The 144179-nt window shown below is 43.9% G+C and overlaps 4 protein-coding genes and 1 non-coding gene across 7 annotated transcripts; 2 read left to right on the top strand and 3 right to left on the bottom strand.

Moving 5' to 3' along the window:
• Positions 1-13387: 13387 nt before the first annotated feature.
• Positions 13388-14971, bottom strand: BEX4 (brain expressed X-linked 4). 2 transcript variants are annotated; one of them, XM_036306050.1, is made up of 3 exons: positions 14825-14971; positions 14338-14415; positions 13388-13981 (listed from the first exon to the last, which is right to left on the bottom strand). In XM_036306050.1, the coding sequence occupies exon 3, from the start codon at positions 13974-13976 to the stop codon at positions 13614-13616; it is 363 nt and encodes a 120-aa protein (XP_036161943.1). In that variant the 5' UTR covers positions 13977-13981; positions 14338-14415; positions 14825-14971; the 3' UTR covers positions 13388-13613. The 2 variants fall into 2 exon arrangements, with proteins under 2 accessions (XP_036161943.1, XP_036161944.1); XM_036306051.1 differs by lacking the exon at positions 14338-14415.
• A 13424-nt stretch (positions 14972-28395) lies between these two features.
• Positions 28396-28522, bottom strand: LOC118654845. Its single transcript, XR_004967104.1, has one exon. It is a non-coding gene; the product is annotated as a small nucleolar RNA SNORA63 (small nucleolar RNA).
• Positions 28523-31445: 2923 nt separating this feature from the next.
• On the top strand, positions 31446-68496 carry NXF3 (nuclear RNA export factor 3). Its single transcript, XM_036304136.1, is given in 20 exon segments — positions 31446-31832; positions 44266-44412; positions 47066-47207; positions 61969-62143; positions 62366-62519; positions 63118-63201; positions 63296-63400; positions 63524-63627; positions 63753-63932; positions 65274-65310; positions 65650-65718; positions 65804-65859; positions 65975-66082; positions 66202-66260; positions 66365-66480; positions 66576-66618; positions 67101-67173; positions 67718-67900; positions 68270-68330; positions 68443-68496. Coding segments are annotated over 20 exon segments (2337 nt in total).
• An 8626-nt stretch (positions 68497-77122) lies between these two features.
• On the top strand, positions 77123-78693 carry LOC118654492 (protein BEX2-like). 2 transcript variants are annotated; one of them, XM_036305856.1, is made up of 3 exons: positions 77123-77267; positions 77619-77707; positions 78080-78693. In XM_036305856.1, exon 3 carries the CDS (start codon positions 78085-78087, stop codon positions 78448-78450), a length of 366 nt encoding a protein of 121 aa, XP_036161749.1. In that variant the 5' UTR covers positions 77123-77267; positions 77619-77707; positions 78080-78084; the 3' UTR covers positions 78451-78693. The 2 variants fall into 2 exon arrangements, with proteins under 2 accessions (XP_036161749.1, XP_036161748.1); XM_036305855.1 differs by lacking the exon at positions 77619-77707 and having other exon boundaries at positions 77172-77267.
• A 32394-nt stretch (positions 78694-111087) lies between these two features.
• Positions 111088-118777, bottom strand: LOC118653413 (nuclear RNA export factor 2-like). Its single transcript, XM_036304135.1, has 19 exons — positions 118768-118777; positions 118529-118715; positions 118159-118309; positions 117267-117350; positions 117051-117155; positions 116856-116936; positions 116670-116739; positions 116439-116527; positions 116216-116323; positions 115932-116041; positions 114086-114122; positions 113363-113431; positions 113228-113283; positions 112980-113087; positions 112800-112855; positions 112556-112695; positions 112423-112465; positions 111804-111876; positions 111088-111259 (listed from the first exon to the last, which is right to left on the bottom strand). Exons 1-19 carry the CDS (start codon positions 118775-118777, stop codon positions 111088-111090), a joined length of 1749 nt encoding a protein of 582 aa, XP_036160028.1.
• Between the last annotated feature and the right edge of the window lie 25402 nt (positions 118778-144179).

The following is a 144179-nucleotide window of genomic DNA, read 5'->3' as shown; positions in this document are numbered from 1 at the left end:
TGGACTTGGAGAGTATTAGGCTAAGTGAAATAAGCGAGTCAGGGAAAGACAAATATCACATGATCTCACTTATAATAAACTAATGAACAAAATAGGTCCAGAGTTGTGGAGGCATGGAACAGAATAACATATCTCGGGGAGGGGGTTGGAGGGAGGGGATGATGATAAGAGATTAACCAAAGAACTTGTATACAACTATATATATACCTAAGCGACCTCCAACATTTTACCTGATAGCTATGACACGCAGTGACCACCAGGGGGAAGACACTCCAACCAGTAGAGGAGGAAGCCTGATTCCTCATGTTATTGGCTGTGGGTTAGGTTGCTGCTTGGGCACTGTCGGCCCCAAATCTGCTTCACCCGCATCCTGGACCCAGAGAAGAGGGAGCCCAATTCAGGAGTGCGTCACCCGAGAACCGCATCTCACAAGCCTGGACCCCTCGGGGGATGTTGAAGAGTCGGTTTCGACCTGATCTCCACAGGCCAGGCCGAAGGACCCCACCCGTACACAAATCTGTGCACCGGGCCTCTAGTATATACATAACCAATGGACACAGACTATAGTGTGGTGAAGGCCTGGGATGGGGCAAGAGCTGGGAGGATGGGGAAAATTTGGGGGGCATTTGTAATACTATCCACAATAAAATACAAAAATAAAAATTAAAACCCCTACAAAAAATTCAAGCCATAAACAGGATTCCTCTAATGATTAGCTTGCCAATAAGCAGGAGCTACTAGCCTGCAGGCCATGGAAACAATGCAGGCTGGAATAAAATAGAGTTAAAGAGACATAGCATTTCACTCTGTTACACTAGAACTAATAAATGAATTTAGCAATTTCATAGGCTACAAGGTTCATATAGAAAAATCAATTGTATTTTTATATAGTAGCAACAAACAATTGGGAAATTAAATTTTACAAATTCCATTTACAGCAGCAACAAACCCATAAAATAACAAGGTGCAAATCAAAAAAATATGTCCAAGACCCCCACAATGACAACTATAAAACATTGCTGAGAGAATTTAATAAGATCTGAATACATGGAAGTTATATCAGATTAATGTATTGAAAGACTATTAATACAGCTATTCTCAACAAATTTGTCTACAGATTTCTGATAAAAATTCCTACAGGCTTAAAAAATAGTTAACCAGCTGAATCTAGAATTTATTTGAAAATTCAAAGGACCTAAAATATCCAAAGCAGTTTTAATAGAGAACAAAGTTGAAAGAACTTTCCCTAATTTCAAGACTTATTATAAGGCTGCAGTAATCAAGATAGTTTGATATTAATAAAGAGATAGACATATCGATCAATGTAAAAGAATAGAGAGTATAGAAAAAGACCTACCCATATATGAGCACTTGATTTTTGGCAAAGGTATAAAGGCTATACACAATGGAGAAAGAAAAGGCTTTTCAACAAATTGTGCTGTATTAATTGTATATCAATATAGAGCAAAATAAACACCAGAGTTCACTTCACACGGCACACAAAAATTCACTTGAAATGGTTCATAGGCCAAAATGAAAAGCCTAAAATATAAAATTATCAGGAGAATATATTCATAACATTGGCTTAGGCAACATATTTCTTAAGAACGCACTCATAAAATAAAAAGTGGGTTAAATGAACTTAATAAAAATTTAAAACTTTTGTTCTTTGAAACCATCAAATAAAATGAAAATGCAAGTCAAAACTGAGAGAAAAATTTTCAAACTATATATCCAATAAATCAAATGTAGAATTTATAAAGAACTGTTGCAAGTCATTAATAAGAGGATAAGCAACAAAATTTAAAAATAAGCAAAATATTTGAACACATTATTTCACAAAAGAAAATATATGAATGGCTAATGAGTACATGTAAGGATGCTGAATATCATTAGCCACCACAGAAATAGAAATTAAAACTATCAGATACCACCACACACCCTTTAGAATGGTTAAAATGTAAAATATTAGCAAAAATACCCTAACCATTCTAATAAGTATTGGTGAGGATGAGGGGAATTGGAACTCTAATCCTCTACTGATGGAAATGCAAAATGGTGAAATCACCTTGGAAAAAACAGTTTGTTAGTTTCTTAAAAATTAAACGTACATGCCGAAGCAATATCTTCACCAATACAGCTCCTAGGGCAATGGAAACTAAAGAGAAAATAAACAAATGGGACTACATCAAAATAAAAAGCTTCTGCACAGCAAAAGAAACCATCAACATAACAATAAGAAAGCCCACTGCATGGGAGAACATATTTGGCAGTGTTATCTCTGATAAGGGTTTAGTTTCCAACATTTATAGGGAACTCATACAACATAACAAAAGGAAGATAAACAATCCAATCAAAAAATGGGCAACGCACCTAAATAGATACTTTTCAAAAGAGGATATAAGGAAAGCCAAGAGACACATGAAAACATGCTCAAAGTCACTAATCATCGGAGAGATGCAAATCAAAACGACAATGCAGTACCATCTCACACCTGTCAGAATGGCTATCATCAACAAATCAACAAACGACAAGTGCTAGAGAGGATGTGGAGAAAAAGGGAACCCTCGTGCACTGCTGGTGGGAATACAGACTGGTGCAGCCAATGTGGATAACAGTATGGAGTTTCCTCAAAAAACTAAAAATGGAACTCCCATTTGACCCAGTGATCCCACTTCTAGGAATATATCCCAAGAAACTAGGAATACCAATCAGAAAGGATATATGCACCCCTATGTTCACAGCAGCACAATTTACAGTAGCTAAGATTTGGAAACAGCCTAAGTGCCCAACAACAGATGAGTGGATTAAAAAACTGTGATACATCTACACAATGGAATACTATGCTGCTATAAAAATGAAGGAACTCCTACCATTTGCAACAGCATGGATGGAGCTGGAGGACATTATGTTAAGCGAAATAAGTCAGTCAGAGAAAGATAAATATCACATGATCTCACTCATTTGTGGATTATAATGAACAACATAAACTGATGAACAAAACAGATCCAGAGACAGAGAAGCATCAATCAGACCGTCAAACCTCAGAGGGAAGGTAGGGGAGGGTGGGGTAAGGGGGAGAGATCAACCAAAGGACTGGTATGCATGCATATAAGCCTAACCAATGGACACAGACAACAGGGGGGTGAGGGCATGAACGGGAGTGGGGTGGGAGGGGCAATGGGGGGATAAGGACACATATGTAATACCTTAATCAGTAAAGAAAAAAAATTTAAACTTAGAGCTTCCATGGAATACTACTCAGCAATGGAAAGGAATATGCTATTATTACATGAAAAATCATTATATTTAATAAATAAAGCCAGACAAAAATAAGAGTGTGTGCTCTATGATTCAATTTATATAAAATACTATAAAATGCAAACTATAGTGACAGAAATTAGATTAGAGATTTCCAGGGATTGGGAGTGGAAGAAGGGATGGATTAAAAATGGGAACAAAGACTTTTTGAGACAATGGAAGTGTTTACTATTTTGATTATGATCATGATTTCACAGGCTTAACTTTAATAAAGCTGAAATGCTTACTCAAATGTAGATACAGGCTGAAAGGACTGAAAGTGACAATGTGTTTTGGTGTTTTATGCTCATGGTATTTGGTTTATTTGTTTTTTTCATTGTAAGTTCATTTTTTTTCTTCCTGACCTTTAGACTCCCTCAGCGATACCTCCATTTTCTGTATTTGAAGACAACAGCATATGCTATTAAAAGTTTGACTCCTCTTCTTGTTAATTACTAGGCTTCTATCCTAAGCCTTGCTTCAAAATTTATAAAAACATATTTTCTTCAAAAAACTAAAAAGTTTACAAACATGAATATATAAATGACACGTGGATGAATGTGTTAATCCCTTTTGTTGTCCCTGGTTGATTTACTTTTGTTTTCATAAGAGATTCATTTTATTTTCTTACAGGCCTCTTTAGGGACACTCCCAATGACATTTCTTTATCCTCACCTTACAAACTTAGAATGTACTGCCCACCATGTTCAGGAAAAGTTGATACTCCCATGAGATGTATAAGTTAATAAAAGTATTCAATGCGGTAACTCAGTTTTCCTTCAATTGCCTTTTATTTTATTTTTTAAAATATATTTTATTGATTTTTTACAGAGAGGAAGGGAGAGGGATAGAGAGTTAGAAACATCGATGAGAGAGAAACATCAATCAGCAGCCTTCTGCACACCCCCAACTGGGAATTTGCCTGCAACCAAGGTACATGCCCTTGACCAGAATCGAACCTGGGACCTTTCAGTCCGCAGGCCGATGCTCTATCCATTGAGCCAAACCAGTTAGGGCTTTCAATTGCCTTTTAAATTTTTACTTTTCCACAAAGTTCTGTCCTTACTTCTCCAACCTTGCAAAACCACCCAGGAAGGGGTGCTTCCTTCATTTCTCCTTCAGTTATATTCTGATTATTGTCCCTAAATTTTACTGCTTCTAGAAAGCTCTGTACGCATACCCCACCATCACATAAACAACCAGGAGGGAGGGTCTTAATTTGGTTCTCCTTCAACCAATCACATTATAACGTTGTTCTCTGACCTTTACCACTTACTGAAAGTTCTGACCATATCATTTCACTCCCTCAGAAACACCAAGGGGAGAGGATTTATTTCAGGTCTTCAAAAGACCATATTCTGAACCCCAACATTGACCCTTACTTCTTCCAGAAAGTCTGTCCTATCCCCATCATCACCCAATAACCTTGGTAAGGCTTCCTTTAGTTCTTCTACCAGTCAAGTTCTGATCTCACCATCTATTCCCCAATTTTCTTAAATTGAGGCTACTTTGGGAAATCTAGGATTGGTATAGAAGGTATGGTGTCAATTTTCAGAGTGACCAAAAGCCCATTCATGAACATCACTCAAGCACTTAGCTATTAAAAAGTGCCTATGTTGTGGCCGGTTTGGCTCAGTGGATTTAGCATCAGCCTGTGGACCAAAGGGTCCCAGGTTTGATTCTGGTGAAGGGCATGTACCTGGGTTGCACACTCTTCCATGGCCTAGGCCCTGGTTAGGGCTTGGGTAGGAGACAACCAATTGATGTGTTTCTCTGACATTGATGTTTCTCTCTGTCTTTTCCTCTCTTCCACTCTCCCTAAAAATCCATGGAAAAATATCCTCAGGTGAGAAATAACAACAAAGATGGCAGCGCCCACAGCCACCCAGGGCCGGCCCGAGGCACAGGCAAACCTCGGATGGTGGCTGCCCAAGGCTCAGGTAACCAGGGCTGACCGAGGCTTGCACTGCCGGCAGTGGCAGTGGCAGCAGCAGAGGTGTGATGGGGCATCGCCTTCTCCTGATCACTGGGTCACCTCCCACCCCTGAGGGCTCCTGGACTATGAGTGGGGGCAGGCCGGGCTGAGTGACCCCCCTCCAGTGCATGAATTTTCATGCACTGGGCCTCTAATTTTTATATAAGTTGCACGTTTGTTTATCCATATCACTGGTAATCAGTACACATGGCAAGAATTTCCAAATCATGTCTTGTGAAGACACTGTGTGAGGAGACAAGTACCGGGAAATGGGAATTGTGGTCCCAGCTATACCACTAACTGTGACCTTGGGAAAATCATTTTCCTCCCTAGTTTCCTTATTTGTGAAATGAAGTTTGAATTGAAAAAGTGACTTTCAATTTTTTTACCCTGTGATGTACAGTTAGAAATACCATAAGGTGACAATATTTCCTACATGTAAAACTAAAACAAGTTTCTTAAAATAATTCTTAACACTAGTCATCAATTAGGGACTCTGATGTTTTTTGTTCTATTCTTTTGTGTTTAAAATTTTTTTCATGCTTTTTTAAGCTGGGGTAGCAATACTTATATCGGACAAAATAGACCTCAAAGTGAAGGCCATAACAAGAGATAAGGAAGGCCACTTCATAATACTAAAGGGATCAATACAACAAGAAGATATAACCCTGGTAAACATATATGCACCCAATGCAGGAGCACCCAAATTCATAAAAAAAACTCCTGGAAGATATCAAAGGAGAGATCGACAACAATACAATCATAGTAGGGGACTTTAATACACCACTGACAGCACTGGATAAGTCCTCTAGACAAACAATCAGCAAAGATACAGCAATCCTAAATGACTCACTAGATCAGATGGACTTAATAGACATCTTCAGAACACTTCCCCCCAGTGCCACGGAATATACATTCTACTCAAGTGCTCATAACACATATTCAAAAATAGACCATATATTGGGTCACAAGCAAAGTATCCCCAAATTCAAGAAAATTGAAATCATAAAAAGCGTCTTCGCAGACCACGATGGCATAATATTAGAAATAAACTACAATAAAAACAACCCAAAATACTCAAACACCTGGAAGCTGAATAGCATGCTATTAAATATTGATTGGGTTACCAATGAAATCAAAGAAGAAATTCAAAACATCCTGGAAACTAATGACAATGAAAACACAACAATCCAAAACCTATGGGACACAATGAAAGCAGTCCTGAGAGGGAAGTTGATAGCTCTACAGGCCTATCTCAAAAAACAAGAAAAAATGGTAGTAAATCATCTAACTCTACAACTCAAAGAATTAGAAAGAGAGCAACAAGAAAACCCCAGAGTGAGCAGAAGGAAGGAGATAATAAAGATTAGAGCAGAAATAAATGACATAGAGACCAAAAAAACAATACAGAATATCAATGAAACCAAGAGCTGGTTCTTTGAAAGGATAAACAAGATTGACAAACCTCTAGCCAGACTCACCAAGAAGCAAAGAGAGAGGACCCAAATAAACAAAATCAGAAATGATAGAGGCGAAATAACAACAGACCCCACAGAAATACAAATGATTGTTAAAAAATACTATGGACAGCTCTACTCCAACAAACTAGACAACCTGGAGGAAATGGACAAATTCCTAGAAAAATACACCATTCCAAAACTCAATGAGGAAGAATCTAAAAATCTCAACAGGCCAATAACTATGGAAGAAATTGAAGCAGTCATCAAAAAGCTTCCATCAAACAAAAGCCCAGGACCAGACGGCTTCAGAGGGGAGTTTTACCAAACATTCAAGGAAGAACTAAAACCTATCCTCCTCAGACTACTACAAAAAATTCAAGAGGAAGGAACACTTCCAAACTCATTCTATGAAGCCAGCATCACCCTAATACCAAAACCAGGTAAAGAAAACACAATGAAAGAGCATTACAGGCCAATATCCCTCATGAACATAGATGCCAAAATCCTCAACAAAATCTTAGCAAATCGGATCCAGCAGTACATCAGAAAGATCATACACCATGACCAAGTAGGATTTATCCCAGGGATGCAAGGATGGTACAATATCCGCAAATCAATAAACGTGATACATCACATAAACAAATTGAAAGAAAAAAACCACATGGTCATATCAATTGATGCAGAAAAAGCATTTGACAAAATTCAACACCCATTTTTGATAAAAACTCTCAGTAAGGCGGGAGTAGAAGGATCATACCTCAACATAATAAAAGCCATATATAACAGGCCCACAGCCAATATCATACTCAATGGACAAGAACTAACACCATTTCCCCTAAGAACAGGAACAAGACAGGGATGCCCCCTCTCACCACTCCTGTTCAACATAGTACTGGAAGTGTTAGCCATTGCAATTCAGCAAGAAGAAGAAATAAAAGGCATCCAAATTGGAAAAGAGGAAGTAATAAACTGTCCTTATTTGCAGATGACATGATATTATACATACAAAACCCTAGAGACTCCATCAAAAAGCTACTAGACTTAATACATGAATTTGGCAATGTAGCAGGATACAAAATTAACCCCAAGAAATCTGAGGCATTTGTATACACCAATAGTGAACTTTCAGAAAGAGAGATTATAAAAAACAATCCCGTTTACCATCGCACCAAAAAAATTAAGCTACCTAGGAATAAACTTAACTAAAGAGGTAAAAGACCTCTACTCAGAAAACTACAGGACGTTGAAAAAAGATATAGAGGAAGACATAAACAGATGGAAGAACATACCGTGTTCATGGATTGGTAGAATCAACATCATTAAAATGTCCATACTACCCAAAGCAATCTATAAATTCAACGCACTTCCCATTAAAATACCAACGGCATACTTCAGAGATCTAGAGCGAACTCTCCAAAAATTCATCTGGAATAAAAAAAGACCCCGAATAGCTGCAGCAATCCTGAAAAAGAACAAAGTAGGTGGGATCTCAATACCAGATATCAAGTTGTATTACAAAGCCACTGTTCTCAAAACTGCCTGGTACTGGCACAAGAATAGGCATATAGATCAATGGAATAGAATAGAGAGCCCAGAAATCGGCCTGAACCAATATGCTCAATTAATATTTGACAAAGGAGGCAAGAACATACAATGGAGCCAAGACAGTCTCTTCAATAAATGGTGTTGGGAAAATTGGACAGATATATGCAAGAAAATGAAACTAGACCACCAACTTACACCATACACAAAAATAAACTCAAAATGGATAAAGGACTTAAATGTACAACAGGAAACCATAAAAATTCTAGAAGAATCCAAAGGCAACAAAATCTCAGACATATGCCGAAGCAATTTCTTCACTGATACAGCTCCTAGGGCACTTGAAACTAAAGAGAAAATGAACAAATGGGACTACATCAAAATAAAAAGCTTCTGCACAGCAAAAGAAACCATCAACAAAACAACAAGAAAACCCACTGTGTGGGAAAACATATTTGCCAATGTCATATCTGATAAGGGCCTAATCTCCAAAATTTATAGGGAACTCATACAACTTAACAAAAGGAAGGTAAACAATCCAATCAAAAAATGGGCAAAGGACCTAAATGGACAGCTTTCAGAAAAGGACATTCAGAAAGCCAAGAGACATATGAAAACATGCTCAAAGTCACTAATCATCCGAGAGATGCAAATCAAAACAACAATGAGGTACCATCTCACACCTGTCAGACTGGCTATCATCAACAAATCAACAAACGACAAGTGCTGGAGAGGATGTGGAGAAAAAGGAACACTTGTGCACTGCTGGTGGGAATGCAGACTGGTGCAGCCACTATGGAAGACAGTATGGAGTTTCCTTAAAAAACTGAAAATGGAACTCCCATTTGACCCTGTGATCCCACTTCTAGGAATATATCCCAAGAAACCAGAAACGCCAATCAGAAAGGATATATGCACCCCTATGTTCATAGCAGCACAATTCACCATAGCTAAGATCTGGAAACAGCCTAAGTGCCCATCAGTAGATTAATGGATTAGAAAACTGTGGTACATCTACACAATGGAATACTATGCTGCTCTAAAAAGGAAGGAACTCTTACCATTTGCAACGTCATGGATGGAACTGGAGAGCATTATGCTAAGTGAAATAAGCCAGTCAATGAAGGAAAAATACCACATGATCTCACTCATTCATGGATAATAGAGACCATTATAAACTTTTGAACAATAATAGATACAGAGGCAGAGCTGCCTCAAACAGATTGTCAAACTGCAGCGGGAAAGCCGGGGAGGGTTGAGGGGCAGGAGGTAGGGGGGTAAGAGATCAACTAAAGGACTTGTATGCATGCATATAAGCATAACCAATGGACATAAGACACTGGGGGATAGGGGAGGCTAGGGGACTGTCTAGGGTGGGGGGATAAAATGGACACATATGTAATACCCTTTGTAATACTTTAAGCAATAAATAAAAAAAATTTTTTTTCATGCTTTTTTAAAATATATTTTTATTGATTTCAGAGAGGAAGGGAAAAGGAGGGAGATAGAAACATCATTGATGAGAGAGAATCATGGATTGGCCGCCTCCCACATGCCCCCCAGTGGAGATCAAGCCTGCGACCCAGGCATGTGCCCTTGACCAGAATCGAACCCTTTGGTCTGCAGGCCAACACTCTATCCACTGAGCCAAACTAGCCAGGCTTTTCATGCTTTTTTATTGACTTTTAGAGAGAAACGGAGAGGAAGAGGAAGAGAAACATCAATGTGAGAAGAAAACATATATCAGCTGCCTCCTGCCTATGCTCTGACCAGGGATTGAACCCACAACCTAGGTATGTGCCTTGACTGGTAATCGAATCTGCGACCCTTCCATGTACTGGATGACACTCCAACCGAGCCACACTGGCCAAGACCTATTGTGGTTTTTTAAAAATTGCTTATTGTTTTGTTTGTTTTTTTGGTTAATCCTCAACCAAGGATATTTTTCTCCATTGATTCTTAGAGAGAGTGGAAGGAGGGTGGGAGGGGAAGAGAAAAACATCAATGAGAGGGAGACACATCGATTGTCTCCCCTCATTTGCCCCCAACCAGGGCAGGAATCAAATCTGCAACCCTCTAGTGCACAGGCTGATGCTCCAACCAACTGAGCCACATTGGCCAGGGCCTTTTTTTTTTTAATTGCTTATCACCTACAAAATGGATTTCAAGAGCCATAATGGGTGGCAATCCTCACGTTGAAGAACACTTTGGAGGGTCTTTAGGATTTCTTTCTGCTGTATTCTAAAAATACTAGTGTCTCATTGGGAATGTAGAAAAAAAATATTTAAAAAAACAGCCCCAGTCTTGCTGAATCCTCTTTGATTTTCCTCAGCTTAGTTATAAGTCAAATATTCTGCATCTTCAGATGAGTACAAAGTATAAAAAATGACCCAGGCCAGATCATCTCTCCCAAGATCTATAGTAGGTGGTAGCCTTGGTACATAGCATCTCTAAACTCCAGTACCCTCATTTGCCACTTTATTAACCAGTCTATTTTAAGGTCTTATAATTTCCTGTTAATGCATTTTGCCCATTGAATTCAAATAACTATTCATCCTATCTACTTGTTTACATTTAATCCTATCTAATAATAGCCAAACATGGTAATTGACTGTACCTTTGCTATGCCTCCCATTAGCTAATCAGCGCAATATGCAAATTAACCACCAACAAAGATGGCGGCTAATTTGCATACTGCAGGCAGGGTGGGACAGCGTGAGCCACCATCCAGGCCCCCGTGGGCGACCCCAGAAGCTGCCTGCCTGCCGCCCGTGATGGATCCGATCCCGGGTCGCAGGCGGGCCCCAGAAGCCCCAGAAGCTGCCTGCCGCCTGTGATCGGATCTGATCCTGGGCTGCAGGCCGGCCCCAGAAGCCCCAGAAGCTGCCTGCCTGCCGCCCATGATGAATCCAATCCTGGGTCGTAGGGCGGCCCCAGGAGCCCCAGAAGCCGCCTGCCTGCCGCCCATGATGAATCCAATCCTGGGTCGTAGGGCGGCCCCAGAAGCCCCAGAAGCCGCCTGATATGGCAGTAACTATATCAGTAAGCACTCTGAAAGTCAGTGGCATAAATGCACCAATTAAAAGACAGATTATGAGGGTGAATCAAAAACAAAACCCACTTTAAATATAAAGACACATATAGATTAAAAGTAAATGAATTAAGCTGCAGCCTGTTTTGCTCAGTGGATAGAGCATTAGCCCGTGGACTGAAGGGTCCCAGGTTAGATTCCAGTCAAGGGCATGTACCTCAGTTGCTGGCTTGATCCCCAGTCCCTATCAGAGCATGTGCAGGAGGCAACCAATCAATGTGTCTCTCCCTTTCCCTTCACTCTCTCTAAAATTCAATGGAAAAATATCCTTGGTGGAAGATTAACAAAAACAAAGTAAATGGATTAAGTAACATTAAAGAGATTATAAGAAAAATATATCCCAAATTTTGTTAGTTGTATAATGATTATGTTTAAACTAGAGGCCTGTTGCACGAAGAGATTCGTGCAATAGGCCTTCCCTTCTCCTGGCTGCCGGCACAGGTTTTCCTCCGGCACCCAGGACTCAGGCCTTCGCTCCAGCCGAAGCCGCCTTCCATCTTCCGTCTTCGCTGCTCCAGCTCGCCTTTACAGTCTTCCCTCTGCCACTTGGAGCCTACGTATTCAAATTAACTGCCAACAAAGATGGCGGTTAATTTACATATCACACTGATTAGCCAATGGGAGGCATAGTGAAGGTACGGTCAATTACCATGTTTGGCTATTATTAGATAGGATTATTAACGCCTAAGAAATTGGGTGAAGGGTAGATATAATATGCTGTAGTATTTTATAGTTTTTTTACATGTATGAGATTATTTCAAATTAAAATATTAAAATATTAAAAATTAATAAAATATTAATTGAAATGTATCTGCATTACATGAAAAATCTCCTAATTGTTTCTAGCATAATTTATTAAATTGTGCTAAAATTTACAAGGGTTCAATTAAGAAATATCTTAATTCTAAATGACATAATAGAAAATATATAATAGTGCAGTTATAAGCACTTATCTGAAAATAAAAATTTAAAGAAGTGAATTTAAAGAAGGGATTAGCCAAAGAAAATATATGCACAACCCACGGACACAGACAATAGTATGGTGATGGCCAGAGAGAAGTGGGGGGCAAGAGCTGGGTAGAGGGGACAAAAGGGGGGAAATAGGGACATCCTATATAATAATAATAAAAGGCTAATATGCACATTGACTGAACAGCAGAATGACCGGTTGCTATGATGCACACTGATACCAGGGGGCAGATGCTCAATGCAGGAGCTGCCCCCTGGTGGTCAGTGCACTTCCACATGGGGAGTGCCACTCAGCCAGAAGCTGGCTCATGGCTGGCCAGTGCAGAGGTGGTGGCAGGAGCCTCTCCCACCTCCATGGCAGCACTAACAATGTCCAACTAACTGTTTAGACCTGATCCCTTGGGGGCCTAAGCCTTTAGTTGGACATCCCCTGAGGGCTCCCTGGCTGCCAGAAGGATGTCTGACTGCAAGCTTAGGCCTGATCCCTTGGGGAGTGGGACTAAATCGACAGGTGGACATCCCCCAAGGGGTCCTGGACTGCAAATGGGTGCAGGCCGGGCTGTGGGACATGCCCCCCCCCCCATGCACAAATTTTTGTGCACCGGGCCTCTAGTATGACAATATATGGCTATGTAGACACATAATACATACGCCAATATACATATACATCTGTACATAGCTACATACATATACACAATAGTGCCCTCAGGCTTTGTTATATATTACAATTACCTAAGGAGCTTGTTAAAAAGTGGAGATTCTTGAGCTCCAGTCTGTGAGTCTGGAAGATACAAGCCAGAGGTCTTACATTCTCAAAAAGCTCCCCCATCAGTGTTTTTATGCAGATGATAGACTCACACTTTTTGAAAAACAGTAGGAAGTACAATTTAAAATGGTATCAGATGTTAAATTATGAGTAGGATCCCTCCTTACTGATTGGTAGGGGACAAGAAAAAGTAGTCAAATTTGACTGAGATTCTGAGTCCAGGTAGTTAGGAGAGTAAAAGTAATGTTAACAAAGAATAAAAAAGACTGGGTAGAATAGGAAGATTGGTTTTTAAGCTGCTTTATTAATTTTACAACATGAAAAGAATATTTTTCCAAAAACTTGGTGAAATTGCCTTGCTGGACAAAGAGTTTTATGCTGAGACATAAACATTATTCAATTAAAAACTAGTAAGAGGAAACATCAAAAGGTTTACAGAAAAGTAAATCACAAAACTACTAGCTTTTGGAGTAGAGGCCACATTATTAACCTCAGTGAAAACCTTAGGATTTAAGGTATAAGGCAAAAGTCATAATGATTATCAGGTTCAGGAGTTTGGAAGCGTATAACATGTCTCATTTGCTGCTCCCTGGTCTTTCTCCTGATTTCCACCCGGTGCATTGCGATCTTTTCTACATTATCTCCCACTTCATTGTGATCAACACGCTTGTTAGATATGGCCCGTCGAAAATTTGGGACAAGTCGCTTAACCCACCCCAGCCTGACATTTCCTCCAGGCTTCTGGGCTTCGCCTCCTCCCAAATTGCGTGATTCCTCCTCATTCTGCAAAAGGGCCTGGTCCGCTCCTTCGTTTTCCTGGTGGGCCTTTTCCATGATGAGATTTTTTACTGCTAGTTCCTTTTTGGACGCCATTGCTCCTAGGAGACAAGAAATAGAAGGGACTACTTCATTGGCGGACTGATCAGCACCGAGGACAGAGGCCCTACTATGCACCTTTCCGGATTCAGAGGCCTGAATTTCAAAGGCTTTTTAAAATTGCATTTTTCCCGCCTGAGAGGCTCCCTACGCCCTCTAGGGGGCCTCCAGTCCCAGCTCTCCCCCTCCCTCTGACTCCCCTCCCATCCCTCTCCCCAAACCCACCATTTTCCCTGCGATCCAAGCCCAGGCCTCTGCAGGCACCAAAACTGAGCACAGGATGGGGGTGGGGTAAGGCTTTGGGGTCTCAGGGCTTTCCACTCATTCCCGCCCCCCGACCACTGTACCCTGCACCCACCTGGGCCTATCCTTGCAGGCGGCTCCTCCTCCCGATTCTCGCCTGGAGCGCGCGGCCGCGACTCTGGGACCCGAAGACCTGCAGGGGCCGGCGAGGGGGAGCGGGTGGCGCCGCAGCCGAGCGCTGGCCCAGCGGGTGCGCCCACCCGCCCCGTCCGCCCCGCCACGCACGCCCCCGGCCCGCCCCGGCCTCTCGTTCCAGCCGCCCCCACCCCGCGCTGCCCACCGCGTTCGACACCCAGAAAGACGGGGGTGGGGCGGGGGCCCAGAGGCAGGTGTTTCCCGAGGGTCGTCGCCGTGGGCCGCCCAGCGCGCCCCCAGGAAGCTCGGCGATTTCCGCAGACACACGCGCGCCGCGTCGGGGCGTGGGGGTTGCGTCTCCGAGGCGCTTCGCCCGGAGCAGCCCGACCCCTCGGAGGCTCCCCCGGCCAGGTCCGCTCGCCACCGCCGCCCCGCCGCCACCCCGGGCGCCGCTCCGGGTCCCTTACCTGCTCCGCCTCCGCCTCCGCCTCTTGGGGCTTCCCGGGCCCGCGCGCCCTCAGGGCCACCGGGCGCTGCAACCAGAAGGGTACGAGCCTCCGTGGAGTCTGGTGCTGGAGCTAGACGCGCGAGTCCAAGGAGGCGGGTCACGTGGGGCCTCCGTCACAGAGCGCGGCGCCGCCCCCGTCCCGCCCCAGCCTGCTCCGCCGGGGGTGGGGGTGGGGGGTGGGGAGGGAGGGAGCCCTGGCTCCTGCGCGCCCCCTGGGGTCCCTTGTAACAGAGTCAGCTCCGCCCGTTCTCCAGCCGCCATCCCTTTGTGGATTCCTGGGTCCCTGCTGCTAATCTACTCAGGGGCCTGGTGGCCATTCCCACTGCTTCTCTGGGGACTTGCCTCTTTCCTCCTTTTCTCCCAGTATACACACCTTAACCCCCCCCTCCCCCCCCCCCCCCCCGCCCTGCCAGGACTCAGTTGCAAACTTTAAGGGGATGCAAAAAACCTCAGTAGTAAAAATGAATCACATTTTGGTTTAATATTTTAAAAAAACAACATTTATGCAGGAATATCTATGACGAGCAATATGCACTACCCACCTCTGATCCTCCTTTCTACCAATGCCCGCTGTTTTCTTTAACAAAAATGCGCTGGGAGACAGGAAATGAGTCAAGGACATGGATTTTTTTCTAATTATTCTTAATACCTTTGTTCATTCCTTTTTTTTTGTTTAAAAATGTATTCTCTTTATATAGTTCACATTAACTTTACCAGTATTAACTTTTTTATGGGAAATTTCAAACATATTAAAAAATAGAATAGTACAGTCCTCCCTGGATATCCATGGGACATTGGTTCCAGGACCCCAGGGGATACCAAAACTCCAGGGTGCTCAAGTCCCTTATATAAAATGACATAGTCTTTGCATATAACCTATGCACACCTTCCCACATAGTTTAAATCATCCCTAGACTACTTACAATACGTTATGCAATGTAAATGCTATGTAAATAGTTTATGCTGTATTGTTTAAGAAATAACAAGAAGTCTCTGTACATGTTCAAATGCAACCATCATAGGCCTAACAACATAGTGCATATCAACATAAGATGTTTACATGTCCAAAAATAATTTATATATATTTTTATATTATACTATATATTATATAATATATTAGTATTATATATTTTATGTGTTTTATACATACTTAGTAAAAGTATATAAACATATGTGGAAAGACACACCATCTTAGGAATATGGTTACCTCTGGGGAGAGGATGGGATAAATAAAAAGGGAGGCAAACTCAGTTATATTTATACTAGAGGCCCAGTGCACAAATGTGTGCATGGGTGGGGTCCAGCTGGCCTGCCCCATCAGGACTGGGCTGTGCTGGCCAGGGAGAGGGGATGTGGGAGGTTGGCTGGCTGGCCCCGCCCCTGATCAGGGTGGGTGAGGCTGATCAGGGGTGGGGCTGGCCAGAGGGAGGGGCCGTGGGCCCTTGTGGGACAGCCCCTCCCCCTGGTAGAACTCCTGGTCAAACTCCTGGTCAAACTCCCAGTCGAAGGGACAATTTGCATATTAGCCTTTTATTATATAGGGTCATGTGATTACTTAAAACTTAAATGGAACAGTCTTCATACATTTCAGACCATTTTTAATGGCATAAGCTATTACCAAGACTGCCCTGGACGTTGTTTCTCAGTGGTTAGAGCGTCAGAGGGTCCAGGGTTTGATTCCCAGTCAAGGGCATGTACCTGGGTTGCAGGTTCAAACACCAGCTCGGTTGGGAAGCATTCAGAAGGCAACCGATCAATGTGTTTCTCTCTCTCTCCCCTGCTCCTTCCTCTCTTCCACTCTCTGTAAGAAATCAATGAAAAAAATATCCTTGGGTGAGGATTAACAAAAAACAACAACCAAAAAACAAAACCTATTACTATTACCAAGACTTATTTTAAGTGAAAATCAGAATAGTATACATCATTTGATTCCACTAAACATATTTATAAATATAAAATACATGTGTTTCATTATATGTATATAAAAACCTTTTAAGTCTACACACTAACTTGTTTCACTTTTTATAGAATCCTGGTTGTTTATTGCTGCATATCAAGCAATGCCCAAAATTAGTAGCTTACTAGTAAAACAACAATTTTTTTTTATTATGTCTTCATCATCAACTCTTACAGTTCTGTGGGTTTATTGGGCTCAGCTGGGTGTTTTTCCATGGCATCCCTTATGAAGTTGCAGTTAAATCTCAGCTGGAGCGTTGAGCATCTGAAGACTTAAATGGGCTAGATCTTTTGGCAATAGATGCTGGCTGTTAGGAGGGAGCTCAGCTGGGGCTGTTGACAAGAGTGTCTAAGGTGTCCACATTAAACTAAGGTGTTTCAGTTACCTACTGTCATGTAAGAAACCACAACAAAATTTTGGAGGCAAACTTAAATAATACCAAATATTAATATCTTTCATGATTCTGTGGCTTAACTGGGCTTAGCTGAGCCATTTTTCTCTTTCATGTAGTTTTATTGGGGGATATAACAATCTGGAGACTCAATGGATAGAATATCCAGAGTGGCTCACTCATATGGTTGGCAGCCAGAGCTGGAATAATTCTGCTCTGCCTAATTAGATCATTTTCCACAGGAACAGAATTAGAAGCGTACTGTTCTGCCCTTTTCATGTGCTTTACATAATAATATACTTAAGATGTAATTCCACACCACTGTGTATAGAATTACATCTTTCTTTCATTTATTTATGTATTTATCTATTTATTTTAAATATTTATTGTTCAAAGTATTACATATGTTCCCTCCTCCCTCCCATTGACCTCTCCCAGCCTGCCCCTGCAATGACTGCATGGTGCTCTGACACATCTATGTTCTCTGTCATACCTATGTATTCAACTAGAGCTAAATTAATGGACATTTAGGCTAAACACATCTGCCCTGGGCTACGGAGGACATAGTGAAGAGCATGATAGTGCCCAGGTACTTAAGGGACTTATATCCTCATGGGTTTTATGCACAGGGAAGCAGGTCATTACAAAAGGAGGGATAAGTCTAGTGAAGGGTTACTTGTCTAGATTGGGTAGAACCCATAAACAGCTAGTTCACAGAATTCTGTTTTGGGCTATTAGGCACAAAGGCTGGGCCTACCCTGAAGAGATTTATCCCAGATGTAACATCCTGTAGAAGAAAGAGCACAGCTGAAACAGGAGACAGCCTGGCTGTTAATTCTCTGCCATGTACTCACTGAAGACTCTTTAGAAACATCGATGAGAGAGGAACATCGATCAGCTGCCTCCTGCACACTCCCTACTGGGGATGTGCCTGCAACCAAGGTACATGCACTTGACCGGAATTGAACCTGGGACCCTTGAGTCCGCAGGCCAACGCTGTCTCCACTGAGCCAAACTGGTTAGGGCTCACTGAAGACTCTTGAAGTTCAAATGTTGGGAGTTCCTTGGCGCCCATTTTTGGCTACCTTTCCCTGTCACATCATGCTGTCTCCTTAGGCAGCTATCTCATCTATACCTATATCTTCAATTGCATTCACTCACATATGATTCCTGCATTTCCCTTTCTAACTCAGTCTGTGATCCAAATATCTTGCTGCATTCCTAACATCTCTATGAGGTGTACACAGGTACTAAAAAATAAAGATGACCCATCATGTCCCTTCCAAAAAGGAGCCATTATGTGTTGCCCATCCTGGTTAACATCACTACCTATCACACCGATGAAGGGGGCAGAGTACTGAGAATCACACTGACACCTCTTTCTTATACCCCCTTACCTAATTCTCAAATCTTTCATGAGTTCATGTATTTGTTTATTCATGCATATGTTCATTACTTAGTAGAGAGGAATATTGCTGGCTCAAGGGAGAAGGAAGTTAATACACAATCACAGACCTGGAGTGTGTGACCCATTGCAAAGAGAAGGGCTGCCTTAGGAAGGTTTGTCACAGGAGAGAAAGAAAGTAGAAAGTATAGTTGCTGATGCAGATAAGTTGTTAAGTTTGGTGGTTGAAGCATATAGACGACGACTTGTGTGATAATATCTACTTTTCCAAAGAAACAAAAAGCCAAAAGAACAGTTAAGAATATTGAGGTGTGAGAGTGTTGAAGATGTTGTGCTTCAGTGGTCTCAGATATTGAGAAAGTATATTGATTGGAAATGTGGTAAGACCGCCAGCCAGGCCTGAGTACTGCCCCTACCCTGCAGTAGCCTTCCTTCTACCTTATCTCCCATACCACCACCACCCCTTTTCCATCAGGCTCCAGTCACACTGGTTTTTGTCTTTTTCTGGAACAAGTCATGCTCCCTCCTACCTCAGAATGTACTGTTCCTTGGTCTAATAGCAAAAGATCTTTACACCCACACAGTTCTTTTTTGTTGTCAAGGTCTTAGTTGAAAAGTCATGTACATGGCATGGCCTTCTCTAGTGATAAAGCATGGCACAACTCCAGGGATCATCATGAATGGTGTAGTCTAAGTAAGTCTAAGTAAGTGATGGTCTTTGAAGTAGGTAAATTGGGTAGCCCTAGATATCCTTGACTGCTCTCTCCATAGATATTATTTTCTATCTCATTTCCTTGTTTTATTTTCTCCATGGAACTCTTCACCCATTGAAATTACATTGGTTATTGTTTATTTTCCGTGTATCCAAAAGTGAATGTAAGCCCATAAAAGGAGGGCCCTTTCCTGTCTTGTTGCCTAATAGCCAAATTGCTATGTGCTACATGTCTGGGTTACCTACCAGATACACCAAAACAGAAACAGATACTTAAAGTTGAGTGGCAAAACCAATTGACATTGGAATCAGAGATGACAGTGTATAAAATAGTTAAATCTTGGATATTATCTTTTTAGCAGATCTCAAACTATAGGAAACATCAGAATCTATCAGGGAAATTGTTTAAAATACAGATTTCTGAGCCTCATCAGGTCTGGGGTAAGTTTTCAAAAGTTGCAGTTTACCAAGATACCAGCTGCTTCTAATAAAGGTGGCCTGTGGCTCATTCTTAGACCAATACATATTTTTTTAACATGGTGTTTTACTAGGAGAAACTGCTTCTATACCATTCATCTATTACTTATCATGCAGAGTTTTGTTACATCTTTATTTTGACTACTGGTGTAATTAATGGGAAGCACAGTGTTCATATAGGACCTCAGAATGATTTTCCAAATGGGATCTCATTTTACTCTTTCTAACCTTTTCCTAATTGTACATGAAACGGAGGCTCATTTCATACTTCCTGTTTGAGAAACTGCTTTGTAAAATTAGTTTTAAGATGTTTTCTTCTTTTGCTTTGGCAATGTAAAATATGGACTTGAGGTGATAACAAATGTGTGAGCGTAGGCTCATTGATTACAACAAATGTAGAATTTTGAGACAGGTTGTTGATAGTGGAGGAAGACTGTGTGGGAACAAGGGGTATATGAGAACTTTGTACTTTCTGCTCAGTTTTGCCTTAAACATAAAACTGATCTACAAAATAACATTTATTTAAACATATAAAAATGGCTATTGCTTTGATTTTCTCTCCTAAAAAGGCATGCTTGAAAAAAAAATTAGGACGTAGAGTTCTTTACACTCTGGTGATGAGAACTGGAATTTCAACTTGAATCTCACAATTGAGAACAGATTAGGAAGGGATGAGGAAGAAACAAAGGCTCTTTAAAACTGCCAGATGGATTTTTCTACATCTGAAAATGTGGCACAAGACCCTGTGCTGCCACTACTATTATCCTTGTGGTCTCTGGGCCTCATGACAGACATACTCTGCCTGATTGGAATGATGCTATGGATAGTTTCTAATCTGCCTCCCCTTCTACTGCATGTGTAGTTGTGGACATATTTTCAGATAAGTAAATCTCTCTCTACAACAATTTTCTGAATAAATTTAAGAGCATATCCCCACCTCCCATTTTTAAATATAATTTTTCTTATAATTACATAAGTAGTAAATCCTGGTTGTAAGATAAATTCAAACACCAAAATATATAAATTCGATATAGCTCTGGAGATATGTATTACTTGTAGTAGTTTGGTACATCTTCTTGCTATAGCTTTATAGCAAGACCTTTCTGTGGAAGAATATCCTCTACACCCAGCCCCCTGAAAATATTGAATTGAGTGTTTGCATTGTCTTGGCGATGCAGAAGAGTCAGACAAACTAAAGGTTAAGTGTTCCTCTTTTTCATCTGAACTGTTAGGCCTTGAATCCTCTATTTTCTTTATTGAGGTTTCCTTTTTCATCATTAATATGAACTGCTTTTATGTTTCTCTTTCCAATAATTAGACAACCAAATATACACTCCCCCCTAAAAATTGATTCCCTTAAGCTACATCCTCCCTTCCCTCTTCTCATTTTCACAAACATTTCAAAGGGGATACTATATTCACTGTCTGCACTTTCCAAGCACCTTAACTGACCCCTTAATTTCCTTTCCAAACTGCTGAATCTGCTCTCAACAAGATCACCAATGGCATCATTGTTATAAAACAAAAGTTGGCCCTTTCAGCTCTTATCTATAATATGAGCCCATATTTATTTTGTTTCTAATGAAAACAATACATGATCCTTGTTTTTTGTTGTTAAAAAAAAAATTGCAAACTTGCAGAAATGTTGCTGGGGTAAAACAAAGAATTCCTCTCTTTTCCTGGACCATATGCAACTAAGTTGCTAACATGATGTCCTGTAGCTCCCAGCTACTTTAGTGTGTGTGTCTTAAGAAAAGAACAGTCTCCTATATCAGTGATTTTCTACCTTTTTTTATCTCATAGCACACATAAACTAATTACTAAAATTCTGTGGCACACCAAAAAAAAATATTTTTTACTGATCTGACAAAAAAAAATAGGTGTAATTTTTATTCATTCACACCGGGTGGCTATTGCTGTATTGGTTGTTGTCATTTTTTTATTGGACACTCTAAGCAGCGGTTCTCAACCTGTGGGTCACGACGCCTTTGGCGGTTGAACGACCCTTTCACAGAGGTCGCCTAAGACCATCCTGCATATCAGATATTTACATTATGATTCATAACAGTAGCAACGTTACAGTTATGAAGTAGCAACGAAAATAATTTTATGGTTGGGTCACAACATGAGGAACTGTATTTAAAGGGGCAGAAGGTTGAGAACCACTGCAGGGAAAAGAGGCCAGTGCCCCTGACTAAATAGTCGGGTATTGCATGTTTTAAAAATTCTTAAGACACATCGGTTGAAAGTTTCTATCCTATATAACCACAAGACAACCATCAAAATCAGAAAATGATCATTAATAAGATTTATCAAAATCTAATCCTCAGATCCTGTTCAAATTTCACCAGTTGTTCCAATAATGCCCTTCACAGCAAAAAGATCCAGGACAGAACCCTGTATAGCACACAGTTGTCATGTCTCTTTAGTCTTGTATAGTTGAGAAAAGTTCCTCAGTTTTGCCTTGACTTTTATGACGTGGCATTTTTGGATTGTGGACCAGTTATTTTGTAGATTGCCCTTGATTTGGGGTTTGTTGATGTTTCCTCATGATTATATGTAGGGATATTATAGAAGTGATGCTGTGTTTGCCTCATTGCATCCTAGCAGTGTGTAATTTGGATTTTCCTATTACTTATGCTATTCTACTTTGATCATTTATTAAGGTGTTGTCTCCCAGTCTTTCCCACAGTAAAAAAAACCTCTCTCCACAATTAATAAGTATTTGAGACTATGCAAATATCCATTCCTCATTAAAGCTTTAACTCTATTAATAATTAAATAAATATTTAATTTAATTATTGATAATATATTTATGCCATGGATTCGTTTTTCCCTGTATAATTGATTGTCTATATTTTATTGTTATGTCTTTTTTAATACTCCCCAAGGACTTGTTCATTGATTTTTTTTTTTTTTTTTTTTTTTTTTTTTTTTTTTTTTAGAAAGAGGGGATGGAAAAAGAGAGAGAGAAACGTGTGAGACAGAAACATTGATTGGTTGCCTTCAGTACCAGAGTGCCCTGACAAGGGATTAAACCTGCAATTCAGGTCTGTGCCCTGATGAGGAATCAAACCTGCAACGTTTTGGTGTACTGGACAACCCACCAACCAACTGAGCCACACTGAACAAGGCTAGTGTTATATGTTTTAATGCTTGAATTTTTCTCCTCAAGCCACTTTCTGTGTTCTTTGAATATGCTCCCTTTCTTCTTTGAGCACTTCTTTGCTATCCAGCACATAATATCCTCAAATCATCTTGTACTTTCCTTTTCCAAAATTTGTAATTAAACACTTCTTTAAGGAACCCTGGTTCCTTTTAATGAGGGCACATATTTAGATTCTTGCATAAGTTGTTGATTTTTTCCTCCGTCCGGTTTATGCATTCTAGGACCCTTAATCTGAATTCTTTTTCTGTCATGCTGCATGCCTCTGTTTCACTTAGCTGCTCTTCTGGTGAGTCCTTTTCTTTCCTTTGGGGGTTTCTTTGTCTACCCATGTTTGACCTCACTGACATATCTAGATGTTGAGTCGTTCAGGGGCTGCTCCTTGGGTGGCAGTGGATCCTTGGGCTGTTGTGGTAGCAGCTGCTCCTCAGTTGGCAGCAGCTCCTCTGGTGGGTGCTGTTCACAGCTGTGGTGGTTCCTCTGGCTGGTGGGGGGAGGTTTCACACACAGCTGCTGTTCCTCAGACAGAGGGTGTGCTGATCACGAGGCTGCTGTTCCTTGGATGGGGGCAGGCTATACACGCAGCTGCTACTCCTTGAACTGGGGTGGACTGCTCACATGGCTGCTGATCCTTGGATGGGGGCTGGCTGCACGCTGCTGTTGTTCCTCTGATGTGGTGGGCTGCTTGTGGGGCTACTGCTCCTAGGACCGGCTGCTGCTCGTCGGACAGGTGCAGGCTGTTGTGGCTCTGCTCCTCGGACTGGTGCGTGCTGCGCAGGGCTGCCACTCCTCGGACGTGGGTGGTCTGCTCTTGTGGCTGCTGCTCCTCGGACCGGGATGGGTTGTTGCTGCTCCTCGAATGGGGCCGGGCTGCTCGCAGAACTGCTGCTCCGAGGATGGGGGCGGGCTGCTCACACAGCTGATGTTCCTCAGATTGGGCAGGCTGCTCATGCGGCTGCTGCTGCTGCTTGGACGAGGGCAAGATGCTTGTGCAACTGCTGCTCCTAGGATGGGGAAGCGGGTCGCTCGCACAGCTGCTGCTCCTTGGACAGGGGCAGGCCACATGAGGCTGCTGCTCTTAGGCTCAAGGCAGGCTGCTCGCGGGGCTGATGCTCCCTGGACAAGAGCGCACTGCTCACTTGTCTGCTGCTCACATGGTTGAAAAAATAATGTGAAAAGAAGTAGGAAATAAAGGAACAAAAAAAAAAAAGGAGAACAAAGAAAAAAAGCAAAAAAAAAGCTAACAAAATAATAATAATAAAATAAAAATGAAAAATTGAAATGTCATTCCTTTGGCTGGCTTAAGATCCCAGTTTTCTGGAATGTCTGTGCTTTTTTGTTGTTGCTGTTGTCGTTGCTGGGACTGAAAGTCCTTCTATAGGCCAGACCCTGTTAACTCCCAGGGACTAATCAGATTATTTTAATCCTTCATCTAATTCAGGGTGGAATCTGGGTGTGGCTGTATTCCTTGCCTGGGGGCTGGAGGGAGGAGTTATAGCCTCAGGAGAAAATGGCTGCCCAAGTCCTGGGTTCAGGGGTGACTCAGCACTCAATTTGCTGCCACTTCTCCTGGCCCCCCCTTCTCTCCCCAGCCTCTCCCCAGATTCCATTCGTTCGCACCTTCTCCCGCTCTTCAGCACAGGTGAGTGTCTGTATCCGAAATGTCCTATGAACAGGGTTCAGTGAAAACAAACAAACAAACGCCAGCTGCAGAATGGGGAAGGCTGAGTCTCTGTAAGCTCCTCTCTTACCAACACTGCATGGTCTGGTCAGCGCTTCAGGCTGCCCCTTATAGGCTCAGACCTCCGTAATTACGGAACCCAGATCTCAAATCCCCCAGCGCCAACAGTCCCTCAGATATCCTTTCCACAGTCAGGGGCTATGCCTGTCCCAAGAGACACGGCTGTGTGCTGCACGGTCTCCCTCTGACCCTCTGAGCTCAGAGGTCTGGCAAACTTTCCTGCACAGATCCCTGGTTTTTACCTTTCCAGGGGAACTCTGCCCTTCCCAGCTGCAAACTGTCTCACCAACTGAGTATACTTCGCCAATTCGGGGTGGGTGTTATTAGTTTCAGCTGCTCACCCCATTTGCTTTGGGACAAGCCCTGGGACGCGTCGGCCTATTCCACTGCCATCTTGGCTCTTCTTGAGGGAACATATTTAGAAAGCAAGATATAGAGACACTAGGTGACCCCACTTCTATTGAAGTGTTGCTGCTCCCAGGTTCTCTCTGTGAACAGAGCTAGGGTACACACACAAACATACTTTTTTTACATCTAATTTGTTCCCAAATATCTTTAAACACCTTGGAAATTATTTGTTCCCATTATAACTCCAATTCCAATCTAACACTCTTGAGTTCATTACAGTTTTCTCCATTTTCATATTTCTAACCCCCTTCCCCAACAGTGAGAAACCTGTTTCCCAATTTCCTTAATATAATTACTCATGTGCCCAATATTCCTTTATGCAATCACCAATCACCTGTATGTAGATAATTTCTAATTGAAGACACCATCCCTTCTCCTCCACTGAAGACGTCCTCACCTGACTCAGGCATCTGTACCCTGAGTAGTCTACTGCTGGTACTTCCACCACCATAAAAACACCCACCTCAAATTTCTTGTGCTAAAACAATCCAAGCCAACCCGTCCCCTGCGTGAAGTTTCTCCTCCTCTCCCCACTTGGGCTGCAATAATGGTCACTGACCATTGAAGTTTTCCTGGAAATCATCTTGGTTTTAGCACTTAAAACCTTGCATGATGGGAAATCCCTTCCCAGAATGTGAAAAGTTATAGTTTTGGCAGTGGGTGCAAAAGTTTGAAGTACAAAATCCATAAGGCGGCCCCCAAATTGGGGAATGAAAGCAACATTGTGTGTTTTTCTTTTTTTAAAAAAAAGCAACATTGTTTTTAGTGTTAAGTGTATAAGGCATAGATGATCCATCTTTTCTAGCCCCTGTTGCTAGTTTTTCTACACGGCTAATGTTGGAAATTGCATTTTGTGGTTCACAATAATGGATCATCTATTGTTTCATCACTCCCAGTGATGCATCATAAGTGTGTGTTGTAAACATGAGCAATAACATTCTGTCTTTAACTCTGCTGGTAGATTAACCATTGTGCTTTTAATTGAGATAGTACTATTTAATTGTTAACATTGTGAATATAGTGATTTTGTTTTCTAAAAGTGCAGATAATGAAAATTGGAACAATTAAAATATCAAGGGCTGCATGACCCAGACATCACTAAAAAAGAAGACTAAATTACTGTGCTATTTTAATGACAGATGGAAGGGTATATCAAAATAGACTTAGGAAAGTAAATGCTAAAACAGAACATATTGCACAATATGGAGAAAATAATCTAGAATTAGGAATGGTAGAGAAGGTGATGTGGAAGCACATATAAAGATTGACTCTTCCAATTATAGACACTTTTTTCTAAATCAGTATGCCCGCCCCCGCCCCGACACACACACACATTTTCTGAAAAGACACCACACTCAGTTAAAAATAATGGCAGTTGAATTAGCTTGGGTATACCAAGCAAATGAACTTGCATTACCATATAGTTTTTCTGATTGCTGTATGAAACTTAACAAAATTATATTCCATTATCTGGAAGATGAAACTAAAACATCCTGTGGATGAACAAAAGAGGGAATTTTTATAACAAATGTGAACATAAGAGTGCATATATTCTTTTGAATCAGTGTTTCAGGTTTCTTCAGATGTATTCCCAGAAGTGGAATTAATGGGTTATAAGGCAGTTACATTTTTAACTTTTTGATGAATCACTGTGTTTTTCATAGTGGCTGCACCAATCTACATTCCCACCAACAGTGCATGAGGGTTTCCTTTTCTCCACAACCTTGACTACACTTGTTTGTTGATATATTGATGATAGCCATTCTGATAGTTGTAAGGTGATATCACATTGTGGTTTTAATTTGCATTTCTCTGATGATTAGTGATGATGAGCATCTTTTCATATGTTGATTGGCTATCTGTATGTCCTCTTTAGAAAAGTGTCTGTTCAGGATTTTTGCCCATTTTTTAATTGTATCGTTTGTTTCTTTGATGTTGAGTTCTATAAATTTTGGGTTTTAATTCCTTATCATTGGCAAATATGTTCTCCTGTACAGTGAGTTGTCTTTTGTTGTTGTTGTTGTTGTTGTTGTTGTTGTTGTTGTTGTTTTCAGTTTATCAGCAGCCTATCCAGGTTCTAGCCAGGTTCTCTAGCCAGGATCTCCAGCCAGGTTCTATGTTTATTGTCTTGTTACATCTGTATTTATACCAGTTGATTTTAATCCTATCAATTCTATCCCAAAGGTTAGGGCGTTTCTTATCTCCATTCCAAAGTTACTCTATTGTTCTATTAAGCTACAAGGAAGTAACTGAAAGAGATTATCCTAAGTAAAGATTATGTAGCTTAAGTGTGATTGTTCGTAGTTAATGTGATTAATTACCCACCTGGCACTTAGTTAAGGGGTTTTATTCCCTCCTTAACTCCAGGGAAAAATCCTCACCTGGAGAAACAACCTTTCTCGGGGAGGTGTCCTGTTTAAAACACATAGTGCTAAGAGGGGGAGCAAACATTTGCCATATACGCCAGGTCCCTTGAAACATAAGCTGTGCAGATGTTTCTTCCCTGCAGTGACTGTGTCAAGCAGCAAGGGTGGACTGGCTTCCGGCAAATTCCCCCTTTTTTATTTTTTAAATGATAGCGTGTGTAAATCAGCAGCCACCTCTCGGATTGGGTTCTTTAAGACTCAGAAGAAGACTGACAAGCAATGATAGGGAGCATAGCAATAAACATAGTGGATGGAGTGCACAAGGAGCCTTGTTCCTGTAGAACAGTGGTTCCCAAACTTATTTGGCCTACCGCCCTCTTTCCAGAAAAAATATTACTCAGCGCCCCCTGGAAATTAATTTTTTTAAAATTTTAATAGCAATTAAACAGAAAGATATATGTATTAATGTTTCTACCTTTTTCGTAAAATATAGTAAAGAAAGGTGTAAATTAGAAACATTGAAGTTTGAAATTATGAAACTATTTATTGAACTCAGAATAGAAAGGTAATACAAAAAAAGTTAAAACAAATGCACCTGTGGCCATCACCGACCCCCTGGATCGCTGCAGCGCCCACCAGGGGGCGGTAGCGCCCACTTTGGGAATCACTGCTGTAGAAGGTTGCTGGCCTCTTCAGCCAAGGGATTTCAGCTGTCCTCAAGTTGGTGGTTTGGTTGTCCTTGTTGATCTGGCTAGCAGGCGGTGTCATTGGCGACGGGCTTCCCGAAGCATCAGTGCGTTGAAGGGCTGGATCAAAGGGTCCATCAGGGCCGCGCTTGATGGTGGTGTTGGTGTCTGGGGAGGAGTCAGCTGTGCCCTCTGGGTCGGCCGATATTTTTTTTCTCTCCATGTTTGAGGCCAAGCGTCTCTGCCTAGCTATGGAATTGTGCTAGACAGAGATAGTTATGCATCAATTGCTTTAAGCAGGGGGAACGACAATAAAACACTTCAGTTGTATTGTAACAGTTCCTGCATTCTTTTGGTTTTGTTGATGGTTTTCTTTGCTGTGCAAAAACTTTTTAGTTTAATATAGTCTCCTATTTGTTTATTTTTTCCTCTGCTTCTCTTGCCTGAGGAGATATATAAGAAAAAAAATATTTCTATGAGATATGTCCAAGATTTTACTGCCTATGTGTTCTTCTAGGATTTTTATGGTTTTACTTCTTACATTTAAGTATTTTTATCCATTTTGAGTTTATTCTTGTGTATGATGTAAGTTGGTGGTCTAGTTTCTTTTTCTTTTTTTTTTTTTTTTGCGTGTACCAGTCCAATTTTTCCAACACCATTTATTGATGAGACTGTCTTTACTCCATTGTATGTTCTTGCCTCCTTTGTTAAATAATAATTAACCATAGAGGTGTGGGTTTATTTATGGGATCTCTGTTCTGGGTTTATGCCAGTACCATGCTGTTTTGATTACTATGGCCTGTAGTATAGCTTGATATCAGGTCCTTAACCAATAATATTTGGTGCTATCCTCTTTAAGAGATGAGGCCAGCCCTGGCCAGTGTGGCTCAGCGGTTGAGCATTGACTTATAAAGCAGGAGGTCACAGTTCAATTCCCAGTTAGGGCACATGCCCAGGTTGTAGGCTCGATCCCCAGTGTGGGGTGTATAGGAGGTAGCTGATCAATGATTCTTTCTCATCATTTGCCGGGAGCCAGTCCATCCTTGCTGTTTCAAGGGACCTGGCATATATGGCATACTGTTCTTAATATGTTTGCTCACCTTCTTGGCACTATGTGTTTTAACCAAGGTCACCTCTCTGAGAAAGGTTGTTTCCCCAGGTAGGGATTTTCCCCTGAAGTTAGGGAGGGAATAAAACCCCTTAACTAAGTGCCAGGCGGGTAATTAATCACTTTAACTACGAACAATCATGCTTAAGCTACATAATCTTTACTCCCTGGAATGGAGATAAGAAATGCCCTAACCTTTGGAATAAAGATTGATAGGATTGGAATCAACTGGTATAAATACAGATGTAACAAGACAACAGGACACAGAACCTAGACAGAACCTACACAGAACCTAGACACAGAACCTACACAGAACCTAGAGACAGAAGAACTTCGCTGGAGAGAACATGGCAAAAGATCCTGGTCAGAAACTGGAGACAGAACCTAGAGACAGAACCTAGCGAGAGAACCTGGCTGAAGAACCTAGAGACAGAACCTGGCTACAGAACCTGGATAGAACATGGCAAGAGAACCTGACTAGAACCTGGTGACAGACCCTAGCTGGAGAACCTAGACAGAACCTGGCTGAAGAACCTGGCTACCGAACCTGACAACAGAACCTGACTGGAGATCCTAGATAGAACCAGGAGAGAGAACCCAACCATGCTGGTCAACTGAACGCTGCCTGAACCTGGCTGGAGAACCTAGCGAGGGAACATGGCTACAGAACCTGGCTGGAGTTCCTAGCTGGAGATCCTGACTAGGCTGCTGATCAACTGAACGCTGTCTCCGTGTCATTCCTTCTTCGCCGACTCCGTCCACACCTTTGGGGACCCCTGGACCTGCTGGGGTTGGACCCCAGCAATCATTGATGTTTCTATCTCTCTCTCCCTCTTCCTTCCTCTCTGAAATCAATAAAAAATATATTTGAAAACTGTATACATGAGACTGCTTTATATAAAATAAAAAATTCTAACTTTTGATTTGACAGTTTATCTGTATGTGTATATGCAGGAAACCACTGCATACCAGCACTATCATGAATGTGTACCAAGGAACACAGGAGGCCAATGGACCTTGAGCGTTAGCAGGGCTTAGGCTAAGCACTGATTGTTCTATTGTTCATGTTGAGATTCTGGTGGATCGAAGCAATTTCCCAACCTGATAACCTCCAAGTAAATATTTACTGGACCTTACTGATCTTTACTGACCTTTGAGACTATCTGTCTGCTATGTGTTAGGTCGGGGAGAGCCCAGGATCGGATACATGCAGACATGTGACGAGATAATGGACTACCCCTGGCATTTCTAACAGATCAGCATGCCAGACACGGATACTGGCTTCTCCACGACCCCCACACAGATACTGACTCCTTCCTGAATACCTTGCTGACCCCCAGCAGCTGAAACTTCCTCAGCTAAATACCTCAGCTCATGTCCCCGCCCCTCACCCACCGCAGTATAAAAAAAGCGCCCCCCTCCCTATTCGCGTGAATCCACGTGCCCTGTCCTTGGGGGTATGTGGGTCTCCCGGGGACACAGAATAAACTTTCCTTCCTTCTTTCCTTCCTTCCTTCCTTCCTTCCTTCCTTTTCTGATCAACTCTCTATTTCCTTCGCCACCTCCTGAGCCACCTAACCTAACACTATGTGCTTGCTGTGCTTTACTGAAGGCAAGATGTGTATGTAAAACTGAGTAAAAAGTGGAGAAGGCCAGGACTCCATGTGTCTCTTCAAGAAAGAGACTCCACCTGGCCCCCACCCCTTAATAATTCATATTTTTGTTTAGCATTTTCATTTGTGCATCAGCCCCTCCTTCAGATCCTGAACCTCCCCGTGCAGGTCATGGCAATTGGCACCTTGAACGGGGACTGGAGGAGAAGATTCTCCTGAGCAAATAACAGAGTGAAAAAGGAAAAGTGGAAACTCACCAGTGCACAAAGCCCATGCCAGCTTCGGAGTCGTGACTGTGAGTGTACATAAGTGACTGGGGATGTTTCTGGAATCAGCCAGGTTATAATGGGGAAGAATTCGAGTAAAGGGGAAAAAACATTATTGTATACTTTTGGCTTGCATGCTCAAGGATAAAGGAATTAAAGTGTCAGAAAGTATTCTCTTACAGTTTTTGCATATTATCATAGAGTATAATCCTTGGTTCCCTGATGCTAGAACACTAGACCTTGATCAGGCTCAAGGAAAACAAGTGCCCTTGTCATCTTTAACTATGTGGGCTCTTGTTCGAGCTGTATATTGCCCACTTCATATTGAGGATCAAAAGCCTACAGAACGCCAGGAGGATTTGCCAGCACACCCTCCTCCTCCTGAAGTAGAGCCTGTAAAGCCTATAATACCTAAGGCCCCCGATCTTCCACCTCTGGTGTGGGAAGGCTCATCAACTAGAGAAAATGGGGCTAACAGTCCGTTTACAAAAGGACTCAATGCTTTGTCTGAAAATTATCATATGATGCGTTGTGACTGGCATGTTTTAGCTAAAATGACTTTAGATGCCAGTCAATGCTATGGAGAGCAGAATATGATAAGACCTGTAAACAACAAGCTGTGGGTGTTCACTGGGACCCTACCTGGGAGCCCTCTGGGCTGCATTCTGGCTGTAAGTCCCAGGCAATGTAAAACATCTGAAAGATCTGTGGACGAAAGGGGCCACATGCTGACCGGACAAGCTCAGGAGAGGCCTGCATGGCAGTTTTGCAGACTCGAGACCTAAAGTAACCACAAAGGATGGTCTGAAATTAAACCTTAACCAAAAGCAGTTATGGTGGGCAGTTCCGTCCTAAGCCGATATCCTCACTGATAAGGTCAACCTTTACTGTAGCTGAGCCTATCTGTCTTTTTGCATCTATGATAACATACCCTTGAAATGTCTGGGTAACTTGTGATTTCCCTGTATCTGGAGCCCCTGGGGCAGGGCCAGGTGTGCTGGGCCCAGGACAGATGCAGCAGAGTCTTTCATTTGTCATGTTAATTGTGCCTGCACCCACCTAAGTATGTGTCCATCATTTTACTTTTTATCCTATCACAGAGGTTTCCCCTGCTTCGCTTGATCCCACCTCCTTAAATCTGTCACCAATGAATTTCATGTATAAATATGGATGTAACCCTGCCGTTCTCCGGAGCACTATCTCAATTCGTTGAGGTTCTGCTTCCTGGCATATGTTGACAGTTTGGCTCAAATAAACTCACAAAAATTCTTTACAGGTTTCAATGGGTTTTTTTTAACGTTAACATTAATTGGCGTAGTCACAGCAGGATTCCAAAGAAACTCACCCAGGACCATCCCTTGGACTTTGACTCAGTGCTAGGATCCAGCAAAGGGCCCATTGAGCCCGCCGGTTCTCCGCCCATTGGGTGAACGTGGGTGAGTTTCTCTTGGATCCAGAACCTTCCCTTCCTTTGGTCGAAGGCCGGACTTTATTTGAGCTGTTTAATATCCTCGAGGTGGAACCAGGATTGCTAGGACCCCAGGTTAAGGGTTGACAGAACCCAGGCTAAGGCAGGACTGGAGTAAAAAAAATGGGTGGCTGGATTTGATTTCGGCTCTTCAATTGGTTTTGCTTTCTGAGAGTCTGAGCAAAAAAGAAAACCTTCGCTGTATAAATGAGAGCTGAACTCGTTCAGCTCCGATGATAAGGGGCAACATTTCTCTTTAGAATATTTTGACTCTGGGATGTTCTTAGGTGACTAAGAATTTTTGTGGAGGTTTCAGAAATGCTGGAGCCCCATAGGGAAGTTCCGACACAACTGTAATTAACTAAATGGCTTAGCTAGGGGCCTCCTTAAGGCTTGGTCTGCCCGGGCCCTAAAACTTTCCTGTGGTTTTAGACAGCCAGAGAGAAACTGAGGCCACATTTGACCCACTGCATAACATGTCTAGAAAGTTTGCTCAGACTCTACAGATATTCAATAATACTAAAGAAAATTAACATGGGAAATTGTGCCTCTAAGGCCAGAAGCTCCCGTGACCCCAGCCCTCATTTAATACTCCTGATAGGAAGCCTTTACTTGCAAGTACTTGACAGAAATGGGAAGATTTAATTATTATTTTATTTTATTTTTGCATCAAACTAAAAATTTTATGAACATCAAAAGAAACCATCAGCAAAATAAAAAGGCCATTTACAGAAATGGGAGACAATATTTGCAAACTATATATTAGATATGGGATAAATATACAACACATATAAGGAACTTATATGATTCAATAGCAGAAATAAAACCAACAAAAAAAGCACAAAACAAAAAAATAATCCGATTTAAAATGGGAAAGGACCTGAATAGACATTTTTCTAAAAAAGTCATACAAATGGCCAATAAGTACATAAAAATGTGTTCAAAATCATTACTCATCACGGGAGAGGAATTCTAAACCACAATGAGGTATCACCTCACACCTTTTTAGATGGCTATGAGCAAAAAGTCATGAGCTAAGTGCTGGTGAGGATACACAAAAGAGTGAACCCTTGTGTATTGTTGATGGAAATATAAATTGGTATAGTTATTATGAAAAACATATGGATGATCCTCTGAAAATTAAAAATAGAATTGTATGATCCAGCAATCTCACATGTGTGTATATATATATACAGTATATATATATATATATATATATATATATATATATATATATATATATACTAGAGGCCTGTTGCACAAAAAGATTCGTGCAATAGGCCTCCCTTCCCCTGGCTGCCGGCACCAGTTTTCCTCTGGCACCTGGGACCCAGGCCTTCGCTCTGGCCGGAGCCACCTTCAGTCTTTGCTCCGCCGCATTGCGCCTGTGTATGCAAATTAACCTCCATCTCTGTTGGCGGTTAATTTGCACATCCCGCTGATTAGCCAATGGGAGGCGTAGCGAAGGTACTGTCAATTACCATGTTTGTCTATTATTAGATAGGGTATATATATATATATATACATATATATATATATGGAAGAAATTAAGTCACTATATCAAAGAGATATCTGCATTCCCTTGTTTATTGAAGTATTATTCACCATATCCATGATATAGAAACAACCCAAATTTCCTTTGGCTGATGAATAAATGAAGATAATTACATGTCCTATCTAATAATATACAAACATGGCAATTAACCGCACCTCTGACACACCTCCCATTGGCCAATCAGGGCGATATGCAAATTAACCGCCAACCAAGATGGCGGCCGGCAGCCAGGCAGCTGAAGCGAACAGGAGGCTTGCTTGCTCCAGCGATGGAGGAAGCCAAGGTTCCCCGCCTGCCGCTGCCGGCCTCTGAACTGCACTCTAAGAAACAATGTTGCAATTATAGAAGCTAAACAAACCCCAGAAACCTGCTTTCAGCCAGCTGGGCCTCAGAGCTGGAGCTGCAACAGTGTTTCAATTATAGAAGCCAAACAAACCCAGATATCTGCTTTCAGCAGCCAAGGTCTCAGAGCTGGAGCCTAGCCTCAGAGCTAAAGCTGGCTCTCAGTTCCAGTGACTGCCGGGGTCCAACCCCAGCAGGTCCAGGGGTTCCCAAAGGCGTAGATGGAGTCGGTGAAGAAGGAAGGACACGGAGACAGTGTTCAGTTGATCAGCAGCCTAGCCAGGATCTCCAGCCAGGATCGCCAGCCAAGTTCTGGTCTGGATCTCCAGAGAGGTTCTGCTCGATTTAATTAGAAAATATTAACTGAGAAATGGCTAAAATGCAGTTTGGGGTATCTATGTTAATATTTTGCATGCAAAAATTAGAAAATGCTGGCTCTGAAATTAAACTGAATGAGTACATGGGAAGCATATCTTGATTTGGAAATTGGAAACTTCTAGAGAAAAGCACAGGAAAAATTTATTCTGATAAGATGGAAATTAATAAAATTTTAGAGACTGTCTCAGAACTATTCTGAAGTTAATTAATATCTACTCCTTGTTTTTCCTTTAGCCCATTGTTTGTTTGTTTTTTGAATAGTCCATTGGGAATATACTGAAATTCTAGAGAGGGGAAGTTCCTGAAGCAGGGACAAAAGACACTGCTTTGGTAGTTTCTAATACTGGACATTCTCTGCTGTAAACTTTAGTGTGTTCTGTGTGCCTTGATGTTTTTGTGTCTTTGTTGTAGTGAAATAGGAAAAAAAATTTAAATGTCTTTCTATTAATCATGACTTTGGGAAAAATACGCCATTTGAGTCATTTGCTGAAACTTCCCCAAAGCGGGATGTGGGGAACGAAAGAAGGCAGCACATGGTGATCCAATATGGACGCCTCCTCCCTGAGTGTTATAATTTAAAGTCTCCTTGTAATTGAAAAGTTCTACAAAATTTAAAAATGTGTCTGGCACTTCTGTTCACATGTAAAGAGAAAAGCTGGTTTAAAACTAATGGGCGCAATTGTCCTGTTTTTGGACATGATGTATACAATTCAGAAAATCAAAATAACTTTTCCACTGTTAAGCAAAGCAAATAGGTACCATACTTCATTCCCCACTGGTTTTATGTACATGAGTCAAATCATGGACTCATCTTTACTAGTTAGGGGATTGTACTGCCCCCTAACTACAAGTAGTTTGACCGAATTAATTTTTCTAAACTGCTAGTTTGGCACATTTAATTTTCATTTACTCACCCCACTTCTTTTAGGGGAATTCTCTATTCTGTTCCTGCTCTCCTGTCTCCCAGCACATCTAGCCCCACTTGTCCCTGGACTTTCTCACTGGCTAGAAAAAAAATGTTCTTACAGTTACCAAGTGCCCTAGTGCCACGGTCCCCATCAGTACTGTCCTCACTGAAGTCCAGTTCCCTTCCTGAGGGCGTTGAGCCTCCTCCTGGCCTGCATGGAGCCCAGGCTAGGGATCTCACGGGTGAGGCCGCTGGCTGCCAGGATCAAGGCCATTTCCTGGTGCAGGAGCTGGGAGTGGTGTACCCAGGTCTGGATGCCATCAGCAGGGCGACAGTGTATAGTCCTTTTCAAGTTGGCGTGAGTCCTTGGGAAGTGAGCTTCTTTACCCACACCGAGTCCCCAGGCTGGAAAGGATGTACAGGGTCCGAGGTGGCACTGGCAGGGAGTCTCGAACAAGCTTATGGGTGGCTTGTAATTTCTATAAGAGATCACTTCCAAGAAAGGGGTACAGGCATTCTGGCAAATACAGGAATTCATGAACCACCTGGTGGCCACCTAACTGACATCAGCGGGGGTGGCAGAACAGTCTGCAGCTGTGGTCCTGGTAGCTCCAGTAATGGTGACTTCCTGCCCTGATAGGGGTGCTACCTTCTGAGTAACTACCAAGTGCTCTGCTCCTGTATCAACCATAAAGTTCACAGTCTGGCCCCCGATTTTCATTTCGACCATCGGCTCATGGGGGTCCATTTGGAAAGAGCCCAGTCTGTCCTAGTCAGAGTCAGCTGTTGCCAGTCCGAGGAGGTCTGCCTCAGGCGGCTCTGGCCAAAAGCGGCTGGGTGGTTTGGATGGCCTTGCCAGCTTCTTCTGGCCTGCTCCTGCCCTGCCTGCCTCTTCACTCCTGCTACTAAACCTTACTCTGTCCCTTCTTACACGCAGAACCAGACCCAAGGCAGCAAGGTTTGAGCAATTTTAAAATTCCTTAACATACATTCTAAAAGAACTAATCAAAATAAGGCTTATTTTCTAACTTCATTTGTCCTTGGGTATAGACAGCAAATGACACTAATCAGATTGACATAACCTTTGTTTAGGGAGGCAAATGCAAATCATTTACTCCCAAGTGTCATTGGTTTAGGGAAGATGGGATTTCTGCTCAGTTTCCCTATTCTACTTGTCCCAGCTTACTGGCCTATCATGCATTCAACTCTTTCAACATTTCTCTTTTCCTTCTCATCACATAAAAAACCTTCACAAATTTCACACTTTCAAATTAGCCTTCAAACCTTCTTTCTATGTCCTTCAAAAATGCTTAACCGTGCCTCGGACCTTCCATTAAGTATTTCTCTTTACCTTCCTCCATCACACCGAAGCCATACTTTCCAGTTAGTTAGAACTTTTAGCCTTAATTTTTTAAGTGACATGTAAATAATTAACATTCCTCAGATTAGCAATACATTCATATTTTTTAAGAGACACAAACAGAAATTTCACTAGCTAAATAATTTTAAACAACAAAGGCACATATTTAAACAATAAAGATGGATAACATTCCCCATTAAAAACTTTGAATCACCACGGCAAGCAATATCAGTTTGTGAGCATACAGGCCTTGTTGACATCGTCTTGGGATAGCTGTATGCCTCTGTGGTCAGCGACTTCTCGTCCTTGAAAGACCTCTGCTGTTTCTTGTCCTTGAAAAGTCTCTTATCTCTGTTGCAGATGGAGATGGGTGTCAGAGATGGGAGTAGATGTCCATTCACAGTCAGGTGCCTTTTTCAAATGAGAAATGTGAATCCAGAGCTAACTCCTTTAAGTTTAGCTGCACATGGGTTAGTTAGTAATACCTGGTGAGGGCGTCTCCAACAAGGTTGGAGAGAGTCTTTTATTTGGTGTCTTTTCCAACGCACCAAATCTCCTGGTTGTAAGCCATGATCTTTGAAATCTTCATTGCCCGGGAGTGCACTGTGAAATGAATCTGTTACCAATTTTGTTAGTTCCTACAATGCAGAATGTCTGCTCTTTACTTTTCCTTATATTTGGGAAACAAAAGATTTAAAAGTCAACAATATTTTAAACAGTCATAAGAATAATTATCCTCAATTCATTTAGTCCCATAGTTATTTTTGTTTATCCTGATTATTTGCCAGCAGTTTTTGAATTCAGTTATTCCTTGAAGTTTTATAAATCTTCATCCAGTTCAAAAATATGACCTGCTTACAAGCCTGCAATTTAGATTAAGTCAGAGTCCTTTGGATTTTTTCCCCCAAATATATAATACACCTACAAATGCATCAGAATAAAGCTGTCCACGAATGACAAAATTTAAAAATGGCATGGTTATAGATTTGATACAAACTTTGCTTTTAACATTCCAAGACAACAATTTTTTTGGTAAGTAATAATCTCCATAAAATGACATGGAGAATATAAAATTTGTATGCCTTTAGACTCAGTTAGGATTTTCAGCACATAAAGAATAAATAATATGTAGGATTTTAAAATGAGGCACATGGCTTATTGCAAGCAGTGTTTTCAGCATTGAAAATAATTCATAAACTCCCAATCTGTAACAACCCAGTGGCCCTTCCTTGCTCCTGACTGGAGATCAGGCGCATGGTCTCTCCCGATGGGCTAATTCAAAGGGAGGGGTTGGCCTTTGCTGTTTCAAGATGGCGGCTCCTAGGGGAGCGGCAAGCCATGTGGCCATCATGGCGGCTGCCAAGTCACGCAGCTCAACTTGGTGGCTGGCAACACTGTTCTTTGCAATTAAATTTAAACTGGTTTTTGTATTAAAATTTCAGTTGAGATCACAGAGTTAATCCTTTTTTTAATCAGACCAATAAGCAGCACATTTTGAATTCCTATTTCAGAGAAAGCCAAAATTATTTTTTCAAAAATACCACAATTACACAATTTCTCCCAATTCAAGCCAAACCTTAAACTTTTAGCTGGCAAGTCAAATATTTAGCATTTCTTAATCAGTAACATTTTTAAGAATAAACTTCAAAAATATGAGACACAATCAACCAACAGATTTAATTCTACCCTCTAGATTTCGTACGAGGCACACTCAGATCAATATTATGTATTATGTCACTTCAAAATACCTAGACATAAGTTTTTATCGTTTGATTCAGTAAACTTTAAGGTCTCAAGTTCCCAGCAGCTCTGGAAAACCATACCTGAGGCTGGTAAAACAGGCCTGGCCCAGCCCTTGACTTTAAAACAACCATTTTTCTCTGGAGAAAGTCAAGAAGCAAATTTGTAGCTACATAATTTCTTGAGATTCAAATCCAATTATTATTATTAAGGCATTTACTTTGGCAAATTTTTGTAACAGATACAATTTTACTGAATTTTCTTCTGGAGGCTTGTTGCTAGAACAAGCCTGCATTTCTTCCCTGGGTAAAATTCGCCATTTTTCTTAGGAAATAATCAGTCTTGGGTTTTATTCTGTACATGTATGAAGAGAGTCCAGTTCAAAACTCTATCTAAATGTCCAAAAACAGGACAATTGTGCCCATTAGTTTTAAACCAGCTTTTCTCTTTACATGTGAACAGAAGTACCAGACGCATTTTTAAATTTTGTAAAACTTTTCAATTACAAGGAGACTTTAAATTAGAATACTTGGGGAGGAGGCGTCCATATTGGATCACCATGTGCTGCCTTCTTTCGTTCCCCACATCCTGCTTTGGGGAAGTTTCAGCAAATGACTCAAATGGCGTATTTTTCCCAAAGTCATGATTAATAAAAAGACATTTAATTTTTTTTTCCTATTTCACTACAACAAAGACACAAAAACATCAAGGCACACAGAACACACTAAAGTTTACAGCAGAGAATGTCCAGTATTAGAAACTACCAAAGCAGTGTCTTTTGTCCCTGCTTCAGGAACTTCCCCTCTCTAGAATTTCAGTATATTCCCAATGGACTATTCAAAAAACAAACAAACAATGGGCTAAAGGAAAAACAAGGAGTAGATATTAATTAACTTCAGAATAGTTCTGAGACAGTCTCTAAAACTTTATTAATTTCCATCTTATTAGAATAAATTTTTTCTATGCTTTTCTCTAGAAGCTTCTAATTTCCAAATCAAGATATGCTTCCCATGTACTCATTCAGTTTAATTTCAGAGCCGGCATTTTCTAATTTTTGCATGCAAAATATTAACATGGATACCCCAAACAAACTGCATTTTAGCCATTTCTCAGTTAATATTTTCTAACTAAATCTTCCCATTTCTGTCAAGTACTTGCAAGTAAAGGCTTCCTATCAGGAGTATTAAATGAGGGCTGGTGTCTCGGGAGCTTCTGGCCTTGGCGGCACAATTTCCCATGTTAACTTTTTTATTACTATTGAATATCTGTAGAGTCTGAGCAAATTTTCTAGGGGGTGTTATGTAGTGGGTTGCAAAATGCACTGCTTATGGGTTGAGCTCCATGAGTCTGTCCCCTCTCACGTCACAATTCAACCCTCTTACGTGTCTCGGTTTCTCTCCTGGCTGTCTAAAACAGCCAGAAAGGCTCGGGGCTCTGGCTTACCAGGCCTTATGGGCGCTCCCCCGGATGAGCAAGTCAGTTAATTACAGTTGAGTTGGAATTTCCCTGTGGGGCTCCTGCACGTCATGAGGTATAACTTCTGACACCTCCACAAAGGTTCTTAGTTGCCTAAGAACACCCGGGAACCAGGCAGGAGGGAGGATGTGCCCCTTTATCTTCAGAGCTGTCAGCTCTCATTTATACAGCGAAGGTTTTCTTTTTTGCTCAGACTCTCAGAAAGCAAAACTAATTGAAGAGCCAAAATCAAATCCAGCCACCCATTTTTTTTACTCCAGTCCTGCCTTAGCCTGGGTTCTGTCAACCCTTAACCTGGGGTCCTAATCAACCCTGATTCCACCTCGAGGATTTTAAACAGATCAAATAAAGTCCAACCTTCGACCAAAGGAAGGGAAGGTTCTGGATCCAAGAGAAAACTAGCCCATGTTCACCCAATGGGCAGAGAACTGGCAGGCTCAATGGGCCCTTTGCTGGATCCTAGCACTGAGTCAAAGTCCAAGGGATGGTCCTGGGTGAGTTTCTTTGGAATCCTGCTGTGACTACGCCAATTAATGTTAACGTAAAAAACCATTGAAACCTATAAAGAATTTTTGTGAGTTTATTTGAGCCAAACTGTCGACATATGCCGGGAAGCAGAACCTCAATGAATTGAGATAGTGCTCCAGAGAATGGCAGGGTTACATCCGTATTTATACATGAAATTCATTGGTGACAGATTTAAGGAGGTGGGATTAAGCGAAGCGGGGAAACCTCTGTGATAGGATTAAAAGTAAGATGATGGACACATACTTAGGGGGGGTGCAGGAACAATTAACATGATGATGAAGGAATTTGTGGCATATGTCCTGGGCCCAGCACACCTGGCTGTTCCCCAGGGGTTTCAGATACAGGGAAGTCACAAGTTACCCAGACATTTCAAGGGTATGTTATCATAGATGCAAAAAGACAGATAGGCTCAGTTACAGTAAAGGTTGACCTTATCAGTGAGGATATCACCTTAGGACGTAACTGCCCACCATAACTGCTTTTAGTTAAGGTTTAATTTCAGACCATCCTTTGTGGTTACTTTAGGTCTCGAGTCTGCAAAACTGCCATGCAGGCCTCTCCTGAGCCTGTCAGGTCAACATGTGGCCCCTTTCGTCCACAATATATATAACTAAAATGAAAAAAAACGTGATAAAGCTTTTCTAGTGGTAATTATATATGCCTAAACGTAGTTTTCCAAAGTCTTTGATAACTTAAAACTTTTGAATTTGCTGAATTAAATAATAAAAATTATTAAATATGTAGGTATTTTAAAATGACAGAATACTAAAACATTAATCTGTTTGCCTCACACGAAAAATCTAGAAGATAGATTTGAATCTATTAATTGAATATGTCTTATATTTTATTTGAAATATCTCTTAAAATATGCATATATATTACTAATCTGAGAAATGCTAAGAATTTAACTTGTCACCTAAAATTTGAAGCTTCTGCCCTGACCGGTTTGGCTCAGTGGGTACAGCGCTGGCCTGTGGACTGAAAGGTCTCAGGTTCAATTATGGTCAAGGGCATGTACCTTGGTTGTGGGCACATCCCCAGTAGGAGTTGTGTGGGAGGCAGCTGATTGCTGTTTCCCTCTCATCAATGTTTCTAACTCTCTATCCCTCTCCCTTCCTCTCTGTAAAAAATCAATAAAGTATATTTTAAAATTTGAGGCTTCTAAGAGTTAAAAGTATAAATTAAATTGGGAGAAATTATATGGTCATTATAACAGAATGCATGAAGCATGGAAATTCATTTTTGAGGAAAATAATTCTTGCATTTTCTCTGGAAAATTAGTAGTTCAAAATATATTGTAATATTAATGCATATGTGTGTCTGTGTACTACGTCTGATAAGACTTCAACCTAGAGTATAATATTTTATTGGCCTGATTAAAAGAGGATTAATTCTATAGTCTAAACCAAATTTTTAATATTAAAGCTGATTTAAATTTAATTGATGTCTTTTATAATAATTACAAACAGTGTGTAATATAATCTTTGGGTTATGTATATTTGATAGTCTTTCCAAGTTACATTTCAAGACTTTAACCAAGAGGGATATTTCAAGGGCCCTGGAATGATTCAAGGATTTATTCTCTCTTCTTAAGAGAAATATTTTTAACTAAATCGGGCCAATGTAATATACTTGAAATCATATAGGAAGCTTTGTCAAACAAAAAGTAATAACTATGTTCTATTTATATACATGTATTTTGAAAGTGATTGAGGTTTCAGCCTCTAAGCTTGGCAGGAAACGAGAATACTCAGTAACCGAATTTTAAAACAGGGGCATACATAATGCCTCAGACCCCCACTCAGCCTGCTCTTCAGATGGCATCTGTACTTCATGGGTCAAATGTATAAGTTTGCTTACTTTGCTTTTTCAATAAAGGTGCATACTTTACTTAATAAGTTAGCTTTTCACAATATAATCAAGATTTCATATAAAGTCATTTATATGTGAAGCCAATATGTTATGAGAAATTGGTTCTAGTAAAGTCCAAAGTAAAATTTGCATATATATGCAAATGAGCACTAGCCAAAAAGAATGCTGTTTAGAAATAAATTTAAGCTTAAAAAGGAGAAATTTAAAAATCTCTTCCACTACTATTTACAAAATAAACTAAAAGTTATTATTCAAGCATTAAATCTCATCATTAATGAGACACCGTAAGTAAAAAGAAAGTTACTTTCACTTAAGATGTATGCATTGCAGCATTGGCCAGCATGTCTCTCTCCTACCTGCTTTTATGGAAGGTGACCAAGTTGGTTGCTCTGTTTGAAAATAAGTCTTTAATGTAATGACTTATGGTAAACCCACAGGAAAAGCAGACTTTAGCAATGTTTACCCAATTAAGAAAGAAACTCTCTAAAAGGGGGTTAAAGATTGCTCTGGAAATGATACAGAAGGAAACGTCCTTCAATGAACTAAGAACCATAATTGAAAACCAATGTATTAGGCCTTCAAAAGTAGAAATACAAAAGAGTTGCCTTAAGACCCTGAATGACTTCCTGAAATTATTAGGGGACATTAATTGGTTAAAATTAATATCTAAAAATCTCTATGGGAGCCCTAGCCAGTTTGGCTCAGTGGATAGAGCGTCAGCCTGTGGACTCGAGGGTCCCAGGTTCGATTCCAGTCAAGGGCCTGTACCTTGGTTGCAGGCACATCCCCAGTAGGGGGTGTGCAGGAGGCAGCTGATCCATGTTTCTCTCTCATTGATGTTTCTAACTCTCTATCCCTCTCCCTTCCTCTCTGTAAAAAATCAATAAAATATATTAAAAATCTCTATGGGAGAAATAACAAATTTATTCAATATACTTAGGGAATCCTGAGAAAGCTTTTATTAAGTGTATGCAGGGAACCACGAAATCATTTTCTAATTTCATGGCTTGCCTCACTCAAGCAGTGGGATGGCAAATACAACATGAAACAGCAGTTTGCAACCATCTAGAAAATCTAGATGCCAAGTGGTTTGGGGCCATCTAGTAAATCCTATCTTCCCTAAACCAAGAACACTTAAGAATAAATGATTTGGATTTTGCCTCCCTAAACAGGGTAAATAGCTTATGTCAATGTACTCAAGGAAACTGATAGCAGATATCCAATTAGTGTCATTTGCTGTCCATGCCCAAGGACAAATGAAGTTAGAAAATAAACCTTATTTCAGACTGATTTGAATTGACAAATTGGAATAAATGGATATTCAGAGGAACTTAACTGTCACCTACTAAAAAACAAGTTACTACAATTTTTATATTACACCCCTATTATCATACCAAAAACAAACAAACAAACAAAAAACCAAGAACTTATTTCTGGAGCACTAACTGCTTTTACTGATGGTTCATCTAATGGTAAAGTGCCTTATCATGCAATGGATTCAGACCGTCATCCAGACCAGTCACACTTCTGTGCAAAGAATTGAATTAGAAGCTATCAAGGCTGCGCTGCAGGATTTCCAAAAGCCTCTTAATATTATTTCTAATTCTGCCTATGCTGCTGGCTTGGTAAACAGAATTGAAACTACTCGATTAAAATGGCTGTGACCAAAGTCTACTTATGCTATTTAAACAGGTATAGCAAATTGTACAGCAAAGACAATATCCCTTTTATATTATTCATATCAGGGCTCATACCACTCTTCCTGGTCCTTTAACAAAAGGAAATGCATATGCCAATCAATTAGTTGCTTTATTACAACAGGCCACAGAATCTCATCAGCTTTTACATAAGCTTGCCAAAATGTTGTCTAAACAATTCTCAATCAGTCAACAGCAGGCTAAACAGATTATCACGGAACACCTGTATATTACATCTGCTTCAAGGGCCTAATACAGGAATTAACCCTCAAGTATTGATAAGGGACCATATCTGACAAATGGGTGTAACACATTATACTCCTTTTGGATGCCTTGGGGCATTGCATGTCTCTGTAGATACCTTTTCAAAGGTCCTGTGGGCTGCTGCATTTACAGGAGAAACTTAAAACAGGTCATTAATCATTGCCTAGCTGCTTTTGTCATCATGGGATTCCAAAAATTATTAAAACTGATAATGGACCTACATACACAACCTGTCATTTTCAACAATTCTGTAAAAAATGAAAAATTCAGCACATTACAGGAATATCATATAATTCCCAAGGACAGGCAATTATAGAATGCCAACATCAGCGGCTAAAATCCCAACTTGAAAAAAAGGGGGGGGGGAATAGTGATGCTGGCGTAATCTCCTATAGGTAGACTACACCAAACCTTAATTACCTTAAATTTTTTCACTTGTAACGCTGATGGCAAGACACCAATGGAACTACACTGGTGTAATAATAAGACAAAGGAAAAATGTCTGGTTAGATGGAAGGATCCTGAGTCTGGTTTATGGATAGGTCCCAACCCTTTATTAACCTTTGGTTGAGAATATGCTTGTATATTTCCAGAAAACTCCTCCAAGCCCGTGTGGATTCCTGCAAGGAACATCAAACTCCAACATAGAGCCATGGAAGGAACTGACCAAACTAGTGAAGACCTTGCACCTGGAGCCTCACCCTGTACCTGTGGCCCCAGACAGATGACTACACCAGCCACAGATAGCAGTAGCCCAAGCACGCTGAAGATAAGGAATGGGAGGAAAACAAGACAGACGACAAATAGTCTGGAGATGACATGGGGGATGTCTGCAGATGCGGAATGAAGAGTGTTAAAAGGACTTGAGCCTTACAGGTGGCATACACTTTTCAAGATTTATTAAGAAAACAAAAAGGGGGAGATGTGGGTAGCTACCGCATAACGCATACTGGAGTGAATTCTATCATGAACGTGCACCGATAAATGCAGGAGGCTGATGGACCTTGAGCGTTAGCAGGGCTTACACTAGGCATTGTGTTGAGACTGCGGTGGCTCGAAGCAATTTCCCAACCTGACAGTCTCCAAGTAAATGTTTACTGGACCTTACTGATCTTTACTGACCTTTGAGATTGTCTGTCTGCTACGTGCTTGCCGTGCTTTATTGAGGGCAAAATGTGTATGTAAAACTGAGTAAAAAGTAGACAAGGCCAGGACTCAGTGTGTCTCTTCAAGAAAGAGACTCCACCTGGCCCCCGCCCCTTAATAATTCATATTTTTGTTTAGCATTTTCATTTGTGCATTGGCCCCTCCTTCAGATTTTGAACCTCGCTGTGCAGGTCGTGGCATGTATATATTTCTGTTTTACACTCCTTCACTCCAAATGTTCACATTCTCATGTGCAGATTTTTTTTTCACCTCTCTAGTGGCTGGACTTACTCTTTCAGGGCATAGAGATCTGGTGAAGGATCATGGACAAGGAGTGGAAAATTCAAGAAAGTTCTGGCTGTTGCTAAAACTACCTCCTCCACTCTACCCACAACTTGCCACTGGTCTCCTCACTCTTTTTCTTCCCCTTGCAAAACATTCTGGTCATATTTTTTTTAAAGAAAGACATGATTTTTTTTCTACTCTCTTTATAGGGACTCACCAAACTCTGCTTACTATTTCACTTATATTTTCCAGGTCTGTTTGTTTGGTTGTTTTGGGTATTATCTTTCTGGGATGGGCTGGAGTGAATTCTAGCCATGTAACTATTTTGAGAACTTTTGGTACATTACCCTACCTTAAGAACACCCCACATATTGCAGCAAGAATTTAATAATGCTATGTCTGGAGCAGCCACCCTCATTTCATGGAGCTCAATTGCAGTCTCTGTTTCTTCAGATAAGCTCAAGCACCATAGTAAGCCTCAGCAACCTTGACACACTGGTACTTCTGATATGAGAGTTCCCTTGTGAAGAATACATGAAAGAACAGGTGCAATGTAGCAAGTACAGAGCCTGGCCAATAGCTGTCACTCAGCGTTCTCTGGGTTTGCAGAATGAGAGGACACAGTGTAATGCCACGGACACAGCCTGGCATTCAGAATTTCCTGTGTTTAGATACAAGTACCTAGGTCCCAAGGCCTCTTGACTCTAGTTGGCCTCCTCTGCAGGGGTGGTTCACTTTGAAACAGTTAACTGGGTGTTAGGCTAGTAGGAAACTCAAAGGGCAGTAATTATAGAATGTTTAGACTCCTCTGGCCCCCAGAGCTTTCACTATGCCTTTAAAAAAGCGACTTTCTGTAAAGATTTCATCATGTTTGTCTGTCCCTGAGGAAGTTGTTTGGGACCAGCTCTTGTCTTCCTCAGCAGCCCAAGTTGATCTTCAAACCTCCAGCTCCAGACCCCACAGATTCTTTTCACAAGAAACTTGTGAAGACATTGGTGACAAGTCACTGCCTTCAGGCAACGGTATGGGTGAGTTGATAAGCATGAGGCCTTGGCCTTAGATTCCCACAGGGCTAGAGGAGTTCTGGGTCTTCTCCTGTATCCCAACCCACAGATACTTCATCCAGCTGAACTCTCCCCTTTAGAAAAAGGGTGACAAGGGCTCAGGCTGACTATTTTCTGTGCTCTTGAGGAAATGAACCAAGTGGTCCCTGGCACACTCATCCTGGTTCCACATGGAAAAGCTCCCCTCCTTTGGATGTGGCTGAGGTGAAATTTATTTCTCTGCTTCAGGAGAAAGACTTGAGTCATGTGGGTCTTTTAGGTCCAGGGTTTGGAGATTGGGGAGGATCACCTAGGTTGGAGGGATTTTGTATAAATTAACATTCTTTGGATACATACCAGAATTGGGGAGGGGCAGAGAACCCACCAGTACCCTTGAATCTTACATCAGCTATTCAAGGTAGATTGTATTACCCCATAGCAGTTTATTGAGGCTTGCTTTATGGCCCAATATATGACCTATTCTGGAATGTCCCCTGTGTGGTTGTTCTGTACATTGTTTTATGTTAATTTACTTAATTCACATTTTAGAATCTTTTCCTTCTAGTTGAATTTTTGTCTGCCATTTATGTGTCAATCAGTGGGCTGTGTTAAAATTTTCCACTCTGTTCATAGATTTGTCCATTTCTCCATTTACTTCAGTCAGTTTTTGCTTTGCATGTTCTAGCTCCATAATAAGACATATAAATTTAGAATTCTGTATTAGTATCTTCTTATTGCATTGAACCTATTACAATAAAAAACTATTTTTTCCTTAGTATGCCTTTTACTATGAGTTTTCAGGAAGTTAGTATATAAATGATATACACTTAGCTTAAAAATCACTATATAATACAAAATGCCATGTTAATAGCAAAAGTTAAAAATCAAATTGCATGTGAAAAGTTGCATGAGGAAATTACCACCTATATTTTGACATAAGGTTTATATAAATGAAGTAAAAAATACTCTTAAACAATAGAGGGGTCAACTGATATCAGGGAGAATGTACACATAAATATAAATTCACAATAAACACTTAAAAATATGCCAAATGAACAAATTAAATAAAATGAAAATGAATCACATTAAATGAAACAGAGGGCTTATAAAATATAGCATATAATATTTCATTCTGTAAAAGAATATATCAACATGTGTATATATGTGTGTAATTGTAAGTGGGTGCATGACACAGAGGAAAATTATGAAAAACAGGCACAAATAAATTAACGGATACTATATTTGTATTATGATGAGCAGAAGGGAGGCCTATAGGGAGAGAGAGAATAATTTTATTTTCTACATTTACATTTCTATATTGTTTAATAATTGTTCACCAATACAAAGTATTCATTGGTAATCTGAAAAAGTTGTTGAGATAAAAATTTATTAACAGGAAAATCTGCAGATCAAGTCATAAAATGATAGTTTAGAAATACATTTACTGACTTAGAAATATGTTTATGTAATGCTGCATAAAAATAGAAAATTTAAAAAAGTTTCTCAGATAATTCAATGTGTTAGCACTGGTGAGATTTAGAACATTTTTAAAATTTTCTATTTCTGTAGATTTTAAAATATGGAATTTTAAAAAATAAAAGATTGGAGATATAAAATTACACTGATTATAAATATGATGCTTTTATATTCTTTGGTTTGGAAATAAATTCATGGCTTTATAAATAAAGGTTTTTATGGGGAAAAAGAAGAACATAAGCACACTTTATTTTACAGTGTTTGTGTGTGTGTGTGTGTGTGTGTGTGTGTGTTATCTGTATGTTTCTATACCTCAATCTTCTTCACAACAATTTATCCACACACTTACTCTTGCAGCTTTCTATTCAGTTCACTTACAGGCTGGACTTCTAGCCCTAGCACTTGAAGATGCCAGGATGGACATAAATAAAGAAGGATCATTGTCAGCATATAGAAAAGTCCCTCTAAACTCCCTACAGTTTACCAAACCCCTAGCTGAGACTTTCACACCTACAATTCTGACTCTGATGTCTAGATGACATCTTTCTGTTTCCTAAGGATATTGTTCCTAATGAAAAGGCAGAATTTTAAGAAACAGAAACAAATATTTTCTTCAAGTAGATTACAAAACAGTAAGTACTCTGTGATCTCCACTCTCTTTGAAAAAGTCATCCTATATAATAAAGAGGTAATATGCAAATTAACCCTCACACCCTCACAAGATGGCTGCCTATGACCAGGCTGGCAGGGGGGTTAGTGAGGGATGACCAAACGACTGAACAGCAGGCTGCATGGGATGACCAGGTTGGTGGGGGGGCCGTGAGGGGTGACCAGGCCAGCAGGGGGGAGAGTTGGGGGTGACCAGGCTGGTGGGGGGGGTGTGTTAGGGGCAACCAGGCTGGCAGAGGGGGGGGATAATTGAGGGTGACCAGGCCAGCAGGGTGGGGCAGTAAGAGGTGACCAGGCTGGTGGGGGGGGCAGTGAGGGGCAACTAGGCTGGCAGGGGGGGTAGTTAGGGGCGAGCAGGCTGGCAGGTAAGGGCAGTTAGAAGCTACTAGGCAGGTAGGTAGGTGAGCAATTAGGAAACAGCAGTCCAGGATTGTGAGAGGGATGTCCAACTGCTGGTTTAGGCCCAATCCCACAGGAGTTGGCAGTCTGACATCCCCCAAGGAGTCCTGGATTGGAGAGGGTGCAGGCTGGGCTGAGGGGACCCCACCTCACCCCTGTGCAAGAATTTCATGCACCGGGCCTCTAGTCCTATCTAATAATAGAGAAACATGGTAATTAGCCGTAACTTTGCTACCCTTCCCATTGGCTAATCAGTGAGATATGCAAATTAACTGTCAGCCAAGATGGCAGCCGGCAGCCAGGCAGCTGAAGCGAACATGAGGCTTGCTTGCTCCAGTGACAGAGGAAGCCAACGTTCCCCACCTGACGCCGCCCAACTCTGAGCTCCTGAAGCAACAGCTCCAAAAGATACAATGTTTCAATTATAGAAGCTAAAAGATGGCGGTTAATTTGCATATACCAGTTGCGAGGGAAGACTGAGGACAACATGGAGGCCAAGCAGTACAGAAGGGAGCTAAGTAGAGGTCTCAAGGACAGAAACGGAGCCAAGGCTGCAGAGGTGGGAGGTGGGAGGTAGGTGGGAGGGCAAGCCCAGCCACAGCGGCTGCTAGCTGGAGGGGCAGCGGCTTGGAGGGGAAGGGGCAGCTCCTGGGAGCGGGAGGGGAAACCTGCCACAGCACCTGGGAATGGGAGGGGAAACCCAGCCGCAGCAGCTCGGAGTGGGAGCGAAGCCCGCCTCAGTGGGTTTCACTCCCCTCTCTGCTTCGCTTCAGCTGCTGGAAGCCCTATTCTTGCAGGAATCTTCCTGCAATGGGCCTCTAGTCCTATATAATAAAGAGGTAATGTGCAAATTGACCATCACTCCAACACACAAAAATGGCTGCCCCCATGTGGTCAAAGATGGCCACCCCCATGTGGACACAAGATAGCTGTCACAAGACGGCCAGCAGGGGAGGGCAGTTGTGGGTGATCAGGCCAGCAGGGGAGGGCAGTTGTGGGTGACCAGGCCTGCAGGGGAGGGCAGTTGGGGGTGACCAGGCTGTCAGGGGAGGGAAGTTGGAGACCAGGCTGGCAGGGGAGGGCAGTTGGTGGTGACCAGGTCTGCAGAGGAGGACAGTTAGGGGTGACCAGGCTGGCAAGGGCGGGCAGTTAGGGGTGACCGGGCCAGTATGGGAGGGCAGTTAGGGGCAATTAGGTCTGCAGGGGAGGGCATTTGGGAGGGGACCCAGGCCAGCATGGGAGGCAGTTGGGGATGACCAGGCCTATAGGGGAGGGCAGTTGGGGGTGACCAGGCCAGCTGGGGAGGGCAATTAGGGGCAATCGGGCTGGCAGGGGAGCTGTTAGGCATTGATCAGTCTGGCAGGGGAGTGGCTAGGGGGTGATCAGGCTGGCAGGAAGAAGCGGTTAGGGGCAATCAGGCAGGCAGGCAGGTGAGCGGTTGGGAGCCAGCAGTCCTGGATTGTGAGAGGGATGCCAGATTGGAGTGGGTGCAAGCTGGGCTGAGGGACACCCCCCCATGCACGAATTTCATGCACCGGGCCTCTAGTATGTATATAAAAAGACTGAGGAAAGATACTTAGCTTCACTTCCTACTTACCCTGCATGTACATTTCAATTTATTAATGTGCATGGGTCTACTTTATGCTGGGCACTGTCAACCAATTTCTTATCTGCTTCCCATTCTCCCTCTCTGGATATGTAGACCTGCATAATTAGAAATATCCATGGAGAGCAAGACCTCAAACCAAGCAAAATTAGATCAAACATGATGGTGAGTCCTGGAAGCCCAGCATTGAAACAAGAAATGCAGCAGAGTGGGAAATGTTTCTACCTTGGGAAACAGAGGCAACATGTACCCAAGCATTTGTCCTATTGCATAGCATACTCCTGGACTGGATGTCTTCACGGGTGAATTTTAGCAAATATTTCAAAAAAAAAGAAAACTAACATTTATCTTTCTCAAACTATTTCAAAAAATTCAAAAGGAGGGATGTTCATTTTATGAGGCCAGCATTATCCTAATTCCAAAACTAAGTAAAGACACTACAAGGAAAGAAAATTATATGCCAATATCCCTGGTGAGCATAGATGCTAAAATTCTCAGCAAAGTATTAGCAAACTGGATCCAGCTATACATTAAAAAGATCATACACCATCATCAAGTGGGATTTATTCCAGGGATGCAGATGTAGTACAATATCCATAAATCAATAAGCTTGATATATCGCATAAACAAAATGAAGGATAAAGACAACATGATCAGCTCGGCCAGCATTGCTCAGTGGCTTTGCGTCGACCTATGAACCAGGAGGTCACAGTTCCATTCCAGGGCACATGCCCAGATTGTGGGCTTGATCCCCAGTAGGGGGCATGCAGGAGGCAGCTGATCAATGATTCTCTCTCATCATTGATGTTTCTATCTCTCTCTCCCTCTCCTTTCCTCTCTGGAATCAATAAAAATATATTTTTTAAAAAATGATCATATCAGTAGATGCAGAAAAAAAATTGATAAAATCCAGCATCCATTTATGATAAAACCTCTCAGCAAAGTGGGAATAAAGGCGATATATCTCAACATAATAAAGGCCATATATTAAAACCTACAGCCAACATCATGGTCAATGGGAAAAATCTACAAGTGTTTCCCTTAAGATCAGGAACAAGTCAGAGATGTCCAGTTTCACCACTTTTATTCAATATAGTCCTGGAAGTCATAACCACAGCAATCAGACAAGAAGAAATAAAAGTCATCCAAATTGGAAAGGAAGAAGTAAAACTGTCTTAATTGCAGATGACATGATACTGTATACAGACAGTCCTTGGGTTACGTCGGACTCGAAGTACGTCCTTTTGTGGTTATGTTGCCATCTCTCATTTATTTATAAAAAAAAAAGTTTTATTATTTCGACATATGTACATATGTGCTTTGGGTTTTTATTATTTATTTACCACAAGTAAAGGTCAGGAATTGTTATCTTTCTTTTTTTTTTTTTTTACTGTTTCACTTCATTACTGCTGTGTATGTGCTCTATGTGAGTGACGTAGGTGCTTGTGTAGGTGGGTTCTGACTTACGGTGAAAATCGCGTTATGTTGCACCTTAGGAATGGATCTCCGATGTACTCCGAGCACCTACTGTATAAAGAACCCTAAAGATTCCACCAAAAAACTACTGGTACTGATAAATGAATTCAGTAAAGTTGCCAGATACAAAATAAATATCCAGAAATTAGTTGCATTTTTATACACTAATAATGAACTATCAGAAAGGAAAATTAAGAAAACAATCCCATTCACAATTGCTTCAAAAATAATATATCTAAGAATAAATTTAACCAATGATGTAGAAGACCTGTACTCAGAAAATTATAAGATACTGAAGAAAGAAATAGAAGAAAATACAAATAAGTGAAAGCATATGCTGTGTTCATGGATAGGAAGAAATAACATCATTAAAATGTCCATACTATCCAAAGCAATCTATAAATTCAATGCAACTTCTATCAAGATACCAATGGAGGAATCATGTTACTTGATATTAAAGTATACTACAAGGCATAATAATCAAAACCACATGGTGCTGGCATAAAAACAGACATACAGATAAATGGAACTGAACAGAGATCCAAGAAATAAACCAACCCCTTTATAGTCTATTAATATTTGACGAAGAAGGCAAAGCATACATTGAGGTAAAGATAGTTTATTCAATAAATGGCTTTGGGAATATTGGTCAGATATGTTAAAAAAAATAGAGCACTATGTTATACCATACACTAGAATAAACTCAAAATGGATTAAAGGCGTTTATTTAGACTCTAACCCATAAAAATCCTAGAAGAAAACGTTGGTAGTAAAATCTTGGACATTTCTCAAAGCAATATTTTTTCTGCTATATCTCCTCAGGCAAGGGAAATGAGAAAAAATAAAAAAGGGACTACATCAAAGTAAAAAGGTTATGCATAGTAAAGAAAACCATCAACAAAATGAGAATACTACCCACTGAATGGAGAATATATTCACCGATACATCTGATAAGGGTTTAATATCCAAAATTTATAAAGAACTTATACCAGTCTGCATTCCCACCAGCAGTGCACACGGGTTCCTTTTTCTCTGCATCCTCACCAGCACTTGTCATTTGTTGATGATAGCCACTCTGACAGATGTGCAATGGTACCACATTGTTGTTTTTATTTGTATCTCTCGGATGATTAGTGACTTAGAGCATGTTTTCATATGTCTCTTAGCCTTCCTTATGTCCTCTTTCGAAAAGTATCTACTTAGGTCCATTGCCCATTTTTTGATTGGGTTGTTTCTCTTTCTTTTGTTAAATTGTATGAGTTCCCTGTAAATGTTGGAGATTAAACCCTTATTGGTGATAACACTGGTAATTTATTCTCCCATGCAGTGGGCTTTCTTGTTGTTTTGTTGATGGTTTCTTTTGCTGTACAGAAGCTTTTTATTTCGATGTAGTCCCATTTGTTTATTTTCTCTTTAGCTTCCATTGCCCTAGGAGCTGTATCAGTGAAGATATTGCTTCAGCATATGTCTGAGACTTTGCTGCCTGTGGATTCCTCTAAGATTTTTATGGTTTCTTGTCTTATGTTTAAGTCCTTTATTCATTTTGCGTTTATTTTTGTGTTTGGTGTAAGTTGGTGGTCTAGTTTCTTTTTTTTTTTTTGTATGTATCTGTCCAATGTTCCCAACACCATTTATTGAAGAGACTGTCTTGACTCCATTGTATGTTCTTGCCTCCTTTGTCAAATATTAATTTAGCATAGTGGTTTGGGTCAATTTCTGGGTTCTCTATTCTATTCCATTGGTCTATATGTCTGTTCTTGTGCCAGTACCAGGCAGTTTTGAGAACAGTGGCTTTGTAATACAGCTTGATATCTGGTATTGAGATCCCTCCTACTTTGTTCTTCTTTCTCAGGATTGCTGCAGCTATTCAGGGTCTTTTTTTTTTTTTATTCCAGATGAATTCTTGGAGAGTTTGTTCTAGGTCTGTGAAATGTGCTATGGGTATTTTAATAGGGAGTGCATTGAATCTATAGATTGCTTTGGGTAGTATGGACATTTTCATTACATTGATTCTACCAATCCATGAACATGGTATGTTCTTCCATTTGTTTATGTCTTCCTCTATCTCTTTTTTCAGTGTCCTATAGTTTTCTGAGTATAGGTCTTTTACCTCTTAGTTAAGTTTATTCCTAGCACCCTAACCGGTTTGGCTCAGTGGATAGAGTGTTGGCCTGCTGACTGAAAGGTCCCAGGTTCTATTCCAGTCAAGGGCATGTACCTTGGTTGTGGGCACATCCCCAGTAGGATGTGTGCAGGAGGCAGTTGATCAATGTTTCTAACTCTCTATCCCTCTCCCTTCCTCTCTGTAAAAAATCAATAAAATATATATTTTTTAAAAAGTTTATTCCTAGGTATCTTAATTTTTTGGTGCAATGGTAAATGGGATTTTTTAAAAATATATTTTATTGATTTTTTACAGAGAGGAAGAGAAAAACATTGATGAGAGACAATCATTGATCAGCTGCCTCCTGCACACCCCCTCCTGGGAATGTGCCCTCAACCAAGGTACATGCCCTTGACCGGAATCGAACCTGGGACCTTTCAGTCCGCAGGCCGACGCTCTATCCACTGAGACAAACTGGTTAGGGCTGGGATTGTTTTTTAATCTCTTTTTCTGTAAGTTCACTGTTGGTGTATAAAAATTCAATAGATTTTGTGTTGTTAATTTTGTATCCTGCTACATTACCAAATTCATTTATTAAGTCTAATAATTTTTTGATGAAGTCTTTAGGGTTTTCTATGTACAGTATCATGTCATATGCAAATAATGACAGTTTTATGTCTTCTTTTCCAATTTGGATACCTTTTATTTCTTCTTGTCTAATTGCTATGGCTAGCACTTCCAGTACTATATCGAACAGGAGTGGTGAGAGTGGGCATCCTTATCTTTTTCCTGTTCTTAGGTGGAATGGTTTTAGTTTTTGCCCATTGAGTATGATGTTGGCTGTAGGTTTGTCATATAAGGCTTTTATTATGTTGAGGTATGACCTCTCTATTCCCATTTTGCTGAGGGTTTTTATCAAGAAAGGGTGTTGGATTTTGTCAAATGTTTTTTTCTGCATCAATTGATATGACTATGTGATTTTTATCTCTCAATTTGTTTATGTGATGTATCACGTTTATTGATTTGTGGATATTGTACCATCCTTGCATCTCCGGGATAAATCCTACTTGGTAATGGTGTATGATCTTTCTGATGTACTGCTGGATCTGATTTGCTAGAATTTTGTTGAGGATTTTGGCATCTATGTTCATGAGGGATAGTGGCTTGTAATTCTCTTTCAGGAGTTTCCTCAAAAAAACTAAAAATGGAACTCCAATTTGACCCAGTGATCCCACTTCTAGGAATATATCCTAAGAAACTAGAAACACCAATCAGAAAGGATACAGGCACCCCTATGTTCATAGCACAATTTACCATAGCTAAGATATGGAAACAGCCTAAGTGCCTATCAGGAGATGAGTGAATTAAAAAACTGTGGTACATATACTAATGGAATACTATGCTGCTGTACAAAAGAAGGAATTCTTACCATTTGCAACAGCATGGATGGAACTGGAGAGCATTATGCTAAGCGAAATAAGCCAGTAAGAGAAAGATAAATATCACATGATCTCACTCATTTGTGGAATATAATGAACAACATAAACTGATGAACAAAAACAGATCCAGAGACAGAGAAGCATCGATCAGACCGTCAAACCTCAGAGGGAAGGTAGGGGAGGGTGGGGGTAAGGGGGAGATGTCAACCAAAGGACTTGTATGCATGCATATAAGCCTAACCAATGGACACAGACACCAGGGGGGTGAGGGCATGAATGGGAGTGGGGTGGGAGGGCAATGGGGGGATAAGGACACATATGTAATACCTTATCAATGAAGAAAAAAAAGAACTTATAAAACTCAACACCAAAAAACAAACAATCCAATTAAAAATGGGCAAAGGACCTGAATAGACACTTCTCCAAAGAGGACGTACAGATGGCCAATAGAAATATGAAAAGGTGCTCATCATCAGTAATCATCAGAGAAAAACAAATTAAAACCACAGTGAGATATCACCCCACACCTGTCAGAATCAATGTATCAACAAACAACAAAGACAAAAGGGAGCCCTTGTGTACTGTTGGTGGGAATGCAAATTGGTGCAGCCACTGTGAAAAACAGTATGAATCTTCTTTAAAAATTTTAATTGGAATTGCCATATGACGTAGTGATTCCATTTCTGAGAACTTATCTGAAGAAAACTGAAACACTAATTCAAAAGAATATATGCACCCATATGTTCTTAGCAGCATTATTTACAATAGCCAAGAATTGGACATAGCCCAAGTGCCCATTAGTAGATGAGTGGATAAAAAAATCATGATACATTTACACAATGGAATACTACTTCGCCATAAAAAAGAGGGCAATCTTAACCCATTGTGAGAGTATGGATGGTCCTGAAGAGCATTATGCTAAGTGAAATAAGCCAGTCAGAGAAAGACACATTTCATATGATTTCACTCATTTGGAATTTAACGAACAAAATGAACTAACAAGCAAAATCAAGTTAGACTCATAGAGAGCAGGCTGACAACGGTCTGGGGTGGATGGATATAACACAAAAGAAAAAAAAAGAGAGAGAAAAAATGTCATGCATCCTGACAACAGTTTTGTTATTATGGGGGGTGGCAGATGGGGGGGGGGGATTAAGGAAGGTATAGGGGATAAATGGCAATATTCAGAAACTTGACTTGGGGTGGTGAACCTGAAACCTGTATAATTTTGTTAATCATTGCCACCCCAATAAATTCAATAAAAATGAGTAAAAAAGAGCAAATGCAATGTAGCAAGTACAGAGCCAGGCCAATAGCTTGCACTAAAATTCCCTGGGTTTGCAGAATGAGGGATCACAGTGTAGGCAACCGACACAGAGCTTAGCATGCAGAGTTCCCTGTGTTTGTAGCTACTAACAGCTGGGTCCCAGGCCTCCTGACTCTATTTGGCCTTCTCTGCAGGTGGTGTTCATTTGGAAACAATATACTTATTGGCAGTTTGTAGCAAGCTCAGGGGACTATAAGAATCATATTAAGTTAAGTATCCTCTAGCCCCCAGAGCTTTCACTATGCCTTTAAGAAAGAGACTTCCTGTAAGGACTCCATCTTGTCTGTCCCTGAGGAAGTTGTTTGGGACCAGCTCTTGTCTTCCTCAGCAGCCCAAGTTGATCTTCAAACCTCCAGCTCCAGACCTCACAGATTCTTTTCACAAGAAACCTGTGGAGACATTGGTGACAGGTTATTGCCTTCAGGCAATGGTATGGGTGAGTTGATATGCATGAGGCCTTGGCCTTAGATTCCCACAGGGCTAGAGGAGTTCTGGGTCCCCTCCCCCACTCCAATCGATAGGACACCTAGGCAACCTCCATTTTAAAAGAGGAGTGGTAAGGACAAGCCCAAACTATTTCCCTTCCTCTTGAGGAAATGGGCCAAGTGGTCCCTGCCACACTCATACTGGTTCCATATGGAAACCTTCCCCTCCTTTGGATGTGGCTGAGGTGTTTTCTATTTTTCCTTTCTTAAAGGGAAAGACCTGAGTTGTGCAGTCCAGGGGTTGGAGAGTAGAGAGGGTCACTTAGGTTGGGGGCTATAAATTAACATTATTTGGATGCATACCAGAGGTGGGGGAGGGGCAGAGAACCCACCAATACCCTTGATTCTTTACATTAAGTACTCAGGGTAGATTGTATTACTCCCATAGAAGCCTCTTGAGGCTTCCTTTATGGCCCAGCATATGGCCTATTCTGGAATGTTCCCTGTGTGGTTGTTATGTGCATTGGTCTATGTTTCTATGTAGCTGAATATTTGCCAGCCATTTTATATGCCACCCAATGAGATGTGTTAAAATTTCTCACTGTTGCCCTGGCCAGTGTGGCTCAGTTGGTTGGACATTGTCCCATGCATCAAAAGGTTACCAGCTCAATTCCTGGTCAGGGCACATGCCCAGGTTGTGGACTCAATCCTCAGTAGGATCATTCAGGAGGCAGCTGATTGATGTTTCCCTCTCATGTAAATGTTTTTCTCTCCCTCTCTTCCTCTCTTTCTAAAAATCAGTAAATAAATATACATATTTTTAATTTCCCACTGTAACTGTGGATTTGTCCATTATTCCAGTCACTTTTTGCTTTGCATATTTTGGCTCTGAAACATGCATACAAATTTAGAATTTTTTATTAATATCTTCCTATTGCATGAAACCCTTTACCCTAATGAAATCTCCTTCTTTCCTCTAGTAATGTTTTTTCTTTAGATTACATGTTGTCTTTTATCAATATGTTTAAACCAGCTTTGAGTAGATTCATATGTAAATGGTATACTTTTGCCACTACTTTTATTTCAGATTTTCTAGATCATTAACATTTTGCATGTATCTCTTTTAAGGAGTATTTGTTGGAATGTTTCTTACCCATTCCAATAATATTTGTATTTGGAATATTTAGTCAGAAACTGTTAAGGTCACACAATGAAATTACCTTAGAACACTTTGATTCCATTTAGTGTTCTCCCAATTTATTGTCATGCATTTCAATTCTCTACATATTTAACCCCCAGAATAAATTATTATCATTGTGTTATAGAATCAATATTCTTTTAGATTTGCCTACATAGTGATAAATATCATTAGTCTTTCTTTTTAAAAAAATATATTTTACTGATTTTTTACAGACAGGAAGGGAGAGGGATAGAGAGTTAGAAACATCAATGAGAGAGAAACATGGATCAGCTGCTTCCTGCACACCCCCTACTGGGGATGTGCCCACAACCAAGGTACATGCCCTTGACCAGAATCGAACCTGGGATCCTTGAGTCTGCAGGCCAACGCTCTATCCACTGAGCCAAACCGGTTAGGGCTCATTAGTCTTTCTTTCCTGCATTTATGTGCCTCCATCTGGGATCATATTTCTTCTGCCTGGAGAAGAATCTTTAATATTTCTTTTAGTTTCAGTCTTCTGGTCACAAATGTTCTCAGTATTTTCTATGTTAACATCACTATGAAATGCATATCTTTTCTTCAGGAATGTTTTTCCTTAAAGCATACTCTTTTCCCCTATGAATATTGTTATATGGACTTGATATTTTATTACTTTTGGAAACTTCACAACCAAGATCTTTTCAAATACCACTTCTGCACTGTTTCCTCTTCTTTTTACCAGACTCAAATTAAACATGGGTTAGATATATTCACTACATCTTCTTTAATTCCTTCCCCTTCTCACTAACTTTTTATTAATCCTCACCCCGGGGACATGCTTAGAGAGAGGGAAAGGGAGAGAGATAGAGAGAAACACTGCTTGGTTGCCTTCCACAGGTGCCCTAACTGGGGACTGAACCTGCAACCCAGGTATGTGTCCTGACCTGGAATTGAACCTGTGACCATTAGGTGCACAGGACAGTGCTCAACCAACTGAGCAACTACACCTAAGGCACTCCCCTTCTCTTTCAGTGTTATCATATTCATTCTAGATTTTTCATCAGACCTCTCTTTCATTATTCTAATTGCTTTTTCAGATGGGAACTTACCTTTTTTTTTATTATTATTAGTTAAGGTATTACAAATGTGTCCTCATCCCCCCCATTAACCCCCAACCTCCCCCCCCCCCAACACACTTATGCTCCCATCCCCCTGTTGTCCATGTCCATTGGTATGGCTTATATACATGTATACAAGTCCTTCGGTTGATCTCTTCCCCTTACCCCCGCCCTCCCCTACTTTCCTTCTGGGGATTGATAGCCTGATTGCTGTTTCTCAGTCTTTGAGTCTGTCCCTTTTCATCAGTCTATGTTGTTCTCTATAATCCACAAATGAGTGAGATCATGTGGTATTTATCTTTCTCTGACTGGCTTATTTCACTTAGCATAATGCTCTCCAGTTCCATCCATGCTGTTGGGAACTTACCTTTGACCCTTGAACCATAACACCAAACTTTCAGGGTAGTTTTTATTATGCCCCTAGAACAGAGGAAGGAAGTGAGAGTTACAAATGATAACTTGTCCCAGGGTCACCTAGCCTGAAAAAGGCACTAACAGGGACTAACATCACAGATTAAACTCAACACCCAAATCCTCTCCTCTTTGCTTTTCTTCTTGGTTGTGAATAGTCGCTACCTCTCATCTCCCAGGAAGTGGAACCACAGTGAAGTCCTTCAACGTTTTTAGGACTGTGATGTATTTCATTTTAGACTAGAGGCCCAGTGCATGAATTCATGGATGGGTAGGATCTGGCCAGCCCGGCCCAAATCAGCGGATCGAGGCTGGGCCTGTCAGATGGCGAGAGGTTGGCTGGCCAGCCCATGCCAATTGGGGCTCGATCAGGGCTGGGCGGGCTGGGGGGAGGGGCCACGGGTGATTGGCTGGTGGGCTCCACCCCAGATTGGGGTGGGAGGCTGATTGGGGGCGGGGCTGGCCACGGAGAAGGGCTGTGGGTGGTGGGCCAGTCAGCCCCGCCCCAGAATAGGGCTGGGAGAGGGGCCGGGGGAGGTTGGCCAACAAGCCCCACCCCCAATTGGTGTAGGGGGGGTGATCAGGGGTGGAGCTGGCTGGGGGCGGGGCCTCAGGCCGATGGGGATGGTGGGGGCCCATTGGGGGTGGGGGAGGGGCTTAGGAGGTTGGCTGGCTGGCCCTGCCCCCTATTGGGGTAAGGGGGAATCAGGGGCGGGGCCAGATGGGGGGAGGGGCTGTGGGCTGATCAGGGTGGGGGGGGTCCATTGGGGGCAGGGACAACTGGGGGGAGTGGCTGTAAGAGGTTGGCCAGCTGGCCCCACCCCCTATTAGGATAGGGGGGCAATTAGGGGAGGGGTTGGCTGGGGGGAGGGGCTGCAGGCTGATCAGGGGCAGGGCCAGCTGGGGGGTGGGGCCACGGGAGATTGGCCAGCTGGCCCCACCCCTGATCGGGTGTTCACTGATCGCAGTGGGCATCATAGCGAACTGTCATTCCGGTCGTTACAGCATTCCAGTCGCTGGCTTTTTATATATACTAGTATAGATTATAAGAATCAGTAATATTTCTCCATTAGCTATGATATCTCCCCAGGGCATTTTCTAGTATTGAGACCATTGATGTGTTGTTCTCGATTTCAGGGCACAATCCAGAAGGTGACACCACAGAAAGAAGACCAAGACGTTGGGGTATTTACCGAAGGAGATATAACAATGTGTCTAAACAAGTAAGTTCTGGCATTCATCTTTCATCCCACAAGCAACAAGATGGAGATTCAGCAACAAGTGATGCTCACATGGACACCCGAGTAAGATAGTAAGTGACCAGGTAGCATGGCTAAAATGCACCGCCAATGAAATACATAACCTTGGAGTTAAATATGTCATTCTTCTCTCCAACCAGGAAGAATGAGGAATGATAAGATCAAGTTAATCATTGAGAAAACTTTATTTTAGCTGCAGTTTTAATGGGGGTGAACATGTATAGAAGACTTCCTGAGCATATGTGGACTACTTCTTTCTCTCCACTGCTCCACAGTGCTCCCTATGCCATTCCACACTGTCATTGGAGAGGCAATTTTCAGGAACGAGTCCAAACCCATATTAACAAAGAAAGAGAGCAAAATCCTCCAGAGACAAAAATGGAGGAGAAGAAGCAGGATGAGACCACAGGAAGCTGGTTCAAGATCACAGTGAGTGTCCTAGAAAAGTGGAACTAATATGTAGAATGTGTTGGACTTGTGTAGAAATGCTAGATACCTTTCTGGGGCAGAGGAGTTGGCAATGTGTCCTTTTATTAGTAGGAGTTAACATCCTGGGCCATCTAAGGGCAGACTCAGAGAAGCAATATAAAGAAAACAGACTGATTGCAAGGAAGATGAGACAGGTAGTCTAAAAGCAAAGGAGGAAGCTACTTGCCAAGGAGCTGGAGCAACTCCATACCTGAAGGCACAGTTTAGTCCAAGCTGAATGCAATAGGATGTTGAGTCCCTGGGGTCCTTGTGAGAGGTGCAGGCTAAGTCTGCCTTAGGTAGGATCTCTTAGAACTTTATAAAAGGAAGTACATGTTAAACATTTTAAGTTGATTATTTGAGGAAAACTATTTGAATGGAAAGAGTGGTATTTAGGGAATTCATGTCTGGTACAAAAGTTAGCAATAATGGATACTAGCCTATCCTAAACAATTGTTTTAAAGGCTGAAAAACAATCTGAAAAGAAAACCTGGTTGGATTTATTCATAACCTTAGATGCCATTATGTCAATCTCTCCTATCTTTTCTTTGGCTCCTAGATTCCATTCGGCATAAAATATGATGAGAAGTGGCTGCTGAATTTGATTCAGAAGCAATGCAGCGTCCCCTTTACTCCAGTCGAAGTAAGAGAGGACAATAAAATGGATGAGAAGTAACAGGGCAGATGAGCAGTGGCTCTGGTCTCATATTCTGTTTCTCTTGTCACTATCCCTATAGTTTCACTATGAGAAAATGCAGGCCCACTTCTTCGTTGAGAATGCCAGTATTGCCTTTGCATTGAAGAATGTTGGTGGCAAGATTTGTGATAAGAATAATGAGAAGGTAAGTATCAAAGGCATGACTAGGACTGGCCAGGGGCAAGAGAGCAGGACAGGGGCAAGGTCTGCTTAATTCAAAGGCTCAGATTTCCTGGTGCTTACCCAGCCCCTCTTGTATTCTCTGCAGATATCTATCTTTGTCATCCCCTCTAATGCACCCCAGGCTGTGCAGAAGGAGCTGAAGTCAGCAAAGGAGGATCAGATAAAGGTAATGCAGACTCCAGATCAGTTGTGCATCCATATCCAGACCCACTTCTTCTACCCCACATATTGCCCCCCTTCACTACCTCAGAGTCAGAGCCACTGAACCCCATGGGGTGATGACAAGGGGCAGTGAAGTGGATTTGTTAGAAAAGGAAGGGACTGGGGCTACAGGCATCTTGGCTCTCTTTCTCTGGTCTATGTGGTTCCTCCCCATAATCACAGGTGAAGTCAGCAGAGGAATTGGACCAGGGCAAAGGGCTGGAGCCAGAAGACATGAGTGCAAAAAGAAACCCCATATGCACCACCTTACCAGATAATTCAACCAACGTAAGGTTAGTTGTACCCTCTTTCACCCCTGGTGAGCCTGACCTACCCTTAATAATATACGTTTGCAGAGGCAGCAAACAGGTCTTTTGGGAGTATCATAGGCCCTCCACTCTCTTTTCTGTGTTCTTCACCTGTGCTTAGAGGTATCCTTCCCTTCCTCTGATATGCTCACCTGTTCTCCTGTTCTGGGGTCAGTTTCCTGACTCTGCACCCAAACTTATCCAGCATGCCCTCCTAAGATTGTACTCCAGGAAGCATGATATCCCCTCATCACCAGTACTAGGGGTGACCAGTCTTGAATCAGATGCTGGTGACCTGGAATGGGAAAGGTCCTCCAACATAGGTCCTCATGTTGAGACGGGTCTTCCTGTTCTGTGCTGAGAAGGGCTACCCTCCCCTGCCATGAGCGGAGCTCTCTTTCCTTTGATCCAAAAGGGTCTCTTCTCCAAACCCAGGCAGACATGGGAAGTTTACTGCCCCATTTTAAGGGCTGAAGTCCTGGGTGGCTGCTGTCATGACATTAGTTCCTCTGGAACAATGCCACCAGTTGGGCTTTCCTTGAGAAAAACCAGGTTTCCCTGAGTTATGGGGCCAGAAGTAAGCCACCACCAGTGAGCAGAGGGCCTCTGGAGGCAGCAGTGGAAGGCAGAAGGCACAGAAAGTTGAGGAGACAGAAGGACAGTCCGCTCAGTGCCCCTCCCTCCACACATCACATCACCTGTCTGGTCCTTCAGTGGAGCTCTGGGTAGCCTGACATGGGTAGGATTGCTCAGAAAAGAAACCAACTAAGATAGGCACAGGTGCACAGGGGTCCATGAGAGAGAAGGCAGTGATCATAATAGGGGACCACACATCCCCCCTCCCTAAGTTGAGCTGAGCCTGATCTTTTCTTTATTCCTTCTGGGGAAGGTCTCCTGATCCTGTGGTTGATGTGTTTCCCATGCCCAGTTCAGACTCTCACAGGTGACAAAGGCTCAACCAGTATCCCATGGGCCCCAAGTCCAACATGTGCAAGTTTTTCATTCCTAACTAGGATCCCAGGACCCAACAGTGGCAGGTGCAGGAAAAGTATGCAGCTCTAAATGCTGCTCTTTATGTCACTGGAGAAGGGAATCAGGGCATCTAGATGGGAGCTACCTAGCAGAATGGAGGAGTGGGGGTAGGGCAGGAGGAAGGGCGAGTGCTCTTCCTATGGATTAGTCCTTGGGGAAGGTTCCCAGGTCCCTGGAAGGCTGGGACACTAGAGTATAGCTGGGCTATATATCTGGTGTAGGTTTGCTTGCTCCAACAAGGCAGGGCTGCTCTGCAGATTCAGTTATGTTTCTGTTTTGTCTTTATTTTGGCAGCTGCATCCTGGAATTGTTCCCCAAGTTATTATGCCTGGTAAGTATTTCTCCATGACTGACTCCTTTAAGTAGCACAGACACTTCCCACAACCTGCTCTAAATGCCTTTATGTCTGGCTCAAGTTACATTTTTGGATCTGACCCTTAATCCTCATTAGTGGATTGACCCATGTTGGAATCTGACAAAGGCTCTGGACCTTCTTCACACAAGTTCTCCACAGGCTCCAGGCCCCCCATGATGATGGTACAAGTGTAGTCCTGCTCATGGAATTTCCAAGGCTTTTTTGCACCTGACTTCTGACCCTCACCCTCACCTTTTCCCAATCATTCAGTACCACCTGCTGGTCTCCAAGGCTGACTTCCTCTTCCTTCCCCAGGATGGTCAGGAGCCACCCCCACCAACTAATTTGGGGATTGAAGCCCACAAGAATGTACCATCCTGTAAGGTGAGGAGGGGGAATCAAGCAGGGTTTTAGGTGGTGAGTGAAGATGGGGTATCAGCTGTGGTCCTGAGCACTGTTGTGATTTCAGGGAAGTTTCTTTGGATCTGACCCACTGAAGAATCTAGTCTTACAATTTCTGAAGCAGTAAGTACTCCTGGAAACACCAGGAATGGGGAGGTCTGGGACTGCTATTTGGAACTCTCACATCTCATTTGGGGCCTGGTTAACAAAGCAGCTTGTCCCCTTTGCTCCACCACAGATATTACTCTATCTATGACTCTGGAGACCGGCACTGTCTTCTCTGTACTTATCATGACAAGGCCTGCTTCTCCCTGACCATTCCTTTCAACCCCAAGGACTCAGCCCAGTGAGTATCACAGCTCAAACTCTTTTTCTGGGGGGGGTGTCTCCCCAGCAGAAACCAGTCAGTTCATGGAAGCACTCCCATGGCCAGACCTCCACATCCTATTCCTCTTTTTCTCCTAGAAGCAGCTTGTTTGAGTACTTCAAGGATAACAGGAATATGAAGAACCTCAAGGACCCCAGTGCGTGTGGGATGGGGAAGATTGGGCAGGGAAAGGGGGCATGAAGGGTCAGTCATAGGCCCCAGGGAGTGGCAACCCTGACCTCTGCTGTCCTTCCCTCACAGACCTGCGTTTTCAGCTGCTGAGACATACAAAACGTGACATTACATGCACGCTCTGTGTGTTACCCAAAACTCAGCATGACCTGAGCTCCTTCGTGGTGGACATGTTGTTCCAGTCGGTAAGCACCTGCTTCCTCTCTCAGACAGGCCCAGAAAGATGCAGGTACATGGGAGCTGTAGATGGTGACTGAACACCTGTGTTTCTCCCTTTCAGGAAAGGATGCTCTGCTTCTGTGTCAATGGGGTGTTCAAGGAAGGTGAGTGCCGATAGCGTTCTCTCCCCAGATGTCCACTGCTCCCTCCCCCTTGCTGGGCTCCCTCTCAGAACTCTCTCAGCTTCCTGTCAGCCCTGCAGTGGTTCATTAGTTGGGAACACAGGTATGGGGTTTGATGGTTTTCATCCCAGATCCTGACTGTGAGAACTTGGGCCCATTACTTAACCTCTTATTTTCCTCATTTGTGAAATGGGACTAATAATACGTACCTCTTGGGTAGCTAAAAACAATGAATTAAATGAACTTGTGAGGTGGTTGTTCTAGGGCCTGGCACATAGTAGGGACCACGTTAGTGAGAAGAGATTGCCCCTATGGTTGCCCTCCTCATTCCCGACACTCTGAGTCCCAGTGAACAGTTGTCCCCTTGGGAATTAGTATGAAGTCCACCCTGACTGGGGTATTCTGTGTGAACATGTTAAATGTGTGCAACTCCAACATGGTATTGTTGTTTGTTGTTGTTGAAGTGGAAGGAAGGTCTCAGGGTTCTGTTCGTGCCTTCACCCGGACCTTCATCACTACCCCTGCCAGCGATTCCAGGTGAGTGTTATGCTCTGGGTGGGAACATACAGCCCAACCTGGGCTCAGGGCTGTGGGGATGTGGCAGTGCATGTTCTCAGGGTTTTCTCTGTGTTGTGGGAAGCCAGCAGGTTGATCCAAAGAACAGTCCTGCAAAGGGGTTAAGAGCTTGGGCTCTGGAGTTAGAACACTGAAAGTGTTTCAGGTTTCTTTCAGGTTCTCTTAATGACGCCAACACTCACTAGATTTGTACCTGAGTGAAATCACATGACCCTCTCTGTGACCTATGTCTTCCTCTGAAAATGGGATTAGATTGTCTTCTCCCATGGGCTGTTTTACTGAGTAAATGCAATGGGGTTAGGGGTACAAATCTAGTGAAGCTGATAGACAATCTCTCCAAGGCTGGGGATGTGAGAGGGGCAGAACTACCAGGCAAGGAATCTGGGGAGCAGATACAGGGGGGTATGGGAGGAATCTAGTTGCTGAGTAGCAGTGGAGGCAGGATCATTGTTGAGGGTGTGGGGTTGTCCATCCATCAGTTGTCTGAGGGCCCATTTTTCTCCAGTCTATGCATCATGAATGATGAACTGTTTGTGAGGGACGCCACGCCCAACACGACTCAGAGTGTGCATTCCATAGAAGTGCCTACACCCACCACCAGCTCCATGACCACCCTTTCCCAGGAGCAGCAAAAAATGGTGCAGGTTTTCTCCACCAAGTCTGGAATGAGCCTCCAGTTGTCTCAGAAGTGAGTGCTGGGTGTGCATGGGGATAGGAGGAAGCTGGGAGGAGCAGAGGAGTGAATAATAGAAACTTGCAGGTAATTTGCTTTGCTTGTTTATTTCACCTATTCCTCTGAACATGTATCTCTCATTGCATATAAGCAACACAGTTATTTTGAACAGGTATGTATTCCTTTATGAAATTCTTTATTTCTTGGACCTCATTCTTTTATTGACACATTTGGGCTTCAGGAATTTTTCCAACATAGAGCTTATTTCGCTGCATATGTAAATGTGGAGGCATATTTGTCACATAGTTTATGAAATAGCAGAGTGTTATCAGATTGTCTCCACTTTTGTCCTAATGGATGTCTCCTGCCCTTCCTCCACCCCAGGTGTCTTCATGATAATCACTGGGACTACACTAGAGCTGTACAGGTGCTCGCTCTGTGCAAGGTGAGGTCTGGGAATTCAGGCCAAATGAGTGAAGAATGGATGGCCTGGGGGGATGAGACTCAGAGCTCCTGGCTGTACTAATCTCCCAACTAGCTCCCTTTACTTCCTCCAGGCCAAGTACAAGCTCTCAGAGGAGGCCCTCCCACAAGCTAATCCTGGATCCTAAGAACACAGCCTCACCAAAAACCCCTTGGGTGTCATCATCTTCATCCTCATCATCTTTGTTATGTTTTTCCTCCAGTCTTACTATATTCCTGTTATTGAGCCAGGAGGTCTGGTTGGAGCTAGTAATTCAATGCTTAAGTGACACTCATCCACCCAAAGGGCTGGTTGTTTTGTGTATCTGTTCCTTCCAGGAACCCTAATTCTTTTCATAATAAAGAATGACGTTGCATGTTATGTCCCTGCAAAATCATTCAAGTCAAAATCCATTCATTGGTTTATAGAGGAGGAAAGGGAAATTCAGAGATGGTCTATGAGTACTTGGAGAACAATGTGGTAGAGACTCAAATCCTGGATCTCTTTACAACCCAGGCTGTTTATGTCCCCAAGGCCATGTGGCTTCTGAGGTAGTGTGCTCTGTTACTCTGGTAGACCTGGGGGAGGTGGTCTGTTCCCCTAGTGTATTAGTCCAATATTTTTAGGCAGAAAACAGCATTACTTTCTTAGCCATACAAATCTATTCAAATTTAAAAATAATTCCCTTGGGGACAAACAGTATTAAAGAGCAGTAAAAACCTAGGAAAGAAGAAATTGTCATCATTTATGACTGACGTTGGAGTAATATCATTGATATGTAAAGAAATCAGTAGAGAAAAGGGGAACTGATATTAAAGCAGAATTGTTATTAAAAGCAGTAGAAATGCCCAAGAAATCTATGAAAAGCTATCCAACCATAATTACCTATTTAGCCAGAATTGTGAATCCTATATAATAAAGAGCTAATATGCTAATTACACCATCCAGGCAAGCTTCTGGATGAAGGCAGGGCTATGAGGGCCAGCTGAGGCTGCGAGGGCCAGCTGAGGCAGATGGGGCTGTGAGGGCTGAGCCCCTTGCATGAATTTCATGCATCGGGCCTCTAGTATTGAAATAAAATGAAGACAAATTTTACTAAAAGAAAAAAGAAACCTAATAATCGTATTTTTAGAAAAATACGTGCACTATATTGCTGTATTAGTTTTTTAGGTCTTCTATAACAGTATCACAAAATGGATGGCTTAAGAAAACAGACATTGCACTGACCTATGTGCTCAGTGGTTAGAGCATTGGCCCATACACCAAAGGGTTATGGGTTTGATTTCTGGTCAAGGGCACATACCTGGGTTACAGGTTCAATTCCCAGCCTCAGTCAGGGCCCCTGGGGGAGGCAACAAATCAATGTGTCTCTCTCATATTGATGATTTTCTTTCTCTCTCTCTCCATCTCTTTCTCTCCCCGTCTCCCTCTCCCTCTTTTTCTCTTTCTTTCCTTCCCTTCCTCCACTCTCTAAAAAGCAATGGAAAAAACATCCTCTGGTGAGGATTAAAACACACACACACACACACACACACACACACACACACACACACACACCAGAAATTTATTCTCTCACTGTCTTGCAGGCCAGAAATCAAAGTTCACAGTGCCAGCCGGGCCATGATCCTATAAAGACTCCAGGGGAGAGTCATTTCTTGCCAATGTTAGCTTCTGGTTGCTCCTGTTGTTTTCTGACTTGTGTCAACATAACTTTATCTCTTCCTCCATCTTCACATGATCTTCTTACTTGGGTCTCTGTTTCTTTTCCTTTCTGTCTCTTATACAGTCAAGCATCATTGGCTTTATAGTCCCCTCTAATCCAGGGTGATTTAATCTTGAGATCCCTACTTAATTTTATCTGAAAATACCTTTATTCCAAATAAGGTCACATTCTGAGGTTCTGGATGGTCATATCTTTTAAAGTTCACTAGTCTACTCTCACTCCTCCACCCCCTCCCCAAAATTCACATCCATCCCAGGTAAAAAGTACACTCACCTCATCCCACCATCACCAAAAGACTTTTTTTTAATAAAATATATTTTATTGATCTTTTACAGAGAGGAAGGGAGAGGGATAGAGAAGTTAGAAACATCGATAAGAGAGAAACATCGATCAGCTGCCTCCTGCACACTCCCCACTGGGTATGTGCCCGCAACCAAGGTACATGCCCTTGACCGGAATCGAACCTGGGACCCTTGAGTCTGCAGGCCGATGCTCTATCCACTGAGCCAAACAGGCCAGGGCAAAAAGTCTTAATGAATTCTAACCTCAACTCTAAGTCAAATATTTCATCCCAATGTCAACTCAAAAATTCCCAAATCTCATAATCTAAAAGGTATGGGTGAAACTCTGGCTATGATCCATGTGCAGATAAAATTTGTCTCTATTTGTGGAACTGTAAAACCAAAAAAGTTATCTGTTCCAAAATACAATGGTGAAACAAGCATATGATGTACATTCTCATTCTAAAAATAACATATAAAGGATTAAAAGAGTCACTAGTCCCAAGCAAGTTTGAAACCAAGCAGGGTAAATTATGTTAGGATTTAATACTCAATAATTATTCTTTGTGGTAGCATGCTTTATTCTCTAGGGGCCCTGCCCTCTCTGAAATCTGCTTCTATATCTGTGTCTTTGTCCTCAGAGTTATTCTTTTCCTTTCGTTTTTTAAGTCATTTATTCATTAATATGTTGTCAAATTGTTTTTTTATACTATTCTTTGTATTTCTTGAAGTACGTCACATGTTAGCAGCCAAGTAGCTCTGTCACCCTATTTCCTATCTGTAGAATCCCAGAAGTCTGACAGCCTTCTTTCATTTTGTCCCTCCTTTTTTGCCCTCAAGGAAAGCTGGCAGCAATTTTGGTTGTATAACATTTTTCTCAAAAAACATGTGGGTCTCCTATGTATGTCCAGGGGATCCATGCCATCAGACAAGAGGCTTCTCCACAGATGTTTCCAGGACAACCTCATTTCTATTCCTGGATTCTGCTGGGAGGATTGACTGGATCCATTAGACACATATCTAATGTCTTCAACAAAAGGTGTTCCGCCAGACTCTTGGCTCTTTTTCAAAAACACACTTAAAAATATTCTGCAACCTAAATAGACTGAGTATTCTCCAAATTACCACGTGCTGGTTCCTTTTTACTTAATAGTTCCTTCCTCAATTTTAATTCTTTCATCTTTTACTATAAGCATCAGGAAGAAACCAGGCTCTTTACTGTAAACAGTTATTGAGGTAAGAAACATCCAAACTTAGAGAAAGTTTATGAGTTTATTTGAGCTAAACAGAGGACATGCCTGGGAAAAAGATTTACTTATGCACCAAGAGGTCACCAGTTTGATTCCTGGTCAGGGCACATGGCCAGGTTGCAGGCTCAATCCCTGCTGGGGTCCAACCCCAGCAGGTCCAGGGGTCCCCAAAGGTGTGGACGGAGTCAGCGAAGAAGGAATGACACGGAGACAGCATTCAGTTGATCAGCAACCTAGCCAGGATCTCTAGCCAAGTTCTGGTTAGGATCTCCAGCGAAGTTCAGTTCAGGATCTCCAGCCAGGTTCTGTGTCCATGTTCTCTTGCTAGGTTCTCCAGCCAGGTTCTCCAGGTTCTCCAGCCAGGTTCAGTCACCAGGTTCTAGTCAGGTTCTCTTGCCATGTTCTATCCAGGTTCTGTAGCCAGGTTCTGTCTCTAGGTTCTTCAGCCAGGTTCTCTCGCTAGGTTCTGTCTCGCTAGGTTCTGTGGCCAGTTTCTGTCCAGGATCTTTTGCCATGTTCTCTCCAGCGAAGTTCTTCTGTCTCTAGGTTCTGTGTAGGCTCTGTGTCTAGGTTCTGTGTCCTGTTGTCTTGTTACATCTGTATTTATACCAGTTGATTCCAATCCTATCAATCTCTATTCCAAAGGTTAGGGCGTTTCTTATCTCTATTCCAGGGAGTAAAGATTATGTAGCTTAAGCATGATTGTTCGTAGTTAAAGTGATTAATTACCCGCCTGGCACTTAGTTAAGGGGTTTTATTCCCTCCCTAACTTCAGGGGAAAATCCCTACCTGGGGAAACAACCTTTCTCAGAGAGGTGACCTTGGTTAAAACACATAGTGCCAAGTAGGTGAGCAAACATATTAAGAACAGTATGCCATATATGCCAGGTCCCTTGAAACAGCAAGGATGGACCAGCTCCTGGCAAATCCCCAGTAGGGGGTATGCAGGAGGCAGCCCATTGATGTTCTTCTCGCATTGATGTTTCTATATCACTCTCTCCCTTTCTCTCTAAAATCAATAAAGACATATTTTTTAAAAATATATTTTATTGAATTTTTACAGAGAGGAAGGGAGAGAGATAGAGAGTTAGAAACATCGATGAGAGAAAAACATCGATCAGCTGCTTCCTGCACACTCCCTACTGGGTATGTGCCTGTAACCAAGGCACATGCCCTTGACCAGAATCGGACCTGGGACCCTTGAGTCTGCAGGCTGATGCTCTATCCATTGAGCCAAACCAGTTAGGGCAATAAAGACATATTTTAAAAAGATATAAAGGTAGATAAAAGACCTAAATGTAAGTCATGAAACCATAAAAATCCTAGAAGAAAACATGGACAGTAAAATCTCAGACATCTCACATAACAGTATTTTTGCAGATACATCTCCTAGGGCCATGGTCAGCAAACCGTGGCTCGCAAGACACATGCGGCTCTTTGGCCCCTTGAGTGTGGCTCTTCCACAAAATACCACGTGCGAGTGTGCACATACAGTGCGATTGAAACTTCGTGGCCCATGCGCAGAAGTCAGTTTTCAGCCTGGGCGAGTCTATTTTGAAGAAGTATTGTTGATATTTGGCTCTGTTGACTAATGAGTTTGCCGACCACTGTCCTAGGGCAAAAGAAACAAAGGAAAGGTTAAATAAATGCTACTACATCAAACTAAAAAGTTTCTGCACTGCAAAAGAAACCATCAACAAAATGAAAAGGGAACCCACTGGATGGAAGAATGTATTTGTCAATGATATAGCTGGTAAGGGGTTAATTTCCAAAATACATAAACTACTCATACAACTCAACAAAAGGAAGACAATCCAATTAAAAAATGAAAAAATGTCCTAGCCAGTTTGGCACAGTGGATGGAGCGTCGGCCTGCAGACCAAAGGGTACCGGGTTCAATTCTGGTCAAGGGTACATGCCTGGGTTGTAGTCTCGGTCCAACGTGCAGGAGGCAGCCAATTAATGATTCTCTCTCATCATTGATGTTTCTATCTCTCTCTTCCTCTCCCTCTTGAAATCAATAAAAATATATTTTTAAAAAGTGGGAAAAGCTAAACCGGTTTGGCTCAGTGGATAGAACGTCGGCCTGCGGACTGAAAGGTCCCAGGTTCGATTCCGGTCAAGGGCATGTACCTTGGTTGCGGGCATATCCCCAGTGGGAGGTGTGCAGGAGGCAGCTGGTCCATGTTTCTCTCTCATCGATGTTTCTAACTCTCTATCCCTCTCCCTTCCTCTCTGTAAAAAAATCAATAAAATATATTTTTTAAAAAAAGTGGGAAAAGGACCAGAATAGATACTTCTCCAAAGAGGACATAAAGATGGCCAATAGACATATGAAAAAAAAAATGCTCAAATTATCAGAGATGCAAATTAAAATGACATTGACGTATCACCTCACACCTGCCACCATAACTACCATCAATAAATCAACAAACAACAAATGCTGGTGAGAATGTAGAGAAAGGGAACCCCAGTGCACTGCTGGTGAGAATGCAGACTGGTGCAACCACTGTGGAAAACAGTTTGGAGTTTTCTCAAAAAAATTAAAAATGGAACTGCTGTTTGACTCAATGATTCCACTTTTGAGAATATATCCTAAGAATATTGAAACACCAATCAGAAAGAATACATACACCACTATGTTCATAGCAGCATTGCTTTCAATATCTAAGATCTAGAAACAGCCCAAGTGAGTGGGTAAAAAAAAGCTGTGGTACATTTACACAATGAAATATTATGCAGCTGTAAAAAAAAGAAGGATCTCAGCCTTGTGACAGCATGGATGGACCTGGAGATTATTATGGTAAGTGAAATAAACCAGTCAGAGAAAGACAAATATCAAAAGATCTCACTCATATGTAGAATCTAATGAACAAAATAAACTGACAAACAAAATAAGTCCAGAGGCATGGAGGCATGAAACAGACTGACAGATCTCAGAGGGAAGGTGGGGTGGAGGAAACAGGAAGAGATTAACCAAAGAACACATATGCATATATGCATAGCCCTTGCACACAGACAACAATGTCCTAAAGGCCTGGGGTGGGGTGGAGACTGGGTGAAGGGGAGCAAAGGAGTGTGTGTGTGTGGAGGGAAGGGGACATCTGTAATACTGTCAACAATAAAAAAGATATAAAGATAATCACAACCGGATTTGGTTACTAATAGAATATGAGGGACAATGAAGAGGGGACAATGGCTAGGTTCTGAGTTGGCCAATGGGTGGATACTAAGGCAGGAAACAAAGGAAAAATAAGCAGGTCTAGGTGAGAATAATTTACATGAGAAAGCGTGAGACAGTATATAGAGAGACTTTTAATCTTTTTGAGGGGTGAGGAATCACAACATCTTTTGAGAATCTGCTAAGAAGTATGTTCTCTCTCCCTACAAAAAAATTGAATCTATTACCACTACCACCCTCACATATACACATAACTTTGAATAACATTTAATGGTTTCCACAGACTTCCACGTTCACAATGCCTAATCTAAGGTTACTCAGGATGGACTGCAGAGAATATTCCTCAGGGCCTTTCATAAATGAGGGAGTACCAGAGTGGTATGGAAGGGCAGATAGTGATCCTGCAGCAAGGCTAGGTTCTTCCTAAGTGCCCTGGAGGCGAGGAGGTTAGGGTGAGGATCCCAGCAGTTTCCACTTCCTAAGCCAGGTGAGAGATAGCAGAAAGGTCTGAGAGAGGCCTCTACCTGGACAAGGTGAAAAAGAAGAGAGCAGGCTGACTGGGGAGGCTCTTCCCCCAGCAATCACTTATCTATGATTCTTGGAATACCCCACCACCAGGTGTAGAAGACGCCCACCTGATTTCCAATATGAGGACAGACCCCTGCCCCCACCATGTATCTGGGAAGTGAATCACTAGGTGGGAATTTGGGAAAGAAATGGAGGGAACCCAAAGATTTGCTCAGGTCAATACCTTGGTCACCTCTCCATCCATATAATAGGAGTAAGTAACAGTCAGGAGTATGAATGTAAGGAATGAGAGGCTCTGGAACATGCATATCATACACAAAGGCTAACAAGAGCCAAATAAACAAGGTTTAAGTTTATGTGGGCCGCATAAAAACAAAAGCTTCAATTTTCATAGAAACGTAGGTTTATTTCCATAGAGACATGCTGAATACAAAGGGCTGAAATAAATGAGTCATCGTTAACATAAAATAATAGAACATTTTAATAAAAATTTATCTTTTTTCTTGAACATTAACTTACCAGACACTGAATAATTGCACAAATTAATAAGCATAACACAAATAAACCTATTTTTCTTGTTCTCCAAAAGTGAAATATTTCCTGTTGCGCACACCAAACAAGTCAGTCCAAGACTAATGACATGGCAATCGGCTGCTAAAATATTCGCTGCTAGTATTAGTGGAGAGAAATTGTGCACCTGTTCGTAAGGCGAGTAAGGGAAATGAATGCAACACGATTATAGTAATCAGTCATTAACGAATGTTGTAGTTCATTATTAATAATCATGTATAACAGGATATTGTAAAAATTAAGTTACAAAATTTTTATTAAAACGTTTCTTACATACCGTTATATTGGCTGGGCCGCATGCTGCCCGAGGGCGGCAGTTTGACATGCTTGCTCTGGAATGTGGCAGCGGGAAGACCAGCCCCTTCCCAGTCTATCAAAAAAGAAATGATCTGACTATCTTCATCCCTCAACCTGCCTCAAAACCATCATTAGTATTAGCCATTAAACTTTAGCAGATGATTTCAGTTGTCAGCAAATGCTTTTTCATATTTAATGAATGTTTATTATGATAGAATAAGATATATAAGTTTATTAATAAAACTTGAAATTTGACCCAGAAGGGGGGGAAAAGGTAGATTATTTACATTAAATGGCCATGATCTGACAACTGGACTTCTTCCCGAAGATCTACTTCACAGGTCATTTTCAAAATACCAACTGTGTTTAGGAACACCGGCCCCCCTCCTTTCTGTAAAATTTTGAAACAAGCTAGAATGTTCCAAAAATGAAGTTGTATGCAGCCCAAAGAAAATTTTTTCTGTGTGGTGCAGAACATAAACAATGATACTTCCCCAGGTTGAAGCGTGTCTTTTAAAAATGAAATTTCATACTTTTCAGTTTTTTGGACCATACTGATTTTTGAAAAGGAAATAATAAAGAGAAATGGTTAGGAAGCAGATATATAGCCAGGGAGAAGAGGAGAGAAAGCAGAAAAGGCCAAAGCCAATGCCAAGGCTGTGCTGTTGTTGGGGATGGGGGAGGTGCAGACCCTCCCTGGTAACCAGGGAACAACCCCCAACCGTAGGGTGGGCCCTCAGATTGGAGAGGACCAGGCTGAGTGACAGGAAGGTACACTCTGGGCCCAGCAGAGACTTGGAGAGATTGGTTGCGCAGTTGGGGGCGGGTCTGGTCAAACACCTCTCTGGCCAGTAGGAGCAGGGCGGGGGGGGGGGGGCGCGTTGGACGGGGAGACAGGGGTGGGACGGGGAGGTGGGGTGGGAGGGGAAGGGCGGGGGCTCCTGAGCTCCTTGGTGACGCGAGGCCCTCACGTGACCGGGAGCTGCAGAGGGACGCAGCCTTCGGTGCAGTCGTCACTCCCTTCTGGGTACCAGCGCCCCGCAGTCCTGCGCGCGGCGGGCTGGCACCGGCCCAGGGCAAGCGGAGCAGGTAAGGGCCCGGGACGCGCGGGGCCCAGGGCGGCGGCCGCCCGCCAACCCCGGAGGCCGGCGCAGGGCATCAGCGCCCGGTCCCCGCCGGCTTTCTGCGCCCCGGCTTTCCCGGGAACTTCCACGGCGACCCCGTGGGGTGGGGGTGCTGGGGCGGCGGGGATCCAGGGAGGGCAGCAGAGCAACTCAGCGATGGAAGTCACCGCCGAGTTCCTGTAGGAAAATGGTGAAGCCGCTACGGGAAGAGACCTGGGGAGATGTGAAGCGGGGGTGGGGGAGGGACCTGGCGGCAGCGAGTAGGTGAGTAGCGTTTGCCAACAGTCCCTGCTCCCTCTACCCCGGCCCTCTGCAGATCTGTGGGTCTGTGGGTCTCTGTCAAGTATCCGGCGGCGCACCCGCGGCGAGAATCAAGAAAAGGGGAGACGTCAAGGATAGGCCCAGGTGGGTGAAAGGTATAGTGCTGCGGGGTGGATGCAGAGACCAGTCTGAGACACCGCCCCCCCCCCCCCTTCCACCACCAAGTCCTCCATCCCTGGTCCCCTGGCCTCCACTTTGGTGCCTGAAGAGGCCTAGGGATGAATGTATAGGAGAAATGGTGGGTTTGGGGCGAGGAAGGGGAGAGAAGTGAGAGGGAAGTGGGAGAGCTGGGACTGGAGGCCCACTAGAGGGTGTAGGGAGCTTCTCAGGTGGGAAACAAGAGTTTTAAAAAATAACCTTTCCTATCCAGGACTCTGAAAGAGGAGTAGTAAGATGTCTGTCCTCGGTGCTGATCTGTACACCAAAAATTGAATTCCCTCCCCTTTTATCTTCTAGGAGTAATGGCGTCCAAAGAGGAACAAGTGGTTAAAAATCTCAACATGGAAAATGCCAACCAGGAAAACGAAATAAAGGATGAAAAGGAGCAAGATGCTAATAAAGGAGAGCCTGGTGAATATTGTGTGCCACGAGGAAATCGTAGACGGTTCCGTGTTAGGCAGCCCATCCTGCAGTACAGATGGGACGGGGGTCAGAGGCTTGGGGAGCCACCGGCAAGGATGAGACAGGAGAATAGGGAAAGAGTTGGGGAGGAGATGAGGCAGCTGATGGAAAAGCTGAGGGGAAAGCAGTTAAGTCATAGTCTGCGGGCAGTTAGCACGGACCCCCCTCACCATGACCATCACGATGAGTTTTGCCTTATGCCTTGAATCCTGATGTTTTCCCTGAAGTTAATAGGGATACATCTGCTTTCTAAAGACACATGTTTGTAATGTACCTTTGTTGTAAATCTTTTGATGTCACTTGTTTCTGGTGGATCTTTACCAGCTTCTAGTTCAATGTGGTGCTTTTGTCCCAGCCTATGAGATTTTTTTACCAGGAGAATTTCACCTATTGCATGGAAAGATGCTTATGATATATTCTGAAGTTAATAAAGCAGTTTTAAAAAGTAATCTCTGTATTCTTTTCACTTCATATCTTATATTAATTTAATACATGAAGAGAAAATGCTGAAATTAAATATATCAAGTGACTAATACAGGGACTCATTTTTGTGAGATGGGTTGATATGTTTTACTTTGTATTATCTGCAGTTTGAGAAGAAATAGAAACTATTGTTTAAAATATGCTTTTAATGATTTTAGAGATATATGAAGGGAGAGGGAGAGATAGAAACATTGATGTGAGAGAGAAAAACTTTAAACGTTTGCCTCCTGTAAGCACCCTGACTAGGGATTGAACCCACAACCTGTGTGTGTGCCCTAACTGTGAATCTAACCAGCAACCTTTGAGTGCATGGGATGATGCTCAACCAATTGAGCCACACCAGCCAGGGTGGAAACTATTTTTTAATGATCTTATGAAAGTAGGAGGGTCAGTTAGTAAATACTTGGTTATGAAATTTGGATACTTTAGCTCAGGGGTGGGGAACCTTTTTCTGCCAAAGGCCATTTGGATATTTATAAAATCACTAAGGGCCCGGTGCACGAAATTCGTGCACTGGGTGTGTGTTGGGGGGGAGTGTCCCTCAGCCCAGCCTGCTCCCTCTCACATACTGGGAGCCCTCAGGCGTTGACCCTCATCACCCTCCAATCGCAGGATCGGCCCCTTGCCCAGGCCTGACGCCTCCGCCAGAGGTGTCAGGCTTGGACAGGGGACCCCCATCTCCTGCCGATCACTGGCTCTGACCCCCGCCCAGGCCTGAGGCCTCTGGCCCAGGAATCATGCCTGGGCAGGGGACCCCCATCTCCCTCTGATCGCTTGCTCCACCCCCCGCCCAAGCCTGACGCCTCTGACCCAGGCTTCAGGCCTGGGCAAGGGGACCATCATATCCCTCCAATGCCCGGCTCCGCCCCCCACCCAGGCCTGATGCCTCTGGCCCAGGCATCAGGCCTGGGCAGGGGACCCCCAGCCCCCCGCCCAGGCCTGATGCCTCAGCCAGAGGAGTTGACCCTCATCACCCTCCGATCACCAATCACCGGATCAGCCCCTTGACCAGGCCTGAGGCCTCCGGCAGAGGTGTCAGGCCTGGGCAGGGGATCCCCAGCTCCCCACGGTTGCAGGCTCCACCCCTGCCCAGGCCTAACCCCTCTGGCCGAGGCATTAGGCCTGGGCAGAGGACTCCCAGCTCCCCGCGATCTCCCGCTCTGCCCCTGCCCAGGCCTAATGCCTCTGGCCGAGGCATTAGGCCTGGGCAGGGGACTCCCAGCTCCCCGCGATCTCCCGCTCTGCCCCTGCCCAGGCCTAACGCCTCTGGCTGAGGCATCCGGCCTGGGCAGCGGGGACCCGCAGCTGCAGCGGCCCCGAGATCGTGGGCTCCGCTTTAGGCCCAGGCAAGGGACCCCTAGCTCCCGGGACTGCCAGCTTCGACCGTGCCCAGCTCCCATCGCTGGCTCCACCCCTACTTCCTGCTATCACTGGCCAGGGCGGCAAAGGCACTTCATTCTCCGATCATGGCTGGGGGGCAGGGCAAAGGCGGCCCTAGGGCCGCCTTTGCCCTGCCCCCCAGCTCTTAGCTCCCCCCGGGTTTCCGATCACTGTCAGTGGCAGGGGGCTTCTTCCTGCTTTCCCTTTCGCCTCCCTGCATTGTGCCTACATATGCAAATTAGCCGCCATCTTTGTTGGCAGTTAACTGCCATCTTAGTTGGCAGTTAATTTGCATATAGCCCTGATTAGCCAATGAAAAGGGTAGCGCCGTACGCCAATTACCATTTTTCTCTTTTATTAGTGTAGATTTGAGGGCCATACAAAATTATCAACTTAAAAATTAGCCTGCTACATTTGGTCATACATTTAATTAACGCACCCCTAATGCCTTGGCAGGGCCAGACCAAGTGATTTTGTGGGCCTTTAGCCAGATGAATAGACCCGGGACTTCCTTATATATTCAAGTCTATATTTGCTTCACATGACTGCTTTCACTGTGTCCCATAGATTTTGGATTGTTGTGTTTTCATTGTCATTTGTTTCAAGGATGCTTTTTATTTCTTCTTTGATCTCTTTGGTAACCCAATCATTATTTAATAACATGCTATTTAGCCTCCAAGTGTTTGAATTTTTTTATTGTTTTTATTGTAGTTTATTTCTAATACTAGAGGCCCGGTGCACAAAAATTTGTGTACTGGGGGAGTGGGGGGTCCCTCAGGCCAGCCTGTGCCCATTTGCAGTCCAGGACCCCTTGGGGGATGTCCATCTGTTGACTTAGGCCCACTCCCTGGGGGATCAGGGCTAAGCTTGCAGTCAGATATCCTTCTGGCAGCCAGGGAGCCCTCAGGGGTTGTCCAACTAAAGGCTTAGGCCCCCAAGGGATCAGGCCTAAACTGTTAGTTGGACATTCTTAGTGCTGCCATGGAGGTGGGAGAGGCTCCTGCTACCACCTCTCCACTGGCCAGCCATGAGCCAGCTTCTGGTTGAGTGGCACTCCCCATATGGAAGTGCACTGACCACCAGGGGGCAGCTCCTGCATTGAGAGTCTGCCCCCTGGTGGGCAGTGCGCATCATAGCAACTGGCCATTCTGCCGTTCAGTCAATTTGCATATTAGCCCTTTATTTTATTATATAGGATGTCCCAATTTCCCCCCTTTTGCCCCCTCTACCCAGCTCTTGCCCCCCACTTCTCTCTGGCCATCACCATACTGTTGTCTGTGTCCATGGGTTGTGCATATATTTTTTTGGGCTAATCCCTTCTTTAAATTCACTTCTTTAAATTTTTATTTTCAGATAAGTGCTTACAACTGCACTATTATATATTTTCTATTATATCATTTAGAATTAAGATTTTTTTAATTGAACCCTCATAAATTTTAGCACAATTTAATAAATTATGCTAGAAGCAATTAGATTTTTTTATGTAATGCAGATACATTTCAATTAATATTTTATTAGTTTTTAATTTTTTAATATTTTAATTTGAAATAATTTCATACATGTAAAAAAACTATAAAATACTACAGCATATTGTATGTACCCTTCACCCAATTTCTTAGGTGTTAATTTAAACATAACTGTTATACAACTAACAAAATTTGGAATATATTTTTCTTATAATCTCTTTAATGTTACTTAATCCATTTACTTTTATTTTTGTTAATCTTCACCCAAGGATATTTTTCCATTGAATTTTAGAGAGAGTGAAGGGAAAGGGAGAGACACATTGATTGGTTGCCTCCTGCACATGCTCTGATAGGGACTGGGGATCAAGCCAGCAACTGAGGTACATGCCCTTGACTGGAATCTAACCTGGGACCCTTCAGTCCACAGGCCAATGCTCTATCCACTGAGCAAAACAGGCTGCAGCTTAATTCATTTACTTTTAACCTATATGTGTCTTTATATTTAAAGTGGGTTTTGTTTTTGATTCATCCTCAAAATCTGTCTTTTATTTGGTGCATTTATGCCACTGGCGTTCAGAGTGCTTACTGATAGAGTTACTGCCATATCAGGCGGCTTCTGGGGCTTCTGAGGCCGGCCAGCATCCTGGGACCGGATTCCGTCCCAGGCAGCAGGCAGGCGGCTTCTGGGGTCGCACACAGGGACCTGGATGGTGGTTCGTGCTGGCGGCTCGTGCTGTGCCGCCCTGCCTGCAGTATGCAAATTAGCTGCCATCTTTGTTGGTGGTTAATTTGCATATTGTGCTGATTAGCCAATGGAAGGCGTAGTGAAGGTACAGTCAATTACCATACTTGTCTATTATTAGATAGGATTATGCCATTGTGATCTGAGAAGATGCTTGATATGATTTCAATCTTCTTAAATTTGGAGAGACTGCCTGTGTCCTAATATGTGGGCTATTTTTGAATATGTCTCGTGTGCACTTGAGAAGAATGTATAGGTATTCTGTAGCTTTTGGGTGAAATGTTCTAAAGATGTCACTTGATTAAGTCCATCTGATCTAGTGAGTCGTTTAGGATTGCTGTTCCGGTGCTGATTGTTTATCTAGAGGATTTATCCAGTGTTGTCAATGGGGTGTAGGTGTTAAAGGCCCCTACTATGATTGTATTTTTGTCGATCTCTCTCTTGATATCTTCCAGAATTTTTTAATGTATTTGGGTGCTCCTACATTGGGTGCATATATGCTTACCAAAGTTATATCCTCTTGTTGTATCGATCCCTTTAGTATTATGAAGTGGCCTTCCTTATCTCTTGTTATGGCCTTCACATTGAGGTCTATTTTGTCAGATATAAGTATTGCTACCCCAGTTTTTTTTTTCATTTCCATTTACCTGAAAAATATTTTTCCTTCCCTTCACCATCAGTCTGTGTGAGTCCTTTGTTCGAGGTGGGTCTCTTATAGACAGCATCTGTATGGGTCATGATTTCTTATCCATTCAGCCACAATATGTCTTTTGATTGGAGCATTTAGTCCATTTACATTTAAGGCTATTATTGATAGATACTTGTTTGTAGCCATCTTTATTCTTTATGTCTGTGTTACTTCTTCCCTTTCTATTTTTTTCTTTTTACAACAGTCCCTTTAGCATTTCTTGCATTGCTGGCTTCATAGTGATAAACTCCCTTAGCCTTTTTTTGTCTGTGAAGCTCCGGATTTCCCCTTAATTTTTTGAATGATAGCCTTGCTGGATAGAGTATTCTTGGATTCAGTCCTTTGCTTTGCATCACTTTGTCTACTTCATTCCATTCCCTTCTGGTCTGATGTGTTTCTGTTGAGAAATAATTTGATAATTTAATGGGCAATCCTTTGTAGGTAACTCTCTGTCTCTCTCTTGCAGCCTTTAAGATTCTCTCTTTGTCATTAATATTTTCCAATTACGACATGTCTTGGTGGGGATCTTTTTGAGTTCATCTTGTTTGGGACTCTGCTTGTGTGACTTTTTTCTTCCCCAAATCAGGGAAGTTTTCTGTCATTTCTTCAAATAAGTTTTCTAATCCTTGCTCCTCATCTTATTCTTCTGGCACCCCTATTATACGTATGTTACTTTGTTTCATGTTGTTCCAAAGCTCCCTTAGGCTCTCCTGCTTCCTAATTTTTTTCTGCAATAGTTCAGATTGGGTGTGTTTTTCTGCCATATCTTCTAACTCACTAATTCTGTCCTCCGCTTCTTCTAGTCTACTGTGCAAACCTTCCATCGTGTTTTTTATTGTAGCTATATTATTTTTTATTTTCCCTTGATTCTTACATAAGTTGTTGATTTTCTCATCCAGCCAGTTTATGAATTGTATTACCGTTATTCTGAATTCTTTTTCTGACATATTGCATGCTTTCATTTCATTTAGTTCCTTTTCTGGTGATTCCTCATTTTTCTGGCGATTCCTTGGGTTGTTTCGTTGTCTCCTCACTTTTGCTGTCTCTTTCATGCCCTGGGCACCCTGCTTGGGGGTTGAGAGATTGAAGACCCTATCCGGGCAATGGTCAGGAAATCGTTAGCCCAGAGCAGCTGTGGGCAAACTATGGCCCGCGGGCCGGATCCGGCCCGTTTGAAATGAATAAAACTAAAAAAAAAAAAAAGACCGTACCCTTTTATGTAATGATGTTTACTTTGAATTTATGTTAGTTCACACAAACACTCCATCCATGCTTTTGTTCCGGCCCTCCGGTCCAGTTTAAGAACCCATTGTGGCCCTCGAGTCAAAAAGTTTGCCCACCCCTGGCCCAGAGGCTGCGTCTGCCTTGAGTCTCACACCTTTATTGTCTCTGCTCTGAGTTGTATCCCCTTTTCCCTCTGATCTGGTCCCTCAGTTGGCTGCTTCAGATGCTCGGGGTGGTGGGAGTGTGTGCACAGTTCCTCTGATGTGTGACTCCCTGTGAGAGCCCAGAGTCCTCTGACATGCAGTTTGCTGTGCGGCCCAGCACCTGTGGCATTGTAGCACCCTAGGTCTCTCTGGCAGCACACTTGCAGCGAGGTCCTGTGGACCCAGGCTGGGCACACCAGCTTGCTCTGGGTCATCCTGGCAGTGCTTTCCTATGACCCGGAGTGAGGTGTGTGCTGGGTCGCTCTGGGTAGCCCCTGCAGGACTCTCCCAGGGGCCAGGGAGGAGCGGGTGTAGGTTGCTCTGGGTCACACAGTCCCCGCTTTCTTGTAGCTTGGAGTGAGACACGCACAAGGTTGCTCCAGTTTGCCCCTCCTTAGTGTGGCACAGGGGCGGGTTGCCCTGGTTCACTCAGTCCGAGCTCCCCTGTGGCCTGAGTTGGGCATGCTTGCTGGGTTACTCCAGGTTTCCCCAGCAGCAAGTCCCTGGGCTTGGGGTAGAGTGGGCGTGGGTTGCTCTGGGTCACACAATCCCTGCTTTCTTGTAGCCCAGAGTGAGATGTGCGCTGGTTTGCTCCAGTTCACCCCTCTTCAGTTTGGAGGACAGGCGAACTGGTGCAACCTAGTGTGCGTCTCACTCAGTTGGTGCTCCTGGGTCACTCAGTTGGTGCTCCTCTGTCACCCAGAATGAGGAGAGTACTCCCCTGTCCCCCAGAGTTAGGTGCACATTGGTTTGCTCTGGATGGCCCCAGCAGGGCTGTCCCAGGAGCCAGGGTGGAGCAGGCATGGGCTGCTCTAGGTTGCACAGTCCCCTGTGGCATGCTCTGGGTTGCTCCGGGTTGCCCTGGTGTCGAGTGAGACTCCTTCCACGACCCGCGTGGAGTAGGGTTCGGTATCTGAAAGAGGAGCCGCACAACAAATGAGAGAAAAAGACACAAGATAATTTTGCAATATTGGGGGACCAGGCGGCAAGTCCCAAAGGACTTCCTCTGTGCTCAGGCCTCACCAAGCTTTTATTGATCTGGGATGCACCCATAGCATAGCCCTTAGGCAGGTGACCCCCTAGTAACAAGCAGACTAGCCCATCAGCAAGGATTTACATAACAATAAATGGGGGAGTAGTTTCAGCTACCACTGTCTGGACAAACAGAGGTGGCGCCTAGCTCCGAGCTTTGCTAGGGCTTCAAAGGCACCTAGCCTTCGGGGGTTACAGGGAGTTCTCTGTCTATGCTTATCAGATAGTGAAGGCAATAAACAGTTTCCCACACCCTGGCAGCAGGTCACGGTGCTGGGGACAGAGTGGGTGCTAGGTGGCTTTGGGTCAGGCTAGCAGCAGTTTTGGGGTCCAGGGTGGGGTTGGGGCACAGGGTTCCCCCTGGCTTGCACTCACTGCAGGGTCTTGGAGCCAGATCCTAAGACTCTGGGTCCCAGCAGGCTGGTGAGGAGGCCTGGTGTGGGAGCTCACTCTGGCAATGCATGCTCCCTGCAGACGTCTGGGAGCCTACTGGGAGGTACTGCACCACTCACTGCCAGGGCACGGTCATGGTTCCACGTGGATTATGGCTGGCAAGTGGCGTTCTCTAGGCATCCTCTGCCCTTCCTTATTGAAAACGGAGGCTTGGTGCACGGATTCATGCACATTGAAAGGAAATTAATTAGAAGAAATATTTTAAAGGCTGTGGAGGGACCGCAGGAGATTGGCTGGTGGGGGAAGGACTGCAGGAGGGCTCCAGGGTGTGTCCAGCCCATCTTGCCCAGTCCCAATGAGAGGATTAACTTGAAATGCAGGCAGATAGGGCATGGGTCCAGTGGAAAACAAAGGTAGGTGAAACATAGGCAGGGGCAGATATGGCAGTTTGAGCCAGCCTAACCACAGGAACCAACCAAACAGAAATAATAAAATGTTTTTGGACTCAAAGCGGGAGGCATGGGAAACCAAGGGAGGGCCTGCAGTAAACAAGATGTACAAACACATGGAAACAGAAAAAGTTCAGCATAAGAACAGAGAAAGAACACATAGAGACAGGGAAAGTTTAGGTCAGTTGCTGGGCAAAAACAATTGAGGGAATCAATCAGGTGATGACACAGGTAGACAGAGAGCAACAGGCAGCCCACTATTGGGTCCCCCTCCCCTTGCGGGGAGTCTGAATCTGCTTGTAATAAATTTTCCACACTTTGCTTAAATCTTCTGGTCTGCGTAGCTCATTCTTTAGCACTGTGAGACACGGCCCCAGGAAAAAACCTTGGCTCACCATTCCGGTTATCACCAATCAGGGCCAATTGGCCGGGGAGGGACTGCAGGAGGGCTCCAGGGCATGTCCAGCCCATCTCACCCAGTCCTGTCAGTCGGACCCCAGCAGTAAGCTAATCTACCAGAGCGTCTGCCCCCTGGTGGTCAGTGCGCATGATAGTGACTGGTCAAACAGTCGAAGGAACGGTCGGATACTTAGCATATTAGGTTTTTATTATATAGGATTGTCTCCTCAGGTGTGTCTAATTTGTTAATTCAGTGTGGATGTTCTCCAATTTAGTTGCTTTTCTGGCCTGGCCCTAGGACAGTGATGGCGAACCTCTGACACGTGTGTCAGAGGTGACACGCGAACTCATTTTTTTGGTTGATTTTTCTTTGTTAAATGGCATTTAAATATATAAAATAAATATCAAAAATATAAGTCTTTGTTTTACTATGGTTGCAAATATCAAAAAATTTCTATATGTGACACGGCACCAGAGTTAAGTTAGAGTTTTTCAAAATGCTGATATGCCAAGCTCAAAAGGTTCGCCATCACTGCCCTAGGAGGAGGTGCACAACACTGCTGCCTATTTGGCCACCATTTTTCCTTTTTTCCAGAATACTTTCTTTAAGAAAATATTACCATCCGGCTGGTGTGGCTCAGTGGTTGAGCATTGACCTATGAACCAAGAGGTCATGGTTTAATTGCTAGTCAGAGCACATGCCCAGGCTGTGGGCTTGATCCCCAGTGAGGGGCGAGCAGGAGGCAACCTGATCAATGATTCTCACTCACCATTGATGTTTTTATCTCTCTCTTTCCCGCTCCCTTCCTCTCTGAAATAAAAAAAAATCTATTTTTTAAAAAGTAAAAAATAAAAACTGAACAGAATAGAGATTCTTTTAAAAAAAGAAAATATTACCAAGCTTGGGACTGGATATGTTACATTAACTGTTACATATTTTAAAGCACCGATAATTTTCACAATCACCATTGTTTTATGACTTGTGTTATCATATAAAATGTTTCAGTTTGAAATAAATACAACAAAAAATCTTTAATGACCATGAAAAAAATAGTAACAAAACTTTCAGCATTAGAACAATTCAATCTATCACATAAGGGCTACTAGGTTGGTGAACAATAGTTTCTTGTATAAGGAATGCTCTGCTTATAAGCTATTTATGATTCTAGTCAATTCTCATATTTTTTCCTGAGTTATTAAAGTTATCCTTCAAGTGTGTATTTGTACAGTGAAAATTAATAGGGAATTTTATCAAATTTGTTAAATTGCTACATTATGCATGTCTGTATTTTTACATTTTTAACCCAATTGTTTATAAATGAAGACATAAAAGAGCAGAAGTTAAATTGCACTAGAAATTAAAGATAAGTAAGTTAAGAGTTTAATGAGATGATTTCTTTTTAACTGATCAAAGAGTGTCTCAGACCTTGCCTGATCTTCAGAATTGCCTGAGGCACTACTGAAAAATACAAGTTTCTGGACTCCTGCATTGATCTAATGAATTAGCACCTTGAAGATATGGGCCTAGGATTCTGTGTGTTTGACACACACCTTGGATGACTGCTAATGTAAGGGCAGATTTGAGAAACCCTTGGCCAAACAGGATTGATAAAATACTGAAACATTTGTTGGCCTAGGGATGGAAAGAGCTAGGAATAAGAATATCCATTCATTCCAGCACTGTACAAAGGGGAAAAAATTATGAAAAATAAAAAGAATAACAATAATATAAACAAACATTTTTAAGACTCTGCATTTCCATCAATAGAACAACAAAAAGTGGATTGTGACACGTTTATACAATGGAACACTATATTTCAGTTAAACTGAAAATCAATATGGATGAATACCAAGGCATAACATGTAAGAAAAGTATGTTTCAAAACCATTCATTACCTACAGTACCATTCTCAACAGTTCTTAAGTCTCAAAAAGTAATGCTGTATGTTCTTTATAGACAATAAAAATATCTAGTAAAAGAATAAAAACATTGAGCACATCAGCCTTAAAGTGTGACTGCCTTTGGGAAGAGAGTGGAGTGAAAGAAAAGTGAGGTGAATGCAGGTATAACTGTAATGTAATTTTTAAAAATCTATAGCACAGATGATGAAATAGCAATGTTATAAATTGGTTGATAAGCATACTGATGACTGTTATGTTCTCTATATTTTTGTAGTTTTAGGTATTCAGAAATGATTTATTATGTTTTATGTTTATTAGAGCATGGTAAATCAGATACTATGATATATTCACACCAATAAAAATACATAATGTCATGTGTTTTATGGAAGACAATATTTGCATTGTGTTATTGGTGAAATATCCTATATAATAAAAGGGCAATATGCAAATTGACTGAATGGCAGAACTACCAGTCACTATGATGTGCACTGACCACCAGGGTGCAGATGCTCAACACAGGAGCTGCCCCCTGGTGGTCAGTGTGCTCCCACAGGGGGAGTGCTGCTTGACCAGAAGCTGGCTGATGGCTGATGAGCACAGCGGAGGTGGCAGGAGCCTCTCCCACCTCTGTGGCAGCGCTAAGGACATCCCCCTTGGGCTTCTGGACTGCAAAAGGGCACAGGCTGGGATGAGGCCCCCCGACGGCCCCCCTCTCTCATGCATGAATGTCATGCACTGGGCCTCTAGTTGATAATAAAGCTTGAAAAGTTAAAAATCCATCAACTAGGGATTGATTCAATAAATTATAACGTCAACAGATGTGTTTTCAGAAATTTCAAAGAATGAATATTTGTAGAACCAAGTGTCAGTATCAGAATAGCATAAGATGTCCCTCCTTTCGGTTCCACTTTTATAACAGATAGTTAGGCACCCATCTACTAACAAAAGTGCACCTGTGGGAGTTGTGGGATTCAACCCCATACATCGAGGGAACCAGGAAGAGTGTTGCCCACGTGTGCATATGGTAATAGGCAACTGACCTCTGTACAGGCTTTGGAATCAGCCTATGAACCTGCTCTAATCCCTCTTAGCCACTGTTTGGGGAAAATGTGGAGAGTGCTAACTCAGGCAGTGACCCACAGATGTGAGAGACTATAAAAATCTAGAATTCCTGAGGTGGAGATTCCACTTAGACAAAAAATGTGTGTGTGTGTGTGTGTGTGTGTGTGTGTGTGTGTGTGTGTGTGTTTGGATGCATTGAAGAGGGTAAGAAAAACTTTGCCACTGCTGCCCATCCCTCAAGGCAAAATAGCATGTGGCTGAATTAGCTGGAAGTGACCCCTCCCATGGGGGAAACTGAGATTAGCAATTGAGTGCCTGGTTATCCCAGCTTTGCTGAATGCTGCTGAAGAAACTTGTTTCTCTCCAGCAGCACCCAGTGTACTGAGGCAGGAAGTCCATGATTGGTTGAGGGGAGTGGGCATGATATTGGGAAAGAGGCAGGCATTAAAGAGATTTGGTACTTGCTAACTGCACACCAGGCTCCAGCAAAAAGCCCACAAGCCTCTGGGAGAACTTCACTGGAGGATCGCCACACTGATCCCACAGACACTCCCAAGGCCATGAACACTAAACTCATTTCTCCCCCACTCTGCAGCCAACTTCTAGTGTGCACTCCCAAGTGCCACAGTGAGATTGAGCTCCAGTAAACATAGCACTTTCAGATAAACAGACCAGGGTTTCTGGGAGGGGAAAAAACACAAACTTAAGCCATAGTGCCATCTTCTGGAAAACAAAAGAGAGGTTTCCAGCAACCCGTCTGGTAAGCTGTTAAGAACCAGAGAAGACATAAAAGTTTTAAAAATCTGCCACAAGAGTAGCAAGAAGTGTGGAGCAGGTATATACATACAAGATCAGAGAAAACCCCAGATATAAGAAGATCCAAAAAAAGCAACTCCCACATGAAGGTAGCTAATAAAGTTTGTAAAAGGTGACTGCTGCTTCACATGTGAACACAGCAATGCAAAGCACCAAGGAAACATGTCTTCACCCACAGACAAAATTTTCCAATAACCAAAGTCAATTACAGAGAATTTTTGTGATTTAGTTGATAAATAATTCAAAATATCTGTTTTGAGGAAAGTCAAAGAGCTACCAAACACACACACACACACACACACACACACACACACACACACACACACGCTCGCACACGCACAAGCACACACACACAGAAAGACAATTCAACAAAATCAGGAAAATAATACATAATTTATAAAGAAGTAGAAATTACAAGAAAGAACCAAACAGAAATTCTGGAACTGAAGAATTCAGTGAATGAAATGGGGAAAAATGCAATAGAACACCTCTTCAGCCAAGTAGACCAAATGTAAGATATAAAAAGTGATCTAAAAGATAGAAAACTTGAAATAACCAAAATACAGGAGAACCAAAAAAGCATGAAAAAGAGCAAAGAGAGCTATGTGACCTATGGAACTCCATAAAATGTACAAACATTAAAATAATTGAGATTCCAATAGGGAAAAATGGTAGTGTGGCAGAAAGCTTATTTAAAGAAATAATAAATGAGAACTTCCCAAACCTGGGAAGAAACATGAACATCCAAGTTCATGAAGCTAATAGATCACACTAGACTCAATGCAAAAATATCTTCTCCAAAATACATTAAATGAAACTGTAAAGATGAAACTGTAAAAATTAAAGATAAAAAGAAAATCCTAAAAGCAAAGAAACAGATTTAACCTACAAAGCACCCTCAAAAAGCTACCAGCAAATTTATCAACAGAAACCCTACAGGCCAGGAGAGAGTGAAATGACATATTTTGTGTGTTAGTCAAGAATACTCTATCTGGAAAAGTTATCCTTCCACTATAAATAAAGAAGGAATGAATTCTTTCCCAAACAAAAGCTAAGGGTTTTCATCACCACTACATCTGCCTCACAGTAAATACTGAAATGAGTTCTTCAGGCTGAAATGACACGATGCTAATCAGTGACATAAAAACATAAAATGTATACAACATACTGGTAAATATAAATATACATTAATATTAGAAAGTTCTGTAAACTAGAAAAGAGATGAATCAGTAGCAAATCCTGAGTAGACCACAGAAACTAAACACCAAGCCTTCTAGAAACAAATTGCAAAACCCTAAAAGACTCGGGAACTGGAAGAACTAAGAATCTTCCAAGGCAGTGACCAGAGGGTGGATCTGATTTCTGGATGATTCACAGAAAGCATCTCAAGAGAGCATTTAACCACCCCTATGATTTCACCACCTGAACCAAGTAGAATCCCCACCTCAGGCACAACATCAACCCACATTTTCTTCACACCCTCCCTCTATTTTACTGGTCACCCTAACAGCCAATGCACCCCATCCTACAACAGTTTATTCTTCCTTATTGTAGGTGTCAGGGTAGGGGGAAGCTGGTAAATATTGATTTTAAAAATCAAGCTGACAAAAAAAATTTTAAAGCAGACCCAGTTAGATCTGCTTCAGGACTGGTGGTCAGCTGATCAAACAGGCATGAAATAGGGCCAAGAACGGGATAGGAGAAGCAGCAGGCACTTGTCAAAACCCATCCAGTGCTTTTAAAATGTGTCTGAAGAAGACTAGAGTATCTCCACCATCCCCAGATAACCACTGATTTGCTTTCTGTTGCTATAAATAAGTTTGCATGTTCTAGAGTTTTATATAAATGGAAGAAGACAGTTCATGCTTTTTTTTCTTACAGATTCTTTGATTTTTCATAATATTTTCAAATTCATCCATGCTGTTAAGTGTATCAATAGTCTATTCCTTTTATTATTGAGTAGCACTCCACAATTTGTTTTTCCATTCACCAAGTGGTAAATGTTTAGTTGTTTCCAGTTTGGAGTGATTATGAATAAAGCTGCTACCAAGCTCATGAAAAGTCCTTGGGTGAACACATGCTTTCATTTCCCTTGGTGTGGAAGGGATATATTATATGGTAGACATATGATTACCTTTTTAAAAATTTCCACACTGTTTTTCAAAGTGGTTGTACGATTTTACATTCCCACCCAACCAATGATTATTGAGGTTCTACTAGATGCTGAGATATAGCATTGAACAAAGCAGACGAATAGGCAAGTCCTCATTCAGAAGAGCTTGTGGGAGTCCCAAGGTGGTCTCTGGGTAGCAATCTGTGAGATAGAATATAGTATGCTGGATTATATTACAGTGTTCCATAGGGATGAACACCTATAGATGGAGGAGGGGCAAGTAGGTTTGGACCAAGGGAAAAGTCAGTCTTTGATGTAGGTCTAGTGATAGCTTTTGCCCACCCTGTGTGAAGTTGTGGAGCTAAAATGTGCTACCAGATTTGTCAAGGATTAGGTCTAAGTGGCTATATACCCTACCTTCAGCTATGAAAAGCACCACAGGGGAGCATTACTATGGGTGAGACAGCTCTCTCAAACAGAGGTTACCCCTGAAACCACTATCTGTTCATATTCATGCCAGCAGGATGAACAACTAGTCCTTCCTCGAAGGGAACATCTAGGCAGCACAACTCTGTGTTCATCACAGTGTACCCATTTTTCTGATTGGATCCACTGTACTAGGGGCAGGGGCCTGACAAAAAAGAATTACTAAGTAGGCTGAGGGGCAGGGACCATGGGAGAGAAAAATTGCTAATTATCTCGCTAAAAAAGCAATGTGTTATGATTGAACCCAGCCAGGTGTGACCCTGCTCATAAATTTTATGTAAACTTCTAAACCCTGCCAGTACCAGGAATGGCTAATGAACCGCTTTGCAGTTTGTTTTTTCTTTTTTTAAAAAAATACTTTGTAGTGTTGCAGATAAAAGGTCTTGCTGTACTCTTGGTCTGCACTGCAAGCTATGGGATCTTATGGGAAGGACACGGCTAGCAGTCAGCTGGTCAGCTTAATAAAGGCTCTTAAAATTTAAATTCTGAGTCGGTGGTCTATCTCGCTGAGCTAACCCATAACATTTGGAGGCCCGCAGCAAGTTCCCCGGCAGGGGTGAGAGGGACCCCTTATTTAGGGCAGGAGGCTCTCCCCCGGCAGGGGTGAGAGGGACCCCCTATTTAAGACAGGAGGCTCTCCCCACTTGTCGCCGGGCACACAGCAAGATACACCACATCCCTGTGGGGAACGACTACCAAGGAGGCCTCCAGTCCACCCAAAAACTTTCAATTTGGAAACCGAGCCACCTGGACTCTCGAGAGAGGTAAGGACTGGTAGTTAAACAGGAATTGGGACGTCCGACGGAAGGACCTATATGGAGGGCTGGACACAGCGGTACTCCTGGTCCTGACCCGCGGCCACGACGGTGGCCGGGGTCCCTGGTTCGTGCAGCTGTAGGCTGCACTGGGTTTGTCTGTCTGGTATTTGTTTGTCTTAGTGTTTGTTGTCTTGGTGTTTGTCAAAATGGGGCAGTCATCGTCTGCTTCTGTGTGCACCCCGCTGCAATGTTTTCTTAAGAATTTTCAGGACTTCAAGAAGAGAGCCGGAGACTATGGATATGATGTTAATGCTCTTGATTTACAGCAATTCTGTGAACGGGAGTGGCCCACTTTCCAGGTGGGATGGCCGGACGTAGGGACTTATGATTTAACCACCGCTTTTCGAGTTCACCATGTTGTCTATGGCTGGCCGGGTCACCCTGACCAAATTCCCTATATTCAAGTGTGGGTCGATATTTTGGCTGAAAAACCAAGGTGGTTAAAGAGTTGTCAGAATAAGAAAAAGAAATTGGGACAGAGACAGACAGTCCTCTTGGCTTCGGCCCAGAAGGACAAGACTCTCCCCATTGTAACTCCCCCTGTTCTGCAAGGTCCGGGTGAGGAGGCACTCCCCAGGGTCAGGCCGCCTCCTTATGTTCCCCCGGCGCCGGATCCGGGTGAGCCCCGGCCTCAGGCCCAGGCCACACCACCAGCTCTTGACCCAGAGCCCCTGCCTCCCCCGACGCCGATTGTCACCCCTCTGGACCCCCCAGCGGGAGGGGCTTTGTCATCCTCCAACCCCTTCAGTCCGTCCCATACTAGACAGGGAACAGAATATGGAGCGTCCGGGGGTGTTGGGCCGGCGGCCCCAGCACCTCTCCTGCCCTTGAGGCAGGCTGGGCCACCGGACCTGGGCCTGGACGGCCAGCCTTTCATGATTTATGTCCCTTTTTCAACTAGTGACCTGTACAATTGGAAGAACCAGAATCCTTCTTTCTCCCAGAACCGACAGGGGTTAATCTCTCTTTTGGAGTCTGTGTTTTTTACCCATCAACCTACCTGGGATGATTGCCAACAGTTGATGCAAACTCTTTTCACTTCGGAGGAGAGAGAGAGAGTCAAGGTGGAAGGGAGGAGATTTGTGCTGGGTCCGGATGGGCAGCCTACATCTGACCAAGACAGATTAGAGGCTGTGTTTCCCTCCAGGCGACCCGACTGGAATCCCAATAGTGAAAGGGGAAAGGAGGCTCTCTATCGGTATCGCCAGACTCTATTGGGGGGCATCCGAGCTGCTGCTTGGAGACCCACAAACCTATCTAAGGTGACAGAGACAGTCCAGGGGCCTAATGAGAGCCTGGCAGCTTTCCTCGAGGCTGTGCGAGGCCTATCGGGTGTATACCCCCATTGGCCCTGATGCCCCACAAAATCGGAGGGCTGTCATTGTAGCATTTGTTTCCCAGTCGGCCCCAGACATTAGAAAAAATTGCAGAAGTTAGAAGGCTTTGAGGGGAAATCAATCTCTGAGTTGGTTGAGGTGGCCCAGAAGGTTTTTAACAATCGGGAGGACCCGACGGCAGGTTTAAACACCTGGATGGCCAAGGTCCTCCTGGCCCTGAACGAGGAAAAAGGCCCAAGGGGCCGGAGAGACAATAAGAACAAAGGAAAGCCTTGCAGGAGAAAAGAAGTCCAACCCCGGCTTGGGAAAAATCAGTGTGCACTTTGCAAAAAGGAAGGACACTGGAGAAGGGAGTGTTCTGAGCGTGTGGGGGAACCGACTCCCGTGCTGGTGGAGGAGGTGGATTAGGGTTGTCAGAGCTCAGCTGGCCCCCAAGAGCCCAGGATAACTCTGACAGTGGGGGGCCAAAAGGTGGACTTCCTTGTGGACACGGGAGCCACCTTCTCTGTCCTGCAACAGCCAGTGGGTCCGGTCTCTAAGGCAAAAATCCCCATCAAAGGGGCAACTGGAAAAGTGAAATCCTACCCATGGACTAAATGTCGGATCAGCGACCTAGGAAACAGCTCAGTGACTCACTCATTCCTAGTAATGCCAGAGTGCCCTTACCCTTTGCTAGGCCGGGACTTGCTGAGTAAATTACGGGCCACAATCTCTTTTGAAGGGCCAGGGCCAGAGGTCAAGTTACAAGACCCAGGGACTGCGGGGATATATCTCCTGACATTGCCCTTACAGGAGGAATATTTACTACATGAGGAGGAGCCTGGGGAAGTCTCAGCAGATGCCTATCTCCAACAATTAAGACAGGCTATCCCGGGAGCCTGGGGAAATCTCAGCAGATGCCTATCTCCAACAATTAAGACAGGCTATCCCGGGAGTCTGGGCGGAGGACAATCCACCAGGGTTAGCTAAACACCGGCCTCCCATTGTAGTCCAGCTGACCAGCAGTGCCACCCCAGTCAGAGTCCGGCAATATCCAATGAGCCAGAAGGCAAGAGTGGGAATCGCCAAGCACATTAAGAGGCTGAAAGAGGCTGGAATCTTGATTCCTTGCCAATCTGCTTGGAACACTCCCCTGTTGCCAGTACAGAAACCAGGGACTGAGGATTTCAGGCCGGTGCAGGACTTAAGGGAAGTAAACAAGAGGGTTGAGACTATCAATCCCACGGTTCCGAACCCTTACACTCTTCTCAGCCTCCTCAAGCCAGAACACCGGTTCTATACTGTTTTAGACCTAAAGGATGCCTTTTTCTCCCTTCCCCTGGCAAAGCAGAGTCAACCTATTTTCGCCTTCGAATGGGTGGACCCAACAGAGGGAGAGTCTGGACAGTTAACTTGGACTAGGTTGCCACAAGGGTTTAAGAACTTACCCACTCTGTTCGATGAGGCCCTAAACCAAGACCTCCGGGAGTTCCATCAGGACCATCCACGGGTGACTCTGCTCCAATATGTAGACGACCTCCTACTGGAGGAGGAACAGGACTGTAGACAGGCCACTCGAGAGTTGCTGACCACCCTAGATCATTTGGGGTATCGGGTCCCAACCAAGAAAGCTCAGCTATGCACTACCCGAGTAACATATTTGGGTTACAACATAGAATGGAGGTAGGCAAACTTTATCCAGTAGCAGAATAAAGGCCATCTTGTCAATCCCCAGGCCTACCACCAAAAGGCAAGTCCGGGAGTTCCTCGGGGCAGTGGGTTATTTGCAGGCTATGGATACTAGGTTTCGCAGAAATTGCAGGACCACTATACTCTGCAACGGGGGGAAAGGAGGCTGCCCTGGTCTGGACAGAAAAGGAAGAAGAGGCTTATAAAAGACTGAAGGAAGCCCTGGTAAGCGCCCCGGCACTTGCCCTGCCAGACCTAACCAAACCCTTCCAGCTATATGTAGCTGAAAACAAAGGGGTGGCGAAAGGGGTCCTCATACAACCCTTAGGACCATGGAAGCGCCCCGTAGCTTATCTCTCTAAGAGACTTGACCCAGTGGCCTCGGGATGGCCCAACTGCTTGAGAGCCATTGCAGCCACCGCCCTCCTGGTAAAGGAAGCCTCAAAGCTAACCTTTGGCCAAAATCTCCAAGTAGTTGCTCCGAATGCAGTTGAGACCTTATTAAGGAGCCCCCGGAGAGATGGATGTCCAACGCCCGCATTACCCAGTACCAGGTGTTACTGCTAGACCCACCACGAGTCAGCTTCCTGAAAACGGCTGCCTTGAACCCAGCCACACTCCTCCCTGACGAGGAGTCAGAGCCCCCTTTGCATGACTGCGAGGAGACATTGACTACCCTCACTTCCCTCTGCAAGGACCTCGTGGACCAGCCCCTGCAGAACCCAGATGAGACCCTGTACACGGAAGGGAGCAGCTTCGTAGAGGAAGGTACACGGTATGCGGGGGCGGCAGTGGTGACACAAAAGGAGGTTCTCTGGGCAGAGGCCTTAGGACGAGGCACCTCAGCCCAAAAGGCAGAACTCATAGCACTCACTCAGGCCCTCTGGTGGGGAAGAAAAAGAGTGAACACTTACACGGACAGTCGGCATGCTTTCGCCACTGTACACGTGCATGGGGCCCTATATCAGGAAAGAGGCCTCCTGACCTCAGGAGGAAAGGACATTAAAAACACTTCTGAGATACTTAACCTCCTGGCAGCCATATGGGGGCCAAAAGAAGTGGCAGCAATTCATTGCCAAGGGCACCAGAAAAGGGTGATAGTCCCGAAGCACAGGGAAATCGGTTTGCAGACCAAACCACCAAGGACGTGGCTAAAGGACCAGTAGGGCCCCTAGAAGTTCTCGTAGCCTTGCCAGTACGAAGGCTCCCAGAAAAGCCTACTTATCTGCCAGAGGAGCAGAGGCTAGCTGTGAAACTAGGGGCCCGGGAAGGAGAGGCTGGATGGCTAATTCTGCCAGACGGGAGGCCTGTAGTGCCAGAAGCCCTGGGACGGACCATCGCTTCCCAGACCCACCAGAGCACCCACCTGGGGGGAACGAAGCTATCAGAGCTACTGGGAAGAGAATTCTACATCCCAGGGCTCCAGAAAATATCCCAAGACTTGGCTAGAAGGTGCCAAGTGTGTGCCCGGGTAAACCAAGGGCCCCTGTTGTGGCCACACCAGGGCAGCGATTCCGAGGTCAAAACCCCGGGGAACACTGGGAAATGGACTTCACCGAGATACCAGGAGGACAAGGAGGGTATAAGTACCTGCTTGTTTTCATTGATACCTTCTCTGGCTGGCCTGAGGCATACCCAACCAAGGCAGAGACAGCACAGGTAGTGGTTAGGAAACTCCTCACTGAAATTGTCCCCCGGTTTGGCCTGCCACTATACATGGGGTCCAATAAAGGCCCAGCGTTCATCACCAAAGTTACACAATCCATAGTTAAGGCCCCGAGGGTTACCTGAAAATTGCATTGTGTTTATAGACCACAGAGTTCTGGACAGGTAGAGAGGATGAATCGGACCTTAAAGGAAACATTAACTAAGTTAAAATTAGAGACTGGCGAAAACTGGGTAAGTCTCCTTCCTTTTGCTCTCCTCAGAGCTAGGTGCACCCCTTATATAAAAGGACTCACCCCTTTTGAAATTATGTTTGGCAGGCCACCACCTCTTCTTCCCCGCCTAAGGGAGGAAGATCTTGCCCGGCTGTCTACCCAAAATTTGCTTAAGTCCTTACAGGCTTTGCAGAGCAGCGCCACGTCAGCACAATGGGTGGTGAGAATCCTATGGGAGGAGGACGCGCCGAGATCCAGTCCAACGCAGCCTGCCTTCTCTCCGGGTGATCTCATTTGGGTGAAGCGCCACGACCCTGGCAGCCTGGAACCTAGATGGGATGGACCCTACCAGGTGGTGCTGAGCACTCCAACTGCCATCAAAGTTGTAGGAAAGAGGCACTGGATCCATCGCACCCAAGTAAAGGCGGCTGACAGCGGTGACAGCCCCCGGAGGTGGAAAGTGAAACTAACCCAGGACCCACTAAAGGTGAAACTAGTACCTGCATCATGATCTATCTACTGCTGCTCGCTGTCATGTGGCGGTTCGGTAAGCCCCTCTCCCACCAGGCCCCACATTATGCCTGGGAGGTGATCCGCACCATGGACGGGGTAGTACTGGCCCGAGAAACGGGCACCGGTGAACCGACTCTCCAGTTTGACCTGTGTAGCCTCTTCGGGGAGGATTGGAACCTGCCCCAGGACAGACCCAGGCTCATGAATTTGGGCCCAGCCGGGTCGCAGCTGGGGATCCCCGGGGAAATGGCTACACACAGGGCTGCAACCACCTATGTCTGCGGGACCCGAAGGACTGAGCAACAACTATGGCATACTCCCCTATATGTCTGCCCGCGCCAGCCCTGGATTCCCTTTCTGAAGTGTGGGGACCAGGAGGATTATTATTGTGGACAGTGGGGCTGTGAAACCTATGCCAAATGGCCCCCGAAGCTTCCGGACAGGGACATACGATTCACCCGACAGGTGCGGCCAGGGGCCCCGGAAAGGAACTGTACTATTGGAAACTGCAACCCCATTGTCATCAAACCCGTGGCATATTGGGCTAAAGACTGGACCGGGGAAAGACATGGGGATTGAGGCTATATGTCTCTGGACCAGACCCTGGGGTACTATTTACTATCCAGCGACGGGAAATACCCCGACCGCCCAACCCAATTGGCCCCCTGGCCCCTCAGCGACCCGAGGTCAGGAGACCAAGCCGGCCCCACGTATGACGAGCCCACCACCACCATCATCAAAGACTGAGGCAAGTCGCCGGGATGCAGTAACCTGGCCTCCGCCTCGGGGAGCTCTGCTGAGACCAGACATTTTCGCGCCGCTGGAAGCCTCGTTCCAACTTCTGAACAAAAGTGCGCCCGACCTTACTGCGGACTGCTGGTTGTGTCTCAACCCCGAGCCCCCCTATTGCGTAGGGATTGGAGCTTCAGCTTCATTTGGGGCAAGTGCGGCCCACGTCTGCAACGTGTCCGCGGATGCAGAAACCCCGGGACTATGTGCATGGGGAAAAGGGGGGAGGGGATTAACTTTAGGAGATATTACTGGAGCTGGGCTGTGTGTCGCATCTGCCAATTACTCCCTCCCCGATTCCCCCTATGCAGAAAATTGTAACCAGACACTCCGACTTCCCGAGAGACCAGGGTCCAGGGCCCCCTGGTACCTGGTGGCCCCAAATGGTACCTGGTGGGCATGCATCACCGGAATCACCTCTTGCATACTCTCCCTAAACCTCCAGACTGGGCCCGAGCCAGGGCTCTGTGTCCTAACTCATATCCTGCCGCAAGTGTATTATTACTCAGGGGAAGGAGGAAGGGAGCACCTCCTCATAGAGCCTCGGCGGATTAAGAGAGCCCCGGTTCTGGTTCCCCTACTTGTAGGACTCGGAATTGCAGGATCCACAGCCATAGGGACAGCCGCCCTAGTGACAGGACATCAAAATTACAAAGAACTGGGTAATCAAATTGACCAAGACCTGAGTACCCTAGAAAAATCCATAGGACAGTTGGAGGAATCAGTAGGGTCCTTAGCTGAAGTAGTCTTACAGAACAGGAGGGGACTCGACCTACTTTTCCTGAAACAAGGGGGACTGTGCCTAGCATTAGGGGAGGCGTGCTGCTTCTACTCTAACCACTCCGGGGTAATCAGAGAAAGTTTAAGTCAGTTAAGGAAACGGCTGATGGACAGAGAAGAGGCCCGTAGGGCAGAGGGGAACTGGTATGAGAATTTGTTCTCCTGGTCCCCGTGGCTCACAACCCTCCTATCTGCTGTGGCAGGGCCCCTCCTTCTCCTAATAGGTCTCATTTTCAGACCCTGCCTGCTCAGGTGTCTCCTCAATTTTATCCAAGACCGAATCCAAGCTGTCAAGCTTATGGTCCTACACACCCAATACTCCAGAATCTTAGAGGAGGATGCTGAATCAAAGATTTGATCCAGGCATAAGACCAGTAGGGAATGTGCTAGGGGCAGGGGCCTGACAAAAAAGAATTACTAAGTAGGCTGAGGGGCAGGGACCATGGGAGAGAAAAATTGCTAATTATCTCGCTAAAAAAGCAATGTGTTATGATTGAACCCAGCCAGGTGTGACCCTGCTCATAAATTTTATGTAAACTTCTTACCCTGCCAGTACCAGGAACGGCTAATGAACCGCTTTGCAGTTTGTTTTTTCTTTTTTTAAAAAAAATACTTTGTAGTGTTGCAGATAAAAGGTCTTGCTGTACTCTTGGTCTGCACTGCAAGCTGTGGGCTCTTACGGGAAGGACACGGCTAGCAGTCAGCTGGTCAGCTTAATAAAGGCTCTTAAAATTTAAATTCTGAGTCGGTGGTCTATCTCGCTGAGCTAACCCATAACACCACTTCTCCACATACTAGTATATCGAGGAGCAAATTATGTAGGATCCAGAGGGTCTGTATTACTGTAGAAAACTTACAAGATGAAAATACCAGCCCATAGTGCTGCAGCTGGTCTTGCAGCCAAAACGAACACTCATCTCTTTCTGCCATTATCCATTCCAGATTCCCTTCATCTTCAGCTCCTGAATCTGATGGTCTTAATAGGTTATGAGTGGCATTATTTATACTCTCATCCATGGTCATCTTAACCTCCCCTGGATTGGGTTGCTACCCTGTCCTTTTGCTGTCAAATTTGGGTAAGGATGTACCAAAAGGCACTCAAAGGATCAATTTGGAGCCAAACATTTTCCCCCATCCTCAATGTGTAATATCATCATCATCCCTACCCTCTGCTGAAGATTAGAGTCTATTTCCTCTGACATGATTCTGTCTCTCCTTTCTGAAGGATCCTTGATGAGTACAAGGAGGACAAAGGGCAAAAGTGGCATTTGTAGCTTATGTATAATTCAGTATCTCAAAGTTCTAGGAGTCATGCACCCCAAGTTTTCCAATCTGGACGAAAGGAATAATGGTCATTCCTGCTTACACCCCTTGTTTCCAAGACCCATGGATGATTCCCTTTGAGAACTAGAACTATGCAAAAGTCTCTAGAGGATAGCTTGCAATGTCACTAAAATATTGCCTCCAAACAGAACTTCATCTGAGTCTTCATCAGTCTATTCTAATCTTCTGTTAGGCAGTGGCTTCTGGGTGATACAAAATGGCATTTGAGTACTGGTTCCATGATTATGGGTTTATTTTCACACCTTATTGCTGTAAAACAGGTCTTCTCATCTGATATGATGATTTATTGGAATAGCAGCCTGACAGTGAGTCAAACACTCTTTATGCTCTCAGATAAAGGTCATGGCTGAGGCCCTACAGGTAAACAATTACCTGAAGTTTGTGTATAGTCCTCTCAAAAGATTGACCTTATCAGGGTGAAAAGGCCCAATCTATTCAACCAGTCCTTGTATTTGGTGCTCAAGATTAGTTTCTGTTGCTGAAAGGTTGGCAATTAAACAGCAGAAAAGTTATATTCACATAGATAAGTCAAGGCTCATACTGTTAGGCCCAGACATAGCCTCCATCTCTCCCACATGGCCACTTTGTACATGTTCCCATCAATATGGATAAACATAGTTATAAAAATTTATCAGCCCAAGGACTTTGTGTAAACCCTCTCCAACCAGTCACTAGTGCTTTCCCCAATCCATATATGAACTCAAGCTCCCAACAAAATTCTCCTTTTCTGTTGATTTAAACCAATGTCACATGCTTCTTGATGGGACTTGCCACTATGAAGTGATTTAAATTATCTCACAGGAAGGATATATCTCTCTTGTCAGGTTAAAAAAAATAGAGGAACTGAGATGCTATTAAGTACATGCTTTTCTAGTTCCCCTGTTTATCCTGGAATTCCCTGTCCTCCAATGAGGTGGTAGCCTGCAAATCTTATAAATGACACCACATGCATTTGTTAATGGAGTGTTGGCATTCTACATATGCCAATGACATCTCTCCAGGGAACTGTATTTGCACTTTATTCATATTCTGTTGAGTGTTTCCCTCCACATCCCGTGTGGTTTAGGGTTCAGGATCTGGAAGAGGACCCGCACACAAATGAAAGAGAAGAGACAAGAGATAATTTGGAAATATTGGGGGGCAAGGTGGGTAAGTCCAACTCAAGGGGAAGGACTTCCACTGGTGCTCAGGCCTCACCAACCTTTTCTTTTTTAATATATTTTATTGATTTTTTACAGAGAGGAAGGGAGAGAGATAGAGAGTTAGAAACATTGATGAGAGAGACACACCCATCAGCTGCCTCCCGCACATCTCCCACTGGGGATGTGCCCGAAACCCTGGTACATGCCCTTGACTGGAATCGAACCTGGGACCTTTCAGTCCGCAGGCCGACGCTCTATCCACTGAGCCAAACCGATTTCGGCCCTCACCAACCTTTTATTGATCTGGGATACACCCATCGCATAGCCCTTAGGCAGGCAATTTCCAGTAACAGGCAGACTAGCCCTTCAGCAAGGATTTACATAATAATAAATGGGGAAGTTGCTTCAGCTACCATTGTCTGGACTAACAGTGGGTGCACAGCCCTGACCATTGCCAGAGCTCAAGGGTCACCAGCCTTCCAGGATCCTTGTCCACACCTTTCTGATAGTGAAGACAATGGATGACTTCCCGTAATATTCCAAAGATGATTCCAAATATTTTAAGCCAAAGTGGTGAGTAATTATAGGCATTTCAGATAGGTGAAATAGTTTGGGACTCAAAGTTTTGTGGTTCCCTGGTCTGACTTCTCACTTGACCCTCTATGTTAATGACAGGCCTCCTGTACCAAATATATTTGCATTAGAACAAGGCATTTCCCAATGGATATCCTCACCAAAGATGAAACCTCCAAGAACTGTTGCAAACATTTTAACTTATCCTTTACTTCCTTATGTCTTTGTCTAACTCATGTGTATGTATATATTTTTCTCTAACAACATGATGAGTTTCATGAAGAATTTTCACAGGAATCTTAAAAGTTTTCATAACAATGTTTCATATGTTGACTGTAATGGCTACATGTGTAAATGCATTTATCAAATTATAGACCTAAAATGAATGCATTGTATGGAAGGTAAATTGTAGTTTAGTAAATCTGATTATTAAAAGACTGTATCCCTTCCAGAATCCAGAGCTGTGATGTGTCCTATGTTTATATTTTTATTAAAATATTCTGTTAAACTGTACAGTTGGGTGTCTTGTTTGTTTGGGTTTTGCTGTAACCAATAATATTCTCAGCAGCTTCAGACTTATGTATCCAACCACGTGACCCCACCAAGATTTTTCAAAGGCTCCACAAACAATATGACCGAAACAGAACTGTCAATTTCCTGACATTGACACAACCTAGTTCTCCCGTCACTTCCCCATCTAATCAAACCACACTAAACCTGTAACAAAGATCCACATTCCAAGAGACACACTTGATTCTTTTCTATTGCTCACCACAAGCATGAACTTTGTCAGCAAGTTCAGTACTTCAAGGGTATTTCTCATTTCAAACCACCCTCACCCCTCCCATAGTAAGAGCCTGCTCCATGCCACTGTAACCTCTCACACTCATGTCTGTGGTAGACTCCTAACTCATCTCCTTGCTCCTACCGTTCCTATATTTCAATCTGTTCTCCAAAGAAGTCATTGAGAGTGACCATTAATAAAGAAGATTATAATAATATCCTTTTCTTAAAGCATTCCAATGGCTTCTCCCTGTTAAAAGCAAAACCCAGAGTCCTTATAATGGCCCACAGGCCTTCTGTGATCTGATACCTCCTACCACTCTAACCTCATTACCTAATAGGGTGCTCCTAATGCACATTGGCATCCAACCTGCTTCCTAAACATGCCAAGCTTTTTCATACCTTAGTGAAAGGGCGAGGGCTACGCCCTCCATCTTACCCTAGCAGCCATGTGCTCGGCAGGGCTTCTTCCCGGAAGCCCAGGCCTCTGCTAGCCACGCCCAGGATATCTTTGAACTCGCCATGGATATGACCACATCCTGTGTGGTGGGACCCGACTTGCGCCTGGCCAATCGGCAGGGCCCACGGTCACCTCTCCTCCCCTTACTCCACCCCCCTGTAAAACTCCTTCCCACTGGGCTAGCCCTCTCTCTCCCACTTGGCTTACCGTTGGGTCTGTGAGTGTGGTCAGGGAGCCGAACTAGTTCGAATAAAGACTCTCTGCTTTTGCATCAGACTTGGCTGGCTCCCTGGTGTGGTCTTTTGGGGATCCTGAAATCTGGGCATAACACTTAGGAGACTTCTTCTTGATATTATCTCTGCCTAGGCCCTAGAGACTTCCAGTCTCCAGAACTGTGAGAAATAAATTTGTTGTTTAAGCCATTCCATCTGTGCTATCTTGTTATGGCAGACCAAGACGGTTTTCAATTTTGGCAGCTAATTGGAATCAACTGAGGAATGTAAATATACTGAGGAGTGGACCTACCCCTAGAGATTCTGATTCAATTGGTTAAGTCCAGGCATTAGAAGGGATTCTAATGGATGTATTGTGTTGGAACCTACAGGTATAGGAGAATAGTTTTCTGGATTCTAAAAAGCTGATGTGAGTAATGAATCTGACATCACTTGGAAGATATTCTCCCCCCTCCCACACTCCAATTTCTTGCTCTTTCCATTGTTTTTCCCCCAGCATACATCTCCCTTCATTTTCTGCTCAATCAAGGTCCCCACAGATGAAACCAGAGATTCCCCCACCTAAGAGTGCTGTTCCACATCCGAGATCAATCCTAATTGGAGACACATTAAGCTGCTTCAGCCCCACTTCTGTGCTCCCAGATGACAAAAGTGAATCTCTTATTCTGCCTGTTAGCCAGAGCCAGTGCAGCTCTCTAGAGCTACATCTGGCCACTTAATCCAATTAGAAAATGGACAAAAAGCATGAACTGATAATTCACTGGTGGTGAATAGCTATGGGGAAAGATATTGAACATCTTTAGCCATCATGGAAATTCAAATTAAAAACACAAAGAAAACTTAAGGACACCTATACCTATCAAAATGGCTAAAAAAATATGGACCACACCAAATGCAGGCAAACCTTTGGACAGATAAAATGGTACAGGCTAATGGTACCATTGCTAATATGGTACAGGCACTCTGCAAAAACAATTTGGCAATTTATTTGAAAATTAAACATGCAATTACCATATTGTACACCAATTGCACAAAGGCAATTAGCCCAGAGAAATAAAAATTTGTGTTCATGCAAAAACCTGCACATGAATAAAACTCCTAAGAGTTTTATTCATAACTAGAGGCCTATTGGACAAAATTCATGTACTAGGGGTGGTCCCTCAGCTGGGCCTGCACCCTCTTGCAGTCCAGGACCCCTCGCCCCTTACCACCCACCTGCTCGCTGCTCCTTAGCATTGCTCACTTCTCCTTAGTACTGCTGCGGAGGCGGGAGAGGCTCCCGCCACCACCACTGCACTTGCCAGCCCTGAGCCCAGCTTCTGGCTGAGTGGTGCTCCTCCTGTGGGAGCACACTGACCAACAGGGGGCAGCTCCTGCATTGAGCATCTGCCCCCTGGTGGTCAGTGCACATCATAGTGACTGGTCATTCTGGTTGTTCTGTCGTAAAGATTGCTTAGGCTTTTATTATATAGACTAGTGGCCTGGTGCATGAAATTCATGCACATTAAAAGGGAATTGGAGGAAATATTTTAATATTGCTATTTGCCCTTTCTCTATAATAGAAGTATCAGAGCTGAAAGAAAATTAGTAAAATGTATATGAAAATATTCCTCCTGTCAAAGTCTGGGGCACGCTACGGGACCCAGAGTCAAGTCCCCGCCCACCTGTGTGCACCTCGAAATCACACAAGACCCAGACCCAGCTGGCCCCACCCACATTGGGTGAGATCCAGACCCAGCTGGCCCCACCCCTGTCAAGCCCCACCAGGTTGGGGAGGCGCTGCCTCAGGTCCCCTGTCAAGCCCCACTGGGTAGGGGGCACAGCCTCAGGTCCCCCGTCAAGCCCCACCAGGTGGGGGGTGCAGCCTGAGGTCCCCTGGTATGGCACTGAGGCACACAGCCTGAGGTCCCCCATCAAACCCTACTGGGTGGGGGGCTTGGCCTGAGGTCCCCTATCAAGCCCTGCTGTGCCGGGGGCGTGGCCTCAGGTCCCCCAGCCAAGGGTGGGGGGGCACAGCCTGAGGTCCCCCTTTAAGCCCTGCTAGGTGGGGGGCATGGCCTGAGGTCCCCTGTCAAACCCTACTGGGCCAGGGGCATAGCCTGAGGTCCCCTGTCAAGCCCCACCGGGTGGGGAGTGCAGCTCAGGTCCCCGGCCCCAGTGCCACACAGCCTCAGGTCCCTGCTGCTCGCTCATTATGGCTCATTACAGGAACCCCGCTTCCACTGTGGGCACAGCCATCTTGTGGTGGCATGAGGGAGTGAGGGTCAATTTGCATATTACCTCTTTATTATATAGGATAGTTACAAAGTGAAAATAGCCCAGATGGCCTTCAACAGGTGAATGGTTAAACAAACCATGGTACATGCATACAATGGCATACTACTCTGCAATAAAAAGGAACAGACTATCGATACACTTAACTTGGATGGTTCTCAGGGGAATCATGCTGAGTGAAAGAAACCCATTCCAAAGGTTGCACACTAGAAGATTCCATTTATATGACATTTAAAAAATTACAAGTGTTTGAAAGAGGTTAAGATATGGGGCCAGAGAGAAGCTTGTTCTGGTATGATGGGTAGCACAAGGGAAAGTTGTGGTGATGGAACAGTTTGTATCTTGTTTGTGGTGAGAGTTATAGAATCTACATGGCTCGTAAAAGTGCATGGAAATAAGTGCATATAAAACTGGTAAAATCTCAGTAATCTCTGTGGACTGTACCAAGAGCCATTTCCTGTTTTGATATAGTGCTATAGTAATGCAAGATGTTCTTGCTGCAAGATGGTGGAGGGTATAAATGACCTCCCCGCACAATTTTTAAAACTTCTGGTAAATCAATGAATATTTCAAAATAAAAAAACAACATAGAGGGGGGAAATAGGGTTAGGTACACAACTCTCTAACCTTTGTCAGTGAAACTTTAGATATAAGACAAGAAGTGAATAAAAAGCTTAGCATGGTTTTAGACCAGTAAAATGGTCAAGAAATTCATAAATACTACAATGAATATGGCACTCTACTTGATAAAGGTGTTGTTTGTTTATAGAAGTGAGCATCACAGCTTGTGCAGTACTCTGAAGTGGTGCAGAGATTATCAGGGTACAGGGAGCAAAGCTTGGATTTTAAGGTAGTCCAGGAATGCAGTTCCTACTCCATAATTTTCAAGCACTGTGAAGGCCTGATATAAATGCTAGAGACTGCCATGAATGAAGGGGAAGACTGGACCTTCTGGTCTTGGCCCTGTTGGCTCATGGTTGGGACAGGGGAAGAGCAACCCGAGACACAAAACATATAATTTGCAATGTAACTCTTTAATATGAAAATAAACAAGGATTTTGAGTGGGAAAAGTACAGAACAATTGGCAGGCTTCAAGGTGAACTTTGGATTCCTGGTTAGTCTGGCTTCAACCTTGGTCATGGATGTGGCCTCAGGTTGCAAGAGAGATATAACAAATATGATGAGGATGAAAGTGAGAGCACCTAAGGGCTCATTTCCTGGGCTTTGTTTACAAGATCCTAGGTCACTGCATGAAGGCCTCCTCTGGGATCTTGCTCTTCATCTAGAGAAAGTCAAGAGAGAGCATTGGGAAGACAGCAGAGCAAAGGCCACTAAGATTCATCCCCAGGCCACCTGACTTCTGTCCACTTGACCTTGCTAAAAGCCTGGGACCCATTTCTTTTTATATCTAAACTAGAGGCCCAGTGCATGAAATTCATGCATGGGGGTGTGTGTCCCTCAGCCTAGCCTGCACCCTCTCCAATCTGGGATCCCTCCCACAATTCAGGACTACTAGCTCCCAACCGCTCGCCTGCCTGCCTGCCTGATTGCCTCTAACCACTTCTGCCTGAGAGCCTGATCGATGCCTAACTGCTCCACAGCCGGCCCAATTGCCCCTACTGTCCTCCCCTGCAGGCCTGGTCACCCCCAACTGCCATCCCTTGCCAGCCTGGTTGCCCCCAACTGCCCTTCCCTGCCATCTTGGTCGCCCCCAAATGCCCTCCCCTGGAGGCCGGGGTCCCCCCCAACTTCCCTCCCCTGCAGGCCTGGTCCCCCCAACTGTCCTCCCTGCCAGCCTGGTCCCCCCAACTGTCCTCCCCTGCTGGCCTGGTCCTCCCAACTGCCTTCTCCTGCTGGCCTGGTTCCCCCAACTGTCCTCCCCTGCAGGCCTGGTCCCCCCCAACTGCCCTCCCCTGCCGGCCTGGTCCCCCCCAACTGCCCTCCCCTGCTGGCCTGGTTCCCCCCAACTGCCCTCCCCTGCAGGCCTGGTCCCCCCAACTGTCCTCCCTGCCAGCCTGGTCCCCCCAACTGCCCTCCCCTGCTGGCCTGGTCCTCCCAACTGCCTTCTCCTGCTGGCCTGGTTCCCCCAACTGTCCTCCCCTGCAGGCCTGGTCCCCCCCATCTGCCCTCCCCTGCCGACCTGGTCCCCCCCAACTGCCCTCCCCTGCTGGCCTGGTTCCCCCAACTGCCCTCCCCTGCAGGCCTGGTCCCCCCCAACTGCCCTCCCCTGCTGGCCTGGTTCCCCCCAACTGCCCTCCCCTGCAGGCCTGGTCCCCCCCAACTGCCCTCCCCTGCTGGCCTGGTTCCCCCCAACTGCCCTCCCCTGTAGGCCATCTTGTGGTGGCCATCTTGTGTCCACATGGGGGTGGCTGTCTTGTGTGTTGGAGTGATGGTCAGTTTGCATATTACCTCTTTATTATATAGGATTCTCAGACTTCACTTTTTAATGAGGAAAGAACTTTAAGTTTGGGTGTCATCTCATCATTGTACTAAAAGAGCTGATGGTGGGGGAGGACAGATGACCTCCCTTAGGACCAAGTGGAGACACTTTGACCTCACAATGTCACTGCTATATCTTGCCACAGAAAGAAGCCTCCAAATTTACCAAATGTATGCACCAGAAAGACTAGGTGGCACTCATGTAATGCTGAAAAGGCAGTGAAAAGACAAATAATTATCAACTGGAGGCCAGGTGCATGAAATTCGTGCAGAGGTAGGGTCCCTAGGCCTGGCTGACAATCAGGGCCTATTGGGGCCTGCCTTCCCCCCGCTGCCGAAGGCTGGCCCGGGCCTTCCTTCTTTTTGCGCCACCCCCTGGTGGTCAATGTATGTCATAACAAGAGGTCAAATTCCCAGTCAGTTGAACTCCCGAGGGGATAATTTGCATATTAGCCTTTTATTATATAGGACTAGAGGCCCAATGCACGAAATTCATGCAAGAGTAGGCCTTCTTTCCCCCAGGTGCCAGCACCAGCTTCTCTCTGGCTCCTGGGACCTCAGCTTCCCTTCAGCCACAGGCAGGTACCTGGGTCCCAGGCTTCCCTTGCAGCCGTGGCTTTGTTCGGAAGGACATCCGGTCTAATTAGCATATTACACTTTTATTATTATAGATAATAGCTTATGGACTACTGGAATTCAACTGCTTAATATATAGATCTTTGGTAGCTTAACATATACTTAAAGGAAACTACATTGGTGCTAATAAAAAAATATCAAAACAGTGTATACAGTAGGAAAACTGGGTTTTACTAAATATTGCAATGTACTAGCATAAAATTAAGGTTTTTTCACATGTGAACTTTTGTTTAAAAAAAGGAAAGATCTAAAATAATTACTGTTAAGTTCCCACTATGCAATCCTCCCAGCTCCCTCCTATCCCCATGAACACCCATCACTCACTTCTGAGACTACTAGAAGCTCATCCCAGATGGGGTGGAGGAGACTTGTTCCATTTTTTGCTGCTCCTGAGAGAGGGTGGGCCCAGTACTGAAGGAAGGTATGGGCACTTGGGTGGGAAATGCATTCTGAGTCTTGTTGGGGGTGGCATCCCCCACCAACAATTCATCATTTATGATACATAGGCTGGAGGAAAAATGGACTTTTAGACAACTGATGGACAGACAATCCCACACCCTCAACAATGATCCTGCTTCCACTACCACTCAGCAACCAGATTCCTCCCATACCCCCCTGTATCTGCTCCCCAGATACGTTGCCTGGTAGCTCTGCCACTCCCACTGAACCTACCCTTGGAGAGATTGTCAACAAGCTTCACTAGATTTGTACCCCTAACCCCATTGCATTTACTCTATATAATAGCTCAAGGGAGAGGGTAGTCTAATCCCATTTTCAGAGGAAGACAGTGTCAGAGAGAGGTAATGCAATTTCACTAAGAAATAAGTCTAGTGAGTTTTGGGGTCATGAACAGAACCTGAAAGAAACCTGAAACATTTTCAGTGTTCTAACTCCAGAGCTCATACTCTTGACCCCCATGGAGGACTGTTCCTTAGATATACCTTTTAGCTTTCCACAATACTGAGAAAGCCCCAAGGTCATGTACTGCCACACTCCCACAGCCCTGAGCCCAGGTTGGGCTTCATGTTCCCACCCAGAGCACAGTACTCACCTGGAATTGTTAGCAGGGGTAGCAATGCAGGTCCGGGTGAAGGCACACACAGAATCCTGAGACTGTCCTTCCCCTTCAACAACAAACATCAACACCCACCTTGGAGTCGCCAATACTTTACACTCTCAGACAGTGTTCCCCAGTCAGCATAGGACTCCATACTCATGTCCAAGGGGACAACTATTCACTGGGAGTCTGGGCATCTGGAATGGGGATGGCAACAACAGGAGCAATCTGTTCCCATTGACAAAGACCCGACTATATGGGAGACCATGGAACAACTGTTTCACAAGCTCATTTGATTCATTTTTTGCAGCTACCCAAGAGGTGAGTATTATTAGCTGCATTTGGTTAGGTAAAAGGCCCATGTTCTCACAATCAGGATCTGGAATGACAGCCATCAAACCCCACACCTGTGTACCCAAAGCCCCAGCTGTATGGGGCTGACAGACATGGACACAGGTCAGACCAGAATGGTTTGGGGACAGACTGGAGGCCAAACACACACAAGACAGTAATAAAAGGGAAGGGATCTGGGAAGCTGGGAGAGTTCTGAGAGGGAGTCCAGCCAGGGGGAGGTATCAGTGGGGCATCTGGGGAGGACATTCCACACACTCACCTTCCTTGAATACCCCATGGACACGAAAGAAGAACAGGCTTTCCTGAAAGGGAGGAGTGCAGTTGCTCAGCCAGCCGCGAGTTTGACATGCTTGATCTACACCTGTCACCCACCTGTGTCTTTCTGGGCCTACCTGGGGGAGGAAGAGGATGCTCTCCGACTGGAACCATATGTGCACAATAAAGGAGTTGAGGTCATGCTGAGTTTTGGGCAACACACAGAGGGTGCTCACAATGTCATATTTTGTATGTCTCAGCAGCTGAAAACGCAGGTCTGTGAGGAAAGGACAGCAGAGGTCAGGGTTGCCACTCCCTGGAGCCTATGACTGACCCTTCATGCCCCCTTTCCCTGCCCAATCTTCCCCATCCCACACGCACTGGGGTTCTGGAAGTTCATATACTCATTATCCCTGAGGTACTCAAATAAGCGGCTTCTAGGAGAAAAAGAAGAATAGGATGTGGAGATCTGGCCAGTAGGGGTGTTTCCATGAGCAGACTGGTTTCTGCTGGGGAGACACCCCCCCGCCCCAGAAAAAGAGTTTGAGCTTTGATACTCACGGGGCTGGGTTGTCTGGAATGTAGGGAATAGTCAGAGAGAAGCAGGCCTCATCGTGATAAGCACTGAGGAGACTCCATCTGTCTCCAAAGTCATAGATCAAGTAATATCTGTGAGGGGACAATGAAGACAGTCTACCTCTATGGACTGGACCTCAAGGGTGATTTGAAAATTCTTAGGGAAAACCTGTGCTTGAGTGGACAGGACTGTCCTAGCCCTCCACATTCCTGGTGGTTTCCGGGGTACTTACTGATGCAGAAAATGCAGGACTTGATTCTTCAGACCATCAGATCCATTATAGCTTTCCTGGAATCAAAGATATTTGAGACCATGTGGCTGATAAAGCCTCCCTTACAATAGCCCAAATTTTGATCTTTTTTCTCACCTTTAAGGGCTTTACTAAGTAGTGGCTGTCAATGTCAACGTCAATTGGTGGATATAAATCATGTCCATCCTGGAGAAGGGAAGATAAGTTAGCAGTACAGACCAGGGAGGTGGTCTTGGGTGATTAAAAGAAAGGATGTGGCCAGGAGACGGTGAAGGTTGGAGGTCAAGAGTGAAAGAACCTGCCCAGCTGGCATGGCTCAGTGGTTGAGAGTCAACCTACGAACCAGGTGGTCACAGTTCGATTCTTGTTCGGTGCATATGCCCGGTTTCCAGCTTGATCCCCAGTGTGGGGTGTGCAGGAGGCAGCGATCAATGATTCTCTCTCATCACTGATGGTTCTATCTCTCTCTTCCTCTCCTTTCCTCTCTGAGAACAATAATAATATATTTTTAAAAGAGTGAAAGAGCTATGGGCAAAATTCCAATGGGTGTCTGCATCATAACGTCCTGGAAGTCTCTATTGTTTTATGCAACTTGTGTATGTGTGTTTTTGTGTGCTGTTTCTCTTTCTTTCCCTCCCTCCTTTCTTTTACTGACTCTCCTTCCCTCTCTCTGTGTATATACATTTTCACAGAGATCATATTCATGTATTTTTCAAAAGTCTATGTCCCCCAAGTGGTAATGGTCTGGTGCAAACATGTAATACAGAGAAGATAGAAAGGGCTTGAGGGAAGGTGTGGAGATCATTAATAGCAAGAGAAATGATGAATGTAGGCACTTACCAAGCGTAACAAGTTGGGGAAACATTTCCTGATGGCGCTGTCCAAATCCAAAAATAGAAAGAAGTGATTGATAGTTTGGGTTAGAATGCTTCCATTTACTAAAAACACTGATGGCATGAACAGAGACAGGTGTTCTGCCTACCCAGCAACTCCCTTTGCTCTCATCAGTCTCTAATTTCAAAGCTTCTCGGACCACTTCCCTGTTGAGCACTAACCATATACCATATGGAATCTCTGAAACACACAGTCTCTTCATCTCTCTCCACACCTTCATATTCATATTACTGCTCTTACTTCTTCCCTTCCTCACCTTTTCCCTCTCTCTCTTTCTCCCTCTCTATTTTCCTGGTTACTCCTTCTCCAGTGCCACAAGACACAGCATTTGGATCCCAGGCTCCAGGGCTTCTTCCCCCTCCCTGCCTCCTTTCCCTTCCTCTAGGCCACCACTGATGGCTCCAGAGAGAAGAGGCAAAGTGATGGGGGCTCAAGTTTCTGCTACCTCACTGGGGGTCCAGTATCTGCCAGGAACAAGACATGCCCCAAAGAAGGCCCAGGACTCTGGGGTAGGGAGGGAAGTGAGGGAGGGAAAAGGAAGGAGATGAAGACAGAAGGAGAGTGAAGATAGGAGCGGAGATTGGAAAGAAACAGAAGAATAGAGACAAAGGAGACAGAAAAAGAAAAGTAAAGGGAAGAGAAAGAAACTCTGCCCTGGCAGCGGAGGTGGGACCAGGAAAGAAGAGAGAAGAGAGGGGACATGGTTCCTCTGCGGCAGTCCTTTCCTTCATCTGCCCCTGGATGTCCCTGGGTCTCCAGGTAGGAATGGAAAACATGCACCTGTTGGCCTCAGGGCCATGGGATGTTGGTTAAGCCTTTGTCACCTGTCAACCTGAACTGGGCATGGGAAACGCACCACCCATGGGATCAGGAGACCTTCCCCAGAAGGAGTAAGGATCAGTCCCCAGTTGAGCACAGGGTCAAGGGTCTGTGGCCCTCTCTTATAGTTACCACCTACCCTCCTCATGGTCCCTGTGTACCTATGTCTGTCTTAGTTGGTTCCTTTTTTGAGGAATCCTACCTGCTTAAGGTTACTCAGGGGTCCTCTGAAGGACCAGACAGGTGATGTGATATGTTGAGGGAGGGCCAGTGACACTGACAGGGCTGTCCTTCTGTCTCCTCAATCCCCTCTTCCCTCTGCCTTCCATTGCTACAAGAGGCCCTCTGCTCACTGCGTGTGGCTCACTTATGGCCCCTAATTCAGGAAACCCTGACGTCTACCAAGGATGGCCCCTCCTTGATATTGTACTAAAGGAATGCATGTCATGATGACAGCCACCTGAGGCCTGGGCCTTTAGCATGGGGCAGGAAAGTCCCCACATTCACCTGGGATTCTAGTGGAGAACCTTGACATGCAAGGGAAAGAAAGTTCTTCCCCAAATAGTTAGGGATACTCTGTATCCTCTCAGAAGCAGGAAAGACTGTCTCACATGTGCCTATGGTAGAGGATGTTTCTCACCCCAGATCAGCAATATCTGCCTGGGGGCTCAACACTCCTAGACCTGGTGAGTGGGCAGCCCTGTATCCTGGAGCACATTCTTGGTGGGCTTGCTAGAGAAACCTAGATGCAGAGTCAGGAGCCAGACCCCAGACCATGAGAACCAGTGAGCAGGTCAGAGGAAGGGTAGAAGACCTCTAAGCACAGGTGAGGGATACAGAGAAGAGAAGGTAGGGCTTCTACTCCTACCAGAGAACCAGGGCTTCCACCATCTGTGACATGGCACTGTCAGAGGTACTTTATGCTCCCAAGAGTCAAAGGACCCCAGGAATGATGAGAGGGGCTCACACTGACCTTATATAAGCAGACTGGTCTAGAAAGGTGCCGCACAAAGGGTTATCTTCCAGCCACAGCTCTTCCAGTTTCAGGCCTTTGATTTTGCACAACTCCCAGGTAGAGTTAAGCTGAGAAATATGGGGGGGGGGACTGAAAAATAGTTCAAGGGAAAAGGGACATCCCAGCCCCTGAACCCACAGCCCACTCCCTTCCCCACAGGTACCTTCCCTTACCTCTTGTTATCACTCTGATAACCACTATCACCTACTCTCAACCCAACTTTGATCTGTTCCTCTTCTCACCTCATTTTTGGAAAGGTTCAGGATCTTGACTGTGGGTGCCATCTGTATAATATCAGACAGGCCATCCAGCTGGCACAGTCTGTTGTTGTACAAGCTCAGGGACAACAGCTTTGGGGAAGAATTAGAGTGATGCTTACCATCTAGGACCTCGGAGACAAATCTGCCGTCTGTCCCATCTGTTCCACCCCCTACCATAACACCAGCACTGGGTCTAAGGCCTCACCTCAGGGAAATCCTTTTCAATGATCTGCAGAGTGGCAGCCATGCAGTTTCTTCTATTCAGGATTATATCAACATCACATCTCACCAAATCTTCAGGAAACCAAGAGTAGGAAATAAGGCTGAGAGAGGTCCAGGGCCAGCACCAAAACCTCCTTGTTACCATCCCTAAGTCTTCCTCCCCGGCAGAACCCTCTGCCCTTAAGTGCCCTAGAATTACTGCTGTCAGACATACCTGGGTCATAGCGGAGCAACTGGAGATCAAGAGCTTTCTGAGAGGCATCATATCGTTTGTACATGGTCAGCTACAGAGGGAGATGGAGAGAGAACTCTGAGGCTGTGATGGTGATAGGGAAATCGGGGCTGGAGGAGGAACAGGGGAGGATCTGAGGGCAAACATGTACCGTTGAGTCTGCATTACCTTTAGCTGTTCCATTATTTCTGGCTCCAATTTATCCCGCACAGAGAAGGGTACAGCAGAAGTACTGACAAAGATAGCTATCTGCAGGAAGAAGAGGATTGGTTAGCGCCACAAATCCTTGTCCTACAGAAAGTGACCAGCTCTGCCTGTCCTCTTGCACAGGGACTAAGGACAGATAAAGACCTTGACACATACCTTTTGGTTCTCCTCATCATAAATCTTGTTGCTGACATCCTTCAATGCAGAGGCAGCCTGAGCATCCTGGACAAAGAACCGGGCCTTGTTTTGCACATGGTGAAACTATAGGGATTGAAGCAACAACCATAGTGTTAGAAGCCAAAGGCCCTAGCTGAACCAGGTTTCTCCCCCTATGCTGTGTCCCCCTCATCTGGCTTCACCATCCTCTCTTACATCCACTGGAGTGAAGGGGACACTGCAATGGCTCTGGATTGAATCCATTAGCCATGTCCTGTCATACTTTCTTCCATAGGCAACCTAAGGGTGAAAAGGGAATGGAGACAAAAGGAACAACATGAAAGAAGGCTGGAGAACAGACCCAACACAGTGTTTTTTTCCTACCTTCTACTGAGCTTTAAGGCTTTTAAAGAGGGGGCCCTGGCATGATTTCTTGTGCAAAATATGGAGTTCTTAAATCCATTATGTCTCCATTTATTTTTTAAAGTATACTTTTATTGATTTCTGAGAGAAAGGGAGAGAGAGACAGAAACACTAATGATGAGAATCACTGACTGGCTGCCTCCTGCATGCCCCACATTGGGGACCGAGCCCACAACTGAGGCATGTGCCCTGATGCAAATCAAACCACGACTTCTTGGTTCAGAGGTCGATGCTCAACCACTGAGCACATGGGCTGGGCTATTATCTCTCCATTTGAAGCTCTCCTCCCCATAAACAACTTAAGGTGTTAGACATTTTCTTCCTTTTATAAAGTTCCAGGAGATCCTGTCTAGGACACTGCTTGCCCTTCTGAGAAGTTTTCCAGAGACTCGAGCCCCCATCTCCCATATCCAGCTTGAGTCAAACTGAGATATCTAGTGTGGACTTACTCCATTTCCTTGACAGTAATTCCACCTTTCCTTTTAGACAGCCCTCTCTGTTTATCATATAGTCAGCCTGTTTCCTTATATTGCTTCTCTGAGTTTGCCCTTAAATGGTTAAGTAATAAAAAGGACAAATTGTAAACTGTTCCCAGAAAAGTACCGAGCGTCTCTACGTGAGACCAACACAGTCCACCTGACCTTTCTCTTCTGCACATGTCATACATTTTTTTCAGGACACTCACTGTGACCTTGAACCAACTCCCCAGGGTTTGATCTTGTATGTTCTCCATTTCACTTCTGAGATGTGTTTCATTACTGCAGAGAGTAACACGCAGACAGTCTTTTTTATACCATTGCACTCTCCTCCTGTCCTGTCCTCTTCTATAGGGAGTGCTGCTGGGGGGAAGAAAAGGGTGGCCATGAATGCTAAGAAATTCTTCTATGCATCCTTCATCTCTGGCACCAGGACTACAATTAGGATTGCTCAACCGTGATTTCACTTCTAACATTCTTCAGTTTCCAAAGAGAGAAGAAAAGGAAAACCATGGACAGTGAAATAGTTGCATAGTCCTATGGGATGCTACATGCAAACCAGGCTGCCTGGTCACTTACTGTCTGTTTTGGTACCTCTGGACTTTCCTTATCTCCACGTTTCCATCATCCTTCAGGAGGTTTGGAGGCTGAAGCTCATATCCACCATATTGATAAGGACCGGTCCTGTTTCCAAAATTGCCAAGCAAAGAACTCCAACCTTTCTCACTTCCTTGAAGTGAAGCCCAACTACCATCATCATTGACTTCTGAAAGAAGGAACAAAAATACAACTTTGGAGACATATTTGTGCCCACTTACCATGTACCATGTCTTAGGCTAACACCATGACAGGGCAACTAAGTGCCAACCTGCCCTAAGAGAGCAATCCCACAAACCTCAGATAGGAAACACCTCTGCCCGTCCAGATAGGAGAGCCTTATCTGACAGATGGTGCTATCAGAGGAGAAATGGTTCAGAATGAGGAAGGAGGAGCAAGAGCAAGGAAAGAAGGAGATAGGGGAGGAAAAGGAGGTAACTGTTGAAACTTTTTAAAAAATGGAGCAGGATTTATAAAGAACAGAGGTGTATACATTCATGGGTTAGACTGGACACCAGCCATACATCAGGAAAGCTGTGCTTCCTTTGCCAGTGTAGTACAAGCTTTAATATCAGGTGGAACCAAGGGGCCAGCCTCCTAAACTGTCCTCCTCCATTGTGCCTTGCCCCCAACAATATTCTATTTGAAATACCCAGGGTGAGCTTTCTCTTTGCCCAGTCTTAAATGTCTTTGAGTTCAGGAGACAGCTCTTCCAATCTCAGCTTTTCTGTAACAAGGGTCTGAACGACAAACTGGTTATTGATCTCTAATTTGCTCCCTCTATGGTCAGAGAACATGCTCTGTGTAATTTCAATTCTTTTTAAACTTGTGGGGGTTTTCTTTGATGGCACAGGAGATGGCCTGTCTTGTTGAATATTATATAGACACTTGAAAAATACTGTACTCTGCTGCTGTTAGGAGAAGTGTTCTATTTGTCACATAGATCCTGTTAGTTCATTGTGTTACTAAGATCTATATGCTGATTTTCTAACAGTTCTATCACTTGCTGAGAGGGGGGTTTTGAAGCCCAACTATCATTATGGACTTGGCTATTTCTCCTTTCAGCCCCATCAGTTTTTGCGTCATATACTTTTTGACCCTGTTGTTTGGTGCATTCATTTTTAGGTCCATTATGTTTCCCTGATGGATTGCTCCTTTTTTTAAAAAAAAATATTTTATTGGTTTTTTACAGGGAGGAAGGGAGAGAGATAGAGAGTTAGAAACATCGATGAGAGAGAAACACCGATCAGCTGCCTCCTGCACATCTCCTACTGGGGATGTGCCCGCAAGCAACGTACATAGTACATGCCCTTGACCGGAATCGAACCTGGGACCTTTCAGTCCGCAGGCTGACGCTCTATCCACTGAGCCAAACCGGTTTCGGCTGGATTGCTCCTTTTATCATTGTGTGATGCGCCTCTTTAATAAGTTTCTTGTAAATTTTCTACTTTATTGGAGATTGTAGCCACAGATAGGCTTATTAAGTGTCTTGGTTATATTGCACTCTGTATTCATTCCTAAGTTGTGTTTATATCCACCCTTGCCCCCCAAAACACTCCTGCCAATATATGTAATTCAACATGTGGAAGGATTTGGCAGTATTTTTGGCATCTATAGAATAAGGTGGTATCAACTGTCTCTCTCATATGTGGATCCACTAAGGGTATTTTATTTTTACCATATTCAACTGAAACTGACAACACTGGTGGTTTGGGGGGACAGGAAGATTATGGGAATTATACTGTTAGAAACCAGCTTCGTTTGGGTTCTCATATTTAATATTCTCTAGGTTTGTGTTGTACATTTTGTACATTAATTACTCCATATTGTCTCAGTGCAACTTATAAGTAAAAATCCATTCATTGCTGATAGTTCCAACCAGACCTCATGTGAATTCCTCTGGGGCGTCATTGCTGTCACTGTGTGGCCCACTGTCAGGACAAGCCTATAACTCACAGCCTTTAAGATGTTCCATGTGTGGCACTGGAAGTGAAATTGAGATATTCTGATCTCTTATATCCTTGCTCATTTTTTAAAAAGTTTTATTTTTTAAAGAGAGATGGAGAGAGAGAAAAAGATGGATATGAGAGATAAACATCAATTGGTAGCCTCTCATATGCACCCAAACTGGGGATCAAACTTGCAACTAAGGTATGTCTCTTGAATGGGAATCAAACCCATAAACTTTTGGTATATAGGATGACACTCCAACCAAATGAGCCACCTGGCTAGGAAACACATTGTGATGGTTTTTTATTGTTGACACATTGTAATTTTTATTTGCATATCTCTGTGGGGTGCAGCTATAGGACTGGCCTGTTGGCAAAGTCACAAACAAGTCCCAGCTTAGAGGGCATAGTCCTCTTAGCATAATTAGGCTTGACCTTATAATGCTCCCTAGATCTTACCTGGGAAGCTAATGGGCTGAGGGAGGTGCAGCAAGTGCTGCCAAAACAAGTGAAACTCACAAGAAGCTAATGGGCTGAGGGGGTGGGGGGTGCAGCAAGTGCTGCCAAAACAAGTGAAACTCACAAGAACAGTGTAACTATGGTAACCACTACCTTGATTACCTCTGACTATAAAATAAAGGCTCAGCTTGCCTCTGGATCTCTCTCTGTGGCCTCAGCCAGGCACAGGGAAGATCCACGGAGAATAACATTTGAAAGCTTTCTCCGTGTTCTTCATTCTTTGCTGACTCCATCCACACCTTTGGGAACCCCTGGCCCGCTGGGGCTGGAACCCGGCATATCTCTTAGTGATGTTTCCTTCTATTCCTTGCTTGTGGAGTTAATATTATGGAAGGGTGTTGTTGAATCATGTCAAATGTTAACAGCTGACAACAGCACCTTCTTCCGTACACCCATCTGTTTTCTTTCTCATTTTCCAGGGGACTTGTAACAATGAATATAAATAGCACCTATTCTTCCCTTGTTAAACACCAGATATTGTGCTAAGTGCATGACCTAGTAAAGCTAAGAACTTATGAGTCTTACTGAGTCACAGGTATCTCTCCAGGGGTTTTCAGTGTAGTTGCATATATTAACTCAATTCTTGCAATTACCTCATGACTTAGAGACTGTTACTATCCTCCATTTAAGGAAGAAAAATGTATGTGAGTCACCGTGAGGTCAAAGATAGCTGATCCGGACCATAGAATTTATCCATAGAATTCAAACATTGACCAAGTTCACCTTAAATCCTATGCCCAGAACCAATAATGTGTGACTCTGTGTTAGGGCTGAAGTGGGCCCTGGGACTCACTCAAAAGCTATTAGGCAGCGATTGGTACAGTGTCCGGGACTAAGATGCCCTGAACTCCAGCCATCTGTCGAAGAGACACATCATTGCACACTGTTCCTTTGTACTGTCTCTCTTTTCTCAGACTCTGTGGTAACTGTTTCTAACATGTGTGAGGTGGTATGTCATTGTAGTTCTAACTTGCATTTTCCTAATAGCTAGTGAGGTTGAATATCTTTTCACGTATCTGTTGGCCATTTGTATGTCTTCTTGGAAGAGTTGTCTATTCAGGTCCTCTGCCCATTTTTTAATTGGATTGTTTGCTTGTTTAGTGTTGAGTTATGGGTTCTTTATATATTTTTCTATATTAACCCCTTGTTGGAGCTGTAATTTGCAAATATCATCTACCATTCATTTGATTGCCTTTTTGTTCTGTTGTTGGTTTTTTTTGCTGTGCAGAGCTTATTTTTTAAAATATATTTTTATTGATTTCAGAGAGGAAGGGAGAAGCAGAGAGATGGAAACATTGTGCTGGGCTGCATATCTGGCGCTTCGGCCAGACAGGTCATGCTGTGCTGTCTGTTCCTAAAACACATAGACAGGAACGTACTGACATCAGGCCAGGCCTTGAAATATGGTCTCTCATGGCCCCTTCCCAGCACGCAGGCCTTCTTTCTCAGAAGGCCCGGAAGTCTCATTCCAAATTTGGGAGACAAAGGACTGGAAAAAGTATAAATAAAGAGAGTTTCCTCCATATTGGGGGGCCCAGAATTTGAAAGACACATTTTTCTCTGGGCCTCCACAAAATTTAATAATAAAATGTAACTCTTGCAGTCAGCACTGCAGTTCAGCTTCTGCTTCGGCAGGGTGCTATAACTGTAGTCAGCTGGCCAGCTTAATAAAGGCTCTTAAACTTAAATTCTGAGTTGGTGGTCTATCTCGCTGAGTGAACCCATAACACATCTATGATGAGAGAATCACTTCTCCTGTACACCCCACACTGGGGATTGAGCCTGCAACCCAGGCATGTGCACTGACCTCCTGGTTCATGGGTCAACGCTCAACCACTGAGCCATGCCTGCTGGACCAGAAGCTTTTTAGTTTGATATAGTCTCATTCATTTGTTTTTGCCATTACTTCTCTTGCCTTTGAGGTCAAATTCAACACTGAAATTTCAAAGGTATTTTTTTATCTTTAATTTCTTTATTGGTTAAGGTATTACAAATGTGTCCTCATCCCCCCACTAACCCCAAACGCCCCCCTCCCCCCACTCATGCTCTCATCCCCCTGTTGTCCGTGTCCATTGCTTTGGCTTATATGCATGCATACAAGTCCTTTGGTTGATCTCTTCCCCTTACCACCACCCTCCCCTACTTTCCCTCTGGGGATTGAAAGTCTGATCGCTGTTTCTCTGTCTTTGGATCTGTCCCTGTTCATCAGTCTATGTTGTTCTCTATATTCCACAAATGAGTGAGATCATGTGGTATTTATCTTTCTCTGACTGGCTTATTTCACTTAACATAATGCTCTCCAGTTCCATCCATGCTGTTGCAAATGGCAAGAGTTCCTTTGCTCACTTTCCACTCAGTATTGTTTTGGGGCTCTAGCAATTCCATAAGCTTAGATCAGGGACTGGAAAACTATGGCCCATGGGCCAAATCTGGCCTGTGGCATGTTTTTTCTGGAACCTTTAAGATAAGGACGGTTTTTACATATTTGAATTGTTGAAAAATCAAAAGAATATTTTTTGACAAGTGAAAATAATTTTAATTTCAGATGTCAGCATCCATACATAAAGTTTTACTGCACCATAACCATACTGTTTCAATTGTGGCTTTGACTCTACAATAGCAGAGTTTAAAAGTTACAACAGTCCTGGCCGGTTTGGCTCAGTGGATAGAGCATTGGCCTGCAGACTGACGGGTCCCAGGTTCGATTCCTGTCAAGGGCATGTGCCTTGGTTGCGGGCGCATCCCCGGTGGGGGGTGTGCGGGAGGCAGCTGATCGATGTTTCTCTCTCATCGATGTTTCTGACTCTCTGTCCCTCTCCCTTCCTCTCTGTAAAAAAAAAAAAAAAATCAATAAAATATTTAAAAAAATAAAATAAAATAAAAGTTACAACAGAGACCCAATGACCCATACAGCCTCAAATATTTATGATCTGGCCCTTTCCAGAAGAAATTTGTTCAGCTCTGGCTTAGAGTGTCCTCAGAGCAAGTGCCCAGTAACTCGGATAAATAGCTAGAGGTCCCTTTGGCAACGCTCAGGAAGATTTACTGTAGATAGTTGTGTGACTTCATTGTAGAGCCTTTACTAAGTAGTCTATTCATTCATGGTTTCCTAGGTCAGGTGTGGGAATTGAGTAAAGGACCATCATTCTCCATCAAGATGGCTCAAGTCCCTAGATCTAGAGTTTATATATATTTTACTTTCTTATATCTTATAATTATATTTTATTTATCTTTACACTGATCAAATGCATCTTTTGAGAATGTTAAGATTTTTCAAGATCCAAGAGATATGTTGATCAATAAGCCACCTTCAAGGGTTATTATAGCTCAAACCATTGTCACTACTCTTCCATCCTTGCTGCCCTTTACGGTAAACAGCACTCACCTAGACCTAGAAGGTTAAGTGCTTTTACTTGGCCTGTGAATCCAGGATTCCAACATCCCACTGAAATAAGGCGGCCATATCAATGGCAGCATCTCCCATCCATCTGAGGCTTGCACAAGTCAGTCACTTCAGAATACTTCAAAGTCAATACGTTCCCCAATGCTGTAGGGAAGGGCGTATCCTCTGAGTCCCTAAGAACAGCTACTTGGTCCATCCAAAACTGAGTTCAAAGGCATTTCAATTCAAGATTGTTCTACCTCTGCCTGCCATGGAATATCAATATTTCTTTTTTTTTTTTTAAATATATTTTATTGATTTTTCACAGAGAGGAAGGGAGAGAGATAGAAAGTTAGAAACATCGATGAGAGAGAAACATCGATCAGCTGCCTCCTGCACATCTCCCACTGGGGATGTGCCCGCAACCCAGGTGCCCTTGACCGGAATCAAACCTGGGACCTTTCAGTCCGCAGGCCGACGCTCTATCCACTGAGCCAAACCGGTTTCGGCGGAATATCAATATTTCATCCTCTAAAGTCAACTGGGTCCTTAGGATCTTCAGATCTGCCTAGGTCAGATAACCTATCCCAGATCCCACTTCCTTTGGGGTCTTTTGCTTGCAACCAATTTTGTTGTCAAGTGCTCTGTTAATCACCCTTCCCATTTGCTTATGATAGAGCTTATTCTAGCTATTTCATAAAAATAAGACATCCTTAATAAAATATAAATACATAGTATACAAAAACTCTTTGAGGGCTAGATAAGCAGGTTTGGATATTGTACAGCCCAAGGAGGCCAAAGCACGCTATGTAACTGTTATTGCTAAAACACACCTGCTGCCTTCCTGCTATCTGACATGTATGACACTGAATTCTAGAAACCGTGCTATGGCTGTCCCATAAATACCAGAGGCCTCTCCCATCATACATAGCTGAGCCTGCATGTGGCTCCCACATTATTCAGTTCCTACTCCAAGTCTCATTGTGGTGCATATGTTTCATACACAGAGATCTGTTTGAGATCCTAGATGCAAGGTATTTCAGTACACATGCGCACACGCATCACACACTTCCTCTCTCTCTCTCTCTCTCTCTCTCTCTCTCTCCACACACACACACACACACACACACACACACACACACATCTCTATTCTTGTTAGCTTTCCAATCTCTATAGCACAGGAAATCATATGAGTGTTTGCCAGTGGTGGACTGCTTGCAGTTACCCTATGCAGAGTATAGTTCACAGAAGCAACTTTTTTTGCTATTGCTAATGGTATTTTCATGATGAAAATATTATTTTCTCTTTGTTGGAGTTACAGCCAATAAAATTTGTTAATCATTATTACAATTATTGTAGGTTCCATTAAGTTTTATATGAAGACAATTATACTCATGTTTCTTTTCATTAATATTCATTTATGTATATATATATTTATTTCAGTTTAATGCAATGCCTAGGAAACTCAGAACTTGAACAAAAGTGATTGTTTATGAGTCATCTTTGCCACTTCTGATTTAAAATGAAATGTTTTTAATGTCTATTACGTAGCACATTCGTTGTAATATTTTTAAATACCTAGAACCAGTTTAGAGGAGTATTTTTGTATTCCCAGTTAGCTGAGAATTATTTGTGTTCTTGTTAATTTTAATTGGCTGTTGAATTTTACTGTATGCCTTTTATCTCCAGAATCTTTATGATAATAACCCTTTCTTACTCCTTTATCTTATGAATGTGTGATATTCAGTTACGAATCTCCTAATGTTAAATCAACATTGCAAGTTTGAGATAAAGACAACTTTGTCATGCTGTATTATCTGTTCTACCTATTGCTGCATTTATCTTGCTATTATCTTATTTCTATTTTTTTACCTTTCTATAACTAAGAGTGACCAATAATTCTGAGACATTGTTTCTCAAAATATACTTAATATGAGTATTTTTATTTCTTCAATATAAAAAGAAGAAGGCAGTTTTTTGCCTAGAATTTACCCATTTAATATAAATTTTCAAATTATCAACAGATGGTTTTCAAAATATTGTCTTATCTTTTACATTTTTACTGTAAGTACAAGCAGGATAGGATGTCTTTTCAATTCAAAAGTGGTTTATCTGTGCTTTCTAATTTTCTTGACCCATCTTGTCAGAGGTTTATTATTATATTTTGAAATAACTAGCATCTAAGACATTACTCACCTTTTCCTATCTGTGATCAATTTCATTAAAATTTGCCCTTATTTTTAATATTTTTCCTTGATGATATGGAAAGACATGATAATATTTTTATTAAGTATACGACAAGTGAACAGTCTTTTCATCTACCATCAGGTTTTCTTTTATAACTCTTGTCCTTGAATACATGGATGTCCAAATATGCAATACACTAGTTTACTTTGAAAGGACATGTGGCTTACAGTCCTGGGGATTTTAATCAAGTCCATCATGTCTATTCATTTCCACAGTTGGAATATCAGATGATTAAGGGAGATGGAATTGCAGCATTGAAGTACAGAAAGTTCTATTATTAATATACTAGAGGCTCAGTGCACAAAATTCATGCACAAGAGGATGTCTCAGCCTGGCCTACACCCTCTCCAATCCAGGACCTGTCAGAGGATGTCAGACTGCCAACCCCTATGGGATCGAGCCTAAACCGGCAACCTGACATCCGGGAACGCTGGCTCCAAACCACTCACCTGCCTGCCTGCCTGATTGCCCCTAACCACCTCTGCCTGCTGGCCTGATACTCCTAACTGCTCCCCAGCTAGCCTTATCACCCCTAACCACCACTGCCTGCCAACCTGATTGGACCTACCTGCCTCTGCCTGAAGGCCTGATCGCCTCCTAACTGCACCCCTGCCAGACTGATCGCCCCCTAACTTCTCTACCCTGCCAGCATGATCACCCCTAACTGCCCTCCCTGCTGGCCCAATCGCCCCCTAACTGCCAGCCACTGCCGGCCTGATTGCCCCCCTAAACTGCTCCCCCCTGCCAGCCTAATTGCCCCGAACTAACCCCCCCTGCCAGCCTGATCACCCCCTAACTGCTCTCCCCTGATGGCCTGATTGCCCCCTAACTGCCCTCCCCTGCCAGCCTAATCGCCGCCTAACTGCCCTCCTCTACCAGCCCAATCGTCCCCTAACTGCAACCCACTGGCGGCCCTATTACCCCCCTAACAGCTCCCCCTGGCCAGCCCGATTGCCCCCTAACAGCTCTTCCCTGCTGGCCTGATCACCCCCTAACTGCCCTCCACTACCAACCTGATTGCCCCCTAACTGCTCCCCTCTACAGGCCTGATCACAACCTAAATGCCCTCCCCTGCCAGCCTGATGGCCCCCTCACTGCCTTCAACTGCCAACCTGATCGCCCCCTAACTACTTCCCACTGCCAGCCTGATCACCCCCTAACTGCCCTCCTCTACCGGCCTGAGTGCTCGCTAACTGCCCTCTCTGCTAGACTGATCAACCCCTAACTGACCTCCCCTGCTGGACTAATTGCCCACTAACTGATCCCCCCTGCTGGCCTGATAGCCCCCTAACTGATCTCCCCTGCCGGCCTGATCACCCCCTAACTGCTATCCCCTGATGGCCTAATCATCTTCTAACAGCTCCCCACTGCTGCCCTGCTTGCCCCATTACTGCTCCCCCCTGCCAGCCTGATCACCCCCTTACTGCCCTCTCCTGCTGGCCTAATCACCCCCTAACTGCCCTCCATTGCCAGACTGGTCGCCCCCTAACTGCTCCCCTGCTGGCCTGAACACCCCCTAACAGCCCTTCCCTGCTGGCCTGATTGCCCCCTAACTGCTCTACCCTGCAGGCCTGATTGCCCCATAACTGCCCTCCCCTGCCAGCCTGATCACTCCCTAACTGCCCTCCCCTGCAGGCCTGATTGCCCCAGAACTGCCCTCCCCTGCCAGCCTACTCACCCCCTAACTGCCCTCCATTGCCAGGCTGGTCACCCCCTAACTGCTCCCCTGCTGGCCTGAACGCCCCCTAATAGCCCTTCCCTGCTGGCCTGATTGCCCCCTAACTGCCCTCCCCTGCCAGCCTGATCACTCCCTAACTGCCCTCCCCTGCAGGCCTGATTGCCCCAAACAATACCTTAACCCGCTGCTGGCCTGATTGCCCCATAACTGCCCTCCCCTGCCAGCCTGATCACTCCCTAACTGCCCTCCCCTGCAGGCCTGATTGCCCCATAACTGTCCTCCCCTGCCGGCCAGATCGCCACCTAACTGCCCTCCACTACAAGCCAAATTGCCTCCTAACTACTCTCCCCTGCTGATCCTATCACCCCCAAATAGCCACCCCTTGCCGGCCTGATCACCCCCTAACTGCCCTCCCCTACTGGCTTAATTGCCCCCAACTGCCCTCACCTGCTGGAATAATCACCCCGTAACTGCCCTCCACTGCCAGCTTTATCATCCCCTAAATGCTCCCCCCTGCCAGCCTGATCACCACTAACTGCTCCCCCTTGCTGGCCTGATCAACCCCTAACTGCCCTCACCTGCCGGCCTGATAGCCACAACTGCTCCCCTTACTGGCCTAATCTCCTACGAACTGCTCCCCGCTGCCGGTCTGAACTCCCCCTAACTGCCCTCCCCTGTCGGATTGATCACCCCATAATTGCCCTTCCCTGCTGGCCTGATCGCCCCCTAACTGCTCCCCCTGGCTGGCCTGATCGCCCCCTAACTGCTCCCCACTGCCAGCCCCATCACCCCTAACTACCCTCTCCTGCCAGCCTGATACCTGCCTAACAACCCTCCACTGCCAACCTGATCACCCCCTAACTTCCCTCACCAACAGGCCTGATCACCCCCTAACTGCTCCCCCTTGCTGGCCTGATTGCCCCCAAACTGCCCTGCCCTGCTGGCCTGATAGGCCCTAACTGCCCTCCCCTGCCAGCCTGATCACCCCCTAACTGCCCTCCCTTGCCGGCCTGATCGCCCACTCACTGCTCTGGCCTGCCGGCCCAATCACCCTTAACTGCTCCCCCCTGGTGGCTTGATTGCCTCCTAACTGGCCTCCCCTGCTGGCATGATCACCCTGTAACTGCCCTCACATGCCGGCCTAATCTCCCCCTAACTGCTCTGCCCTGATGGCTTGATCACCCCTAACTGCTCCCCCTTGATGGTCCCAACACCCCATAACTACCCTTTGCTGCCGGCCTGATCATGCCTTAACTGCCACCCCCTGCCACCAGATAGCCAACCTAAATGCTCCCCCCAGGCGGTCTGATCACCCCCTAAATGCTCCCTGATGCCGGCACGATCATACCCAATTGAACCCTGCTGCTGGCCTGTTTACCCCCTAATTGCCCTTTCCTGCCAGCCTGATCGCCCCCTAATTGCTCCCCCCTGCCAGCCCCATCACCTTATAACTACCCTCCCCTGCCAGCCTGATCAATCTCTAACAGCTTCTCCTTGCCGGCCAGACTGCCCCCTAACTTCCCTCCCCTGCCGGCCTGATAGCCCCCTAAGTGCCACCCACTACAGGCCCGACTGACCCCCTAACTGCTCCCCCCTTCTGACCTAATTGCCCCAAACTGCTCCCCCCTGCCGGCCTGATCATCTCCTAACTATGCTCCCCTGCCAGCCTGATCGCCCCCTAACTGCCCTCCCCTGCTGGCCCAATCACCCCCTAACTGCCACCCACTGCCAGCCCGATTACCCACCTAACTGCTCCCCCAGGCTGGCCCAATCGCCCCTACCTGCTCCCTGCTGCTGGCCCGATTGCTCCCTGACTGCTCCCCCTTGCCAGCCTGATCACCCCCTAACTGCTCCCCCCTGCTGGGATGATCGCCCCCTAACTGCTCCCCCCTGCCAAACTTTTTGCCTCCTAACTGCCCTCCCCTGCCGGCCTGATCGTCCCCTAACTGCTCTCCACTGCTGGCCTGTTTGCCCCCTATCTGCTCCCCACTGCCAGTCTGTTTGCCCCCTAACTGCCCTTCCCTGCCAGACTGATCGACCACTAATTGCCCTCACCTGCCAGTCTAATCACCCCTAACTGTCCTCCCCTGCTGGCCTGATAACCTAACTACCCTCCACTGCCATCCTGATCACCTCCTAATTGCCCTGATTGACCGGCCTGATCGTCCCCTAACTGCTCCCCGCTGCCGGCCTGATTGCCCTCTAACTGCCCTTCCCTGCTGGCCTGATCGCCCCTAACCACCTCTGCCTTGGCTCCTGCCACCGTGGCTTTGTCCAGAAGGGCGTCCAGAAGGGCATCCAGAAGATGTCCAATCTAATTAGCATATTACCCTTTTATTAGTATAGATATGAACTTCATTTAAAAAGATAGCATAAATATAGAAAAAATTGAAGTAGAAAAAGCATGGCCTTTATATCTTTATATATGGAATGTGGTCTCTCACTTACTGCCTATTTGATTTTAAGGAGTGCTTAATGTCTCTGAGCTTCAATTCCACCATATGGTATTCAGGGGTGCTATTTGCCAAGTGTTTCCATTTCTTTTTTTCTTTTTTAATTTTTTTCTTACCTTTTGCAGGCACCTGGTAGAACTTCACTTCTTGCTTGATTCCTCTGTATTGGAGGGGATGTATATGTGATTAGTTCTGGCTAAGGGGTGGGACTAATGTGTTATTTGGGAGCAAGAACACATGGTGGTTGGTTTGAGATTCCCCCATCAAGGGCCCACTTCCCTTCAGGCACAGTCACTGATAATTTTCTAAATGGTTGCTCCTTTGTCAGTTTGAGTCTCCAAGTTATTCCAATCAGGATTGCTCAGATCTCCAACATGTACCATCCTGTGATGGATTGCCATGCCATGGACATGTAGTATGAGTGAAGAATAAGCCACTGAGATTTGGGAATTATCTATTACCATGGCATAACCCAGCCTTTTCTGTCTCATATATCTCATCTGTAAATTAAAATAATACCTTCTTGCCCAGCCAGCGTGGCTCAGTGATTGAGTGTCGACCTATGAACCCAAGAGGTCACAGTTCGATTACTGGTCAGGTCACATGCCTGGGTTGTGGGCTCCATCCCTACTGTGGGGCACACAGAAGGCAGCTGATCAATGATTCTCTCTCATCATTGACCTCTCTCTCTCTCTCTCTCTCTCTCTCTCTCTCCCTTCCTTCTTCTCTGAAATCAATTAAAATATATTTTTTAAATAATGCCTTCTTAATATTCTTTCTAAGAATTAAATAACTTATGTGACGAAGTTATCACAGTACCTGACATATAATAGGGAATGAAAAATGGAACTATAATTATTAAATAATAATAAAAGGCTTATTTAGAAAAAGTATGGAAAATTGGTATGAGAGATTCTGCATCTGCTCATCCTTACAGGTAAGTTGTACTTTGCTATAAGAGCAGGACACTTTTTGGTTGCTATATATAAGACTTCCTAATGACTTGTACTTCGGCACTCATTTATTGCCATCATGATATCAGAAACCTATAAATTGGAGGTATGTAAAGAATGAAAAAGTGGAATGTTTAAGCAGGAGAGAGACTAATGAAGTAATGTGCTAGAAGAGAATTAGTTTGAACAGGGTCTCCTAAAATGTTTTCTAAAACACACCAGTGCCTCAAATGGCCTGTGGAAAAATGTTCCATTCCCATATAAGTTGAGGAAGCGACCTTCTTTAGATTGAATGTTTATGTTTCCACTTAATCTCCAACATGATGGTGTTTGGAAGTGATGGGGAGGTGCCCCGATGACTGGGATTACTGCCTTTATAAAGGAGACCCCAGAGATCTGTTGCCCTTTCTGCCTTGTGAGAGAGAACACAGCAAGAAAACAGCTGCTTATGAACCAGGAAATGGCACTCACCAGACAAAGAACGTGTCTGTGCCTTGATTTTGGACTTCATAGATTCCAGAACTGTGAGAAATAAATCTCTGTTGTCTATAAGCCACCCAATCCTTGCTGTTCTGTTATAGCAGCCTGAAGGAACCAAGACCCTGCCACTCTCTTTGAGATTCAAGTTGCATGTTAGCATAATATCTTAAAAATACTACAATACGGAAATCCTTTTACCTTCATCTTGGTATGTGACATATTTCTGTGATGGAAGATGATCCTTTTGTTGTTGCTGTCTCTCAGACATAGTGTCCTGTAGAAAAAACTTGGAAGTGCTGAAATAAGAGAAAAATAAAGTGGCTTATTATAATAAAAACAGTACTCTTTAACCATATATCAAACAATATTAAATCATCCATAGATGTAAAGACAATCCTTTATTTGCTGAAGTATGCTCACTCTAAACCATATACATGATTTTTATGAAATGTATCCCTTATCATTTTACTTAAAATGTTTTCCTAAATAAATTCACTATGGTTTCTAATGTGAAGAAAAACAGACAGTGTTCAAGGAGTCTAAGAAGCAATGGTTAGAAAATCAAAAGCTAATAGTGTTTGGTTAGACTAGTTTAAACTATTTAGGGATCCCAAACACAAAAAGATTACCGCACCCCATCACATGCTTTTTTTAAAAAAAATCCTCACTCAATGATGTTTTATTAATTGATTTTAGAGAGAGGAAGGGAAAGGGAGAGGTAGAGGAATAGGGAGAGGAAGTGGGATAGAGAGACGGGGGAGAGAGAGAAACATCAGTGTGAGAGAGAAACATCAATTGGTTGCCTGTTTGCCCCACATATGTGCCTGACCGGGGATCAAACCTGCAACTTAGATATGTGCCCTGACCAGGAATCAAAGCCAAAACCTTTGGTTGTACCAGACAAACGACACTCCAAGTAAGCCACCCAGCTGGGACCCATGTACATTTTTTAAAAACTCAGTATTGAACAGAAAAGTAAATATAATAAATAAATTCTGAATCTTCACATGATGCTACGTCCACGCTTTTATTTTTAAAAATCTAATTCCTTTAAAAAAATATTTATCTTCCTTTCTCTCTAGAGACAAATAAGGGACAGAAATGAAAATCATATTTGGAATCGGCTATACAAACTGGCATCTCAGAGGTCTCTGATGTCCTTAATAACACATAGTCAGAGGGAGACAGAATAAGACACTGCACAGACAGTGAATATGGCAGGATGGTAAGCAAGAGCAAGGCTTTTTTTTAATCGGAAATTTTTCTTTAAACCAGAGATCGTCTCATTTCGTCTTCACATGAACCTTATAAAGCAGGTACCATTATTATTCCCATTTTGCATGTGAGAAACTGGGTACAAACAGGAAATTATTGGCTTGGCGTTGCACATCTGGTAAGGCACAGAGTCAAGGAGACTGAAACTCGGGTCTGGCTAATTTTTTTATATATACATATATATTTCAGAGAGGAAGGGAGAAGGAAAGAGAGAGAGAAAGGTCAATAGCGAGAGAGGATCATTGACTGGCTGCCTCTTCCACGCCCCCTCCCGGGGATCGAGCGGAAACCGCGCGCGGCTGGGCCCGTCGCTGGAATAGAAGCGGGGCCCGTCGGTCCGCAGGCTGGCGCTCTATCCCCTGAGCCAAGCCAACTGCAGCGAGGTCCGGCTGACGCTTCCTCACGAAGAACATGTTTCTTCTGTATAAATACGGGAGGTGGAGAAAATGGCCACCTTCCACTTCTAAAAACCCTCATTTCTCGGTTTTAGACGCACTCCCACGCAGAGTATCCCCAGCATTTTTTTCCCTTCAGTGGGCAGTTACTTTTTGTTACCCGAATGCTTCCCGTCACTGTGGGGAGAGGAGGGAAAGGGTGTAGGACGACCACTGAGAAAAAGCGGCAAAGGGGCAACACGGTTGGTTTACTGGCCTCCTCTCAAGAAATTTGGCAACCTGCCCGCCCTGCAGAGGCCTGCAGCTGGGAGGTGGGTGTGCCTGGGGTCTGCCCTATGCGGAAGTTGGAGGTGCAGGTAGTGGCCTCCGGGGCGGCCTGCCCTCGCCCTGCCCTGGGCAGTATTTATTGCTAAGTTATTGCCCAGGGGGGGCGGCGCGGTCCGGGCCCCGGTATTTATTGCTGTACATAGTGTATGTTTGTGATATATAAGGTTTTCTTTATTTTGTATATGATCATTAAACACCTGTTAAAAAGAAAAAAAAAATTGGCAAATTGAGACATGGAACCATGGCAGTACTTAATGATAATGACCCTGCCACAGCTAGAACATCCTGCCCATTTTATTTTATTTTAAAAATTAAATTAATTTTTTTCCATTTATCCCCTCTATGACCTCTTCCACCTCCACCTATCACCCCCGCCCCTGTAATCACCACACTGCTGTCCATGCCCATGAGTTCGCTCTATTTCTGTTTTGCTCAATTCCTCCGCCACCCCCACCACCAGAACAGGGCTTTGAATTGGCAGCGGGAGGGAAATGGGAAGAGGGTCTTACCTGATTTCCTCAGCCTGGGCTTGAGAGAAGTCCATAAACCCCTGCCGCGCCCTCTCCCGCGCCAATCCTCTGGAAAAAAAACGTCTAGTACAGACTCGGGCCCCTCCTACCCGGTGGCAACCCTCTAGGGAGTGAGGCCCACCGCTCGGGAGGCCGGAGAGGAACGGGGGGGGGGGGGGGGGGGGCGGGGGGAGATACGGTGGGCCTGTCTCATCAAAATCCCCCCTCAGCCAGCGCGCGGACCGTTTTAATGGTTTTCTGAACCTACCGGCAGTCTGACTCCTCAGAAAGATAAGCGGAGCTACGGTCGAGGACTCACTACACACTTAAATGGCGGACATGGCCATAGGGGGGGTCACAAAACTGCCAGATGCATGTAAATGCGAAGGACCCTCATACACCACTGTAGCCGTTAACATGACTGACTTCAGGTTCTATGTCACCGGCAGCTGTGGGGCCTTACCTGACTTCCAAGACCGTTCCTGATAGGAGCCACAAAATGGAGACACTCAGGGTTCGATAGTCCTCGATCCTCGCCTGACTGAGAGCGGACTCTCGCGTGATCATATGTAACTATAGCGATGATACGTGATCATAGCGTGGTACGTGATCATAGCGTGGTACGTGATCATAGCGTGGTGCGTCATAGCGTGGTGCGTGATCATAGCGTGGTACGTGATCATAGCGTGGTGCGTGATCATAGCGTGGTACGTGATCATACCGTGGTACGTGTTCATAGCGTGGTGCGTCATAGCGTAGTGCATCATAGCGTGGTGCGTGATCATAGCGTGGTGCGTGACCCTAGGATATACATGAGCCACAGTGATTGGGTAACGGCAGGGTTCACCCAAGTGCCCGGCTTTGCCTGTGCTGAGATGGTAGAAGCCACGTAACTGCTGAGTTAAAATCTGCAGAGTTCCGTAGCCCACAATCTTCACATGGTAGAGATGGCTGAGGCTGACCTGTGACGATAGGGGCATACATGTCCATACCATCCACATGACCCTAAGAAGCCGTTCATTGAGGTGATTTTGAGGGCTGACGCTTTCGCATGCCGCTAACTAGTAAGGGTCACATGACAGGAAGAATCCACATGGTGGGCGGGGTTTTTAGGAGCCCACGATGCTCAGTGACTTGAAGAGCTGGATCTACCTCATGACCACAGTGGCACCAGGTCTAGAGAGACCAGGTGAGCTCAGGTGCTGACAGGATCAGTACTTCTGGGCCTGCCACATACCTAGTGTCCACATGATGGCAGCATCCACGTGACCACAGCTTTAGGAGCCCACAGTGCTCACAAGCTGGGTCAGCTTCACGACAGTAGGGTTCCCTGACCTGCTTGTTTCAGGAAACGGTTCTCTTCAGGAGACCTGCAGATCTGAGTTTGCCCACATTCCTGGGCTCCCCAGTGATGGTGGTGCCTCGGGGTGCCCTTCCTCAACACACAAGCTGGGCTTCACCTGTCCCCACCTCTTCTCTAATGTGCTAATTTATGGGGGTTTTCTAATAACACATGCAATTTAATACATAAATTAACACATAGCAATGAAACAGGTACTACCTAAAATAATAATTATTGCCATATTGTAGGGACTACTTTAGAAGAATTGGTAGTGGGTACAGGTAAGTGTGGTTGACTTAATTTCATGCAAATCTAAAAGATATTAAAGCAATCCTAGTAAGTGCTTCTCCAGAGGACCAAGAATCCACATAGTGGGCTGCAGAAGGGCACTGTCAAGTGGCTCAGACTCCCAGGAGCTGAACATCCCCAGGAAGGGTAACAGCTTTAGCCTTTTTACCTTACCCAACTCCCAGACCAACTTCAGCTGAGAAATAGTCGGGGGGACTAGAAAAGCAGTCTCAGGGAAAGAGGGACATCCAAGACTATTAACCCACACACACCTCCCCCACAGATACCTTTTCATGCCCACCATCATCACTCTGATAATCACTACCACCCACTCTCAACCCAACTTTGATCTGTCCCTCTTATCACTTCATTTTTGGAAAGGTTCAGGATTTTGACTGTGGGTGCCATCTGTATAATATCAGGCCATCCAGCTGGCACAGTATGTTGTTGTGCAAGGTCAGGGACAACAGCTTTGGGGAAGAAAAATTAGAGTGATGCTTACCATGTAGGACCTCAGAGACAAATCTGCCTTCTCTCCCTTCTGTTCCACCCCCTACCATAACACCAGCACTGGGTCTAAGGCCTCACCTTAGGGCAATTCTCTTCAATGACCTGCAGGGTGGCAGCCATGCAGTTTCTTTGATTCAAAATTATATCTATTTCAAAGCCCACCAAGTATTCAGGAAGCTTAGAGAGGGGAATCATAAAGCTGAGAGGAGTCCAGGGCCAACACCCACTCCTCTCTCATTACCATATCTTATTTTCTTTCACAATTACTTATGTCAGCTGGATCAAAGTGAAGCATCTGGAATTCAGGAGCTCTCTGGGAGATCATTTGCTCATGATCTGCTGCAGAGTGAGATGGAGAAAAAGCTCTGAGGATGTGGTGGTGACAGGGGAATCGGTGGCTAGGGGAAGAAGAGGTGGGACTGAGTGGGGGCATACATCATGAGTCTGCATTACCTTTAGCTGGTTAATTTCTTCTGGTTTCAACTTATTCTCCATAGAGTAGGATATAGCAGTACCTGGAATACAGATACTTGTAGCTACAAACCCAAAGGACTGTGTTGACATGCTGCATTATATGGTGTTCCTTCATATCTTCCTCACAGGGGGCTGATCACACAGTAACCAGCTTCTTGCCCTCTCTGAGGTTGCTGAGTCTTGTGACATGGAGGAGCTTCTTGTGAGTCATTCAGATGCTACATGGAGGAACAGAGGATGGAACCGAGCCCCAATGCATAGGAATGACCCTGCCATGCACACGTTTAATAAACTTTTCCTGCAATATGTGGGGTTTTCTTAAATAAAAGTAAAGTAGCAGATAGATTTGGAAGTAGTCACATGGCAGGAAATAATACCAGCACATGCCAGAGATGTCATACAAAGACCTGCAAAGTGTAAAGGAAATCGCAAGCAGTAGTTTGGTCACTATAATGAGAGTAGAACAACATTATGGTTTTTCCTTTTAAAAATATAGTCAATGAGAATAGATGCCGATGGTCAGAACCAGAGCTGTAGCTCTAAAAATCTCAGATCAGGGGGTTTTGTAAGGATGAAGAAGGGAGGAAAGTGCCTTGGCTCCAGTGCATCAGCCAGAATTCTCTGGAATTTTCCACCCCTGGCAGCAAGTGTTTCCTTCATCATTATGCCCTCAGAGGGCAAGTCCAACCTGTGAGTGACCTGAAGAGAAATCTGCACATGAGAGTATGAACATTTTTTTAAAATATATTTTATTGATTTTTTACAGAGAGGAAGGTAGAGAGATAGAGAGTTAGAAACATCGATGAGAGAGAAACATCGATCAGCTGTCTCCTGCACATCTCCCACTGGGGATATGCCTGCAACCCAGGTACATGCCCTTGACCGGAATCGAACCTAGGACCTTTCAGTCCGCAGGCCGACGCTCTATCCACTGAGCCAAACCGGTTTCGGCGAGAGTATGAACATTTGATGTGAGAGAAGTAGAAGACTAATGCACACATGTACACACATAACCTGTCAAGAGTTGACTTTTTTTTTGTAAAACAATATTATGTGAGCAATGTTGTAAACTGGTAAATATATGTGAACTCTTTTGTCAATTGGTTATTTGATATTTTTAAATTCCTTTCAGCAAATTTACCTACTATTAAAATATTAAACTCTAAAAATATATATTTAGAAAATGAAATCATCTACACCCTGCATCTATATGATCCCCTCACCTTTATCCACAGATACCCTCTATAAAAAAATTGGTGCCCAGCATGTGTGGCTCAGTGGTTGAGCATTCACCTATGAACCAGGAGATCACGGTTCAATTCCTGGTCAAGGTACATGCCCAGTTTGCAGGCTTCATGCCCAGTGTGGGGTGTGCAAGAGGTAGCTGATCAAGTATTCTCTCTCATCATTGATGTTTCTATCTCTCCCTCTCTCTTCCTCTCTGAAATCAATAGAAATATATATATATCTCCTATATAATGAGGAGGTAATATGCAAATTGACCATCACTCCTACACACAAGATGGCTGCCCCCATGTGGACACAAGTGGCCAGCAGGGGAGGGCAGTTGTGGGCGATCAGGCCAGCAGGAGAGGGCAGTTAGGGACAACCAGGCCTGCAGGGGAGGGCAGTTCAGGGGGACCAGGCCTGCAGGGGAGGGCAGTTGTGGGGGGGATCAGGCCTGAGGGGAGGGCAGTTCAGGGGGACCAGGCCTGCAGGGGAGGGCAGTTGGGGGCTGCCATGGTTCTTGTCCCAGCATCAAGAAGGGTTCAGGAATCTGGAGAAGGCCATGCGTAGATGACATAGGAATCCAGAGACTAATAAAGAGTCCGGAGACGAAATATAATTTTGTAAGGCATTGGGGGTCAGAGGAGCTTAGCTAAAGGAGCTAAGATTCAAGATCATAAGTCTAAGGTCTTAGGTTCCCTCCGTCCCCAGGACTCCATGCTTTTTATTAACACAATTTGTCCTGAGGCAAGGCAGAGATATACACTTCAAAGGGAATACAGAAACATTGTCAGAATGGGGGAATTAGCTTACGGCTGTTGAGGTGTTTGGCCAGTAGGAAGCAATAACATGTAGATTAAGATGCCTTTTAGCTGCCTGGCAGCCACAATCAATTTAATGTATCCTATTCAGGTTTGGGGAAATGCCTTCAAGCCATTCCCAGATGCAGCCCTGCTGTCAGGCTGGAATTGTTCTGTGGCAGGGGGGGACCAGGCCTGCAGGGGAGGGCAGTTAAGGGTGACCAGGCCTGCAGGGGAGAACAGTTAGGGGTGACCAGGCTGTCAGGGGAGGGCAATTAGTGGCAATCAGGCCGCAGGGGAGGAGTTAGGTGTTGATCAGGCTGGCAAGAGAGTGGTTAGGGCAGTGATAGTGAACCTATGACACGCGTGTCAGAGGTGACACGCAAACTCATTTTTTTGGTTGATTTTTCTTTGTTAAATGGCATTTAAATATATAAAATAAATATCAAAAATATAAATCTTTGTTTTACTATGGTTGCAAATATCAAAAAATTTCTATATGTGACATGGCACCAAAGTTAGGGTTTTTCAAAATGCTGACACGCCAAGCTCAAAAGGTTCGCCATCACTGGGTTAGGGGGTGATCAGGCTGGCAGGCAGAAGTGGTTAGGGGCAATCAGGCAAACAGGCAGGCAAGCAGTTGGGAGCCAGCAGTCCTGGATTGTGGGAGGGATGTCCAACTGGCCATTGGAATCGGGCCTAAATGGGCAGTTGGACATCCCTCGAGGGGTCCCAGATTAGAGAGGGTGCAGGCTGGGCTGAAGGACACCCCCCACCCCCGGGAATGAATTTCATGCACTAGGTCTCTAATATATATATATATATATATATATATATATATATATATATATATAAAATTGGTACAGTTTCTAGATGTATTTCTCTTTAGGTAATGTGATTACCTACCTTAAACAATTTATAAGTATCTTATATGTGCATATATTATTATCAATCACATAATTAATTTTATGCAAATTAGACTTTTCACTTCTTTTGAATTCTCCAGATTTTCATTTCTTCAGATAACGTGGTTTGCCACCTGTCCAATGTTTATTGGAGAATCATTTTGCTTTTTAGGTGAATTATTCATTCATATCTTTTGTCTCTATCAACTATTTAGCAGAAGTCCTTTATATTCAGGCATATTAGGACAAAGTTTGTAATACTGTTTGTACAGTTACTCCCAGATTCCCAGATTTCCACATTTTAAATTAATTTTATTTGATAATACATATATTTGTTTTAAATTTTCATTGATTTTGTATTTTCAAAATAATACAGGAAAAATCATAGGGCTTCATGAAATATAAGACCACTTTCAAAGCCTTGAAAGCTCAGAACACAATGGAAAAACTTTAGACTTAATTCCACACTTGTGAAAAAGGCAGATAATATTTTAATATTTGCCTAGCATAAAGGAGATACCATATGAAGTGCCTCTGGCTTAAACTAATTCTAAAAATTATTATTTCCTTCCCACCATTGAGGTTACTTTACCTGTGCTTCTCTTTGGACCCCGCACACCAAATTCTAGACAGGCCAATTCATGTGGCTCTATATCCAGGCCTCTAGGCCTAAGGGATGGGATTTCATCTCCATCATCATCTTCGACACCAAGGGAAGGTGGTGTTTGAGTACCCAATGAGCATGAAATAGGTACCGGAGTAATCTAATATTAGATGAGTGATCTTGAAAAAACTTTGAACTATGTTATAAATTTAATTGGAAGAATAAAGGGAAGTTTTAAAAAACCTTGTCTATTCTTAAAAAAATGTTAAATGTAAAGAAATGTGAATTATTGGGAAAATATTTGGAATATATTTTATAAACAAATGATTAATATTATTATATATAAATAAACCTGTTTGCCTAGAAGAGTGTTGTTCAAAGTCCATAGTGAAATAATTCAAATGAGAACTATGAATCACAATCAAATACATAAAGATTAAAGTATAAAAATTAATTATATACAGAGAAGGGCAAAAGTAGGTTTATAGTTGTTCATATGGAAAATAATATACTAATAAATAATAATACAAGAATAAACTGTGCTCTGCATATTCACCACTGTAAACCTACTCTTGCCCCACATTGTATATGTATATGCTTGTGTGTGTACAAAGCTTGTTGAAAAGCTTTCTCTCTGTAAATATATATTTTGCAACACAAATTTTGAAGAAATATGTGTGTGTGTGTGTGTGTGTGTGTTCATGTGACTCTACATCTATACACACAGAAATATATCTAGAAAATTTCAATTCAATTACAAAGGATGGATACCTTGTTGTGTATAAGGATGAAAGAAATAATACAAGGCAAAGTTCTCTAATAAATATACATTTCTGCACTGCATTTATTTTTGGAACAAATATATAAATTTTGAAATCTGAAATCTGTATCTTTACCTGTGAAGCCAGGCTACTATTCCTGCCTGTATTTCTGCACATCAGTGAAACTGGTTGGGACTCAATTTCCCATCCTGTAAACACCAGGGCATGTGTTTAGGTCAATTCTTTTAAAAATGGAATACCCATATGACCTATATCATAAGGAATATAAACTCTCAAATAGAAGGACAGGTGCAATGCTAAAGATAAAATTACTTGAAGGAGCAAGCCCCAAATATGCCACAACCTTCACCGCGAGTTCAGGATGACTTGCAGGAGGGCCAACAACACAATGAGTACACTATACAAGAAATGGGAATTTTGAAGGCATTGGGGGCGGGGGGGGCGGGGGGGGGGAGGTGGCCTAGGTGGAAGCCTCTTGCATGAAGAGGCAGGCTGAGTCAGGGTCCCATCTGCTTTTATTCACTTTGAATACACATTTGCCCTTTAGCAATGCATACAGGCAGATCAAAGGTAAAGTTTGGTGAACAATGTAAGGATTATCAGGTCAGGAAATCACCTGGAGCCATCACAATCACAGCAGGGCAAACTTGTGCTGAATATCAAAGTCCATTGGCCTTTCAATGTCTCTTTTGTACTTTTATGCTAATTGCTGTTTGCTTTAGCCTCCAGCATTTCCCCTTTTTGTTTTCTTAATAAATCTTGAAAAGCATATGTCGCCTGTAGGACTCGAGTTTTTTTTAAGACTCTTTATTCCGCATCTATAGACTAGAAATAAACATATAAGACCAAGAATGAGACAGACAATAGTGGTTATGCTAAGAGGCAAATGTAGGGAGATCCAATGAAAAGGATTGAATTCTTTCATGTCTTTTTTAAATTGCTGCCAAGCATATAAGAAACTAGTCTGTAAGTTTGCCTGGGACTGCTGGGAGTAGTTGTCTGTCCGCAGCTACAGGTACAGGTTGAGGCTCCAGGTGCAAGGTCCTCATTAGTTTGGTTGGCTCCTCCCTCGAATTCATGTTGGAGTTTGATGTTCCTTGCAGGAATCCACATGGGCTTGGAGGAGTTTTCCAGAAATATACAAGTATATTCTCAACCAAAGTTTAATAAAGGGTTGGGACCCTTCCATAAACCAGACTCAGGATTCTTCCATCTAATCAAGCCTTTTTTCTTTGGTTTCTTATGACACCAGTGTAGCTCCATTGGGTCTTGCCATCAGCGTTACAAGTGAAAAAATCTAATCAGTGATGGCGAACCTTTTGAGCTTGGCGTGTCAGCATTTTGAAAACCCTAACTTAACTCTGGTGCCGTGTCACATATAGAAATTTTTTGATATTTGCAACCATAGTAAAACAAAGATTTATATTTTTGATATTTATTTCATATACTTAAATGCCATTTAACAAAGAAAAATCAACCAAAAATATGAGTTCGCGTGTCACCTCTGACACGCATGTCATAGGTTTGCCATCACTGATCTAAGGTAATTAAGGCTTGGTGTAGTCTACTTACAGGAGATTTCTCTAGTATCCCCTTTTTGGTTTTTCAAGTTGGGATTTTAGCCGCTGATGTTGGTGTTCTATAATTGCCTGTCCTTGGGAAATGTATGGTATTCCCGTAATGTGTTGTATTTTCCATTTTGTACAAAACTGCTGGAAATGACAGCTTGTGTATGCAGGCCATTATCAGTTTTAATAATTTTTGAAATTCCCATGATGGCAAAAGCTGCTAGGCAATGACTAATGACCTGTTTCACCATTTCCCCTGTAGATGTGGTGGCCCAAAGACTTTTGCAAAGGTATTTACAGAGACATGCAATGCCCGAAGGCATCCAAAAGGAGTATAATGTGTTACACCCATTTGCCAGATATGTTCCCTTATCAATCCTCAAGGGTTAATTCCTGTATTAGGCCATTGAGGCAGATGTAACATATAAGTGGGACATTCCTTGATAATCTGTTTAGCCTACTGTCGACTGACTGAGAATTGTTTAGATAATATTTTGGCAGGCTGATGTAAAAGCTGGTGAGATTTTGTGGCATGTTGTAACAAAAACGACTAATTGATCGTCATATGCATTTCCCTTTGTTAAAGGACCAGGCAGGGTGGTATGAGCCCTGATATGAGTAATATAAAAGGGATATTGTCTTTGCTGTACAATTTGCTGTATCTGTTTAAATAGTATAAATAAACGTTAGTCATTGAACCATTTTAATTGAGTAGTCTTAATTCTGTTTACCAGGCTAGTCGTATAGACAGAATCAGAAATAACATTGAGAGGCTCCTGGGAATCCTGCAATGCAGCTTTGATAGCTTTTAATTCAGTTCTTTGCACAGAAGTGTGACTAGTTTGGATGACTTGGTCTGAATTTACTGTATGATAAGCAGCTTTGCCATTAGAGGAGCCATCAGTAAAAGCAGTTAATGTTCCAGGAATAGGTTCCTGCCTAGTATTTTTGTTAGAACAGTAGGGC

This window comes from Myotis myotis, unplaced genomic scaffold (genome assembly GCF_014108235.1).
Source record: "Myotis myotis isolate mMyoMyo1 unplaced genomic scaffold, mMyoMyo1.p scaffold_m19_p_4, whole genome shotgun sequence".
NCBI lineage: Eukaryota > Metazoa > Chordata > Mammalia > Chiroptera > Vespertilionidae > Myotis > Myotis myotis.
The sequence above is the reverse complement of the archived record's forward strand: the minus strand, read 5'-3'. Positions and strand labels throughout refer to the sequence as shown.

What these genes read in the sequence shown, in the direction of transcription:
- LOC118653413 (XM_036304135.1), bottom strand. An exon ending in ACTTAGTAAAGCCCTTAAAG is followed by an intron (nt 113,284 to 113,362) that starts GTGAGAAAAAAG and finishes CTTTGATTCCAG; the next exon opens with GAAAGCTATAATGGATCTGA. An exon ending in GCATCCTCTTCCTCCCCCAG is followed by an intron (nt 112,466 to 112,555) that starts GTAGGCCCAGAA and finishes CCTCCCTTTCAG; the next exon opens with GAAAGCCTGTTCTTCTTTCG.
- LOC118654492 (XM_036305856.1), top strand. Translation starts at nt 78,085, where the DNA reads ATGGCGTCCAAAGAGGAACAAGTGGTTAAAAATCTCAACATGGAAAAT.
- BEX4 (XM_036306050.1), bottom strand. Translation starts at nt 13,976, where the DNA reads ATGGCGTCCAAAAAGGAACTAGCAGTAAAAAATCTCATCATGGAAAAG.